This window comes from Ambystoma mexicanum, chromosome 6q (genome assembly GCF_040938575.1).
Source record: "Ambystoma mexicanum isolate Mex_15411 chromosome 6q, UKY_AmexF1_1, whole genome shotgun sequence".
In the NCBI taxonomy this organism is placed as follows: Eukaryota; Metazoa; Chordata; class Amphibia; order Caudata; family Ambystomatidae; genus Ambystoma; species Ambystoma mexicanum.
In genome coordinates this window covers 338,597,854-338,742,032 of record NC_090937.1, presented here as the reverse complement: position 1 = coordinate 338,742,032, position 144,179 = coordinate 338,597,854, and positions in this window count along the sequence as shown.

Sequence of the window (144,179 nt, the reverse complement as noted above, 5' to 3'; positions counted from 1 at the left end):
GCAGTCTGCCGCCGAACTTGGAAGATGTTCCGGTGCCTGAGTTGCTGGATTTACCAGGGCATTACAGCCCCAGTGGTCTGGGAAGTCAGGCGCCAGAAAAGGTAAATCCCCATTCCCATTCGAGTGCCATAGGACTCAATGGGAATGGGGAGCATGGAAGCTCTGGCACCGTGTGCAACAGCGCTGGTGCTTCCATGTAAGTCTGCGAGCGGGTGCCACCCCCCCCCCAGCTCAGGCCTGGCGGGCAGAACAGCAGCCGCTGGCAGACTCGGAGTGTGTCGGTCTAGTAGCAACGGTGCCGGTAGGCTTACCTGTACCATTGTTACCGGACAGGCACACTCGTAATGAGGCCAAATGTCATTTAAACTGGAGTGCTGCTTAAGTTGGGTGACTTTGAGATGTCAGAAGGGCGGTCCCAAACAAGGGACTACAAATTGAGGACCCTGACGTTGTGCCATGGCATAGTGTAACGTGAGATAGCATGGCTTAGCCTAATGTCACATAATATAATATCTTGTACTGATATAAACAATTGTGCCTAACTGTGATGTTTCCAAAGTGAAAAATGTTGTTCCCATTTGTTGTTGTGATTTTGGTAAAAACAAACACCTGAAAATAATTTTGACTCCCACCCTTACAGACAACACATCTGAAAACATAACTTCAAAGTGCAGGTAAGCAACATAGAACACACACCACCTGAAGTCCCAATCTCCCTAAACACTACAGCAACCCATGGTAGATTTGTCACCACAATTCTACACACTCTTCTTAACCACTACTCTGTTAGACACAACAAACACACAAATAATTAGCATTATAAACCTGCAGCCCACAATAACCACTGCTCAAGACAATGGGGGTCATTACGAGTTTGGAAGCAGCCATGGTGCTATTCGTGAAAAGTAAACAAAGATTGTTTCTGTTGCAGTTAGTCCACTATACTAGAATCCAGGGTAGACTGATGGCAGGTGAGAATAGATATCTACCTGTCAAATGAATTAATGTGGGACTGAGGGAAGTTCAGTGCTACAATAAGGACATTTTCAGTGTTGGCCTCGGGGGGAGGGTGGTAATGAAGGGTGGGACTGATCATCAACAAAGGAGAATGAGGAGAAATTATTTGAACCATAAAAACAAATGGCTGTAAGGGAGATATTTTTTGAATTGTGTAAATCACATCTAAGGACTCCAATCTTGCAGTGAAGGCGCAGTGGGATTAACTCATTTGCCCAGGATCATACCATTTTTGTTAAGCAGTGAAGCCAGGATTTTAACCCACTCTGCAAATTAGAAAACTGACCACATACCTTCTAAGCTTTAGTTAGTACACATTTTTTTTTTGGCTTTCAAGAACTAGAATAATAAGGTCTTAAAGGGTTTACTTGGAAAGTGCTCAAAACACCTAAAGGAACCCAACAATATGCTAAGCCTTAGAAAACATGTTACGAGAACAGGGTATCATTGTAGCTGTATTTTCTACATCCCAAGTCTAAGACTACAAGTGCCAGAATGCAAAACTTTATTTTGTACATGTTAAACTAGAAGACCTCTTGTATATAAAGTCAGCTTTATTTTGTGGCTCACTTTCTTAGTGTGGGCCTTCTTGACTCATTGTGGTATTAGAGCATGTTACATTCTAGTGAGACATTTCCACTGGGGTATTAATGTTAAAGACTGCCCTAACTCCCTTTCCCATATGAAAGCTGATGGTTGCGTGGTGCTGTGAAGAATACTTGCCTCCAGTCCCCTCTATTCCTGCCATTCTCTCTCCTGCCATACAACTGCTGAAATTCAGATTCCTTAACTAAGACCCGACTTCTTAGCATCATTAACCTACATGGTTTTACCGATTTCACTCCTGAGTCTTTCACAATTGACTATTTCTCTATTATCACTGAGCACTGGACGTATGTAATAGATTTAGAACTTACTGTTCATCCTGAGATGATCATTCGATTCTTTCTCTCTCTTTGAGTATGAAATGTCAATTCAATTCAATATAGATCAAACACACATACAAAAAGATGCCAAAATCACATTTCATAAAAAGTTCCATAAAAAAGAGAACAATATAAATCGGGGAAAGTGTTAATTACTCAGGTTAATGCATCTGTGCCTTCTTCCATTTCCATGATGAGGGGTGTCACGTGTCCACAGTCACCGCTTTAGCCTGCCGACGAACGCCGTGTTCTTTGTATGTCCAGAAGTGAATGGATTAGCTCTGGTGCATGGCGGACCCAGATGCAATGAGAGGTTAGTAGAGCAGCACTCTTTCCCAGCAAGTATTTCATGCCGCCTAACTTAGAGCCACTGCCAGCACTTTTCGGGCTAGTATTCTGACAGGGGGATGTTTATTGCTTTTTGTTTATACAGCATACTGCCCTGCTTTAATTACACAACCCCTTTGCGGAAGTTGAAAAACAAAATTGAGGTGTGCCGTTGTGATGAGGCGCTGGGTTAGAACTAAATTTGAGAAGACAAACTAAAGTCAATGAGACCCTTACAAACCAAATAAGATTGGGTTGCTGCACGAAAGAGGGACCAGCAGTCACCTCATAAACTGCTAATAGATACAAACACTTGAAATTGTCACCTCTAAATGATTGCGCAGTCCTGAGCAAATGGTAAATGTCCTATTCAAATTGAGTGTGTAACTGGACAACAGATACGGTGAAACAAAGAGTCCAAAGCAAGTAGATTCTTCAGTCAAAATACGCTGTCGAAACAGATTTTATGAAATGATGCAAAAACAAGACTGCCGATACGTGTTTCGACCCAGAACAACGGGTCCTTTTCAAGGCAAGACGTATGTTATTCAAACTGCGTTGGAAAACCCAAAGCCCTCCTGGGGGGGCAGATATATGGGCCAATTCTAAAGTAGTTGATTCTCCTCAAGAAAATAAGCGGCAAATAACTGAAGCAGTCTCTGTTACTGATACAGTGTGGTACATTCCCAGAACATGGGAGTTTGTTCAAACGTTGCAACTGTGAGTTCAGGGGCTGGTTCCCCACTGTGGCCAAAGTCCAAACGCTTCACGAAATCACTGATCTCGTGATTGGCCCATAGAATTGGCCCATATATCTGCCCCCCCAGGAGGGCTTTGGGTTTTCCAACGCAGTTTGAATAACATACGTCTTGCCTTGAAAAGGACCCGTTGTTCTGGGTCGAAACACGTGTCGGCAGTCTTGTTTTTGCATCATTTCATAAAATCTGTTTCAACAGCGTATTTTGACTGAAGAATCTACTTGCTTTGGACTCTTTGTTTCACCGTTTCTGTTGTCCAGTTACACACTCAATTTGAATAGGACATTTACCATTTGCTCAGGGCTGCGCAATCATTTAGAGGTGACAATTTCAAGTGTTTGTACCCTTTGCGGAAGTGTTGCGCCACACTGGAGACACGGCACCACTTCCACTGGCTACCTGGTAAGTGACGTGAGCAAACGATTAAGCTAACCACACAACTTAGCTCCAGCTACAACATCCTCACACCATTCACAATTGTGTGGTCCTATTTCAAAGCCTGGTTTAGCAGCTGGCTAATTTATATCAACTCTAGAGATACCTCGAGTGGTGGGGACCACCAAATGGCATAACTTTGATGTGGATCCATTTCCATCCTATTGATTTTCTAGATGCTTGAACTGGAGCCCCTGACATTCTTTGCCAGGGTAGTCTATTTGTTAAGTGTTCCAATTGGTTGGTTCAGTAAGCACTGGTGATGGTGTGTTAGTGTTTGTTACCACCAGGTTTCACAGTGAGGTATTGGTCAATTTTGTTGTGTTAGATTTTCTTTTGCTGTCCGCTGGGGTCCCACTAATATGTTGTACCCACAGTTGATGACCCTTTTGTTTTTTTCATACAGGCTTCTGTTCACGAGGAGAGGAATTTGCTGACGGGCCCATAGGTCAGCACTCACCCTCTCGAACTTGTAAGACAAGATAGCTGCACCATGTGAGGACAGGGGGTGCAGGATTCACTTACTCCGACACGACTCAATAACGAGGACTCAGTTTGGCAAAGGGACGTCTGTTTAATGATACATACATCAAACAGGGAAACAAATGGGAATCAGCTGTAGTGCGATCACCTGTCTCGCTCTGACTTCCTCAAACTTCAATTGAACAGAGATTCTTATAGGCAATGTTCGTCATCATTGACGTCTAACTTTACAAAACTCTACATGCAATATAATTGGTTAGGAAAGGTAACTTAAGTATAGGTGTTATGTCTGTATATGATAATAGGGCATGCGGATTGGATAACTCTTATCGGGTGGGCGTCTACACCCATCCCTCTACATCATGCGTGATAGACGTCACTACAACTACGACGTCCTATTGGTTACAATATCTATAGAACTCCAGATAACTTGGTCCATTGTGATTGGTCAGGTTACACCCTAGACATAAATCCCCATTTTAATTAGCAGCATGCAGAGTGGACACCTAAGGGCCTGGTATACCAAGTTTCACCCTGCCTCCCTTCCATCAATCAGCATCCTAGGGCTATGTGTCAATTAGTTGGCTGGGTATGGCCTCGAGACTGTAGCCTCTTATCAGGAAAAGTGATGGCATCCTGGGTTGACATCAGGTGATGGTACTTCTTCGCGCCTGGCTGGTCACGTGTTATTTCACCATTAATCTGCTTCAGTTTCCAGCTTTTAGTGCATGTAATTCTGTGTCGGCCTAGCCACCTGCATGGGCCCCCCTTATCTTGACCATCATGAGGCAGGCTGGTATGCTCTGAAGTTGGAGTCTTGTGAGCTGACGCTCTCCTCCCCTTCTATGGTTGACCTCGATTTCCTAGGCATGAGCCGCTCTTTGTTGAGTTTTGATTCCACTCCTTTTCTTGCCTTTGGCTGGGTTTTGAAACTTGGCCTGTCAGGCCTCTGGCCACCTGGGTACCTTTCTGCTTTTACAAAATGGAGTCGCACTTGTATAATGTGCCTTATAGTGGTAGATATATGGTTGGCCCTTGACGCTCTATCTTCTACTGAGCATTGCAAGCAATATCGATTTCTTAGCATCTTGCATTTCAAGCCTATTTACACACGTTTAACAGGACGGTTGCTTCCATCTTGTCTCGTAGCACTGTGTCCTCACGTTGTAACATTGTCTCATCTCTGTGCCCATTCCATTCAATTTCGTAGTTACTCGCACTGGCGTGTTATCCCCGATAGCTGCTCTTGTTCATTCTCGGATCTGTTCAGGCCCTTGTGTCATTTCCACTGGCCTTCCATTAAGGCTTTTGGGGTTTCTTCGTGGACCGTGTGTAGGTACTCCTCATTTTGTTTCAGCGGCTGGTATGGCTGTCTGATAGGGTACCGTGCTGCCCAGGGTTGTCTGGTTATGGGTGCTTCAACCGGTATGGATCTTCTGATGTATACTGGGCAGAGTCCCACTGCAGCTCTTTGTAGGTTCATTTGCTCTTCATACGTCACATACCTTGGCGAGTACGCTCCTGGTACCTCGAAATGAGGGGAAGGCATGCAGGCCATGTCTGGGACCTCCTCTACACTCCCCCCTCTGGTCGGTTCATCGACCACTTCTGCAATCTCCTTTGCATTAATTTCTTTTGCTTCTTCAGTGTCATGCTCATTGTCCTCTGCGTTGGTACATGATGGCGTGAATGTGTGAGCCTTTGGAGTCCATATTTTTATCACTCCCTTCAAACTCCCTGCTGTCTTCACATGTTCGTCTTTGTTCCACGTCATTAGCTGACATTGTCCATTTGGGCTGCAGTAGATCCATTTTCCATCATAACTTCTTCGTTTCTTAGGGTATGTGAACTTTGTTCCCTCTGGCGCAAATTTGCTAGCTTTCACAAAGTCTCTCATTTCTTCATCAGTCAGGTCTCTGGGCTTCCATCCTGGTTCGACATCAATCATTATTTTCATTCCTATGGCTTTCTTTGCAGTTTTCTGGCACTGTGTCATGATTATCTTGATAACACAGAATCCTAGCAATACCATTGCTAGTAGAGCTCCAAGAAACTTGAATATATCTGCCATCCATTGTGGGACCCATGAGAATAGGTCTCCAAACCAGCTGTCATCGTCTACTTCATCACTTTCATCGATCATCTGGTTTTTCAGGCTTGTCAGCATGTTTATGGCCTCTGTTAGGGTTCCGTTTTCTTCATCGTGTGATGGTACAAATGTGCAACATGATTCTCCGATTTTTGCACAAACACCTCCATCCATTGCTGTGATCATGTCAAGCACATATCTGATCTGTTTTGGAGGGTCATCAGTCTGATTGCTCTCAGCTCTTCTTTGATTACGTTGAATCCTTTTATAGTGGTATTGATGGTCTGCAACAACTCCCATCTGGTTATCTGCAACCATTTAGCATTCACTCCAACTTGGATGTGGGGCAGGAGTAGTGTTGTGAATACTGTTGAGGTGAGGGTGAACAGCCTGTGTTCATACGGGATTGCATGGAATGCCTCTTCTGATTTGGGAGAAAAGTAATTTTCCCTCTTCATCCCGGATACCAGTTCCACAGATCTTCTTCTTCTTAGATGAGCATCTGCTTTTGGGAAACTGTCCAATTTTAGGTCAGTCTTAGGAATCACTAGTGTGGGAACGTGGACGTTCACTAGTGTGCATATGCCTTCCCAGCTTTTCGGCAGCCTTATGTATGCCTTGGATCCACATGCCCAGTAATGGTCCATAATAACTGCGGTTCCTTGTGTCATTCCTGAAGCTTCAAAGATTTGTTCGCAGTTTTGATTCTCTCCCATCTTCCTTGTGCCATTGTTTCTGAAGCATAGTTTTGGGCTCTCCAGTGGCACTATCTGCAGGGGTCCCCCTCTATCTTCGACCCATGTTAGTAACTTTACTAGCTTTGGCCACAGAGGTTTGCATAACCTTTGTGAATTCTGTATTGCTTCTTTGCAGGCTCCAAGGACCATCCACGCTCGGCAGATTACTACTCTGTCTTCCCATCCATCTGGGGAGACCACTGACCCCCAGATCTACATTTGGCCTCTGTTCTTCCAGATTTGAGCCTCTTCTGCAGTCTTCCCTCGAACGTTCAGTCTCGGGTTTATTTCCCATCTTCTCCCTGATCCTTTGACGCCAGGGTTCTCGTACCTGATCACGTGATTTCTGGTGTGCGCTCGGTTTCTTGTTTTAATGTCCTGGATGTAGCCATCTTCATCCGGGTAATCCTTTTCATTGGCCCATATCAACGAGGCGTCTCTTCCCATAAATTGTCCTCTGGTGTTGCACATTGTGCCATACAGTGTGCTGTATGGACATCAATTTCTACAGCCACGAAGATCCTGGATTTTCCCATGCTGAATGGTAGGGGTGCTCAGACGAAGCATTCTCCTTCTGACTGCCTTCATCCTACTTCCTTCATGTGTTGGTACCATATGTTGTTTCCGAGATGGGCTGTACTGTCCACGTAGTCATTAAGTTCATTGTTATCTTCATGCGGGCTTCTCTTGATTCTCAGCGTTCTTTTTTAGTTTGCTATGACTACGTCTCTGAATGCATCTGTGCTGCTTTTCCACTTCGGGTATCTCGATGGAGCAGGCTGCCTCAACTGTATCGCTGTAGTAGGAGGAGGATTTGTGCTTCCTTGCCTTCCCTTATGCAGTCTGCCATAAACTTCCCGTAACCTCCATTGGTTCATCAACCTACAAACTTGTAGCTGTGTTGTAGGCCTGCAGCTTGTTCCTTGCGTTGGAGCAGGTGTGCTTGCAATTATAGTTTCTATAGTTCTGTTTTTCAGCTCCTCGTGTAGTTTCTTTGCTTGGACTATGAATGGGAACAAATACTCTATTAGCATGTGGGTCTTCTCTGCGAGTTCATTTGTGGCCACTTCTGTTCTTTTGAGGGATCTTGCTATTCCCTCCTTCTTTGGCATTTCACTTGGCTTTTCTTGGTTATCTCCAGTATTCTCTGGAATTGAAAGTTCGGCAGGCAGTCTCTCCTTCTCTGCTGCCTTCGTTGGCGGCCTTGTAGCCATTAACACTTGCCCTTGTTTGTGTGCATTTTGTGTGTGGGTGCGTGCCATGGCCAGTGCTACATTATCATTCAATCTGTGCTGACCCTGTCTCCAGCCTTTTCTCTCATTCATCACCTCATGTGTATACGTATCGCTGCTAATTACATTAAAATTTAAGTCATTTGCTTCATCATTAGCTTTTCTTGGAACTGGAATCACTATATAGGGTCTGGGTGCTATTGTAGGCCCCTGACGTTCGTTACCCAGTGGGTTTACTGATAGGGGGATACTTCGTGCACCAATAAAGAAAGCAGTTCTGATTGTTAATAATAGAAAAACAATTATGGTCACTGCACTTATGCACATAATCGTTCTGAGTGAAAGTTTGCAGGAAATCGGGGGTGCCCTTCTGTTGGGGGTAAAACCAAGTTACTGTTCTGGGCCCCCATTTCGAATGAGTTCATAGTCAGTTATTTATTCCTTCTTTTGCTCTGGTCTCGTATTTCGAGAGTTCGTTACTATTAGAGGGACGAGTGCTTCTCCAATGTCCCCCCTCACGTGAGTGACAACGGTAGTCTCTGGGTTCTCAGTACAGTTCATGTGCTAGACTAAGGAAACGGGTTAGGCTAGCAGTTCTGATACATCACATTTATTTTATGCGTATCTAAAATAGGTGAGGTCCCAGTGGATGCCTCGAATTTGCCTTGGTCCTGAAGACATGCTGGTGACAGTTCGATGTGAAAGAAGAACTGAAAGGACTGCTACAAATTGCACTAAAATGGAATGCTGAAAAAATAACAAAATAAAAATAAAAATAAAAGTGAACGTGTGTCAAAAATAGGAAAAAATGAGCTAATCGTGCAAAAATAAAGTTGTAAAAATAGGAAAAAAAATAAAAATAAAAATGAACATGTGGAAAAAATGGAAACTGAGTCAAAATCACAAAAATAAGATGTTGTTCAACAGGAACAAAAATAAAAGCAGAAGTCAATATATGAAAAAATAGAAAAAATGAGAAGGATGCAGAACAGGAAAAATACGATGGCGAAGTTCTTGTGTCTGTTCCTTTCGTTCGGTCTCTCGGCGACAAATTGTGGAACAGTGTCTCTTTTCTCTATCAGCTCCACGGTGAAATAATGACGACAAAGTTCTATTTTGGATTTCCTCCTTCCATGGCTCTCCTCAGCAGTGGATGTCCATAATTGCTTCTTATTTGCGCTATGATAGCCCTCAGGAGCCTGTTTAATTGCGCGTTTTTTGCTGGATCTCGGAGGAATGCTGGTATGTCAACATTGCTGGGTCTACCCACTAGTTCTGGAAAGTTTTCAATGAGGTGGAGAAAACACAGTATGCATATTGGCTGTCTTCTGGTGTTAATGACATTTGCTCTGATTTTCTAGCCTCTAGATCACAGGCCTTACTTGCAGCGTGAACAGTCTTTGTCCCCTCGATCTGTCCCTTGGCTAAAGGTCTCACTGGAATCTCCTTAGGAATTCTCGCTGGAAGTTGGACAGCTCCACTTGGAGCACTATTCCATGGAGAAGTGTGCCCATGTGTGGGGCGTTGGCCGGATCTCTAAAGAAGGTGATGACGTCAACATCTGCAGGTCTTCCTACCATTTCTGGATAATCTGTGACTAATCTAAACAGGACATTTTGTGCCAGCCGGGTGTCCTCGGGTGATAGGGACATTTGCCCTGTTTGGTTGTGTCCTGATCACAAGCTTTTCTTTTGATTCGCACAGTCTTTGCACCTTCCTGATGCGTGGATCCCTACCAAATAATTTAATTTAGTCCACAGCTGGTTTAGTTGAGCTAGGTTTCTTGGATCTCTGATATACGTGCATGTATCAGTAGTTCTCCCAACTAGTCCTGGGCATTTCTCGATTATTTGGAAGAACAAATTAAAAGTAAGTTCATCAATGTCTATTGGCGGTGGAAGCATTTGTGTCCCTCTCACTATGCTCGGGTAACTCTGCGAAGACCTCTGCGATGATGGTTAGCAGTTGCCTGATTACCTTTTTGTTGGCTGGATCTTGAATAAAGTCTGTGACACTGGCTCCTCTCCCTATGAGTGACGGGTATGATAACACCACAAGTTGAAAGCAGGTTAGCACATCCCACTTGAGATTCCTTCTGGAATGTACCATGAATTCTGTGATCAAAGTCTCAATACTGATTGCTTCCGGGTACTGAGTTGCACTCTCAGGCAAGGTCTTCTTTCCTGCTTATCAGAGTCTTTGGGCTTTTTTTTTCAATTCTTTGTGCGGCTTTAAATGTTCATATGAGTAGCGTGACTGCAGCTTTGGATGTGCAACTCTCTTCTCTTGCTTTGTAACTTTGGCTGTACTGAATGTCCATATCATTGTCTTTTTTATCACCTTTCACTTGGTTTGTGGAAATGCCTTGTTTTGAAAGCCACAATTTATCAGATTCCTTTGCCACTGTTTTGATGCTCATGCGTCCTTCCTCACCATGGATCTTGTCTGCACGTGCTGAGGTTCTTCCCTGTTGTCTGTGGTTTCTTTGCAGTTGGTTGCAACAGGAGGGCTCTCTCCTATGTAGGGTTTGATGTCATTTATGAAGATCCATGCCCTTCTGCCCTGGAGCTTGACGGCAGAGGGGGTGCAGTCCTCTACAATGAAAGGGCCATTAAATCTTGGCTCGTCCCACCTTTTCCTGGTAAAGTTCTTCACCAAAACGCTGTCACCAGGGAAGACGAGGGGCACATGTACACCTTGTTTGGTGTCTGCTTCAGCACTTCCTGCTGCGTTTTGTGCTGCCCCATCCCCTTTTCGCTGTCACTGCAGTTGGCCTGAAATGACAGAGGCACTGGATGTCAAACGTACTTTTGCATCTCTGTTCCCATAATCTCCCTAGTTGGCTGGGCATCACAACTAGCTCGATCTCTGGGGGTTAGAGGGGTCCTCATCCTTCTGCCTGTAACTATCTCGTGCGCCGTGAGGTGATGGTCAGAGCCTGGTTGGTTCCGAAGTGCATATAAAGCCAGTAGTAGGCAGTGCAGCCATCCCTTTTTTAATGTGAGCTTCAACTTGGCTATCCTCTCTTTAAGCAAGTCGTTGATCCGTTCACATATCCCATTCCCCTCTGGATGATACGCCGACGAGAACTTGTGCTTTATACCAAGCAATGAACTAATCTGTTCGAACACTGAATTTACAAAGTGGGCCCCATTATCTGATCTCATTACCTCGCACACCCCCCATCTAGGGAACACTTCCCTCACCAGGAACTTAGCAGCACAGGCAGTGTCGGGGTGTGTACAGGGGCCTGCTTCTATCCATCTAGAGAAGGGACACACCACCACAATTAAATACCTGTATCCGTTGCACACTTGAATCATGTCGACGTAGTCGATATGTAAGTGCTGGAATGGTCCATTTGGTCTGGGAACGATTCCTCTCACTACTTTTAATGTGTGCCCAGCGGTGAATTGCTGGCAGATAATGCAGTTCACCATGAAAAATGCAACATGCTCCGCTAAATTCGGCGTGAACCAGTCTTCTGCGAGTGTTGCAGCAAGATTTTCTTTTGTCATGTGGATGGGGTAGTGCAGTTGTTCTAATGCTATCTTTAGGAGGCCGACAGGCATTACTGGTTTACCAGTGTTGTCTTTCCTCCACAGCCTGTCAGAGGGGTTTAAAGAACACCCTCGAAGCTTCCATAAATTCTTCTCCTCTTGTGGTTCCTCCCCCTGAAGCTCCATTAGCTGGGTCTGCCCCATATTGCTATAGGCCTCCGGTGTGGCTCGCGCTACCATCATTCGTTGATGGGTACGTGCCACCTCCACGTCCATGATTGTTTCAGTTTTGGATGCCATGGCCTTGGCTTCCGTGTCCGCTTCATGATTTCCGTGTGACAAAAAATCTGTCTCCTTGGTATGAGCGGTGCATTTCACGACTGCTATGCCCACTGGGAGCTGTAGTACTTTTATCAGCCTGTCCAATAAGGCTGCATGTTGCACTGGCGTGCCATCTGCTCGGAGGTAGCCCCTCCTTTTCCAGCATACTAAGCCTGTGTGCACTGTGGATGTAACATAGGCAGAGTCACTGTACACCGTCACTTCCTGGTCTGCATGATTCTCAATGGCGAGTATCAATGCCAACAGCTCTGCAGCTTGTGCCGAATAATGAGATGGTATTCGTGCACTAACAAGTACTCAAACGCCCCATTCGCTACGTGTTTTATCACTGCAACACCTGTATACCTTTGTCCGTCTTCTTGGTCGATTCTTGAAGACCCATCAATAAAGACGATCTCACCACTCGCCAGGGCATTTTCTTTTACCCTGGGGATCTCATCATAGAATTCCTCATAGTTCGCACAGTCGTGTATAGGTTCTACCTCTGTGACTGGTTCAGCTATGAATGTAGCAGGGTTCACAGTTTTAAATTGCACTATTTTGATCGATGGGTTGGAGATAATCACCTCATAGGCAGATGCTCTTTGAGATGTCAGTGTGCCCTTTGGCTTCTCTAGTATGGCAAACAGTGAGTGCTCAACATACAATGTCATGGAGCATCCCATCACAATGGATGATGCCTTTTCGATAGTGAATGCGGCAGCAGCTAGGTTTTGTTCGCATGGGAAGTGGCCCTTCATGACTGGGTCCAGATTCCTGCTGTAATATGCTAGGGGCTTGTACCCCAGTGAGGTTCGCTGCGCAAGCACTGCTGTCATAAAATTACCATCGGAAAGTGAGAACAGGTAGAATTCCTCTGCATAATTAGGAATACCAAGGACTGGGGCTTTACAAATTGCCCCCTTGAGTTCTGTAAACCCTGTTTCCATTGCCTCAGTCCATTCGATATCTTCCCTTGTTGTCTGGGCCTTTTTTAGGGCCTGAAGCAAGGGCTTGGTGTATGAGCTGTAGTCAAAGACCCATGCTCTGACGTAATTGCACAGGCCAAAGCTTTGCATCTGTTTTATTGTGCGCGGCTTGGCCGTGTTCATGATGGCTTCAGCCCTTTCTGGGGTTACCTTTTTCCCTTCATGAGAGATCAGTTGGCCTATGTATAACACTTCTGGCTGACAGTACTGCAACTTCTCCTTATCAACCTTGTATCCCTTCTCAGCCAGTATAGTCAATAGCTGCACAGAGTCATGCCTACATTGCTCTTCGGTGGTGCTGCAGATCAGAATGTCATCTACATACTGCAAAACAACACTGTCCACCGCAATATTGCTTAGGTCCACCCGTAGGACTCTCTTGAAAATGGATGGAGACTCACAGTACCCCTGTGGCAACCTCGTACTTTTCAGGCGCATTTGTCTGAAAGTAAATGACGTCAGGTTTTGAGAGTCACGGTGCAACGGGATTGAGAAGAACGCATTTTTCAAATCGATCACCGTGAAATATTTTGCCTCAGTGGGTATGTTGCATGAATTGTGGATGGATTAGGGACTAGAGGGAATTCGGCTTCAACTATATCGTTTAATGCTCGTAAATCTTGGATTAAACGCTAAAACCCTCCTTTTGATTTTTTGACAGGGTAAATCACTGTGTTGCAAGGTGATTGTGACGTCACTAGGATGCCCTGCTCCATCATGGCGGAGATTGTCTTCGCTATTCCTTCATCTTCCTCTCTGGACATGGGATATTGTTGCGCTCGTGGTAAAATTGCACCTGGTTTCAGTTTGATTTTCACTTCACCCGCTCCTTTCAGGAGACCTACATCATAGGGCCCTGTAGTCCATACTGCGGCAGGCACTTGGGCCATGTCGTCCTCAAAGTAATCTGGGCATACCAGTGCCAACATCATTCTCTGTGGCACCTCTGGTTTGATCATTTTGACCCAAAATGTGAGACTCACCTCCACCCTTGTCTCTTCTAGGTCAGGGTGTTCTTCGAACAGATCGTCATCGGTGACGTCAGTCACTCGATACCCTTCTTCAATGGCAATAATCTCACACCATTGTCTGCCTTCATCGTCATATCCTTCAACCACTACCACTTTTCCTTGCACTGCGGCAGATTGTATTAACAAGGGAAATACTTGTCCCTCCTCTTCGTGCATGGGTATTCTTGGTCTGAATAGAAACTCATCAGGGGTTCTCATAGTTTTGTCTGCGAGGCCTGGCAATCCCGCCATGAGCACCCGCACGCCATATGCAAAGACTTCTGGTTCTAACAGTATAGCTCTCATAGCTATACGTCCTGAGTATGCTCTGATCATTTCACACACGTTTGAATAATGCATTCCTGGGGTCGAGCATACTATACCATCCTTGGTAAACGAGATGGTCATGTTTAATTTAGTCATCAGGTCCCGACCCCGAATATTTAATGGGGTCTGGCGTGAATATAATAGAGGTACATTCTTTTCGCGCTCTCCCACTGAGACTGGGAGTGCATCTGTAAAGGGAACTCTACTATGAGCTTCAGTGAAACTCTGGGTATCTATGGCCTCGCCGGACAAGGAAAATCTGCCTTCTCCTATGCACGAATGCGTTGCACCCGTGTCAACTAGGAAGGAATATTCTTTACCCCCTATGGGGACATTCACCCTAGGTTCCCTATTAGGGTCTGGTGTCACTGATAGGATAGAGCACATCAGAGTCTCCCGTGAGCTGTCCAATTTTATATATAGGTTTGGTTCACTGTGCACTTGTGGGTTTCCCCCATTTCCAGGGTTAATTCCCCCTCCGGGATTATTGACCTGAGCCATCTGCGGCGGTGCCTGCTTGGGTTGTCCTTGTGGCATATTCCCCATGTTCGGTGGTTGAACCACTTGCTGTGCACCTTGCTGGAAGCCTGCCGCCTGCTGCTGCACTGTGCAATTTTGGGCACGCCCTGTTGCGGGGGATGGCAGGTTAATTTGCCATGCCTGCCCCCATCCCTTGGTTATTTTTCCACATGCCATGACTTCTGCACATGCGCGCCACGTGTCCAGTCATTCCACACAGCCAACATACTGCGGTGGTCAAGCCATCTGTCCATCTGGCATAGTTGGATTGCCCATCTGTGTGTTCTAGAAGCCACCTTGAACATTCTGAAACCCTCCTTGGTTACCTCGAAACCCTCCCTGATTACTCTGCCATCCTCTATTTCCAAAACCTCTTCCCCTCGGGTAAAATCCTCTGCTACCTTGATTATTCTGCGATGGGTTAGTCGCTTGCTGTATGCTTGGCTCGGCTGGGCTGGTGAGCATTGCTCCCTCGAGAGCATACTTTGAGAGCTTCCTTTGCACCAGCTTTGCCTCCTCCCCCTTACGCGTTGCCTCCTTTACAATAGTGCGCGATTGTCAATTGTATTTCGGCCCATGGTTTAGCTTCTATTCCTACCAATTTCTTGAGCTGTTTTTGCACCGGTTCTGGTAACCCATGGCACAATATATGGTAGAATACAGGGATAGATTTCATCCAAGACTCATGCGTTTTGAGTACCCACGCGTCTTGAAAATTTTGGTTGTAAATCAACGGATCCTCAGATTCCTTCATTTTCCGAGTCATTATAGCTCCCATATCGGAAGTGTCTGGATATAGTGTACGCAGCGCTTTCCACACTGCTGCCCTACAGTTATTGAATGGCGCTCCATCATGGGAGGTGTCAGTTATGGTTACCCTAGGGTAGCCCGCCCTTTTCCACACGTCGTCTGCTCTTTCACCCAGTTTAGCAATTAGGATTCCCTTAATGTCCCCTATGGCTAGGGTGACACCCCCCGTCATTTTCTCTAACTCATATATCCACTTTCCGGCTCCCGATGTCAGCATTGGAAGCTTATTTTTAAGATTTTCTCGGTCCATGTGTGGCCATGGAATATATTGTGGTCTTGCTCCCCCTTTTCTAGTAACGGGAATTGGAATGCACAGTCCACTTTCCCTTTCCCCATAGTTCTCGGGTCTATCGCCGGGGTTACGTTCCCACCTTGCCGTCTACCTAGCAATGCCCTTAACCTGTCCGCAGAGGCAGGCGCTGACGCCCCCCTCTGACCGTGGGGTGTTTCTTCATGTCGTCTGGATTGTCCAGCAGACTTCGGTGCCCTACTTGTGGACCCTCTAGCATCCGACCATCGTACCTCTCGATCCCCTGGGAGCCATTTTCCGCACCGTCTCCCTTCATCATGTGCCACTTCCTCCGTTTCCTCACCGGAGTCAGATCCTGAATACTCCCAGTTTACATAACTTCTTGCCTCTTCTTCGTTCTGCCCAATCTCTAGCATGTCTAGGGACAGTCCCCTGCTCCCACTACTTCGGTGACATCCTCAGTGTCATATAGCTGAGTGCTCTCTAAGCGCTCATCCTCCCTTCCCCCTTGGGAAATTAGTTCCAGCCCCATCTCATCATCGATTTTATCAATCATTTCCCCGATGCTTCTGGTGTCGAAGTCATCTTCAATATTTCTCCCGCTTGTACCTGGTACCGCATCGCTTGCAGGAAAGAATTCTTCTATGTCTTCCCATTCTACAACAGGATTGGGTTTTTTAACCTCCCGTTGTAAATGTTCTAGATTTTGTGCCCTCTGTCTGTACTTACGTTCTGCTTTCTCATCTATTTCCTTTCGCTTCGCTTCTTTGCTTCTTCTCTAGCCTTATCTATTTCCCTCATCCATTCATTTCTACGTTCCTTTGCCCTTCTACTTTCCTCATCATCTCGCTTCTTTACTTTCCTTTTGTGCACTGTCCTTTCTTCCTCTAACTTTAGCATATTCTGCCTGTACTTCTCATAGGCTGCGCATTGTGTGTGACTGAGCGGTATTCCTTGCTCTTCGCGATATAGTTGTTCTCGCCTCAACCTATCCTTCTTTCTTACCCTCTCGTCTCTCATGTCGTTTTCTTTCTCTTTTTCCTTTCTCAGCACCTCATAAGACCATTCTCTCGGTCTTATGTCATCGCTTCCTTTACCATCAAGTTTTAGTAATTTCTGACCTCCCATTCACTCGTCCTTCGCGAAGGCTAACTCGCTACTTCCTTTCTGCTTCTTTCCCTCTCTATCAAGAGATGCACAACTCTGTGCCTGATCCTTTCCTTCATCACTGTGTCTGTCCTTGTCCCTCAGGACTACAGAGGCAAGATTACTTTGCTGCTCTTCTTCTTTGATGTCGTTACCACTGCATGCAGGTGACTCATATGCCGGGTTGCTGTACCCCGTGGCTGCCTTAAGTTCTCTTAGCGGGTAAAGACCCTCTGACTTACTCCCTTCGATCACTGGTTCAGTTGGGGCAGGTGGCGCGGTAGGCGTCTCACACCCCTCTGTACATACATTTAATATCCAATCTGCGGGTGGTTCTTCCACCTTTGTTTCTTCAAACATTTTCCACAGTGCCAGCACAGCAAGACGTTACTCTAGCCTTTTGCCGGTATATGTGGCATGTAGGAAGGTGGTCATGTGCTGTAAAACAGCCTTAGAGAGTGACCCGTTCTGGGGCCACGGCATAAACATCTTATTTACGGTGCTCTTAACCCACTCCTGGCTATATTTCTTCAGCTTTGTTGCATGCTTGGGCAGTTGCTTGCATAAATGCACAAGCGTGGTAACTTCCTCCATTCTTAATTTCGTCACCAACAATAATTATACAGTTCTTTTACTCTTTTACTAGTATGAGCGAGCACCAAATACACAATCTCCAATCCAATCTCTACCCGCCAAATTTTATACCAACAATTTACTCAAAACTTCATCAATTCAGTGGCGATTCCCTCTCAGTTACAGAATCACGTAAATCCAGAATGCATTTTAAACAATCACCAATACAATTATTTTACATTCGACATACAACAGAACACATATGAAAGACGTTTGACAGACTAGACAGACACCAGCTGGTCATACATATACCTGCCTTCTAATTAATACCCCGTCATGGGATTTAAACAAACCCCCTTTATGACGTCTTTAAACGTCATCGTAGCCTAAATTGTCCCCCCACTGTGGGCTCTGGGTTCACGTTCCTTCTGACCACTCTTTAAAGTGCAGGAACAAGGCAAATCTTTACGTTTTTGCTCAGGTGCCCCCCTGGTATTCCTTACGTTTTATTATTCTCGGGTGCCCCCCGGTATTCCTTACGTTTTTACTTCAGGTGTCCCCCTGATATTCTTTACTTTTTTTTTTCAGGTGCCCCCCTGATATTCTTTACATTTTTATTTCAGGTGCCCCCCTGATATTCTTTACGTTTTTACTTCAGGTGCCCCCCTGATATTCTTTATGTTTTATTTCTTATGCTCGAGTCATTACCGCCTATATATATACAGTCTTCTCTACTTCTAACTATTTTATTGTTTCTCCACCACCCTCCGTTACCTTTCCCTTACTGGCTCTAATGCCTAAACGACATTTGCCAAAGTAACAAGTCTTATTGCTTTACTCACCGATCGCATCGTTTCCTCTCTGGAACTTCGGGATCACCGCCCCTTCCTCTTCCTGCTTTTAAGGTTTTCGAACGATCCGCTGCCCGTGGGAATGAGAAGGATTATGCTTGTAAAGGCGGGTTCCTTCAGACCCACTGCACATTTTTTGAAATTTTACTCTATCATTGTCCACGGGAAGCTTCTCAGTCTACTCAGCCGGAATGGCGAAAGGACTTGTGATCTTACCGAAAGCCCAGAGTTACTTCGTGCCTTCGGTCTAAGGGTGTCTTACACTATATCAATCGATAATCTATAATCGATGGCCGGAACCATCCTCACGCTACCAAGTGTTCACGAGGAGAGGAATTCGCTGACGGGCCCATTGGTCAGCACTCACCCTCTAGAACTTGTAAGACAAGATAGCTGCACCATGTGAGGACAGTGGGTGCAGGATTCACTTACTCCAACACGACTCAATAACGAGGACTCAGTAGTTTGGCAAAGGGAAGTCCGTTTAATGATACATACATCAAACCGGGAATCAAATGGGAATCAGCTTTAGTGCGATCACCTGTCTCGCTCCGACTTCCTCGAACTTCAATTGAGATTCTTATAGGCAATGTTCGTCATCATTGACGTCTAACTTACAAAACTCGACATGCAATATAATTGGTTAGGAAAGGTAACTTAAAGGATAGTTCCGGGACTTTTTTTTTATTGTCCCTACGGGTCGGCCATGTGTTTGTAAGCATAAATCGGTAGATCGTAGGAAACTTTCCTATGGACCTTACCCGACTTTTCGCCCATTATCGCACTCGAAATCAGCCTCCATTTTGTGATAATCCTATCATTTCGCCCCATCGACCTGGCTCACCTGCCTTTGCGGCACTAAATCAAATCCCCCGCCCCTGAGCCTGACATCAGCAGACGCGTACTGCCCATTTCAAGCACGTCTCGTGTCAACAATCGCTGCGCCTCAACTATTGACGTGTTGCCATGGAAATGGCAGGACGCCTCTTTCCCCAATAAGTATAAACAGACCGTTTCACAACATACAGCAGCAGATTTTCGATTCCATTCCTCTCTCTGTGTTACTTTGAGTATTCTGTGACTCGTTTCAGTGCTCTGGTCAGCTACCTTCGCCGCTTGTAGCCCGTGTGAACACCTGTACCATCTCTGTAAATTATTTTACTATCTTTACCGCACAATGGCCACAATAATGCCGTATATGTACGAGCCCGAGTACACCGAGGAGGAACTACTGGAAAGGCAAGCACGCGAAAACGATGGGGATTCGGACGGCAGTTGGGAGGACCAGTCAACGGATGAAGAGCCTGGACCATGTCGCATGGACGGCGTCTCCACCTGGTGCAGGTGCAATCGGTGCGAGCTAATGCCAACTGAGGAGGAGAACTGCTGCTGCCGTGAAAATTCCGGGTGCTTGGCCTACATTTCGGAAAGCGAGCAAAGTCTGCAGGAAGGCGAGCAAAGTCCGCAATGCATCACCGAGCTGCCAGAGTTCAGGGAAGCCTGCCTCTCACGGACAGTGTTGAGGATGATGATGGTGCTTATGCACGAACTTCGTGGCACTGTTCGTCCGCGTAATCCGAGTAACGAGTAAGTATACTCTGTTTGTGATGTCAGTGATGCCACCACTATTTCATGGTCGTCTCCCACATATAAAATTACATTTACATATCATTCGAACGCATGTAAATTGGTTCCATATAGTGCATTTTCTAGATATAATTTTTTTCTAAGAAAAATGACATGTGTTACCTGAATCGACATTGATAAGAAAGTTTGGTCAGTTTAATACAGTTTGCATCTTTTTTTTTCACAGGTGGTACAGGCTGGTGGCCTATCGTTGCTTCACTTGGTGGCTTCACGGGAGGCTCGGACACCGCGTTCGGAGAGTAATACCTGCCTGTGCGGTACTTGCCATTAGACAACATTTCCCCAGTGACAGTGGACAATACCGCGGATTTTCCCTCGATGTGCTGCAACCTCAACTTTACAATGTGTAATGTTTATTATTTATGTTTAACTAAAATCTAAAATAAAGCCCAACATATATTTTAACAATGGTTGTTTTGATTTTTTAAATGAATCTAGTGTATATTCTCCTGGGAGGGTGAGGTATTTATAAACTCACCCCCCTGCCTTCCATGTAGTAGATCCTGCAGCCATCCTCTTACATTCAGTTAGATGGCCTCTCCTTGGTGAGGCCCTGCGGCAAACGGGTCTTGTCTGCACGACCACCGCCCCGATCCACCCCCCCGCCCTATCAAAGGCAGTTCGCACCAGGGTACTTGCGCTGCTGGCAAGTGGAGCTGTCAGGGAGCGATAAAGGCCAAGAGGTGCCAAAGACCATGTACACTTCAAAGTGGTCTATAGAGCATGGGTTGTTGTTCCCATGTCTACCTCCAGACCCCGTGTCTCCTGCCAAGCATCCCCCCTCACGCTGGACGCCCCCCTGCAATCCACATAAGTGTGTCTCCATTCACGAGTCTTCCTGTGTCTTGTCTGCACGACCACCGCCCCAATCCACCCCCCCCGCCCTATCAAAGGCAGTTCGCACCAGGGTACTTGCGCTGCTGGCAAGTGGAGCTGTCAGGGAGCGATAAAGGCCAAGAGGTGCCAAAGACCATGTACACTTCAAAGTGGTCTATAGAGCATGGGTTGTTGTTCCCATGTCTACCTCCAGACCCCGTGTCTCCTGCCAAGCATCCCCCCTCACGCTGGACGCCCCCCTGCAATCCGCATAATGCCACGACATATACACGTCATTCATTCACAAACACACCCCTGTTTTGAATTCTTTATAACCCACTTCATATTTCTAATGAGAACTTCTTTGCGCTTTGCTAGTCAACCCGTGAAGGTGCTGGTTATCTGCTCTTCGTCTCTGTGAACTTCCGTGACCACTTTGAGCAAACTCGTCAGTTTGCAACCTGTGAACTGCTCCCTGTTCTACGACAAGAAACTACTCTGATCCCTGCATCTAACTGTTTGTTCGTCAAGGTAAGTCCATGTACCATAATCATTTTGCGTCCAATTTTTTAATTTATATCTATTTGCTAGTAGTCATCAAATTGCATCCATGTTTTCTTTTCGTTCACGACAGTACATGCAAGGAACTAGTCACATGTTCTGAGTTTAGTCAAATTACTTTTTCTATTTTTTGAAAGTTATTGAAATACTTATCCGCATGTGAATAACGTGTATAGTTCCAAGAACCAAAACGGACCTTGCATTGAACCTTTTATGTGTCATTTAATGTTTTAACACATTGGTATTCATAGAGAATTGTTGATCTTTACTTTTCAGAACTTTCCATAATGCCTGCCTGTTCCATTGGCGGTTGCCCTTCGAAGACCCATAACAAATCTGAAGGTACTATAATGCATGTTTTCCCTAAGACAATAGATCAGATAAGAGAATGGGTCCGATATTGCGGATATCCAGCCTCTGAGCTAGAAAGTAGAGTCCTAGAAGTCTTTGCGGACAAGAGGGGTGATCGATACCGCATCTGCACCAGGCACTTTAGCCCAGACATGTACTCCACATCATTGCTAATAAAGAAGAAAACACCGCGAGCGAGGCGAAAATTGCTCTCAACCGCTATTCCCACTCTATTCGTCCACATCCCTCCACTGGTGAGTCAAGTTTACGTATTTGTCTCTCGGCCTTGCGGTAGTGTGTAGCATTAGCTAACAATAATTTCCCCATTTATGTATCCACTCAATATGAAGGCGGAAGATTCTCCATCCATGTCGTTATTGCAGTCATCAGCCACTTCAAGCGCCTATCGGGTAATCTTACTTAGCTATTCTGACACTGACTTGTTTTAGGCATGTAAATCAATAGTTTTAATTGATCGTGTAATTATTTTACCTAATGGTACACCACAGTACTCGTCCTCTAGTCTTTGTTTTCAGTTATAATTATTGTTATCCAAAATAATGCAAGTACTGTCTTTCAGGGAGATGCTGAGGAGTCCAACGCATTGACGACAACCGTAGATGTCACTCAGATGCTCGAGGTACGTTTCCGGACAGTTCCATCGATGGAGATCATCAGATCTTGCATTCTTGTAGCGTGATTGTTACACACAATGTTTCTTTCGTTTTTAGCCATTGGTATGTCCTTCTGTCGTCGCCCTCCTATGTGTCTTCTTTTTTCAATATTGTGTTCATTACTAATGAAAGTCCTATGTTTCAGGGAGTCGATGGAGCATTAGTCCAAGAAGAAGGGGGAGCATGCAGTTACGGGTCGGCGCAACAGCTTGCAGAAGTGTGCACCGCAGTTACAGCGTCCCTTGATGTTCTTATGCATTTCGAGGTATGGATACTGACAGATCAATCATGCGAGATCAAATGACGTGATTACATCCGCTATACTTCCTTCTTTATTAACGCAAGTACTATGTTTCAGGGAGCTGACGGAGCTTCTTCAACAAGAACATCACCCCTAGTAGTTGATGCAGATCTCTGGGTGGTGACACTTCCAACGATGGAGCAAATCGAATCATATTTAGATATCCATTATTTATTTTAGACAACTGATCATTTGTGCAGGTCTATTTAGATGAGCCGTTGACGCCTGCAGAAAGTTTATGTTCTTTTAAACAAAATAGAAAACCATACTAATGCAATTACTGTGTTTCAGGGAGTTGCTGAAGCGTCATCTTCAATAATATCATCAATGGAAGTCTATGCGGAGCCCGAGGTATGGATCTTGACAGTTCCATCTAACTAGATCAACAATGCGTGAACTATTGTCGTTTGAATGTTCTACACAATGCGTTCATTCGTGTTTTGCTATTGAGATGTACGTATGGGTATTGGTCCCCAAGTACATTTTGTGTTTTCAATATTATTATACATACTAATGAAAGTTCTATGTTTCAGGGAGTCGATGGAGCCTCAGTGAGTGATGGATGTGCTTATCATGAAAATATAGTCGTTGCAGCGCGAGAGGAAGTGGAGACATGCACACACGAGTCGGAGCAACAGCGTCCAGATGTTGAAGTTCGAGGCAAGAAAGTTTCAAAGAAAAGAAAGCAAAAGAAGGTTAGTGTCCTGTTCACTATATTATGTTGTCTTTCACTGTCAATAGTTCAATACTGTAAGTTGTGTTTAAACTGAACATCCCTTTTCTAATCTGTCCTCTAGTTGCGAATGGGTGTAAGAACTAGATCTACACAGACAGTGAAGCGAACGAGAGATGTTGCTTGTCAAACCTTTTGGCAGGGACTTGAGACTGGAGATGCATCGTGCCAATGGGAAGAATATGAAGTGATTGACAACGGAGCTATACCACCACCAGCCATTGATAGTGAATGTCCTCCTGGTAGTTTGGATGCAGTCGGAGATCAATTCACAGAATCCACACCCGCAAAAAATAAGAGCGCGCGAAAGTTGAAGACATTGTTTTTTTCTCCCATCTCCGGACAAGGAACAGATGTTGCAATGGAAGAGAATGAAGTGGATGACAATGAAACACCATCAATATCACTCAGCATAGCGGAAGACGATATCAGAGATTGTACCTTTCATGCGAGTGACATGTCCTCAACGTTACAGGCCGAACCAGCTGGGATGCAGAGTGACAGTATAAGGAAAGAGGCCAAATTCATTGTATTCGATAGCTGTTTGATGGATATTATTATGATGATGAAATGTGGGCATTGGGTTGGTGGGGAAGTATGTGGGGAGCCATTGATTAATGTGACTCGTGCAATTCGAGGCACTAACCTTAAAATACATGCCACCTGTACACAATATCATCCGTTCGCATGGTCTGCACAACCCATGCTGGGGCAACTGCCAGCAGGCAATCTACTTTGTGCAGCGGCCGCACTTTTTAGTGGTTCAAGTTTTAAAAAGTTACAGTATTTCTTTCAGTTTGTGGGAATCCATTTCATTGCGAAAAGTCAGTTCTACAAATACCAAACCGATTATCTATTTCCAGCCATCAGCGAAGCTTGGAGAATGGAAAAAATGTCAATGGAAAGTACATTCGCGGGCAAACGCTTCAGGCTAGCCGGTGATGGACAGTGCGACAGCCCAGGATTTTCAGCCAAGTACTGCACCTACCACTTTCAGGACATGGAAAGTAAGAAAATTGTGAGTTCGGTGGTCGTGCAGGTGTCACAAAGTACATCCTCAGTGGCCATGGAGAAAGTTGGCTTTGTAGCATCATTGCAAGAACTACAATCGCGGGGAATGGTGATCGACCTGATAGCCACGGACAGACACGTTTCAATTGCCAAGACAATGAGAGAAGAGTACAAAAATATAAATCACCAATTTGACGTATGGCATCTTGCAAAAACAATCAATAAAAAATTGTCGGCTGCAGGAAAAAAAAAAGATATGCAAGGTATTTCACAGTGGTCCAAGTCAATCAGCAACCATCTTTGGTGGAGCTCAAAAACATGTGAAGGGTCGTTGGAAATTCTACTGGAAAAATGGCGGTCAGTAATGTTGCACTGTAGCAACGTACATCGATGGTCGACAAATGAGCATTTCCACAAATGTGAACATGGCCATTTGTCCACAGAGGAGGCACGGAAGAAGAAGTGGTTGATTCCTTCATCACCCACTCACAAGGCCATTGAAAAGATTGTATTTGATAAAACTATAACAAGAGATTTGAGGGGACTCACGGAATTCTGCCACACAGGAGATTTGGAGGTGTTCCACAATATGTGCCTAAAGTACAGGCCCAAAAGATTGCATTTTGGCATGGAAGGCATGATAAATCGGACTCTTCTAGCGGTCTTGGCACATAACCATAATGTTGGCCGTCAACAAAGTAGGACGACCGGAACTTTAGGGACGCTTCGCTACAATAAGGCCTTCACTAAAAGAAGTAAACAATGGGTGATCAAACCAGTGTTTGAGGATATGCAATATGAGTTTATTGAGAGACTTATCGTAGATGTCCTCGATAGGCACATACATGGAGTGGTGAACGAACCTATGCAGGGGACAACTGCATTGCCACCCAACATTGCCTCTGTTCCATGTCCACCTAAAGCAGAGCTCATTGAGAAATACACATCACGGTTTAAATGATTGTAATTTGATTGTCTGTTCTCTCGAGTCTCCTCATGTTGCAGGCCCATTGCAATTAAACCAAACAGTAATATAAATCATTTTTACAAAAATTATAGAATGTTTCCGTATTACAAACACATGGCCGACCCATAGGGACAATAAAAAAAAAGGCACGCAGACAAGATGCCCTTACACTAACTGCAGCTAACTAGAAATGTGTGCTCGCTCAAAGTGAAGGTCAGCTGCTTTGATGTTTTGCTCGGGTGGCGGAACGGCCCACGACCCAGTATAAGGTTCTATTGTGATTTGACCTTGACAGGCCGGGACCATCCTGAAAGACTAAGAAAAGATAATGAATAAAATTTCAGAAACGAAACGATGAGCCACGTTCATTAGAAGAAGTAACGTCGGCAAAGAAGGAGTGGTGTTTCGGGTCTGCCCTACACAGAGACACAATGGAAAATGCAAATATAATGTAAGTAACTTTTGATGAGTTTATACCGCAATTTCATTACTATACAGTGGCTTTAAAGACGGGTTCAGTTGTACTTGTTCGTTCTATGTGGCATATTGTTTTCTACCGCGCACTATCTTGAGGAGAAACATCTGCTTTTACTGAAGCACCTCAAAACCTTCCTCTTTGCTTCTGCTTTCTCTCTCCCTCTCCCCTGCTACAACTGGTCCACTGTCTGCGACCTCGGTCCTGGGCCCTTCCACTCTCCACCTGCACTGCCTCCCTGTCAACCCCTGCACTGGGGGACTGTCTCAGTATCCTACAGCCCCCCCTTCCCAGCACTTGTTCTGCACTTACCTTGCACTTGCCACCAGCTGGCCCTATTTATTTATTATTTTATGCTACTTACCTTGTACTCCACTCCCCCCCCCTCCCTGCCTCGCCACGCCTTTAAACACTTGTGTACACCCAGTAGCGCTGTCCTCGCTATGATTTTAATAAGGATCTGATGGTGAGACTAATTTCATTTTTTATGTTTTTAGGTACATCATTCACTACTGTCTGTGTCACGAGTACCAGACACCGGCGGACGGCTTCTACAGCCGCCAGTTGCTTCTCCGCGCGAACAACGTTACCACCCTGACCATTTTATGGGACGATCGCCAAGTACAAGTATGCCCTTACGCGGTACTAACGGTTAGATGCAACATACCTACCGTTGTGGTGGCCTAGTGCCTCGTTGTTGGAACAGCCATGCGATTATCAGTGCGACCGAAGAGCTTATTTTTATCGCAAACCAACACCCTGTGTACTGCACACGAACATCGCTTCCCTCAAGACGAACTAATTTCGATCGAGAGCAAAGAAAAATGCAAATCGCTGAATATTCTCTAAACATTTGATGTCCAATAAACGTACTTTGCCAAATGTACAATCTTGCCGTTTGCTTTTAAACCACGGTTTCACATTCCGAATTGTGGCGCTGTATTGTGAGATGCTCTAAGACCCTGTGTACAGCAAAGGACCATCGCGTTCCTCAATACGAACTTTTTGGAACATGAGCAAATAAAAATGCAAATCGCTGAATATTCTCTAAACATTTGATGTCAAATAAATGTACTTTACCACATTTACAATCTTGCGGTTTGATTTCAAAGTACAGTTTCATATTCCGAATTGTGGTGCGCTGTATTGTGAGCTGATCTGTGTTGATTTCCGGGGTCTGTCTGGAGTCGCGTAGAAGACGCCTGGGCGCGTTTGCCTACGCAGCTCAGTCACGTCACGGATAGAGGCGGGGAATATGAATGTTTTGATAAAGTCTGTTTCAGGGGCGGGGGATTTGATTTAGTGCCGCAAAGGCAGGTGAGCCAGGTCGATGCGGCGGAATGATAGGATTATCACAAAATGGAGGCTGATTTCGAGTGCGATAATGGGCGAAAAGTCGGGTAAGGTCCATAGGAAAGTTTCCTACGATCTACCGATTTATGCTTACAAACACATGGCCGACCCGTAGGGACAATAAAAAAAAAGTCCCGGAACTATCCTTTAAGTATAGATGTTATATCTGTATATGAAAATAGGGCATGCAGATTGGATAACTTATCGGGTGGACGTCTACGCCCATCCCTCTACATCATGCGTGATAGACGTCACTATAACTACGACGTCCTATTGGTTACAATATCTATAGGACTCCAGATAACTTGGTCCATTGTGATTGGTCAGGTTACACCCTAGACATAAATCCCCATTTTAATTAGCAGCATGAAGAGTGGACACCTAAGGGCCTGGTGTACCATGTTTCACCCTGCCTCCCTTCCATCAATCAGTATCCTAGGGCTGTGTGTCAATTCGTTGGCTGGGTATGGCCTCGAGACTGTAGTCTCTTATCGGGAAAAGTTATGGCATCCTGGGTTATGGATGACATCAGGCGATGGTACTTCTTCGCGCCTGGCTGGTCACGTGTTTTTAATTCTGTGTCGGCCTAGCCACCTGCATGGGTCCCCCTTATCTTGGCCTTCATGAGGCAGGCTGGTATGCTCTGAAGTTGGAGTCTTGTGAGCTGACGCTCTCCTCTCCTTCTCTGGTTGACCTCGATTTCCTAGGCATGAGCCGCTCTTTGTTGAGTTTCGATTCCACTCCTTTTCTTGTCTTTGGCTGGGTTTCGAAACTTGGCCTGTCAGGCCTCTGGCCGCCTGGGTACCTTTCTGCTTTTACAAAATGGAGTCGCACTTGTATAATGTGCCTTATTAAGGTAAATATATGGTTGGTGCTTGCCGCTCTATCTTCTACGGAGCATTGCAAGCAATATCGATTTCTTAGCATCTTGCGTTTCAAGCCTATTTACACACGTTTAACAGGACGGTTGCTTCCATCTTGTCTCGTAGCACTGTTTCCTCATGTTGTAACATTGTCTCCTCTCTGTGCCCATTCAATTCAATTTCGTAGTTCCTCGCACTGGCGTGTTATCTCCGATAGCTGCTCTTGTTCATTCTCGGATCTGTTCAGGCCCTTGTGTCATTTCCACTGGCCTTCCATTAAGGCTTTTGTGGTCTCTACGTGGACCGTGTGTAGGTACTCCTCATTTCGTATCAGCTGCTGGTATGGCTGTCTGATAGGGTACCGTGCTGCCCAGGGTTGTCTGGTCATGGGTGCTTCACCAGGTCTGGATCTTCTGATGTATACTGGGCAGAGTCCCACTGCAGCTCTTTATAGGTTCATTTGCTCTTCATACGTCACATACCTTGGCGAGTACGCTCCTGGTACCTCGAAATGAGGGGAAGGGGTGCAGGCCATGTCTGGGACCTCCTCTACACTTCCAAATGTGTTATTGGTGCCTTGTGCTTCATTTTGGTCGTACATGTTTTAGACGACCTAGACTGTGAGTACATTTCGTTTTTATTCAAGACTGTGGGCCTCATTACGTCTTTGGAGGCAGCTATGGTGCTATTAGCACCATGGCTGCCTCCAAAATCGTGTCCGGGTTCCCTGAATGGGGAAATACCGGGCCATTCTGACATCGGAGGGCCCGGTATTTCCTCCTTCAAGGAATCAGGGCCCGGTCCTTCCCCATTCCCATTCGAGCCCCCATAGGGCTCAATGGGAATGGTGAGGGAGCTAACAACGGGCCCGTTTATTACGGGCCCGTTGTTAGCTCGCTGGTCCCCTCGTGGGACCCTCTATGGATGTCTGGAAAAACCAGACGTCCAGAGTGCGTCCCATGAGGGGACCTCGAAATGGTGCAGAGCGGGTTTAACAGCACCAGCACCATTACCGGCACCCTTAAATCCATTGTTTCTGGATATAACTTCAGGCAGTTTTGCCGTATATTGATTTGAAAATGTCTATATGTGTATTTGTTCATAGATCTATCAATGCCCCTGATGAAGACGTTCTTGAATTATTTTGGCAATATTGAAACAGGTCGGTGCTCTCTTTTGGAGCAGCATGAAGTCTACATTGTTAGGATTGAGGCATTCCAGTCTTGTTTACATTTCAAATTATACATATTATACATTTTTTCTAAATATTTTTCCTTTGTCTTTGTTGTTGTTTTATTTACAATTCTCCTTTATGTTGTGATGTTTTTTGTACACAGTTTTATTGAATGTACAGCTTTTCTGTGTACATGGATGGAATGAATGTGTTATATGGGTTGAATGAATTTAATTTTTGAATGAATAGTTGCAATCTGCTATTGTTTGTATCCTTTATGATTTAAAAAAATGTATATGATTGATTTTCATTTATGAGTTAATAATTCAAATGTAATGACAATTTATTGTTCCATATCTAATGTTTTCAGATATCTCAATTACTCAAAATATCATTAACACTTTCACTCTTCACAGTTCGGGGTTGAGCTATGTCATGGATCAATATCACTAATACTATAAAATACGTCCAGCTGATTTCTAACAGTGTTTGAGGAAACGCTCCCTTTTTTTCAATGAGGCAAATAAAAACATCAGTACTGCATTCGAAATATTAATGGACGTGCATAATTTCATGACAATGAGAGCCTCTCTAGTGGAATTAGTTGCCTGCGAGATTAGAAGTAGCATCAACCATCTGGCTCTCCGTTTTTTGTACAATGGGCAAAAGAAGAAAAAATGCACTTCGTCTTCGACTAGGGTGGGACATACTGGCCAATATGGAGACAGTCCCTTTCACCAATGACTCATAAATTGTGCACGCTGGCAGGATATCCAGTCGAATTTTTCTGAGCAGACAATTCTTCTTTTTCCCTGTAGGATAGTCGAGATAAGGCTCCATGGCCATGTCAGGTTTAACCACCATATAAATGGGAGATTGTCTGCCCGTATAGCTGCTATCCAGTCTTGTCCCTAGTTCCCAATCATGGTATTTCATTTTTAACCATTTTTACAATTGGGAATTTATACTTAAGCGATCATGTCACATGGAATCAAGATTTAAGATTGTAAAAATCTGCTTGACATGTTTCAATCAAGATAGGCGTTTGGCACCTTCTGTTGATTAGACTTCTGCTAGGCCCTCTCTGTATGACATAAATTCAACAGTGCTCCAGGTCCTAATCCAGTACAGCAGAGGTTTCAGAATTACCTTGTACTTAATTTCTACATGACTAAGCTCTAACGCCACTGGGGTAGACGGGGCACTGGCTGCAAGGCCTAGGAGACACTTCAGAAATATGTTTTACCATATCTATAGGGAAACATTGGATGTGTGGCCGGGACTGCCTGGGTCCTATATACCACAATTGCTGAGGACACAAACCTCCTTCCAAAATGCACTGAGAAGCTGGCCACTGCAACATTTTGTCTGCTTGCTATTAGATTGCTGTTTTCCAATTGCTTGTCCCATTAAATTATTTTTGCAAACATTATCCCCACATTCTCAAAGCTCTCCACCAAAATTAGCGGAGAGTTATTCAGATGAAATGTGTGTTTGGGACGAAATGGGCCAAATGGGGGACAACACACCATGATCTTTGTTCTGGATGGATTTATTGTCAAACATTTGGCCAAGCACAGCAAACCAAAGGTCTTCAGCAATTTTCATAAATTCTTGCAGGTCTTGGAGAGAAGTACAGCGTCCTTCTGGGCCACCAGTATAAAGCCTTTCTTGCTACTACATGTTATGTATTTAAATTGATGCAATTTTTTAATATCATTTTCTTGATTCAGGGCATTGGTGTGTCTTAAGATTTGTTACTGCACTTTGCTTAGTGCTGCTTCATCTACTTTTCATTGTTTTCACAGCAGGACCGCAGGACACCGCGTTGTCCTCTTTTTACTTCGCGAGGAGGCGTTCCCTCGCCTCACTCTCTGTTGCGCACGGCAATGTATGTGCTGGCTCACACGCCCACGTAGCGGGCATGCCGTCAGCGCGCCAAAGTCGTGCTTAAGGCAAGCCCGTGTGTGCCACGCCGTGCAACGGACGTCCAAGGCTAAAGAGTGTCATACTCTAGAGAAACACTCCTGTCTCTCGCTAGCCTCCATGTTGTTTTACCAGTGGGTTGTAGGAGTACAATCAAACCTGTCTTTCCACTGTGTGCACAGCAGCAGTCTCTGCAGGTACAGCTGGCCTCTAATCTAATGTTGATATTGCTCAACACTAGATCTCTACTGGCACAGGTGGCTGATATTCATCTTCTATCAGACCGCTGTCCTGATTTGATTTTCCTCACGCAGACCTGGCTCTAGGAGGGCTTAGTCCTGACTCTGGTGCAGGCAATTCCTGAAGATTTTAGAATTATTAACTTGGATCGCCCCTCAACCCGAGTAGGTGGTGGGGTGGCAGTGATATTTAAATCTGTGTTCATGGTCACACAACGCTGCTGTCCTCACTCCTTGGCAATGGAATCTTTATTGTTGAGGTGTGTGATGTCCACTGTTCTTACTTACCTGTCATTTTTTGCTGATCTACCGCCCCCAAGGTCCCCACACTGGGTTTCTTGAACCTCTGGTTGATCTGGTGGCTGATCTCCAAGTGAAATACACTCATCTTGTGGTTCTTGGGGATCTTAATTTAGAACCTAACATATCCAGGACCCCGGTGCTTGATTTATTTTTTACCAGTCTGCTGGATCTTGATTGCCAGCAATTGGTCCTACTCACTGGGCCTGATCACGACCTCAGCGGTAACCCTTAAATCTGGCAGTAGCGCTATTACCGCCGGATTTAAGGGTCCGCCGAATCAGGGCTTTGGCGGATTTTGCCCCAGCTCTTGGCTGGGGGGAAATCCGTTGAAAATTCATGCTATTACCGCCGGTGGGAAATCCGCCGGCGGCAAGAGCGCAAATTTTCCCCATTGAGCCCAATGGGGAATGGGGCATTCCTGAATGGGCTCAATGGGGAATGGGGACTTCCAAGTCCGCCCAACTCGTGATCCCGCGCTATTAGCGCCGGGGGCTATGGCGGTCGCGCTAATAGCCCCCACGCTAATAGCGTTAGGGTTACCGCCGAGGTCGCGATCAGGCCCACTGTCTGGGTAATATCATGGACTTGGTACTGGCTAGTGAAGCCTTGTTATCCGTTCAATCAGTTGTGCCAGTTCTTTGGTCCGACCATCATTTGGTGACCTGTATATTTAAAACTGGTCGGGCACCTGTAAGGACGCCCTCCTCAGCGGGTATGGTCACGCGGCTGGCGCGCTGCTGATTTTTCGGGCTTGGTCACTCTAGTCAAAGATAAGTGCCAAGTGGGACCAGCCATTTCTCTTTCAACTTTGTCTGGTCTGCTCCTTGAAGCAGCTGATGCTATTGCTCCTCAATGGCTTATCCAACCCCGTTGGCTTCCCTCAGAACCATGGTTCACTGAACATCTAAAAGCAGCCTGTCTTAAACTCAGACAGTCGGAGCCCCACTGGCGTATTGCGTACGACTGCAACCTCAGAGCTGGTTATAAAGCATGCTCAGTAGCATACTTCTTAGCTATAACAGCAGCTTAGAAATCTTTTTAGCCCAGAAAATTGAGGCTGCTTTATGCCAGCCCAAAGCCCTTTTTGCAGCAGTCAAATCACTGTCTATGTCAGATAAATGTTCTCCTATTGTAAGTCCTTCTCAGGACCGCTGTAATTCCATGTCTCAGTTGTTTGTGTCTAAAATTGAGGCCATTCGAAAAAACATTCTTGTCCCTGCGTCTACCCTTGCTCCTGGGAGGCAACAGACAAGCTTGAGTGACCTAGCTAGAGTGGAAAAATGGTCTTCCTTTCCACTCTTCACTGAGGAGATGGTATTTACTGCCATAAAGCGTATCAAGTCAGGCTCTCCTCTTGACTCTGTACCGCTAGTAATTATGAAAGAGATCTCCTGGGATCTTTTAACAGAATTCACATCAGCCATAAATATCTCATAATATACCCATTTCTTCTCTCCAACTTCTGTCCTATCTCCATACTTCCTTTCTCTATGAAGCTGTTGGAATCTTTGGTGTCTCCTCTTTTGTCTTCTTTTCTGGAATCTTCTAAACTTCTTGACTATGCCCAATCAGGTTTTAGGCCTGGTCGGGGCACCGCAAGTGTACTTGTTTCGGTTCTAGATGACATGACCAGACTGATTGATGCAGGTTGGGGGGGCGCCCTGATTCTTTTAGATCTGTCAGCGGCATTTGACACTGTAGACCACCCCACCCTGCTCACTCACCTGTCTCAAATTGGCATATCGGGCCAGGTATTAGCCTGGTTCTCTTCTTTCTTGGCTGATTGCACTCAAGTGCTTTCTCTTGCTTCCTTTCATTCAGGCACCGACCGCCTTACCTGTGGGGTTCCACAGAGCTCCGCCTTGTCACCCATTCTCTTCAACATTTACATCTGGTCTTTAATCTGTCTCATCCGCTCCCTCAGCATCAGGTGCTACTCTTATGCCGCCAACACCCAGATCCTGATACAGTTAGATCTCGATCGGACTGAGGTGTCATTGTGCCTTCATCAGTGCCGGAAGCTGTGGGTGAGTGGATGAGTTGCAATTGGTTGAGGTTGAATGGGTAAAAGACAGAGGTGCCCCTCCTGTTCCCACTCTTGGGTGTCTTCCTTTTGGCCTTCGTCTCTTGGCGCTCTTCCCGTCCTGTGACCAAAGTGAAGAACTTGGGAGTTATTCTCTCAGCCTCTCTGTCTATGAATGACCAAGTTTCTGCAGTATGTAAAGCTGGTCATTTTCACCTCAAAACATTAAAGAAGGTGCTCCCTATGTTATCGGCTACTCCCTCTGTTGGTGGCAGCCCCGGTGCTGTGTAGACTGGATTATTGCAATTCCTTATATCTTGCACAGCCTAAAGGCATGATCCAATGGCTTCAGAATCTGACTGCATGGGTGGCTACGGGATCTCCCTACGGGGCCCACATCTCGCCTAAATTGCTGGCTCTTCATTGGCTCCCGGTCATGCAGCGGATCAGGTTTAAGGCACTTTGTATTGTACACCGGTTGCTGCATGGACAGGGGGAAGAGTACCTTCAGTCTAAATTGACCTGGTATCTCCCCACACGCCCCCTGCACTCAGCTTTGGCCAGTCTGCTAATGGTTCCGACTTTTCGTAGGTTACACATTGGAGGACATGCTTTCTCAGTTGTCACCACTCAAATGTGGAACGATTTACCATTGACAGTAAAAACGTGTCTAATCACCTGTTATTCAGGAAAGCGCTCAAAACATGTTTGTTTTAGCTTATTATTGCCCTGGCTGATGATTCTCATCCTCCCTCTCTATCGCCAAGATACCTTCAGGTGAACTTGCGCTGTACACATTACATTAACATAATATAACATAACATCAGTAAATAGGAGAAGACTCAATTTGGCTACACCCAGTTTAGGGGCATCCAGTGCTAACATTGACTTATCAGCAGCAAAGCTATTGATATACAGGAGGAATAATTATCAAATTGATTTTTTAAGCCGTCCCCTTCATTCGAATTTACATGATTACCAGAGTATAGAGCCATAATAGGTTTAAGAAGTGACATAGCGGCCTGGGGGTCAATCAAGGCCTTCCATAGTTTGTTCCTGGGAACAGTGTTGAATGCTGTTTGGAGGTCGGCAAACGCCAGGTAGATGTACTAGGATTGGAGTATGACACATTTTAGCAAAATAAGGCCCAGCCTAAAAGCCTGGTCGATAGTCAATGCTCCTTTTCTAAAATCTCCCTGTGCATTGGACAAGATGTTATACTTTCCATTCAGCTTTCAAGAGAATGAAGTAAGACTTTTACATAAATCTTGACAAGTGAGTCAATTGTAATTTGATGGAAGATATGTGTCTCCTATTTCATGAATTGGAATTATTGTTGCTCACTTCTAACTGTAGGAGAGGACAAGCAAACTACTAACTTCATTGAAGAATCTAGTTAGGAAAGGAACCCATATGCTTATATGTCACACGTCTCCGTCCTTGGAGTTTGTAGAGCAGATGGCTCTTTGTCTGCCATTGAAGCACCCGTTACGTTTCCCGCAACATCTCTCAGCGGTCTAGTCATTTCCATTATGGCCGCCGCCAGCGTTACTTAGCACAGCCTTCCCAGACGCGCAGCGCGTTTCAACCTATGTGAGTTTCTCTTTTGGTTCTAACACTCCCAGGTAGTTTCCTCTTGGCTCTGCTGAGCCCCTCTTTCTTCCTCCTGCCTTCCGCTTTCTCTGCTCCATTCCTCCGGCCTTGCTCTCTGCTTTATGCTCCCACATCGCCTCTCCGGCTCTGGACCCTGTTTCCTTCTTGGTGCTCCCTCTCTCTGTTCCGAGCCTTCCACCCCGCTCGAGCCACTTGTCGGCTGTTCTCCAGCTCACTTACCTGGTTTTCCTCTTTCCGTGCTGACCCACGATGTTGGACCTTACCTGCAGTATCGTTTACGGAGTGCCCTGGAAATTCCGGACCATCGCAGTTTACCGAGGGTTTTTTTTCTGCCAGATCGGCTTTTTCCCCTTTGGCTTTCCCGGGAGTCCTTATAGTGGACTACTTGTTTTGTGAGTGGTCACAGTGGCAGCCTCTCATGATCGACCATATTTGCATCACAAGAAGGATTCCAGAAGGAAGAAGACCCCGACCTTCAGTTCACCGAAATTAGGTGAGGAGTGGGAGGATCTATTGTCAGAAGAAGAGCTAGACTGTGATACGATTCCAGAAGGGAAGCTTGACAGTTTTAAACACCCAGATATATCCACCACCCAGATGGCATCACTAGAACTGTTACAGGAAGTGGTGGTAGTAGTGCAGAACCTCACTGCAGAAGTCCAGGCATTGAAAACTGAAAACTCCATCCTCAGACAAATGGTGGCGGCCAGAGACGCACCCACTACAGATTTACCGCTTATGCCACTTTCCTTTGGGAAGTTTGATGGATCGCCTAAGAAATCGAAAGAATTTACTGACGCTTGTACGGTACATTTGGCCTTCCGATCAAATACGTACAGAACAGGCAATGCTTGTGTAGGGTTTTTGGTATTTAACCTCTCTGGCAATGCATTGGCTTGGGTGACCGCGCTAGTAACCTGGAATGACCCGGTTTTGCAAGACTACGATGTCTTCCTGACTTTACTAAAGCAAACGTTTGAACGACCTGAGATCAGCTTCAGTGCATGTGAAGATTTACTGGACATACAACAAGGGTCAACAGACCTGTTGTCTTATATAACCCAGTTCAAACGACTCGCCGCAGAAGCAAGCTGGCCAGAGCAAGCCCAATATACAATATTCAGATGCAGACTAAGGGAAGAACTCAAGGACCCCCCCGCCCTTCCACATTCTCGGACCTCCTATCTGCGGTTTTACAGATTGATTACCAGTTGGGAGAAAGAAAGTTAGAAAAGAAGAAAGGAAGAGGACCTTCATGGTTTTTCCTTCTCCTTCTTTACCCGCTCCCATTTCAAACTCCAGACCAAGTAAAGAAGAACCGATGCAGATCAGCAGTACCAGGGTACATTTAACACCAGAGGAAAGGAAGCGGAGACGTGATGGAGGTCTGTGTCTTTATTGTGGATCTGCTACACACTTACTTTGGGACTGTCCTGAGGTTCCTCCCAGGCGCCAGGGAAACGACAGACCTTGATACTAGGAGGGATGAGTACTCGAGGTGCATCAAACAATCCCTATGTTTTGGTTACAGTGAGTTAAGGGAAGACACCCGTTTTATGGTGGTAGCCTTACAAATTCTCCTGGAACATAAAAAGATTGATACCCTTGCTTTAATCGATTGTGGAGCAGCCGGAAATTTGGGCCAACAAGGTTGGGATACAGCGTGTGGAAAAAGAAGAAAACCAGAAGGTTGAGGGAGTTGACGGAACTCCCCTATGTTCTGGACCCATCACTCATACCACTCCCCCTCTGCAAGTCAACAGCATGCAACATTCAGAACCCCTGTATTTTGATATTATTTGTGCTGCCCATTTTCCTGTTATTCTAGGAATCACTTGGCTGAGAAGACACAATCCGTATATGAACTGGTCTATGAACTGGTCAGACAATGTCTTGGGTTTCCATTCAGCCTTTTGTAAACAACATTGCTTGCCAAATTCTTCTTTGGACACACGTACCGTCCATTGCATACCCTCGGATTTATCTGATTTCCAGCAAGTATTTGTTAAGGACGAGTGTCTTGCTTTATCTCCACACAGACCTGAAGATTGTTTTATTGATCTTATTCCTGATGCCCTAGTACCATTTGGACAGATGTTTTCATTATCAATTCCAGAGAAGAAAGCTGTAAGAACTTACTTGGACACGCATTTGATCAGTGGTCTCATACAGCCATCACGGTCTCCCGCTGGAGCCTCGGTGTTCTTCATACCAAAGAGAGATTCTACTGAACTCTGACCTTGCATCGATTACCGGGGGCTTAATAAGGTGACTATCAGGTATCGCTATCCCATGCCCTTATTCTCTGACATCATTGAGGCCGTGCATGGGGCCACTGTGTTCTCCAAACTTAATTTGCGTACTGCCTACCACCTTCTACACATCAAGGAGGGAGACGAGTGGAAAACAGCTTTTAGGACACTGTTTGGCCACTTTGAATATAGGGTGATGCCCTTTGGACTTGTTAACGTGCCATCCATCTTTCAACGTTTTATGGATCAAGTGTTTTCTGACATGCTCTTCCACTCCGTCATTGTCTACTTGGACGACATATTGGTCTTTTCTGCCACTGCACAAGAACACACCGAACACCTTCAGGCCACTTTGACTCTGCTACAAACCCATCATCTGCTCATCAAACCAGAGAAATGCCTATTCAGAGTATAGTCAATTCCCTACCTAGGTTTCATTCTCTCCAGCGATGGTATAAAGATGGACCCACGTAAAGTTAATGCAGTAGCAGAGTGGCCAACTCCGGCTTCTGTAAAAGAGGTACAGAGATTTCTAGGATTCGCAAACTTTTACCGCAAATTTATTCATCATTTCTCAGAAACAGTATTGCCTATTACAGGACTTTTAAAGAAGTCAATTGGTAAATTCCAATGGACAGAAGAGGCTTCACGGGCCTTTGGACTACTCAAAGAGCTATTTTCTTCAGCCCCGCCAACATGACCAGATGAAAGTATTTATTATAGAGGCAGATGCATCGGCCAAAGCTTTAGGAGCAGTCCTTCTCCAGGAACATGAGGGAAGAGAACATCCAGTTGGGTATCTATCCAAGACTCTCACACCCCGCGAGTGTAACTATTCAGTTAATGAGAGAGAGCTTTTGGCCATGAAGCTTGTGAGGAGTGGAGACACTTTCTCCAGGGAAGTATACACCCCTTCATCATTCGTACAGACCATAAGAATTTAAAGACCCTGCAGCGTATGGAATGTGTCAACTCCAGGCAAGCAAGATGGGCACACTTCTTTTCGCAATATTCGTTTGAAATAACCTACATACTGGGTTCTCAGAATATACTTGCCGACGCCCTTTCACCAGTGCTTAATTTGTGCCGGTGTTTGGCAGTGGCCAACACCGGCAGTTTTTTTTTGGGGACCGGAACATGATTGGGCCGGCTCTGGTGCACGTGTAATTGCTTTGTTTGTTACAACATTCAACTTCATCATAAATCATTCTGAGTCTGCTGCTCTGCAGTTGCAGGCCATGTCTGGCTGGGCCTGGGAGCACAACAATGACCAGCCAATGAAAACAAACATTCTGTTGTTACTATGCTGTATTTGATATATTCTGTATAGTAACACAGAATGTACAGTTTTCATTGGCTGTCCGCTGTTCTCCAGCCAGTGAAATGACATGGTGACGTGCGTGTGGGGGTGGGTCACGTGGGTCTGTTTTTGTAGCAGAGCAGAGGGCACCTTCACTTCACGAGTCGAGCACACTTGAGTTGTTAAAACGTGGCGTGACTCGTGAGAGAGTGAGCCTGCCTGCCCTGCACGTGTGCGGCACTGCCGCCTAGTTGCAGTTTCACTTCAGCTTAAGTGTTCCTCAGGCAGCTGAGCCGGCCCTAGTGCTTGCTCAACAAATTCAGTGTAATTTCAATAATAGTTAACTTTCTGTCCGCGTTCTGATGTGTCGGACTCCGACTCGGCCACTCTCGGCCCGGGCCCGGCTTACATTATTATTGCGTCCGCCGGCGCCACCGTCGTGAATTTGTGAGTCACCATCCACGGCGGCTGCACCGTAATAATAATGTGAGGTACCCGGGCCCGGCCGTACCCGCATCCATCAACTAGAGCTCCCAGTCACCCCACCCATCCCCCCAACTGGTGTGGCAGCATGTGTGCCCGCATTGCCCGTGGCCGCCGCAGGCCAGGATTTGGGCCAAGCTGGCAGGCCGCGAGGCAATGCGAGCGCAGAACCCTGCATAATCCTTGTTGCCTGGCCGGGGTGGCCCGCCCTAGCCTAGGTCGTCCGACCAAGGCTGTTACTTTACCTACCTTGCAAAGTTGCATTATTAATTATTGCGGCGGCCGCCACCGTGAATATGTGAGCTGTGATGACATCCACAGTGGCGGCGCCGTAATAATAATGTAAGGGCGGCAACTTAGCCTTAGGCTGCCTAAGGCCTGGCCTTGGCCTTAGCCCTTAGGCAGCCTAAGGCTAAGTTGTTGCCTTAAGTTAAGTTACGTCTGTGTAGAAATCGAGATGGGAACCTGGTTATAGGCATGCATACGCAGCTCTACTCTTTTCTTTGAGTCTGTTGAGCCTCTGTAAAAGGTAAAGACACAGTAGGGATTTACTGCATGGACTGCTTGCTGGTGATAAAATGAGGACCGGCTGCTCGGGTTCCCGAGCACTCCACTTCGTGTATGCCATGAATCCAAGAGTTTCCGTGTTGTGCGCATGTATGGGGAGGAATAAGCAACTACGGTCGCAGACCGACAGCAAGACATTCCAAATGGATCACACAATGATCCTAGCTTGCTTGAGGAGGTCCTATATAGGGATCCTATAGAGAGGTTCCATTGCATGCTGATGCAGGGATTCTTTGTGGCACCAGAATAGGAATGAAACAGATCCAGTTACAACAATATGCACAACTGAATTCTCTGCGGAGGCTCTCCATATCTGCATCATTCAGCAGGGGAGAATCAGGTGATCCACCCTTCAGTCTCTTGACCCTGAGGCATCTCTGATAAAATCATTTTCGGGAAAGACACCAACAATGTGCTGTTTACTGCACCTATTAACACCTTTTGGAGTCGAACCATGCTATCATCAAACCCAATAGCAGTTACATGCTGAAGCCCCAAAAGGCTACATGAGTGGCATCAGTGTCCTCAAAAGCATTTATAATACAGGGGTCAAAAAGTGTAAAACGTCCCTCCTGCCCCACTCCACCCCCATGCTTCCCGCCTCGCAATCCTCCCATACTTACTGCTGCCCGCCCCTAAATTAAAACCCTGCAAGTAAGGCTTATAATTGTTCTTTTATAATGTGCATAATTAATACCAGAGATTGGTTTTTAAGTGCAGGATCTGGGATTCAAACCTCTGTTTCTCTGCGTGGTCTTGATCCAAGACCAGCGCTTTGCCCCTGTGCATGTTGTAATACAAAGTATGAAACAAACAGTAATCATTTGTTTATGGTGATTCCCTAACTTGCTCTAGTTTTCTCAATTGACAGCATTATTATGTGTGAAGTTTTTAGGTGTATTTAGGAAGCATTAGCAGCACCCTGGGAGGTGCCTGCTGTTCAGCATAAGTGTGTGATCCTGGGCAAATAATGTAATCTCACCTGACTTCAACTGCAAAGGGTCCCTCTACCCACTTCTTCCCTTCTGCATTGTTGAAGGAAAGTCAAACAAATGTCTGCGGGTGCTGTGATAGAGGTCAGTAAAATATTGTGCTGTGTGTAATGTCCTGTCATGTTAAATCCAACCTGCCATAGAAACTTTGCTCTGTTAGTAAAATGTCTCACACTTGCAATACCTACAGATTTGGCCCACTGTGCCCCATGAGGCTTTCTTTTTCCTACCCTCATGTTTGGTACATACAGTTCAGGGGGCAATGGTTGTGCCTTTTGTGTGAACCCAAATATCCCTATTCTGCCTCTAGCAGTTGAATTTCCTATTGAGCATACGAGGTATATCCCGCCAGCGGTTTACAATTTCATTGACTTGGTGCCTTTGCCCCATTTAAGGTTTGCATTGAGCAACTTCATCAGAGGTTCGTTCATCGTGGTGGTAGTCAGAGTCTGAGAGTCACAGGCTGCTGTGTTGTACGCTGCATCCTCATCCCTGAAAACAAGGTAAGACGTAGCATAAGTGGGGTGTAATTGTTTTACTGACTCAAGGAAAGTGGGTGTTTTTTAAAAATGGAGACGGGCATGGGTACTACACTACAGAGCAACATTTCAAAAGTCACAAAATTGTATGGTTCAGTGTGGTGTGTTGGGGGATAAAAGGAGGCAACTGGCACTTTGCAGCCATTTACAAACCGCCCACATGGTATTTGTTGTTAGATTTCTTTTTGCAATGTTCTCTTCAGCCAGCACAAGTCAAACGTGTGCACATTTGTATTTATTATCCTGGCTCTAATGGAAACTGCATTCCATGTGTGCACTGTGCACCATTATATGTGTTTGTTCTTATACATTTGCTGTTCACCAGTCCTTGATTCCATTTCAAGCACTTAAGAGGTCTGTTGTCCTGTTCTGACCCCGGCCTGATCATTGTGTGTATCGAAACTTGGAAGGACTCCCATCATATCGATTATCCCTACTTCTCATTTCCTTCCCTAGAATGTCTGGAGCCCAGAAGAAAATTTCTTCATACTTTTCAAAACTTGGTAAAAAAATGCAGAGCAGATGAGCCTACAAGCAAGCGAAGTAAACAGGAATCTGGTTCTAAGCCAGATAGTGTTTGTGAAGAACCAGAAAAAACACGAGATGAAACCACCAGCACTACTACTGTCAACACCCGTACAGACATCCAGACAGCAAGAATTCCACTCGGAGAGGGACTGGGTGGCACTGGTACTTATGAAGATCATGAACTACTGAACGACAGTGACACAGAAATTCCAAGTACTAGCATGCCGGAATCTGGTCAATTATCACTTCTGCAACATTCAGCTACCTTAACGAAAGGCTGACTCCCTAAAGGCTGGAAGCTGGACCAGAAACAATATTTTAAAACCAAGTACCCATGGTTGATTGTTAGAGGACACACTCTTGGATTCACTATTTGCTGTCAAGTCAATAGCTTTGGCACAGAGAAAAGTCATGGGATGAAATTGTCTAAAGAATGGATTGAGTGTACTGTTAGCTCATATGGTACCAACAAAGACAAACAACAAATATCCTTACGAAAGAAGATTACCAAACATTTCTCAACAAAGGCACACATCACAGCATCAAAAATATTAGATCAGGCAAAAAAAGATACATTGCTTAAAGTAACTTCTAGAGCCCAGGCAGGGAAAATAGCAACAACTGTCAGAATATTCCAAACGGCTTATAAGGAAGCAAAGCGGAACAGGCCAGCCTATGGTTTTGAATCTGAGATAGACTGCCAGCAATTGAATGGGCTAGATATGGGACGCATTTTACATTCCAATATGGCTTCCTCAAGTATACAGCAACACATTTCATCGGAAATGAAACGAAAGACATTTGCCAAAATAGTTGCCTCTTCTCCTAAGGCTCACCTTTTGCTGGATCAGGCAACTGCCTTAAATAAAAAAAAAAGTGCTTTAATTGTGTACCTATGTACTCAGCTACAGGATATGGAGTCTCCAGCTAATATTTGTGTTGACCTTATCGAGCTCAGTGATGTGTCTGCTGAAGGTATAGTGAAAAGTTTGCTGTCTTCGCTCCAAAAGGACCCAATTAAAATTAGTGAGGACTTTCTCACCAAATGTCTGGTGTCAGTCGCTTGTGATGGAGCATCAGTAATGGTTGCCTGCAATAGCGGGGTTGTGAAAAGGTTACAGGAAAGAATTTCTCCCAATATTGTAGCCTGGCACTGCTCAGCACACCGCTTAGAACTTGCAGCAATAGTGTCATGAAAGACATTGGAGCTACAAATCATTTCAAAGCATTGCTAGACAAACTGTATTCTCTTTTTAGCACATCTGTGTAAAATCGTTTGCAGCTAAAAGAATGTGCAGATGCTCTTGACATTCAACTTTGTAAAATAGGAAGGGTGTTAGATACTCGCTGGGTTGCCTCAAGCTACTGAACAGTAGAGGCTGACAGGAAGCTTATCCAGCTCTTTACAAACACTTTACATTGGCATCTAGTGATGGTTCTCGTAATGGCACAACACAAAACATGTACTCTGGACTATGTAGCTGCCTTTCGTCTGTGCAGTTTGTTGGTAATCTTGGCATTATGTTTGATGCACTTCAAGAGTTATCAGAACTGTCTCTTGACTTACAAAAGCGTGATTACACGATCATTGATGCACATTGTGCTATTTGCCGCCAAATATCAGTGTTTGAGGCAATGGTAGAAAGGCGAGGAAAACACTCTTCCCAGTGCCAGAAGGCCATAGAAGAAAATAGTTTCCTAGGAGTGACCCTGCATGAAGGAAAGGCGTGCAACAAAAGAATTGAACATGGACAGTTTTGCAGAAAATGTACAGAGTCGTTTGTTGTCTACAGGAGGTTCTGCTGCTGCTGACAACATAGTTGCGTACGAGAAACTAATAAGCAAACTCAAAGTTTTGTACAAGCAGTACTGGCCAGATGAGTTACCACCTACGTATGGAGAAAGTGAGATAGATTCTCTGTGTGAAAGATTTGACATTGGTGACACTCGTCAAACCATTTGGGCCTACAGGGAACATAAGGAGACAGGTGGGAAAGAAGCTAATAGACACTACAAGGAACTTTTGACAGCTGTGAACACTATTGCTATCTCCACTGCTGAGTGTGAACAAGGGTTTTCACAAATGAATCTTGTTTGCACATCAACAAGAGCATCCCTGCATACTGACACCATTTCATCCTTATTATTTATTAATCTAGTTGGCCCACCTTTGAAGAAGTTCAACCACATCCCCTATGTCAATTCATGGATTGCAAAAGGACGAAGAGCTGCTGATGACCCTAGGAGTAAGGAACGAAAAGAGGACATGGCCAGGTCAGATTTAGACATTTTTATGGGCTTTTATGAGCAAATAGAGACAACTATGCACACTATTGCACTTGTAATTATTTAATATATTATTTATTTGTACTTTATTTAGTAACTGCTTTTTGCCTTTGTTTGTTATGTTCATAAATTGCAATTTGCACTTTACTATAGCAGCTTAGCCATGATCCCAACCAGCTTTTGGCAAAGTTGTAATAGAATCGGGAGTTACCATGACATTTTGTGAAATGTTATACAGAATATTTTTCCATATTAGGCTAAATACTGTGGCTGACGTACTGTTAATTACTTCAAACAAACACATTTGACAGTCTATTTATTTGATATAGGTTCAATGCCTTCTCTACCTCCTTTTCTAAATTTAAAATGAAAGCCAAACCTGGCACCTTGTACTTTCTTGTTTGGTTCTGTTCTATATCCAATGTGTTTATTTATTCTTAGTGTGTTTATTTATTATTTATTTAATGTGAAGTTAAATAAAAAAGTGTTTTTGAGGATGTCTCAGATTTGTAATTACTGCAACATCTGTTAACTTTCATTCAATGAAACCTAATGTTTTAAATGCAGTCTATTATTTTTCCTAGTGTACGTCAAAACAGATACTCTCACTGTGAGTCTCACAAGAGACCCCAGCTCCCCTCAGAGCCTTTTGGGAAACAGGGCGATGGTAGGGGGTGGGCGGTGGGGGGTCATTCTACAAAAATAACAAATAAGATAACATCCACAGGTTTGCAACTATTTTATCAAATGCATTATCACTTTGAGGACAGCAAGTATTGTCCAGACGTCTGACAAGTGTGTTCTAGAACTTAGAAGTGTGTTCAAATGCACTCTTTTGCCTCTGGGGTTGCCGGAATGCTGGAACCACTACACCTACCATAACAAGTATTTTCCAACTTTAAAGCATTATACTTTCTCAACCCATGTGTGCCCTTCCCCATCCATCCCACTATTAGTCTGTGCCAGCAGTTGCTGCAGCGCCAAACATGTGACATGAAGCAGCAGCAGTGTGATGGGCTGGTGGTGGGCCGATCTAGGTTTAGCACTGAACTGGGGCGGCGCAGCGTCCGGCATTATGGGGCCAATATTTTTTGGGCACTGGCACTCATTTTTTTACAAATTAAGCACTGCCTTTCACGCAGATACTCCTTTGAGTCCTTGGAAGAGAGACCGCCTGAGCGTTTATTCCCTAGGAATAGAATTATCGCTCAGGTGTCCTCTTTTCTTCAAGCGATGAAGGAAGTGACTGCTCACAGTCGGTCATCAATTCCATAACAAAACATTCACCTCTCTCAGGAAAAGGATGGCCTTCTATTCGTCAATCAGAAGCTTTACCTCCCCAGCCCGGTACTCCAACACAAAGTCCTGAGCTGGTGCCATGATCACGTCTCGACAGGACACAGAGGAGCTAAGGGCACTTTGGATCTGGTTTCTCGCTCGTTTTACTGGCCTGGTATGTCTACCGATGTTAAGAAATACATAGAGGCCTGTTCCTTATGCGCCAGAAGCAAGAACCAAACACAACGACTCGTGGGCCTTATCGAACAGGCTAACCCTCCCTCGAGACCTTGGAGCCACATCTCAACCGACTTTATAGTCGAACTTCCATGTTCCGAGGGGTGTACCTGTATTATGGTTACTGTCGACTACTACACCAAATTGGCCCATTTCACACCCCTTGCGGGTCTTCCGTCGGCATCAGAAACAGCCAGGGTTTTTGTACGAGACATCTACCTGCTGCATGGATTACCAGATAAGGTGGTCTCCGATAGAGGAAGCCAATTTACGTCTCACTTCTGGAAAGCTCTATGTCACCGTCTGAGAATAGAGAGGGCTTTGTCTTCGGGTTTCCATCCTCAATCCAGCGGACAAAATGAACGCCTCAACGGTACACTGGAACAGTACTTACGTTGTTACACCAACACTCAACAGGACAACTGGGTTTCTCTATTGGCCACTGCAGAATTCTCTTATAACAATGCTACCCATTCAGCCATTGGAATGAGTCCTTTTGTTTTGTACCTATGGCTTACACCCATGAAGTCTGATACCAATGGTCCCCCCTACTTCCAACATACCGGGTCTTGAAGCATTGTTGACGTCTATTACTGAAGCACATCAACGGGCCAGGACTAATTCTAATTTACTGGAATCACAGAGCACTGTCAAAAGGCAAGCAGACCGCAAACGCACTGACATCACGCCTTGGGAGGTAGGCTCCAAAGTCTGGCTTTCTACCAAAAATCTTCCATGATGGGTTCACCCTACGAAACTCTCTCCTAGATTTCTGGGACCCTATAAGATCACAGCCCGCATCAACCCAGTGTCACACCGTCTCAAATTACCTGCTAGTCTCAGTCGGATTCATCCAGTTTTTCATTCATCACTGTTATGTCTGGCTACAGGAAAGAAAACTCCTTGTCCTGTGGGGGGCAAGACCTTTCAGAAGGACCAGGGTGCGGAAGAATATGAAGTTTCTCAAATCCAAGACTCCAGATATCGCAAAGGGAGAGTGCAGTACTTGATCCACTGGAAGGGCTATCCCGATTCCGAGGACACCTGGGAACCCCAATCCTTTATTCATGCTCCAGTCCTCCTTCGCAGGTTTCATCGAGCCCATCCAGGGAAACCGGGTATGCGTAGGAATAAAGGGGGGTATTCTGTCACACGTCTCTGCCCTTGGAGTTTGTGGAACAGATGGCGCATTGTCCGCCATTGAAGCGCCCGTTGCGTTTCCCGCAACGTCTCTCGCGGTCTAGTTATTTCCATTATGGCCGCTGCCAGCGTTACTTAGCAAAGCCTTCCCAGACATGCGGCGCATTTCAACCTATGTGAGTTTCTCTTTTGGTTCTAACACTCCCAGGTAGTTTCCTCTTGGCTCTGCTGAGCCCCTCTTTCTTCCTCCTGCCTTCCGCTTTCTCTGCTCCATTCCTCTGGCCTTGCTCTCTGCTTTATGCTCCCACATTGCCTCTCTGCCTCTGGACCCTGTTTCCTTCTTGGTGCTCCCTCTCTCTGTTCCGAGCCTTCCACCCCGCTCGAGCCGCCTGTCGGCTGTTCTCAAGCTCACTGTTAGGCGATCATCAGCACATCAGGCCTCCCCACATCAGAACACTGCTCACATTCCCCAAACATCTCCACCCCAGCTTCGAGGCTCAAGGGATTCGGTGAACCCACAGAACCGAAGACACCGTACCTTCTTTGGTGTACGGGCTCGTTTACAGCCTTTCCTGCACTGGCAACTGCCTTGGAGGATGTATCGCAGAAGGGACGGCGTTACGTCATCACGTCGGTCACGTGATACAGTGTGGCGTTCCTCACGTGATCTTGGTGGACGTCACATGGCCCAGAGACGTCACATGACCCAGGGACACACAGTATAAAGAGCTGAGAGGCAGGACGATAATTGCTTCTCAGCTGGCTTCGGACCCTGTTTGGCGTTATTACTTGCTCCTTGCTACCTCGACCACGGAACTCTATCTTGGACTCTCTTGGACACCCCTTTGTACCTTTGCCTGGAACTGTTTACCTGTTGCCGGATTTTTGGACTGCACATCGACTTGTCTTTGGATCATCCCTGAGTATCTTGCAGTACTTCTACGCCCAAGTCAAGCCCTATCCTACAGGTGGCCTACCTGGATCCACGCTTACCTGCGGTTCTACCACTCCAGGGACCGCTGTATCTTGTTGAGCCTCGAACCTCCCTACTAGGTTACCTGGGTTTCCCTTACACCAGATAGGTAAGGCTCTTTAGATTATTTTGTTTACCTGCCTGTATTGTGATTGCCTGGTGCTTAACCTCATTCCTTCTTGACAGCAGCATCGGTGTTCCAGAGGCTCCGTGGATCTGGGAAGACATCTCTCACCTGTGGCCTCAAGGGTCGCACAGCAGGTTTCTATTTTGTTCCCCTGTGCGTCACTTGGGGACGGAGGTCTCATCGGTCTACACGACACTCAAGTCAGAACAGACTGAGAAGCCGTATAGTCGTGTTAGACGATGCAGGGATCCACGGACGAACCCATAACTGCTCTAGTTCAGGCAATTACAATACTAAGGGCAGATATGGCCGCCGCAAACACAGTGATCCATCAAAGGTTGGATACCATACAGAGCGTTCAGCATTCTCTTCCTGCAGACCCTGAGTTTGGAGATGGCAGCTCCTCCACTACACCCCCTCCCTTGGCTGCTTCTACAGTCCCGACTCCAATAATCCTCCCAACTCCTTCCCCCCTGGCTGCTCCTGAACGTTACCAGGGTGATCCCAAGAAATTCAGAACCTTTGTTAACCAGTGCAAGTTACATTTCTTATGCAGGCCGTTGGCCTTTCCCACGTCCACTGCTAAGGCCGCCTTCGCCCTTTCCCATTTAGCTGGAACAGCTGCCGCTTGGGCTAATCCCCTGTTAGAAAACAATAGCCCAGTTCTTTATGACTTCGATTTGTTGGTCCTAGAAATGTCCCGAGTATTCGATACTCGACACAAGGCACAGTCTAGGGATTTGGAGTTGTTGGAATTGAATCAGGGCAAAGGAACTCTGATAGATTACATCACCCGGTTCAATCAGCTAGTTGCGGAAACATCATGGCCAGAAAACAAGCGGGCGGTGGTCTTTTATAGGGGGTTGAGTAACACCATGAAAGACGCTTTAGCAGTGATCCCTTCTATGCCTACTCAGTATCAGGAATTGGTTGATCTCGTCCTGCAGGTAGATGCACGCCGATCGGAGCGTAGAGCTGAATTGGGGGCCCCATCCTCTCCCACTCTTGTTAATACTCCCGCTTCCGGTACTGAAGAACCTATGCAAGTGGGAGGGGTACGCAGTCCTATTACAACATCTGAGAGGGAACGTAGAAGGGTAGATAATGCGTGCTTTTACTGTGGCACCACTGGACATTTCGTGAAAGAGTGTCCTCGACGTCCCAAGAAGAGTCAGGTTTTTCGGATGGCTCGACCTTAGAACCGGAGACCAGGTCGAGTTTCCCATCTTCTTCTCCGGGAACCCCTCTTGCCTTTGCTCATGTTCAACCCATCTCCGTAAAGGCTACTCTATGTCCCTCTACTGGCCTTCTACATGCAGTCAATATTGTTATTGATTCCGGTGCCACTGGTAATTACATAGATATTGATTTGGCCCATTCCCTCAATCTACCCTTAGTGGCAAAGACACGACCGGAACATGTTCAAGCCGTAGACGGCTCCGCATTGGTTTCTGGTCCTGTTAGACATCAAACTGCACCCCTTTTGTTGAACATACAAGACATACACACAGAAACCTTATGTTTTGATTTGATCACCGCACCTCAATTCGGCATCATACTAGGGATTCCCTGGTTACGTGAACATAACCCACTGATCAATTGGCAAGCAGGCACTGTACTCTTTGAGTCCGACATTTGTCAGAATTATTGTCTCCCGACCCATCAAGCCCCTGACACACCCTCTCGGGTCTTGGGAGCCTTAGCACAACTCACACTGACAGTTGACGATCCGGAAGTCATACAGTCCCATACTGTTGGGGGGTTGGTGTCTGGGATTCCACCAGAATATCGGGCTTTCGAATCGGTTTTCGATCGAGGCTCGTCTGAGGTACTTCCTCCACATAGAACTTATGACTGCCCAATCGAATTGCTTCCTGATTCCACTGTTCCTTCGGGCAGGATCTACTCTTTGTCTCCTTCGGAGGAACTGGTGTTAAAAGAATATGTACAGAACGCCCTGCGTTTAGGACACATCCGCCCCTCCACTTCACCAGCGGCAAGTCCTATCTTCTTTGTACCCAAGAAGGAGGGGGATTTACGTCCTTGTGTGGATTATCGGCGTCTTAACGCGATCACCAAGAAGGATAGATATCCCATCCCGTTAATCACTCCACTCTTAGATCATTTAACACATGCTTCCATCTTTACCAAACTTGATCTACGCGGCGCATACAATTTGGTACGCGTTCGCGAGGGAGACGAGTGGAAAACTGCTTTCTGTACTCGTTACGGCTTGTACGAATATCTTGTCATGCCTTTTGGCTTATGTAACGCCCCGGCCACGTTCCAACGATTCATGAATGACATTTTCAGGGATATTCTGGATGTGTACATGGTTGTGTATTTGGACGACATCCTGATCTTCTCTCGTGATCTGGATGACCATGTAAAACACGTCCGAGAAGTATTAACTCGTTTGAGCAAACATTCCTTATTTGCCAAACCTGAGAAATGTCAGTTCCATAAGACCTCTGTTGAGTTTTTGGGTTTCCACATCACCCCTGGGGCGTTATCCATGAACGAGTCTAAGGTCAAAGCAGTCTTGGATTGGCCAGTACCTCAAACACTCAAGTCCTTGCAGGCCTTTTTAGGATTCGCCAACTTTTATAGGCGTTTCATTTCTTCCTTTTCCACGATTGTAGCCCCACTCACGGCCCTGACTAGTCCTCGGGTACCATATCAGTGGCAGAGAGAACAGCAGGAGGCCTTTGAGACTTTGAAAACCGCCTTTACTACCGCACCGGTACTCCAACATCCCAATCCTGATCTCCCGTTCATAGTCGAGGCAGATGCCTCTTCCTTTGCCCTCGGGGCGGTATTGTCACAAACATGTCCTAATACAGGCAAATTACATCCAGTGGCATACCACTCCCGTAAGTTTTCCAGTACTGAGTCTCATTATACCGTTACGGAAAAAGAACTCTTGGCTGTCATGGACGCTTTCCGTGTTTGGCGTCATCATCTTCTGGGGGCTAAATATCCTATCACAGTATACTCCGATCATCGGAATCTACAGGATTTGGCCTCTCTGAAATGCATTAATAGCAGACAGGTCCGATGGCATCTCTTCTTTTCCTCTTTTGACTTCCGTATTATGCACCGTCCTGGAACGGCACATGGGAAGGCGGATGCCTTGTCGCGTTCCCCGGGGGGGGTTCAATTGCCTACATTTCCCGACACTGTTCTCGGAAAGAGTCATGTGATTTGTCTCTGTACTCCCTCATTGTCACTGATAGACTCGGTTCGATCCTGGACTAGCGATCATTCTGACCAGTTGCGAGAATGGGACCCAGTGTTTTCTGATGGGTTACCGTTCGTACATGAACGCCTGTTCCTTCCCACACCTGACACACGTAATCTGGCCCTTGAGTGGTCTCATGACGCTCCCTTTAACGCTCACCCCGGACAGGAGCGCACTTTAGATCTTCTCAAGCGTTGGTGTTGGTGGCCTTCTATGAAGCGCGATGTAGAATGCTATGTTAGGTCATGCGCAGTATGTGCTCAGGCTAAACATCAAAGGGGTCGACCAATAGGGTTGTTGCTTCCGCTTCCGGTACCTCCCAGGCCCTGGCATACGTTGACGATGGATTTTGTTACCGATCTCCCCAAATCGAAGGGCTTCGACTCCATCTGGGTGGTGGTGGACACGTTCACTAAAATGGCCCGTTTTGTTCCCTGCAAAGGTATCCCTTCGGCTCCTGTATTAGCGGATTTGTTTTTTGAACATGTGTTCATGCTATTCGGCCTTCCTTCGGTCATCATATCTGATCGAGGGTCACAGTTCACCTCTCGGTTTTGGAGATCCCTGACGAAGCTATTGGGCATTGATACCCGGTATTCTTCGGCCTATCATCCTGAGACCGATGGACAGACCGAAAGGACGAATCAATCTATGGAACAATATCTTTGTTGCCTTATATTGCAATATCAGACCTCTTGGTTGGCCGCTTTACGGCTTGCGGAGTTCGCATATAACAATGCGGCTCATTCAGCCACTGGTTATTCTCCTTTTTACGCCCTCTATGGCCAACATCCCAAGGTCTTGCCGGTCCCTGATGCTTCTGATTCTGCGAACCCTGCGGCCACGACATGTCTTAGGGATCTTTCTGCCTTACACGCTAGTACCGTGGTTCATCTCACTGAAGCTAAGGCTGCTATGAAGGCCCGTGTGGATGGCAAACGTCGGGCTGCTCCCCCTCTGGTGGTGGGTTCCAGGGTCTGGTTGTCTTCCCGTCATCTTCGCCTAGAGGGTTGTCGGAAGTTGCTACCTCGCTTTGTCGGTCCTTATGTGATATCGAAGGTTGTTAATCCGGTGGCTTTCCGTCTAGTGCTTCCCAGCTCTTGGCGCATCCATCCTGTGTTTCATGTCTCCCTCCTCAAGCCATGTCCTGACTCTGTCCGTCTTCGTACCCCTGTTGCGCTGGTGTCCTTGACCTCTCCTGATGTTTTTGAGGTGTCGGCCATTTTGGGCTCCAGGTGGTTTAGGGGGGGGATCCAGTATCTGGTAGATTGGAAGGGTTACGGCCCGGAGGAACGTTCATGGGTTTCCACCTCTGACCTGAACGCCCCTCGCTTGGTGGCCCGTTTCCATTTAGACCATCCATCCTGCCCACGGGGTCGTGGGCCGTTGGGGAGGGGCTATGTTAGGCGATCATCAGCACATCAGGCCTCCCCACATCAGAACACTGCTCACATTCCCCAAACATCTCCACCCCAGCTTCGAGGCTCAAGGGATTCGGTGAACCCACAGAACCGAAGACACCGTACCTTCTTTGGTGTACGGGCTCGTTTACAGCCTTTCCTGCACTGGCAACTGCCTTGGAGGATGTATCGCAGAAGGGACGGCGTTACGTCATCACGTCGGTCACGTGATACAGTGTGGCGTTCCTCACGTGATCTTGGTGGACGTCACATGGCCCAGAGACGTCACATGACCCAGGGACACACAGTATAAAGAGCTGAGAGGCAGGACGATCATTGCTTCTCAGCTGGCTTCGGACCCTGTTTGGCGTTATTACTTGCTCCTTTCTACCTCGACCACGGAACTCTATCTTGGACTCTCTTGGACACCCCTTTGTACCTTTGCCTGGAACTGTTTACCTGTTGCCGGATTTTTGGACTGCACATCGACTTGTCTTTGGATCATCCCTGAGTATCTTGCAGTACTTCTACGCCCAAGTCAAGCCCTATCCTACAGGTGGCCTACCTGGATCCACGCTTACCTGCGGTTCTACCACTCCAGGGACCGCTGTATCTTGTTGAGCCTCGAACCTCCCTACTAGGTTACCTGGGTTTCCCTTACACCAGATAGGTAAGGCTCTTTAGATTATTTTGTTTACCTGCCTGTATTGTGATTGCCTGGTGCTTAACCTCATTCCTTCTTGACAGCAGCATCGGTGTTCCAGAGGCTCCGTGGATCTGGGAAGACATCTCTCACCTGTGGCCTCAAGGGTCGCACAGCGGGTTTCTATTTTGTTCCCCTGTGCGTCACTTGGGGGCGGAGGTCTCATCGGTCTACACGACACTCAAGTCAGAACACTCACGTACCTGGTTTCCCTCTTTCCGTGCTGACCCACGCTGTTGGACCTTACCTGCAGTATCGTTTACAGAGTGCCCTGGAAATTCAGGACCATCGCAGCTTAACGAGGGTTTTTTTCTGCCAGATCGGCTTTTTCCCCTTTGGTTTTTTCACTGGACTACTTGTTTTGTGAGTGGTCACAGTGGCGGCCTCTTGTGATCGACCATATTTGCATCACAAGAAGGATTACAGAAGGAAGAAGACACCGACCTTCAGTTCACTGAAATCAGGTGAGGAGAGGGAGGATCTATTGTCAGAAGAAGAGCTAGACTGTGATACGATTTCAGAAGGGAAGCTTGACAGTATATTGCTCTTGAAAAGATCAACCGGGATGGAATCAGTTTCAGGGGCCTTGCCAGTCCACTTTGAGAGAACAGCTGCTTCAACTTTAGTCATATAAAAGCAAAGGATAGCCTGGGCAGAGGAACCCAAATGTGCAATTGCCTCAGGCTCACTAAAGGGATCTACCCATGCCTCTGGAGGGATTAGGCACATACTTGGATTCTTCTTTTTGTTTGGGCCAGATCTAACCAGATGCAAAAACTCCTTGGTATATCGCATCTGCCTTTGATCACCAATGTATTTAAACCTTTTGGTGCATAACAAGATATTGTATTCGTGCCTCAGAAAACTAACTTCATCAATATTTCTACCCTCTTGTTTTTGATAGCTTTCACAAGAGAGGTTTTGGAGGTTCTTTATTCTTGGCCAAACCAGCCTCACCTATTTTTATTTATGGGTCTTTGCCCAATATTTTTCCAAATCAAAAAGGGGGACAGCAAGTCTACCAACAAGTTATAAAAGTCAATATGAGTAAGACCACTTTTTTAGTTTGCGTATTGTTCCAAAAGGAGAATTATGGATTGATAAAGTTTCTGGAGCGTTTCACCAACACAAACTATTGGCCATTTGTTTGGATTTCAAAGCTATGTTGTTTCTTTTCTTTGAACAGATTGATCATGGACATGAGGCAATGGGACAAACAGCATACACAGTGTAACTTAAGGACAATGGATCTTGATCATTCTCAATACGTTCAATTATTTTAAAGTTATCAATTTGGGCCCAGGCGTTGACAGATACCAAAGCATAGTCTATAACACTAGATTTGTTAAGCAGACCGAAAAGTGGGATGGGCCGGTGAGTCATCTGCAAATCGCCCATTACATTCCCGAAAGCCTAAAGTATACACAATGAGGTGTATTTCCCCTGCAAAGTAGTACGGAAGAAGAGGTGGATGTGAAGATAAGGCCTGCATCCCCCAGACTTCATTCTCTAGAGCCATATCAGCTGATGTCACACTATTATCTCTGAATTGGGCGTTTAGGTCTCCAAGTACTATTAATATACTGTTAGGAAATTTGGCCATAAATTCAGAGATTTTTGTCATGATCTTCTCCAAGAAACACATTGATGCCTGAGTTGTCTTAAGCATACATTCAAGACAAAAATGCTTTAGAACCCACCCTGAGACTTTGCTGTACACCTAATAGATCTGTGGACTCGATAGGAATCTGTTTACATGATATAGCCAGATTCACATGAACCCACATTATGAGTACACCTTTTGGTCTACCTATAGGCAATCTTGCAGCCAAACAGTGGAATGTGCGATAGCCCTTTTTGTGAATAGGCTCCAGGGAGCATGTTTCTTGAAGGGATATTAGCATGTATTTGTCAATGATCTCATGCCAATCAGGATTTAGATATGTTGTAGATAGTCCATTTATATAAAATGAAACAAATCACACTGGTACATTATTGGCTACTAGGGGAAAAAGAAGAGTCTAGGAAAGCATGGAGGTTGGCGGGGGCTGGGGGGTCAAAGCCTCATTTAGTTTCTTGATCAGTTCTAGCCCTTTGCCTTGGAAAACCTTGTCCCAGGTCACTCTTGGCAGCAAATCACCAGCTGGGACTTAGGTTTGTTATTGGCATTTGATTGGCTCTAACTGTTTTGGGTGAGACCATTGTAAAATCAATGAGGTCCCCTTGAATTTGTCCTGAGTCCGCAGGAGGAGTTACAATTTATGTCATAGAGGGATTGGGTCTCAGGGTAATAGCAGAGCTGAGTGGAGGATATGTTTGATACTCTATCACTGACAGGCATCCTTTGACATGGCGGATCCAGTGGAGAACTTTGTTTTTAAGAGAGTCCTGGGTTTCTCTCATATGTGGATGCTGCTTCTGCACATTTATCATATACAAATGAGTCATGTTTGCTTGGCCCCTCGCACTTATCGAGTCAGAGTTTGGGGAAGTCAAGCATGATGGTGCCATTGCGATGGGTCTGTCCATCTGGGAAATTTTGGACACAACAGTTTTATCCAGCATTAACACTGTTTGGATCTACTGTCAAAATTTCCCATGTATGAGTTTTGGTGGACAACTTGTAGATTTAACATTTCTTGTTTGATTGATATTCATGGATTCTGTACCCTTTCACCTCTTTGGTTTTCTTGGCGCGGTATGAGATGGGGGTCGATACGAGAGGAATTAGCAGCTACAACCTGTGAATTGGTCAATACATGGTCTAATTTCTGGTCGGTCTTAGGGCAAGGCCTTTTTCTTAGCTCCTCCAGATGGAGCGAGATATTTGTTAAGTATGATAGAATCTCCCCGATTGTCCCCTTAATATTGGCATGGACCCTTTACAGTTAGAGCAACATTTACCGGAATCTGGGTTTGTCAGAACCTTTGTTCTTCATTAGGGTAAATGGCACATTCAGGAAGGGCATGTTTCGGGATGTCATCGGGGACCATCGGGGTGGATCTGCCATTTCTTGAGCAGGGATATGGCCAACCTTTGAAGTGGGACATACATCCTAGCCCTGTTCACCAATGCAAGGTATCACAGGAGAATGAGTTTTGGGAACTTTCAGCTCAGACCGGTGTCCCTCTTGCTGGTCTGACCCCCTTCCGATTTACACAATGCCAGGAGCCAGAGTTTCTTTTGTGGTATGGGGAGGAGGTTTGGATAGAGTGGCGAGCAGGTTCATGGCAATGGTGGGTGCTAAGAGAAGGGATGCTACGCCAAGCTCCTCCATGTATACTGCAGTATTTCTTGGCTTGGAAGGGTTTTTAAAAAATATAGGTGCATGGTTGGGAACAGTTGTCAGGATATCCTTTAGTAAAAACTCAATCTCTGAGGAAAGAACATTTACTTCGGATATCAAAAGCAGGTCAGGAGATATGTCAAAGGAGTTTTCCTTTTAGCAATAGCTTACAAGATATATAGAGAACAATATTCATATATAGTATTGTGCCTGCATTGGAAGCAGTTCCAACACTATTATACGGTTATATAGAGTGTACCTATAGAGTATGCACAAACACAAAAACAATTATGTCTATATTAGGGCAATTGGGGCAGTTATTGATCAATTATAAAATATATATTTCTGGAATATACCTAAATGCAGTTATACATGTAGTTGTGTAAAAACAGATACAACAATTAATATCACAGTTAAAAGATCTACCAGACAGGTCACAGCTGTAGGATAAGAGGACTATGAAATAGTAAGCATAAGCAATGTTCTATAGCAAGTTCAGGAGTTAAAAAGGCGGAGTACAGCAAGTGCACAGCAGATAAAATGGTGTCCTATTATCCTGTTAAATTAAGAATTAAAAATAAAGTGCTCCAAAGAGTAGCAAAATGCAGTCAGCAAATTTCACCCAGGGTACGCCTGAATGGCTTAATGGGCTTGCTCGAGTCCATCTCCCCTCCCCATAGGATGACTAGCAGAAGTCTTTTAAACCATCTCAAAGCAGCAAGTTATGGAGAGTTGCTGATTAAAAGGGAGGTAGAAGGGCACAGTCAAAGGTCCAGCTTCGTTCATTCAAACACTTGTGTATAGGTGCGTTACAAATGCCATATCATATCATATCATATCATATCATATCATATGTCATTCGTTCGTTCCATCAGATGTACAGCGTTCCCCGGGTTCACAGCAATTAAAGCATAGCATAGCCACCTTTACCTTCACAAACCATCCAGGGCTACAATTCTTTGCACTGAGATGCAAGCAGTGGAATCACCGGGAATCAAATGTAGGGGGGGGGGGGCAGAGGGGGCCAAAGACAAAAGTAGGGGGACCACAGACAAAAGTAGGGGGCTGCCTATAAAAGGGAATGTGTGACTTCACAAGCACTTCTGCAGAGAAGATTTTGTACACACCAACTAGCACACCCCAGTGCACCTACCCTCCCATCAGAACGTAGGCACGCAACCATTAAGTCACTAATGACCCATAATTAGCGGTTTCGTTAACTACATTCTGCACGATGAAGTTAACTGGTTTTCATTGTTGTGCCGCAGACTTACGGCCGTGTGTGTGTGTGTGCGTGTGTGTGCGCCTGTGGGCGGACGCCAGGCAGCACTGCAGTCAGTGCACAGAGTAGCCAAGGCGGGGGGGCAGCAAATGGACTCCACCTCAAACACCTCAACTCAGCCTTTCATCCTTCTGAAGTCGATAAATGAGTACCAACACATTAGGGTGATATTGGGTGAATATTTTTTCGATATAAAGCACTTAAACGTATGTGCTATATAATAACATATCATTATCATTATCATTTGGCCATGCATTCACAGTAATTTGGTAATATGGGTCTATACACACTGATCCGAACGATACATATGGCGATCCATTCTTGTATGAAATGTACATCACATTATAGTGATATCGTAACCATATTTTTCATAGTGTACTTAGGGACAATGCCATGTGATGCCACTTCCTGTTTTGTCAAGCAGTGAAAGTTTGTGTTCCATCGCTTCCCATGATATCACTTCGGGGTGGGGTCAAATGACATCACTTCCTGCGATGTCATCAGAGGTCAAAGTTGTGTGATGTCACTTCCGCTACCCCTGGCATTTTGGTGAAATGACGTCCCTCGGCCTCACCTGCATGGATGTTATTGTAGTCTTTGTCGGAATGGGATTTTTCAAAGTGACATGGTGGTGCTCTAGATATTCCACTTGCTCAAGACAAAGAAGATCAGGAAATCTACAAACCTTTGCAACACACAAGTGGTCTCCTCTGTGAAAGCTGTAGCCATAGCAAAATGCACAGTAACCTGTATCCTGGATACTCACAAACTGAGGAAGGATCAAGTCTCACAGGGCATTAGTACCCTTCTGTTAGGGCAAAACCTGCCTCAGTATCTTTTCAACCACTTGTTACCCTTAGAGGATATTTTTAATGTGCCTACACTGTCAATCACTAATTACTGGACTTAAGCACCTGAATGAACCAGTCGGTTCCTAAGAATATTTTTTTATTAACTGGACTGTGTTTTTCATGCTAAGCCCCCCATCCTCTAGGGTGCTTTGCAATCTCCATAAATGGGAAGGTAAGGGGATAGGACATAGGAGTCACTATAGTTATTACTTTATTTGTAATCCCTGGTTCCCTATTACCTATCCAGTGATGTTCACGCTGATGAATGGACTGACAATTTTGGAGGGAGTATACACAAGTGAGCTTCTTTTCCAGACATGTGACCCAGGGGCACCGAGTACGCGGGTGCTCTTGGGCTTGGGCACTGCTCGGGAAAGGCCATCTGCGTAAAAGTACCTATACTTTAAATGTTTTTTTTTTTTTCGGTGCAGCATCCCCCGGCAAAACCTGAAGTCGGTGCCCCTGATGTGACCACATAGGTTCTTGTGCAACAGGTGGTTTTGTTTTATTCAGTTCTGATCAGCATCATGATCCCGTCCTGTCCCATTCCTGGGGGTAATATCTGATCAGCATGAAGGAAAGAAGGCTATGAGATATGAGAACATCAGTCACTAAGTAAATACATCCTTTAACAAGAGGGTAAAATCTGGTTCTAATTGGAGACCATTGTAGGTATACTTAGCATCCATAGATGATAATAGAACTAACTGTGTGAAATGCCAGCATTTAAATGTACTATACAGATACTAAGTGCAATTGCTACTGAATAATAATGCACTTTTTTAAAGTAAAAGGAAAGTTTCTTGCCAAAGGATCCACAATCTTCTTCATCTGCTTGACCGTCCTACTGGAGTCGACTCGGTCAGCCACACCTCATTCTCCAGCATCCTGGTTTCATGCGTGGACTTTGACAAAGCTGTCCTGGTATGTCTTAACCTACCTGTCAAACATGAGAGACAGGAGATCCCTATGACAGCCCATGCCATGCAGAGTTTCAGAAGGCTCCAGTCTCTCTCCATTCATGTTCGGTCTCTACATGGAGAAATTTGGAGCACTTCCGGTAATCCATCTCAACAAGCTACCCCATTATGCAGATGAGGCATAGTGCTATCTGAAGGACAACAGCACTGATGATGTCCCACTCTAAAATTCTGCCTCTCCCTCATTTACGCTTGGATTTTAAGTGACTCGCCCAATCTCAACCCCACAGAGACTGACTGTATCCTTCTTGCATGTTCAGCCAAGCAATCCCAAATTTAAAATTGGCACACGGAATTAAGTTTAATGGATTCACCGTTCAACTTGCTGCCAGCGCCAAGCAAGTCAGTTTCACCATCAATGTTGACCTCTCCTTCACAGGTCATATCCCCATGAAAATTTAGATGTCCTGCTACCAGTTACTTTTTCTGTGGTTCACCTATCCATTCGGCTCCTACTCAAACTTCAGTGTGGTCGTACAAGCTCTCCTCCTCTCCCACCTTGATGGTGCTAAACCTGTGCAGCTGCTTGCTTCTTGGATTGATCCAGCATTCCACTTTAAGTCTAATTTTCTGGAAATGTTGGACAGTGTTATGGAATACGTGCCAAAGTGGTCGTCAAGGGGGTATACAAGGAGTGGGTAATATACACGGCCTGGTCATGTGGTATAGGCGCTTGCTTATCCAGCAATTACTTGTAGAGTAAGTGTACACCATACTTCGAGGGTTGTCTTCCTATGCTGGAAACCAATGAACGCTCCCTCTTACTGAAACGTAGGCTAGAGATTCGCCCGTTACAAGGTTTTACTAAATGGTTGGGAAAAAAACACGCCAGAAAATTCCAATATTGCACAAAACATGACAAAAAGTACCCCACATCCTATTCTGACCCTCCAGGAAATTGCAGGATGAGGTTCAACATTTCACAGCATAAAAATCACATTTTGAAGCACTTTTTAAAATTTATTGCAGCATTTTGGTGGCGCGTTTTATATTCACTTAAAGGTTTAAGATTGACAGCTTGCAAGAGAGAGTTGTATTGTGTGAGGCTACAAGAGAGCCAGCCTATCATTATTTGCTCCTTTTGTATCAGTTTAAAAGGAAGAGTTCCAGATATCCCTGCCTTGACAGAACAGTATTTGTTTTACTTTACATTTTTGGTTTAATGTGCGTGCCTATTCGAAATTATTAACTTCATTGATCATTATGAGTTGTTATGGTGAACCTATTGCCCTTCTGTTTTCTCCAATTCCCCAAGCACCCATACACCCTACTCACCAATGCCCTTCACACTCACCAATTCTCCATCATAACTTACACTTTCAAAACCTGCCAGTCATGTGCATACTCATGTGCTCTGTCACACTGCCAAAACACCCTTCCAGCGCTATCTCTACCTTTCTTCCCATAACAGACTCTGAGATGGCTCTCCTCCTGGCCAAAGCTCATCCTACAGCAGCAACCACTGACCACATCCCCTCTTCACTTATCCCCAAAGTCTTACCACTTCTGGTAACCTTTATCACCTCTTTATTTAACATTTGTCTGACCACCTCTATCTTTCCTACTGCCTTTAAACACGCAATTATCATACCTATCCTAAAGAAACCTGCAGCTAAACCCCTTCTTGCTTCTAATTTACATCATATATCCCTCTTACCTTTTCCATCCAAACTCCTTGAGCACCTTGTTTATTAACATATCCCATCATTCGTGTCTAACCTATCTCTCCTTCCTCCAACTCAGTCTGGTTTCCTCCCCACTATTCAACTGAAACAGCCTTTATCTATGTACTTAATTCTCTTTGCACTGCTCACTACTCCAACCACTCATCTATTCTTATTTCACGTGATCTGTCCACCGCCTTTGACACTGTAGATCGCTCTCTCCTCCCTTGGTCTGCGCGGGTCTGTTCTATCATGATTTTCATCTTACCTATCCAACCGTAACTTTGCTGTCTCTTGAGGTGGCAACACTTCTCACGTTCCTCTGCTCCATGGCTCTCCTCAAGGTTCAGTCCTTGGTCCCTTTCTATTTTCCTTATATACTTCCTTTCTTGCCCCCATTAATTAATCCTTTGGAGTATCACACCACTTCTACGCTGACGACACCAAGTTCTTTCTATCCTTCTCGCCCTTCTCCTCGGACATTGATCAGATTCTCTCATCTTGCCTTACTGCCATCAAGTCTTGGATGACCTCTCACTTCCTCACTCTCAATGCCGAAAAAACAAAGGTTCTATTCTTTCCCGCTAACACTCTCATCTCTCAATCTCCTCCCTCTTCCATCTCTTTTCCTCCCTCTTGTCTCTCAATCTCTCCCTCCACCCGCAATCTTGACATTTACTTTGATTCTTATCTCTCCTTTGACCACCACATCTCCCTTACATACCGCGCCTGTCGATTTCATCTCTACAACATTTGCAAAGTCCGCCCTTTTCTCACTTTCCATGCAACAAATCAAAACGAATACACATTATAAAAGCAATCAACTGCTGATTATTCATTTTCAACAGATAACTAAAAGCTTTCTGAAAATAAAAGCGCTGCTTTATGTAATTACCTTTTATTTTCTAAGAGGTAATTCAACAGCTCACTCCTATCCTCAAATAATGCCTTCGGCTTCAGTTGCTCAATCGCAGTGGCCACATATATAGGCAATCTGATACAACATCCAATCTTAGGTTGAAAGTCCATAACCTCTTTTACAAATAGTTGAGTTGTTTTATCACCACAAATAATGTCTGCAGTAAACAGCCCTAGTAAGGATTCTTCGCACCCCTCCACTTTTAAAATGTTCAGATAAAAGCAGCTTCGCTCAATCTTCCACAATTTCAAAATGGAGGTCAGGTGCAGTTCACAGCACAAAGCCTCCCCAGACATCTTTGCAATATTTTGGCTTCAAGTTTTTTAAGCCATAGAATTTCCTTTTCTAAAAACACATTCAAACCATACAAAATAGCTGGAATAATACTCGCACTATAAAGCTTAACCATTAATTCCATGGAATATACTACATGTGGAGATATGAATGATTTAATCAATAGATATGTCCCCAATACTTTGACATAACATACCCTTTCCCAGCTGAGGACGAATCATTAACTCCAAATACCAAATTTTTTCCACATCTCAACAGGGATCCCCATAATCTACCATATAAAACCACTGGTTCTTCATTTATAAACACCTATCTTCATAATTTTTGTTTTATTAATATTAAGCACCAACCCATTTTCCTTTGAATACTTCGAAAAAGCAGTTTGTCAAGGAGTTCCTCCCTTCTCACCTGAGTCCGATCTTTGCTGGATTTCTTGGTCGATACCTTCTTGCGGACAGATCGGATCTTGAATAAGGCTGCACGAGTCTCTTCCGACTCCAGCGTGCGTTCAAAGTTCCGGGATGCAACGATCCAGGAATCTGGGAAATGAAGAGAGTGCGCTACTCAGCACACAGTCCAGGAAGCAAGAAAGAAGGGAAAGGGTCTAGGAATGGGGTTGGTTGGGATAGAACCAAGGATAACAATACTGCGAGTTACAGAGCACTCGTCTGGTTGCTACTTCGCAATAGCATTGAGACGCGCGGAGCCGCGGGGGGTGTGGTCTATTAATAGAACACGCTACGTCCAACGTGTAGAGCGAGGAAGGTGTTTCACGCTGGACGGCCATGTTGGGAGTACCAGGGAGTGCAAGCCCCCTTGAGACAAGGACCAGGAAGTCCAAAAGCAGCGCGTTCTGTAGGTCATGACAGCATGCCTCCTCCGAAGACCTGTTTCTCCAGGTTTGCCCGGGTGTATGAGGTGAAATCTTCTGAGCAGTCGAGGGGTCTTGAGATTAGAAAGTGGTTCCCAGGTTCCTTCACTAGGAGGATATCCCTTCCATTGAACCAGGTATTGAAGCTTACCGCGTTTATACCTGGAGTCGCAAATTCGGGACACTTCATATTCCAGTTGGTTGTCGACCAGCAGAGGAGGGGGTCTACAGGATTTCCAGGAGGATTGGATGTAGGGTTTTATTAAGTATGTGTGAAAAACTGGGTGAATTTTCTTCCAGGAATCCGGTAGTTTGATCCGGTATGAGACTGGATTTATAATTTCCTTGATGGGAAATGGACAATAGTACCGAGGGGCCAATTTGTTTGCCCGTAGATGTCGGGGTAATAATTTTGAGGACAACCAGACTTCATCACCAATTGCATAAGAAGGCCCTGGTCTTCTTTTGGAATCTGCATACCTCTTAGTCTGTGTTCTGGCCTTCTCTAAGTTTTCTTTGACCTCCTGGTGTACGTTGATGAGGGTTTCGATCCAGGAGTCGACAGTAGGTACCGGTGTAGGATGAGGGAGAACAGAGGGTAGAACCGATGGATGGAAACCTTGGCTACAATAAAAGGGACTGTTCTTAAGTGCTGAATGATCGGAATTGTTGTAGGCGAATTCAGCCACGGGTATCAGGAGCGACCAGTCATCCTGAACCTTGGTGGCAAAACATCGAAGATACTGTTCCAGGGTCTGATTAGCACGTTCTGTGGCCCCGTTGGTTTGGGGATGATAACCTGATGAGACGGCGCATTGGATTCCCAAAATGCGACAGAGATGTTTCCAGAATTGTGAAACGTATTGAGGTTCTCGATCAGATATGATCTTGGAAGGAAGTCCATGCAGATGGAATATGTGTTCCAGGAAGATTCCAGCAAGTTTGGACGAGGATGGTAGCTTACAAAGGGATGTAAAAAGAGCCATATGAGAGAACAAGTCAATGGTAACCATGATGGTCGTGTATCCTCAGGAAGGTGGTAATTCCACAATGAAGTCCGTAGCAATGAATTCCCATGGCCTTGTTGGCAGTGTAGGTTGCAGTAGAAGACCCGCCGGTCTCTTGTTATCATGTTTATTTTGACTACAGATAGTACAAGCTTTGATGTACTGCTGTATATTGGTCTCATTCCAGGCCACGAAAACTGTCTTTGTATGAGGCGGAGGGTGTTGGTTATGCCACGATGTCCGGAGTGAAGGGTATCATGACAGAGGTTTATTATTCTTCGTTTTAATTTCTGTGTAGGAATGACCAGTGAATTGTCCTTGAATAAATATCCTTCCTTGACTCTTAGGTTCCATTGATTCTTCCTTGAAATATCCTTCCAGAGATCAGAGGATTGGGTTTGCACTCGAATTTCTTCCAGGAGATTGACTGCTTGAGCTACAAAGATCGTGTGGGGAAACATTTTAGGATAGGCCCTATCTTCAGTGGCTACATAGTCAGGACGTCGAGATAAGGCGTCAGCAATCAGGTTTTGTGATCCGGGAACATGAGTGATGTGGAACTGGTACTGGGCAAAGAAGTAGGCCCAAAGCGCCTGACAACTGTTCCTGCACTCCAATGACTGTAGAATTTGAAGATTCCGATGGTCCGTGCGGACTTGAACTGGATATCTAGCACCCAGAAGTAGATGTCGCCATTCAGTGAAGGCTTGGCAGATGGCTAACAGTTCCTTTTCCAGGACGGAATAGTGTGTCTCACTGGGAGTCAGGGTTCGTGAAAGGTAAGCAATGGGGTGTTCCAGTTTATCCTCAAATTCCTGCTTCAAGACCGCTACTATGGCGTAGTTAGAGGCATCTGTTTCCACTAAAAATGGTCGATTTATGTTGGGTTGGGCCAAGATGGGGGCTTGCGTGAACTCTGCCTTTAAACATTGGATGCCTTATCTTGCGGTGTAGACCAGATAAAGGGGGTGTCTTTCTTCAAGAGAGCAACGATCGGCTGAACGATCTCGTAAAATGTGGATATGAACTTCCGGTAGAAGTTGGCAAGCCCCAGTAAGGATTGAACTTGTTTCACGGACGTGGGAGCGGGCCATGCCAGTATGGCCTTTACCTTTGTGGGGTCCATACCAATTCCTTCTGGGCTAAGGATGAATCCTAAGTAGTGAACAGAAGTAACGTGAAACAAGCATTTTTTGGGTTTGGCTAAAAGTTTGTGTTCACGGAGTCGTTGTAATACTGCCTTTACATGTTCTTCATGCTTTAGAAGATCCTTGGAAAAGATCAATATGTCATCCAGATAGACAATGACGAAGAGGAATAACATGTCAGAAAACACCCTATCCATGAAATGTTGAAAAACTGCGGGGGCATTAGCTAGTCCAAAGGGCATGACTAGATATTCATAGTGACCAAAGGGTGTTCTAAAGGCTGTTTTCCATTCATCTCCTTCCCGGACACGGATCAAATGATAGGCACCCCGGAGATCCAACTTCGTGAATATTACGGCGCCTCTCACAGCTTCCAGGATATCCGAGATCAAGGGCAGTAGGTACCGATCTTTGAGGGTGCATTGATTTAAGCCACGATAGTCGAGGCAAGGTCTGAGTTCCTTGGTGTCCTTCTTGGGAACAAAGAACAACAAAGCACCCGCTGGAGATTTTGAAGATCTTATGGTGCCATTTTCAAGGTTGGTGTCCAGGTATTCTCGGAGGGCCTTTTTCTCAGGTTCGGAAAGGATGAACATTCTGCCGAAGGGAATCACTGCTGAGGGATCTGTATCTTTGGCGCAGTCTTCAGGTCTGTGAGGGGGTAAGGCCTGGACTATGGCAGTTGAAAATACATTAGCATATCCCTGATAGGCCTCAGGAACTTGTATGATATTGGAAACCATGAGTGGTGTTTGCTGGTCTCTTGGTGGTTCTTTAGGGGGTGTCAAGGAGGGATCCAGGAATAGACAGTGAGACATACAAAACTTTGAGCCTAGGAATAGTGATCCTGCTGTCCAATTGATATACGGATTGTGCTTCTGTAACCAGGGCATACCCAATACCATGGGGTAATGAGCTGACTTAATGATGTTGAATCTAATACGCTCTTGGTGATGGTTCATAGAAAGCGGATCTGTTTTGTCTGCAGGCTTATGGGTCCTGAAGTGAGGGGTCTTCCTTCGATTGCTTCCACCGGCTCCATGGTGCTTCATGTTTCGTATGGAATATGATGACTAACAACCCAGTCTTGATCAATGAAAATTCCCATAGCTTCGCAGTCTACCAATGCCAGAATGGAATAGGTCTTATTCTTGGAGGGCGATAGGAAGGCCATGCTCTGGGCGGTCAAACATGGTTTTAAGGGCCTGTATGAACCCATCATAGTCATCTAGGAGAGCATTCTCGGAATTAACGAGGGGCGTAGCCCAGGTTAAGGCATTTTCTGAAAGGTGGGAAATTATGAAACCCACCTTAGCCCTGGGAGTCGAAAAGTAGTAGGGCTTAAAAGTAAAGTGGACCAAACATGAATCCAGGAATCCACTAAGGGTTTTTGCCGACCCATCGTATTTGTCCACTATGCCGTCCAGCAAGACACTTTCTTTTGTGGCAGAATCACGGGACATCACTAATTGTTTGAGAGCGGCGTTTTCCGCCTTTAGATTCTGTACCTCGGTTGATAGCTCTTGCATGCCACGCATCAGGTCCTGGACGGCCGCTTCCATGTCCATATCGAGTTCGGTCGGGTAGCGTCTCAAACTGTCAAGGAGTTCCCCCCTTCTCACCTGAGTCTGATCTTTGCTGGATTTCTTGGTCGATACCTTCTTGCATACAGATCAGGTCTTGAATAAGGCTGCACAAGTCTCTTCCGACTCAAGCGTGCATTCAAAGTTCCGGGATGCAACGATCCAGGAATCCGGGAAATTAAGAGAGTGCGCTACTCAGCAAATGAGTCCAGGAAGCAAGAAAGAAGGGAAAGGGTGTAGGAATGGGGTTTGTAGGGATAGAACCAAGGATAACAATACCGTGAGCTACGGAGCACACGTCTGGTCGCTACTTTGCAATAGCATTGAGACGCGCAGATCCACGGGGGCGTGGTCTATTAATAGAACACGCTACGTCCAACGTGTAGAGCGAGGAAGGTGTTTCACGCTGGACGGCCATGTTGGGAGTACCAGGGAGTGCAAGCCCCGATGAGACAAGGACCAGGAAGTCCAAAAGGGGCGCGTTCTGTAGGTCATGACACAGTTAGAGACCAACCGCAGTCCTGTCCTTAATCACAGTGTCATGCGCACAGCTATGTAAAGATTGTATAGGCAAGGAGCAATTACGCATCCTTGCTATACCCCACAATTTGTGGGTATTTCAGGACGACCATCCTTATTTAACCTGATAAAAACCGAAGAATCAGAGTATAGTTGCCTAATAAAATATAATATACCTGGAACAATGCCACAACCTTCCAATTTATTCCAGAGCCATTGATGTATGACTGTCAAAAGCTTTTGAATAGTCGACCAAGCAAAGATACAATTGTTGATCTATGCAAATTAAAGTACTCCTAATCAAATAGACAATAATCCAAATACTGTCCATAGTACAGATACCTTTTCCAAAGCCCATCTGTTGTGGTTTTAGAATCGTTTTCTCTACAGCAAGATGTCCTCATTACATCATCACACTCCTGCGGGCATTCTCAGCGCCAACCCAGGAGACCAAATTAAATGAACTCCACAACAGTACTCTGCGCATCGCAGTGACTCGGTGAGTCCTGTTATTGACAGTCTTTCCCCTTTCTGATTATTGTTTCTCTTACTTTCATCATTCTTCAGTTTTCCTTCCTGACTTTGCCCCTTTGCAATTCTTTCCTTACTGACATTTCCTGCTCTTGGACTCCATTCCTCTGAAATTGCTACATTGCCGGCTGCCTTTCTGAAGGTCTCCCCTGCTGTTGGAGACCATTTGCTTTGAATGCGCTGCATTGCCGCTTGCCTTCCTGGAGCTCTGCAAGCTTTTTCCCTGGCTGGTGTTTTTTACCTTATTTCTTGGCATTGGCCGGACCGCACGTTTCGCCTTTGTACATCTGATAAGACTATGCTATTAACTCCCATAGATCTTTCATTCGGGTTTACTTCTGACCGCAAGGATATTATCTACATCATCAACAAACTTAAGGTGTCTCGGGCGGCGAGGCCAGATGGGATTGCTAATGGGGTACTTAAAAACAATCCTGAATTGTGGGCTCCCTTATTGTTACTCACTTTCCCACAATATTATTAGCACTGGAAAATTCCATTCAGTTGGAAAAAGGCCATCCTGGCACCAGTATTTAAAAAGGGAGAGAGATTTATACGGGAAAATTACCGAATATTAGTCTTGACTGATTTCCCGAAGAACTTTGCAGCCAGGGTCGGATTGGCCCCTGTGCAGAAATCGTCCCTGGGGAATGGGAGCCGGTTTCTGGCCAGGCCTGGGCTCTTTTTTATACGTCAATAAATGAGTACCAACACAGGTTGGGTGATATTGTATGCATATTTGTTCCATAAAAAAGAGCTTAAGCCCAAGTGCTATACAATAACATTATCATTTGGCCTTGGACGTCTGCTTGGATTCACAGTAATTTAGTGTACTTAGGAACAATGCTATTTGATGACACTTCTTGTTTTGTCAAGGGGTGAAAGTCGTGTTTCATCGCTTCACGGGATGTCACTTTGGGGTGAGGTCAAATGAAATCACTTCTGGTGATGTCATCAGAGGTCAAGGTTGTGTGATGTCACTTCCGGCACCCCTGGAATTTTGGTGAAATGACGTCCCTCAGCCTCAGCCTCACCTCAGCCTCACCTGCATGGATGTTGTTGCAGTCGTTGTCGGAGTGGGATTTTTCACAGTGACTTGATGGTGCTCTAGATATTCCAGTTGCTCAAGACTAAGAAGATCAGGAAATCTACAAACCTTTGCAACACACAAGTGGTCTCCTCTGTGAAAGCTTTAGCCATAGCAAAATGCACAGCAACCTGTATCCTAGATACTCACAAACTGAGGAAGGATCAAGTCTCACAGGGCATTAATACCCTTCTGTTAGGGCAAAACCTGCCTCAGTATCTTTTCAACCACTTGTTCCCCTCAGAGGATATTTTTAATGTGCATACACTGTCAATCACTACTTACTGGACTTAAGCACCTGAATGAACCAGTCTGTTCCTAAGAATATTTTTTATTAACTGCACTGTGTTTTTCATGCCAAGCCCCCCATCCTCTACGGTGCTTTACAATCTCCACAAATGGGAAGGTAAGGGCATAGGACATAGGAGTCACTATAGTTATTACTTTATTTCTAATCCCTGGTTCCCTATTACCTATCCAGTGATGTTCACGCTGATGAATGCACTGACAATTTTGGAGGGAGTATACACAAGTGAGCTTCTTTTCCAGACATGTGACCAAGGGGCACCGAGTACCCAGGTGCTCTGGGGCTCGGGCACTCCTCGGGAAAGGTCTGCCACTGCCCGGATGAAATTCTGTAAATGAGCTTTCTCCATCTGAGCATTGAAGAATCTTATAGGGCCGTGTAGTAGCTACTGGGAGACCTGACCTAGTGCTCAAGAAACAAGCACAGGCAGGGTCTTCCTTACTAGGACCCTGAAAAACAAACATTAAGGGCCCTATAAGATTCTTCAATGCTCAGATGCAAAAGAGGAACTTACTGGAGAATGTAATGTACACTCTCCAGTCTTTTAAGAAACAGACTTGCACCTGCCTGACGGAGAAAGCTCATTAAAGTTTACAGAATTTCATCCGGACAGTGGCAGACACATAGATAGCCCAGAATGGCTGAATGTGTGTGTTTTAGCACGACAGAGTGCACCATCTTACAATTGTAAGTCCAGCAAAAAATATGTACCCATCCTAACCCACCCTAACAAAGAAACTGTGAGTTCCAGAGTGTGATCATAGTATTGGGCAACCCACAGTAGGAATACCCACAACAGTCCCTTGTGTTTTACATACCCCTCGGGAAAGGCCATCTGCGTAAAAGTACCTGTACTTTAAATGTTTTTTTTTTTCCGGGCGCCAGCATCCCCCGGAAAAACCTGAAGTCGGTGCCCCTGATGTGACAGTTCTGATCAGCATCATGATCCCGTCCTGTCCCATTTCTGGGGGCAATATCTGATCAGCATGAAGGAAAGAAGGCTATGAGATATGAGAACATCAGTCACTAAGTAAATACATCCTTTAACAAGAGGGTAAAATCTGGTTCTAATTGGAGACCATTGTAGGTATACTTAGCATCCAAAGATGATAATAGAACTAACTGTGTGAAATACCAGCATTTAAATGTACTATGCAGATACTAAGTGCAATGAATAATAATGTACTTTTTTAAAGTAAAAGGAAAGTTTCTTGCAAAAGGATCCACAATATTCTTCATCTGCTTGACCGTCCTACTGGAGTCGACTCGGTCAGCCACACCTCATTCTCTAGCATCCTGGCTTCACGCGTGGACATTGACAAAGCTGTCCTGGTATGTATTATCCTACCTGTCAAACATGAGAGACAGGAGATCCCTATGACAGCCCATACCCTGCAGAGTTTCAGAAGGCTCCAGTCTCTCTCCATTCATGTTCGGTCTCTAGATGGAGAAATTTGGAGCACTTCCGGTAATCCATCTCAACAAGCTACTCCATCATGCAGATGAGGCATAGCGCTATCTGAAGGTCAACGGCACTGATGATGTCCCACTCTAAAATTCTGCCTCTCGCTCATTTACGCTTGGATTTTAAGTGCCTCCCCCAATCTCAACCCCACAGAGAGTGCATGTTCAGTCACACAATCCCAAATTTAAAATTGGCACACAGAATTAAGTTTAAAGGACTCACTGCTCAACTTGCTGCCAGCGCCAAGCAAGTCAGTTTCACCATCAATGTTGACCTCCCCTTCACAGGTCATATCGCCATGAAAATTTAGATGTCCTGCTACCGGTTACTTTTTCTGTGGTTCACCTATCCATTCGGCTCCTACTCAAACTTCAGTGTGGTCGTACAAGCACTCCTCCTCTCCCACCTTGCTTCTTGGATTGATCCAGCATTCCACTTTAAGTCTAATTTTCCGGAAATGTTGGACAGTGTTATGGAATACGTGCCAAAGTGGTCGTCAAGGGGGTATACAAGGAGTGGGTAATATACACGGCCTGGTCATGTGGTATAGGTGCTTGCTTATCCAGCAATTACTTGGAGAGTAAGTGTACACCATACTTCGAGGGTTGTCTTCCTATGCTGGAAACCAATGAACGCTCCCTCTTACTGAAACGTAGGCTAGGGATTCGCCCGTTACAAGGTTTTACTAAATGGTTGGGGAGAAACCACGCCAGAAAATTCCAATATTGCACAAAACATGACAAACAGTACCCCACATCCTATTCTGACCCTCCAGGAAATTGCAGGATGAGGTTCGAAATTTCACAGCATAAAAATCAAATTTTGAGGCACTTTTTAAAATTTATTGCAGCATTTTGGTGGCATGTTTTATATTCACTTAAAGGTTTAAGATTGACAGGTTGCAAGAGAGAGTTGTATTGTGTGAGGCTACAAGAGAGCCAGCTTATCACTATTTGCTCATTTGCATCAGTTTAAAAGGAAGGGTTCCAGATATCCCTGCCTTGACAGAACAGTATTTGTTTTACTTTACATTTTTTGGTTTAATGTGCATGCCTATTTGAAATTATTTACTTCATTGATCGTTATGAGTTGTTATGGTGAACCTATTGCCCTTCTGTTTTCTCCAATTCCCCAAGCACCCATACACCCTATTCACCAATGCCCCTCACGCTCACCAATTCCCCATCATAACTTACACTTTCAAAACCTGCCAGTCATGTGCATACTCACGTGCTCTGTCACACTGTCAAAACACCCCTCCAGCACTATCTCTACCTTTCCTCCCATAACGGACTCTGAGATGCTCTCCTCCTGGCCAAAGCTCACCCTACAGCAGCCCCCACTGACCCCATCCCCTCTTCACTTATCCCCAAAGTCTTAGCACTTCTGGTAACCTTTCTCACCTCTTTATTTAACATTTGTCTGACCACCTATCTTTCCTACTGCCTTTAAACATGCAATTATCATACCTATCCTAAAGAAACCTGCAGCTAAACTCCTTCTTGCTTCTAATTTCCGTCCTATATCCCTCTTACCTTTTCCATCCAAACTCCTTGAACAACTTGTTTATTCACATATCTCATCATTCGTGTCTAGCCTATCTCTCCTTCCTCCAACTCAGTCTGGTTTCTTCCCCATTATTCAACTGAAACAGCCTTTACCTACGTACTTAATTCCCTTCTCACTGCTCACTACTCCAACCACTCATCTATTCTTATTTTACGTGATCTGTCCACCGCCTTTGACACTGTAGATCGCTCTCTCCTCCCTTGGTCTGCGCGGGTCTGTTCTATCATGATTTTCATCTTACCTATCCAACCGTAACTTTGCTGTCTCTTGAGGTGGCAACACTTCTCACGTTCCTCTGCTCCATGGCTCTCCTCAAGGTTCAGTCCTTGGTCCCTTTCTATTTATCTTATATACTTCCTTTCCTGCCCCCATTAATTAATCCTTTGGCGTATCACACCACTTCTACGCTGATGACACCAAGTTCTTTTTATCCTTCTCGCCCTTCTCCTCGGACATTGATCAGACTCTCTCATCTTGCCTCACCGCCATTAAGTCTTGGATGACCTCTCACTTCCTCACTCTCAATGCTGAAATAACAAAGGTCCTTTTCTTTCCCGCTAACACTCTCATCTCTCAATCTCCTCCCTCTTCCATCTCTTTTCCTCCCTCCTGTCTCTCAATCTCTCCCTCCGCCCGCAATCTTGACATTTACTTTGATTCTTATCTTTCCTTTGACCACCACATCTCCCTTCCATACCGCTCCTGTCGATTTCATCTCTACAACATTTGCAAAGTCCGCCCTTTTCTCACTTTCCATGCTACAAAACTCCTCATCTCCTCACTTGTCTTCTCCCGGCTATTCTATTGTTCTGTTCTGTTCTGTTCTTTGGTCTTTCCCACTCACGCCTTGCTCCTCTTAAATCTATCTTCAATTCTTCAATTCGCTCATTCTGTCTTCTCTCCTATCATGAGCCAATTTCTCCTTCCCTGGCCTCTCTTGGCTGGTTGCACTTCTATTGTCAACTTAAATACAACTTTCTCTGTCTTGTGTTCAAATGTCTCTATGGCCTTGCTCCTGACTACCTTGCATCTCTCATTTCTTTTTACTCTCCATCTCACTCCCTCCGCTCTACTAATCTTTTTAGACTCAGTGTCCCACGTCACCCTTGGCCCAATTCCATTTTCGCTCGTTCCAGCTTCTAGCCCCTCTTCACTGGAACATGCTTCCCCTGTGCTCCATTACCTCCTATCCTCTGTTCTGTTCCTCTCTAAAAACCAACCTGCTACAGTCCTCTAATTGATTTAATCTGCATTGAACACTGATTCACTTACTCTTATGAACCCTAATTGATAGTTACTGTTTATGCCCACTGATTGACTGATTACTCCCAGGAATTCTAACTGATTGTTAATATTTATGAACACAGTTCGAATGTTACTGTTTATGAACGCTGATTTGCATTCTGATTCATTATATTGTTGACTGTCCTATGTAAAGCACTTTGGACAAAGGCGCTATATAAAACACACACAAATACAAATACAAATACAAAAAAACAACATTTCTATCCCGTTTGAGGTATAGAAATGCAAGTGACATAGCAGAGAATCATTCCTCTGCTGTCACGCTTAAAACAAAAAATGGCATGACAGGGTAAGGAAAGATCCTGTCATGCAATGTGCCCCCCTACTCTCCAAGCAGGGGCAGGGGGTTGCCTTTTTTCTGCACACTTAATAGCGCATCCTGTTCCTGAAAAAAGGACATCAGATGTCCCTTGTGGATTGGACTGCTTGTTTTCTTTTTACACAAGTGATGAGTTTTACTAGCACATTTCATTACTCGCACCCAAACTGTTATGAGAACCTGGCCCTTTGTGCTTACATTGCCGTTTTTGCTAAACGTGCTGTTTTGCAGGTGCTTTTGCAAAAGCTGCTGTTTTTGCAGGTTTAAAAAAAAAACTATAGTTTTCGCACTTAAAAGAAACTGATATTTATTTGCTGCATTTTGCAGTATCACAAAGTCTCGAAAAGCTGTAGGGTCTGTCTGTTGCTGTGCCCTCTGTATAGAAAGTCTGGGAAAGATGCATTAAGCAGTTGCTTAAGGCAATTGGAATCAGGAATATTAGAGATGCAGTGCGCTTATGCAAGATCACACAAGTTTGGAACCAGTGAAGCATATAGCTTCTTATCTGGCAGCAGCATGGCAAAAAAGTAAGAACATTTACATCAGTTTTTCTGCAATAGTGGTAATATATATAATGAAAACCCTAGTGTATTCAAGAAATCCTTGGGCAAGGGAAGACCAAAGGCCTGATTCACAGAAGCGTTTTATAATGGCGGAATTCCATAGGAAAACACTATGTGAATCAGACACTACTTGTCTACTGGGGATACACAGAAGATCCAGGGAGCATTTCTCGATCACAGTATTTACAGTGGCATTGAAACATTTTGTATACCCACATCGACACAGATATTTTATTTGTTTATCTGAATGCATCAACAAAACATTGATGGACCTTTTGTTCTATTGTACTTTACATCTATAATAATATCAATAAGTGCCTTATTTATTAGATCTCTCTTAGATGCAGAACTGAACTGGGATTCAACGCTAGCAATTGCCATAACTTGTAGCAGCCATATGGGACTCATTATGAGTTGGCCGGTGTGGAATTAACGTGCCGGCCAACTACAAGTTGGCTGGTGGGGTGGAGAAATTACCTACAGCTCAGAGCTGGAGGTAATTCCGAAAACCCTACTGGCAAAAATCACTGGCATACTAGCACATGTAATACAGGGAAATCCCCCATGGATTCCTACCAGACTGCATAAATGGGGATTAACACTGTCAACCCGGCACTCGTGATACAGTGGTAATACCGCCAGACCAAGTGCCAGTAACGGAAAGAAGTAATGAGACCTATAGTCCAATCTCTGAGAGAATATCAGAGCACGTTATTACTTTCACAATAAGCACTTTATAATGTCAACTTTTAGTTTTATATAACTGAGTGAGTGTTCCTCTGCAGTGTGGTCATATGCATTTGCACTAGGCAATTTGTAATATCAATTTATGGATTTATAAAACTGAGCAAGTTTATATTATATGCAATGTGTTTTAAGGTGCTGATTGTCAACTGTGGTTTCATGAATGTTAATGTATTTTTTTTATAACATTGCCAAATACACATAATTAATAAGCAATGGAAGACAGAAAGCACACAAATACAAACTTCCAACTACAATATTTGGAATACCATCCTGGAGCAAATCAGGGTGGATCACTCACTCCATCATAGACTCAGGAAGGAAGTGAAGTCTCTACTCTTCAAAGACAATCTTTTGTATTTTTAGGTATTATGTATTGAGTATTGGTTACAAGTAAACCTTCACACAAATATACAAAGTCTTCAAACATCAATACATACACAGATTAAGGACAATACAAAAACATCAATTATCAATAAATAGTATATCCACATTATGCACTATATATAAAAAAATATACAAGCAATTTAATTAAACATCAATACATCATTGATTAAATAAGAAAAAAGAACAATACATACAACTTCAATCAATCAACATGTTTTCACCAATAACATCAATAAATAGTATATCAACATTATGCACTCTATATCAAAGTTAAAACATGGAATACAGCAGACCCAATATTCACATACAATTCAACTTATTTTGAAATTCCCGCCAGATATTTAAGGCTGCCAAAGCAATAGTCAATGGAGCGGCAGAAAACATATGAGCATAAAACGGATCTCCTGCAACATAATCTACATTTACCACAAATGTACCTCATCCCTTTACATAGTTATTTACCATTCTTATGCATGCGTTCAGAATATGTTTCGCAGTCCCCACTCCCTTACCACATAAACGACACCCTATATGTGCTAAAGAAACATTAGGCCAAGTACCCAAACCATCCATGTTATGCAACAAATCAAAACAAATACACACTATAAAAGCAATCAACTGCTGATTATTCATTTTCAACAGATAACTAAAAGCTTTCTGAAAATAAAAGCGCTGCTTTATGTAATTACTTTTTATTTTCTAAGAGGTAATTCAACAGCTCACTCCTATCCTCAAATAATGCCTTCAGCTTCAGTTGCTCAATCACAGTGGCCACATATATAGGCAATCTGATACAACATCCAATCTTAGGTTGAAAGTCCATAACCTCTTTTACAAATAGTTGAGTTGTTTTATTACCACAAATAATGTCTGCAGTAAACAGCCCTAGTAAGGATTCTTAGCACCCCTCCACTTTTAAAATGTTCAGATAAAAGCAGCTTCGCACAATCTTCCACAATTTCGAAATGGAGGTCAGGCGCAGTTCACAGCACAAAGCCTCCCCAGAAATCTTTGCCATATTTTGGCTTCAAGTTTTTTAAGCCATAGAATTTCCTTTTCTAAAAACACATTCAAACCATACAAAATAGCTGGAATAATACTCTCACTATAAAGCTTAATCATTCATTCCACGGAATATCCTCCATATGCAGATATGAATGATTTAATCAATAGATATGTCCCCAATACTTTGACATAAGATACCTTTCCCAACTGAGGACCAATCATTAACTCCAAATACCACATTTTTTCCACATCTCAACAGGGATCCTCATAATCTACCATATAAAACCACTGGTTCTTCATTTATAAACACCTACCTTCATAATTTTTGTTTTAGTAATATTAAGCACCAACCCATTTCCCTTTGAATACTTCGGAAAAGCAGTTAGAGGCCAACCGCGGTCCTGTCCTTGATCACAGTGTCATCCGCATAGGATATCCAGGGAAAGGGAGTAGTATTTATACGAGGGGGAACATTGTTGATACTTTCCAAAGCTGAGCACAAATCACCTATGTAAAGATTGTATAGGCAAGGAGCAATTACGCATCCTTGCTATATCCCACAATTTGTGGGTATTTCAGGACGACCATCATTATTTAACCTGATAAAAACCAAAGAATCAGAGTATAGTTGCCTATTAAAATATAATATACCCGGAACAATGCCCCAACCTTCCAATTTATTCCAGAGCCATTGATGTATGGCTGTGTCAAAAGCTTTTGAATAGTCAACCAAGCAAAGATACAATTGTTGGTCTTTGCAAATTAAAGTACTCCTAATCAAATAGACAATAATCCAAATATTGTCCATAGTACAGATACCTTTTCCAAAGCCCATCTGTTGTGGTTTTAGAATCGTTTTCTCTACAGCAAGCATTCAGATTCACTAAGATGTAGGATGCAAACAGGGTCGGACTGGAACACCCAAAACAAATGTGGCCCACCCCTCGAGTCAAAGAAGTGGCCCACCCCTCGCCTCACGACCCTTGACCTCTGATGACATCACCATAAGTGATGTCATTTGACCCACCCCAAAGTGACATCCCGTGAAGCGATGAAACACAACCTTTCACCCCTTGACAAAACAGGAAGTGTCATCAAATGGCATTGTTCCTAAGTACACCGGTCAAGTGGCACAGCGAGTAGAGCGCTCACTTTGACATCTGTGCAGAGCCTGCTAACGCAGGTTCGAATCCCGGTGGGGCCAAACTCAGCCTTTCATCCTTCCGAGGTCGATAAATGAGCACCACACACCGTGGGTAATAATAAGCAGCGCTCAGATACCTGAGGGTTCGTAGCGCTATATAAATGCCAAATTATTATTATTATTACTAAATTACTTTGAATCCAAGCAGACGTCCAAGGCCAAATGATAATAATATTGTATAGCACTTACGCTTAAGCTCTTTTTTATGGAACAAATATGCATACAATATGACCCAACCTGTGTTGGTACTCATTTATTGACCTAAACTAAAAAAAACGGCCCAGGCCTGGCCAGAAGGCGGCTCCCATTCCCCAGGGACGATTTCGTCCCGGCTACGGGCCGAAAGGCAGAGCAGAACCAATCGATGCAGGCTCAACCATCACATTACTCTGTTCTGGTTGTCACGCTTCTTCTATGCTTCCTCTACTGAATTTAAAGCACCCTCCATACTCTTGCTCTTATTTTTCCTTCAAAGTCTTTTACATAGCTTCTTCTTAGTGTTTCTCTGATTCACAACAGTTTTATTCATCACAAGATCTTGTTGGGTATCCTGTGAGTAAATTAGCAGCACTCATCATTTGTCACTCCCACAGATTGTATAGTTGTATTCCTCATTTTTTCATTCAGCCTTTCTTCATGATTCAACATGGTACCATCCAAAATCGGTACAGGATCGTCTACCTGTGCTGCATTTTTAAATATAATGGGCCTCATTATGAGGAGGGCCGTAAGGGGCTAAAGGCACAGGTAAAGGTGCCGGAGCCGTTAACCCCTTACTGGCCGATTACGAGGTCTGCTGCGGGACCCGCTCAGGTGCCTGGTTTTACCAGACGTCCTTAGCGGGTCCCGGGAGCGGCCCAGCATGCTAACAATGGGCCCATCATTAACAGGCTAGTTGTTAGCATGCTCCCCATTCCCATTGAGCCCTATAGGGGCTCAAATGGGAATGGGGATGGACCGGGTCCGTGTTCCCTGAATGGGGAAATACGGGCGCTCCAAGGTCGGAATGGCCTGGTATTTCCCCATTCAGGGAACCGAGACCTGGACCTGGGTTTGGGGGTAGTCATACCCTTATTAAGGGCATGGCTACCTCCAAACTAGTACTGAGGCCCAATGTCTATAATACTGGTAACATTGCATAATTCTTCATGCTTAACAGACGTATGGCCTCATTACAAGTTTGGCAGTGTGGAAAAAATTGGTGGCAATTCCTTTACCACCACTTTTCCTGCACCGCCATACTACACGTTTGGTGGTGGGGTGTCCAGATTTACCTGCAGCCCTGATCTGCCGGTAATTCCAGCACACCACCACCAATAAATGCTGGTATTACCGGCACCGGTATATAGCTGGTGCCGGTAATACCAGCAATTCCCCCCATGGAATCCTATAGGACTCCATGGAATGGGGAATTACCACTGTTTCTAGCACTTGGAATATGCCGGTAATTCCGGAATTCCAAGTGCCAGTTATAATTTTACCTTGTAATGAGGCCCATAGACATGCATAGAGTGAATGGTGCCATGACAATCATTAATACTTCTCAGAGATCCGTGCAACTGAATTCAGATACACTGTCAGAGCGGGTTGTAATATTCATATACCCTCCTTCCTCTCTAAGATCCTGGGAAATTTTCACCAAATCAGAGGATATCAATACATTGGCATCTGCACTCTTATTTAATAAACCTTCATCAAAATCTCAGGGAATAATATTCACACTTCCTATTGATTGTCTTCGCAAATTAAGTTCATTCAGCAGACAGGAGCAGTGGCAAAGAAAAATAAGCAGAGATAAACTCTCCAGTGCAACCACCTTCACCAACCTGCAGCCAAACTGCTGCACAGCTGTGATTGTCAGAAATTCGCTGGTGCGTGCCAGCACAAGGGCTTTGTTTCCGTAACTCCTCCTCCTGTCACGGTTTATTGGACGGTCACTCTCAACTCAGGGAGTTCCTCCCCCAATCAAAGGTGTTGCACAACACAGCGCATACCAAATTCTAATTTCGTTACATCTCCAATCTCCATAATATCACTCAACTCATACCCCCTGTATCACCAATAAGCCAAGAACCAGGCCGCTGTATAGAACTAATAGTATATATTTATTTACATTTCCACAATTGATAGTAAGCTCTCTACAATTCCACAAACCACCAACTCTATGTCACAACACAATAATCACTTATGAAATGTGTTTGCATCAATATGACCAACATGTATTTTTGAATACATTTTCAATTGCAGCAACAAAACAGATTGAATTTCAAATCAGCGCAGTGGGATTTCTCTGCACTTTTACACATAAGGCACTTTAATAATGCACAATCTTAACTTCATTGATCAAAATGCTCCTTTCTCCCAGTGCCCCCCACCCCCCAGACATCCTTCATCTGTGACACCCCTCAGTTCAAAGGCAAGGTTCATTTTTTCGGAAAGGCAGGATTTGTGAAATAAACTCAATGGGAAATTTTATTTGGATCACATTACAATCAAAATGACATGCAGGGCTTTTTGGGATTCTGGTTTGGAAATAAATGGGAAAATAGGGTCACCCAATTACTTCATCTACTATTTTGGCTGTAATACACTGGGAATGAGATTTGTTAGTTTTTGAATTTTAACAACACTCACCTGTGATCGTTTCTATATGGGAATTAATTGAATTACCTTTAGTTAAATGTGCTAAGGGTCTACACAGTTTCACCCCTCACCCACAATTAAATGAAAAAGATTAAGGCAGGTAGTTCCCAACACAATGCATAGCTTTGGGGATATATATGCTTACATAGGAGGACTCCATTCTCAGCTCAGGAGGCCAGAAAGATCTCAGACCCTCATTTGGAAACTGGTAGACAGCTCACACCTCAGGCATCTGTCCACAGGAATGTCCCACCAGCCACAGACCTCTCTCAGATACGGCTCCCAGCTTTCCAAACAGAAGTCCCCAGCAAAGGTCCCACGGTCTCCTGTCTGTCTTGGTTAGGCTTTTATCTCCCTTCTTTGGTTGGTCTTTCTTTTTCCTTTTTTTGGTCTCTCCTTGTATCTCTTGCTAGTTGTCCCCCTTTCAGATTGGAAATTGATATTTTACATTGCTGATGACACATATGCATTATCAATATTCCCATGCTTCGGATGGACATCTCTCTTCCTCCCCATCCCAACAATACACCCACTGCCAGCCAATAGGACAAGGAGTTTATGAGGTCTGGACTATGGATAATGAGGGGAGGATACAAATGCATAATTTCAGGTGTCATTTTATTTTACATATTTGGTTTTCTCAGAATGTCACTACATGCCAACTATCTTCCCTTCTCAGAAAACTGCATAAACATATATATTTTTGAATTCAACGATTTATGACGAATCAAGGACACTAATTTTACTGTAGCATGACCTTCCAGGGAGGAGCTGTCATTTTCCGTGGTTGATTCATAAGCTGAAATAGTTTTAAATATCAAACTTCACAAAACACACATTCGTTTTTCTTTGTATCGGCTCAATGAGTTTTGGATGTTTCTGATTTATAGGAGTGTCACAAACCCATTTTCATCTGTAACTCAAATTACGCACATGGCATATGGTTAAAATGCACATAGAACTGACAGGCTTGTGATGATCTTCGAAATGAGTCCTGAATGAGCCCATAACAATGTAGGGTCCTCCTATTATTAATGGAAATCTGTCCAATGTGTTTTAAATGACAATCATTAATATACATGCCTGCAGTTTTACATCTAGCTCACCCCCAATGAGTTTCCATTTCTCCCAAGTCACACGATTTGGACTTCTGCTTATCAGTAATATCTGTTTCTACACAGTCTTTGAAGATCCATTAGTTTTTCTCAGAGGCAGTTCATTGGGGTCAAGACAGTCCTGAAAGATCAGTTCTGTTGGCTACTTTATCTGACCCTTCCACAATTTTGATCTATATCTTTGTATTTCTTTGGATTTAACTGAAACAGACCTGTTTTTCCTGGTCAGCCCCAGCCAAAGGTCTTTGAGGTCAGAGATCCAGGGACACAGGCTTTAGTTCAATGGGTTGAACAAGCTAAATACATAAACGGAATGGCGGCAGGCGCTGGGGGACAAGCGGAACACGTTGGCACTTCAAAAAATGTTTTTTTCACCTCGGATTTACAAATAAGTTGGATATTGAAAATGTATATAGCTTCCAAAAATATTTTTCCAGGAAACTGAGTGAAAAATAAACAGGATACTCTCCTGAAGATCCACTATAAAAACAGTGATGAAAAACGTTTAGAGAGTAAGAATAATATCGGATTGAAAACTGAATTAATAAAATATATGCATCAATAAGAAGTATTTGTGGAAGTGGTGATTTGGAAATGTCTACAAAAAGGTAATGACCCAAGCTGGGTATCATAACAAATAGCTGGCGCACTGAACAATTACCACATCTGTTCACAATAATTTTGAAATAGTAGCATTTTAAATGTAAAAGATTTGTTTTACACATGACATTTTGTATTGCATGTGGCCTGCTGTCTATAAGTAGAGTCTTTCTTTAATATAATTGAGAAGACAAAAGACATGAGTATCCCTTTCTGCATTGTTCACATATAGGCCACAGTTTACCATTGTAAACTAAAGTTCATTTTAAAAACCAATTAAGCCTTTCCTTTTGAATTACGCTATTTTGGATGTTGGAAAGTAAATGTTTTTATTTGTGTCAAATGCTATATGCTCGGCTTCACTTAGGATCCTGGATCACAGTCTTATGCTGCATAGAAGTTAATATAACATGCTGCTCTCGGTCTTTTCCAGTCAAATTGTGGCTTTTCACAGTTTATGAAAACAGCATTTGAAGCAACACATGTCTTTTGGAATGCTCTGGACACATTCAGCAGTTTTGAGGCACGCTTTCCGTCACTTCAGCGCCTGTCCACTTTGGCATGACCTCTCAGTTTGTCTCACTCTGGGGCTGTATTTGCATCCCACACACCAGCACTAAAGACTGCAGACAGACTGCACAAGTAACTTCACTTTTGCTGCACAACTGCGCTTTGCTGCCACTTCCCAGCATGGGGTTTTGTTCCCGTAACTACTCCTCCAGCAGTAAAGACTGCAGAGAGACCGCACAGGTAACTTCACTTTCGCTGCACAACTGAACCTGTCAGCACTTTGCTGGCACTTGCCAGCACAGGGTTTTTTATTTTCCCGTAACTCCTCCTCCAGCATTAAAGACTGCAGACAGACCGCACATGTAACTTCACTTTTGCTGCATGACTGTGCTTCACTACCTCTTCTGCCACTGACATGGCACCCTGTCCGCCCATCCACCCCCTTGCATACAAACCAAGGCACCCTGCCCTCCTATTGTACAGCACTAGGTTGCTTTCTAGCTAGGATTACGCAATAAATACAATAATACACTCATGTGCTGCATTGCCATTCCTCATAAGGCCAGATCTGTGAAAAGGCTTAATCTTTCCAATGGACTCATTGTTTTTATTGTCTTAGCAAGAACGCTAGATTTCTCCAATGAGAGCATATTGAAAATTACTAATTTTCTTTTATGTTTCCCAACTCTATAGGCTGTTTTAATTTCAGGCTTTTGTGGCACATTAAATTCCATAAACATGTTAATCCTCTCTTCTAATAGTTTAACAAGACCTGGGGCATTTTTAAGCATAATATTCTCAGACTGTGCTTTAGCCCATACGCCTTACAGCTATTTTTAATTACAGTCTTGTTATAATCAGATTTCTTCTCTGAGCTCGCCAACTTTGTTTTAAATCTTTTCTGACGTATCCAATTTCGCCATTTTATTTTACCTCCTCAGCATAAGTGAGGATGTTTTTTTGCAATGTGATTTCCGCACCCAACCTGGGTTCTCTTGCATCAGGCACTTGTATTTGATATGTGTACTTTGAACTTTCACAGCATATTTCATTTTCTTTGAGTCAGGAGAAGCAATTTCCTTTATCATTATTATTATTATTATTATTATTATTATTATTATTATTATTATTATTATCATCATTTAATTTAGAATATAACAATGAACTAAATACAGCAATAGATACACAATAGAAAACAATGCTAAAACCTCTTGGTTGATAACAACATAATAAACTAAACAAACAATATCTCCTCAATATAAAATTCAAATATATTTCTTCTTCAAAAGACCCAATAAAATCAAATTCTCACAACCACATTCATGTAACAATTCAATAGGTAAAACAAAATGCATTCTGATATGGTAACTTATGTACCATTAAAAAACCCTCAAAAAGAATGTTAACCCCTCTCATTCTCTCGTCCTTCTGTAAATATCTTTGAGCACATTGCCCAAACAGGTCACAAATATGTAATAACTGCCATTTGGGCAACTGTAGTAAGAGGAGAAAGAGTCACTCTAGAGGATCTAACAACCAATGGTTTAAACATTGGGAACATCAAATGATTAGGAATGCTCATGTAATGGGGTCAAAGGAGCAAGCAATGCAATGCAATGCCATTTCCCATGATAGAAATCACACCCACAAGTGGGATTGCTATGCCTCTTCTTATCCAAACTGTAAGTTAACAATGATATCCATAGACAACCCTCACAAAGCGATAAAAAGAGTTATCTGGTACTTAGGAGCAAACCTGAACCTAGATATTCCTCTCGCCCTCTGAGGATGTTTACTTCCATAAATGAGACTTTCACCATTATTGATATTCTGGCTTTTTCCATTTCTGGTCCGAGCAAACATTATTTAAATGTCTATTTTAGCACCGCAACATCTCTTTATTCCATTGTCTCTGTGTGCAAATACATTTAAGAGATGCCAAGTTTCACAAACCAGTGTTTTACGTGGGAGACCTAGGAAAGGGTTTCCACTTTCTGCAATCTTCTTAGCTTACACAGATGATCAAGATACACCTCTGCCAAGCGGATGGACCAGAAAAGGCAGGGGCTTGGGGATCATCAAATTAAGAATGGGAGGAATATCAATTTTGAGCTTTACAGCTGTCAACGGGGTGCCTGGTAAATGTCTCAAAAATGTATGCTCAGGAATTATTTAGGAATTATTTATTTTCGCTGTTGAGGAATCCGCCAGAGTTCCGCCACATAAGTGTTTCCAGACATATCCATAGTTCGGCAAGCCTCCAATGTGGCTTTGATTATGGGCCACAAATTACAAAGTAACTCAGAGAATACCCCCTGCCTTTTGTCCTAAAATACAGTGTTATTATTAAGCTGATCAAGGGCACGGGTGTCCTGTTGCTGCGTTTTGCTGATTTTCTATTTCTGGCCCATGAGGGCCTCCATTCTGGGATCACCTGTTGGCTACACACCCCCGTGCACATCAAGTCCCCCGGCCCTAGCCAACAGGGTGAAGCCTGGTGGATCAAGGGTGCAGCTGTTTCACTCACACGGGGTGTTCTGCGCCCGTGGGGGAAGCAGGCATATACAGCCTGTAGGAATCGTGGGTTGGAGGGGCCACCGAGCTGAAGCACTGCATGGGACAACTATCCAGGACCTAGCCAAGGAGACAGCCAAGAGGACCCAGATAGGTGGAAAAGGATTGCTGTGTTTGTGACTGAGCACACACTGAGTATTTGAACAGGTAAGAGCAGAAGCAGAGGAGCATGTTGTTTTCATTGCTAAGTCTACAGACACGTCACAGTGTTGCTAGTGGGTGAGCGTAAAGTTGAACTAATTGTACTGTATTGAATGGAAATTGTATAGTGGGCCCCGGGCCATGAAAGGAGCACCCAACTGCCCCTGTCTCCTGGATATTGCTTTCACCATGTCAACATCCGAACCCCCACCCAAATGAAAAATCATCACTGTTAAAAGGAAAATACCGCTCACCATGTGCTACAAAGAATAATCCCACCAACTTCACTAATGCTGCAATTCCCATGGGAGAGACACACATCTTGATAAGTGAGATTCATCAATTCCCTGGCTCATTCAGCATTCCTGTAAGCCTGGACCCCTGGTGTGGTGGAAATAATGCTCAAGAGACCAAGGACCCCAATGCAAATAACAAGGCCCCTTGTTCACCTCACAAATGCCTTGATACTGGCACGGCTGATGGCAGTCCCAAGATTACTTTTAATCTATTATCCCTTGGAGGGTACCACAACAGACTGTCACCGACTATTGCTGGACTATGTCAGTGTGTGGCTACCGGGAGTCCTATGATCTATGAAAAAGAAACAGCGACCTCCACCTCTGTGCCCCGGGTAGCTCCAGCCATCTCAACTTCCAGTTTTTCTCCGTTTAACAGCCCTAATTCCACCAACACCCTAGAGGCTTTGCACCCAAGATGGAGGGGGCACAATTACACCAATGCTAGCCAACACTAATGATATTTCTCGGATAATTAAGCAATCCCCCCCTAGCACAGGGCCATGGTGAGATGCAGTTGGGAGTGAATAACTGCCAGATGAACATTGGGGGAAAGGTGCCTCAGAGATTGCAGGAGGCACCAGAAGGGGCAATTACCGACATCCAGCAGGGAAGTGGCCAAACTTGCCCATTAATCCCCCCTGATCAAACTGAAAAGCGATCACCAGAACAGATTAGGGTGGGGGGGCAACTACCAAGGAATGCTGATGTAACACTTTCTTAGCTGAACTCATTGATACTCAAAAATGTGGTTCTATCCCTGTTAGAAACAATGGGAAAGGGATTGGACAAGGGGGTCCACTACCCAGGCCAGTGGGTGAAAAAGGGGCCTCAAATACATTGCGGCCTGCCATACCCATTGTTCCAAGATTCACACAGGAAGGAAGCGAGTTTATTGGGTGAAAATAGAGCAAGCTCTAAAAGCTCTAATGTCTCAATGGATCAATGCTCCCAACATATGCAACTGGTCGGGAACCTGTCTTACATAGCCAATACCCAACCTCTCACCTGCCATTTCAGAATTTTTAGCTCGAAGGTTGATGGTGCATTCAGGGCAAAGTTGGCAATTGGTCAATATATCTACTCAAAGTCCCCAAACTGGTTCCTAAGCAGAATGAACCTAAGGATGCTCTCTTAAATAAATGTACACACTGGCTTCAGGCAATAAGGTGTTGCCTATTGTAACCCAGGAACAAATTGTAAACTGCACCAGATTATGCCAAAAGAGGGGGAACAATTCTGATTCCTTTAGAATCACCCTCAGGGAGCCAAACCTGATTAAAGTCATACTAAGCTTTGGCAGGGGATGCCATTCCCCAGCGAAAAGTGCAATCGAACTGAGTGCTCTCCCCTGAGTAATATTGACAATATCCAGGAAAATCCCCCAGAATGGCCTGTACTCTCTGGTACACATTTGGTCCCTTTGGGGAAACGGATAATGAACACGTGTTCTAAAACGGTGTAGTAAATGACGTTTGATGGAGAAGGGGGTCTGCCCCAATCCATGTTGAGATGCTCTAAGTAGTGATCTGAGCCCTGTCTGGGATAGCACAGGGTCCCCGTGCACTAGCACTTAACTTACATTTCATTTCACTATGGAGGGAGTCCTCAATGAGTAATCTATTTATGATGTGTGATTTGTCATGATTTACTTTTATGGCTTAACACCAAAATTAAGTTATTGATGATCATTAAGCTGATCACCCCACTGATCAAGCACCGAAAACCTGATGCTCTAGTAATCAAAGGATGGTGTTCCATTCACAACCTCTCTATACATACACCTCATGAGACCATTTATAGTTCTTCCCCGATATAAGAGCCTTTGATGTGTAACATTAATTATCAATGGAAATAGTGCATAAATGCATACAGTGCCCTAGCCAACGCCACCTCCTTCCTGGCCAAAAGGATGATGTTGAGTGCAAACAGGAGAACAGGCATAGGTATGGATCACATCTGTGGATATACAACCCCCACATTATTAGAGGAAAATTCAGGTCAATAATAACTAAAGAGAAAAATGTGGGTGTGAGACCCTTGTCTCGCTCCCGTTTTTGTCCGAAAATGCTTGGGTGCACTCACCCTCTTTTCCATAGCGTACAGTTGCATAATTGTCATGATGGATTAGCCAGAGAGTCTTAACCAATTCCAGAAGGACCCTATCTTCACTAGCATCTTCCACAACTAATTCCTGTCCACACAATAAAAAGCAGTCTTTACATCTATGAGAAAAGTTAAAAGGCTTCCCTTCTTCAGCTCAACATATTTCATCTTAATGAGGGTAAACCTAAGACAATGTTTGATCATACCCACTACTTTGCGGAAACCACACTGGACAAGGAATAAAACATTATTCCCCCTCATGCACATCTGTAGGTAAATTAGGACCAATTTTCCAAAGATTTTTGCCACATCGTTTAATGAAATTGGCCTATAATTTGCTGGGCAGGGGGAATCCTCCTTCTTGAACAATGGAACCAATTCTGCTCCTCACCAGGACTTATGCAATGAGCCATCAAACAAGAAAGCATTTATTGCATGCAATAAAAGTGGACTAAAGAAAGTAATGGGAAAAGTTCTCAATGCGCCAGCCAGAGGAACAGTTTGTGTAAACCGTAGTATCTTATTGGTGAGTCAACACAAGATGTTACAACACCAAGGTTCAAAAGGTAGAAAAGTATTCTTTTAATTGTTCCAAATGTGCAATTTTACAAGAAAGTGTTAATTCACACTAATTGTACGTATTGGGTTTTCCATATAGATAATTTCAGTTTGAGATTAAAGACCTTTTTAGTGTTTATTCACACATCTTGTGATTACCTTTTTGAAATTAAAGACTCTCATAAGTGTTAAGGTTTTCTTGGTAGATATTGGCCAGACTGCAGTTTCTTTTGGTTCTTAATATCTCACCATATGGACTGTATCTGTTTGTCTTGAACAAAAAGCTCCAGATCCAGGTATTCAATGCGGTTTGAATTCACTTGCTTGGTGAAAGAAAGGTTGTAGTTATTCTGGTTGAGATGCCTAATATAGAGATCAAGGGCTATAGTGTCTCCCTCCCAGATTATTAGAATTTCATCAATGAAGCGCCCCCAAAATTTAACATTATTGGTTACGAAGTTTGTGCTTCCAAGCATGCTTGAGTTCAAAGTAACCCATGAAGAGATTTGCGTAGGCGGGGGCAAATCTGGACCCCATCGCAGTGCCTTGTAGTTGTCTGAAAATATGGTTGTCAAAGCAGAAAATGTTATTGTTTAAGGAAAAGTTTAGCATAGACAAGATCATTTCATTTTGTTGAGTAAATGACACAGACCGTGTTTTTAGAAAATATTCTTTACTTTTCAGACCATTTGTGTGTTGTATACTTGTGTATAACGAGACCACGTCCAGAATCACAAAAAGATAATTCTCTTCCCAAGGTATTTGGTTCAGTTGTTGAATACTATGTTTACTGTCCTTCACAAATGAGGCCAGGCCAGATTCCAACGGTTGAAGATGTGCATCTATGTATTCCGAGGTGTTCTCTGTGGTTGATCCCATGCCATTTATAATACGTCGAAATGTTGGTATTCCTGTGTATTGTTTATGAACTTTTGGAAGATAGTAAACGGGGGACATGATGGAATCCTTGGTGGAGCCCAGATCTTAAGTTCAGACATATAAAGGATATTGGCCCTCATTAGGAGCCTGGCGTTAAGGGTTTAACGGCACCGTAAAAGGTGTCGTCGCCGTTAAACCCTTAACGCCTTACTACGAGGTCCCTTTGCGGGACCCGACCTTAACGCTGGTTTAGACCAGCCGTTAAAGTAGGGGCCCGCAAAGGGACTCTCGAGGTAAGTACGGTACCGCAATTTGCGGTACCATACTTACCACCTTCCCCATTCCCATTATGCCCTAATGGGCAAAAATGGGAATGGGGAAGGGCCATGGTGGCATGGGGAATTACCGCTCCGCCAACCTTGGAATGGGGTGGTAATTCCCCATTCCGCCATGGCAGACTCCGGCATCGACCATGATGCTAGTAGCACCATGGTTTTCCGCCGGAGTCCTAATGAGGGCCATTGTGTATACCAAGAGCTTTACATACTTTTTGCATGGGCATGGCCTCAAACAACTGTTGCAGCTCAAAATTACGGCGTAGCACTTGTAAATAATCCCAATAGGATAATTCAGCTGAATCCTCCGTACAAATCACGCTATGAACATATAGCAAACTAAAATGCACTTCCCAACCTGTTGCTGCCATTGTCATGAAACTAAGGAGTTTTGCCTATATCATGGCCAGGTCACCAATTCCCAAAATATATTAGCATCTTTGTTGTAAATAGCCTCCTCCAGTTACCCGAAAGCTCTATTCATCACCTCTTTTTGCATCCTTAACTAATTTATCATATTCCTTCCTAACCTTTCTAATCTGTGGGCATTTCTCTCCACTTCCCCACCTTTTAGGGCTTGGGGGAGCTATTTCCTAGAGTTTCTACAGTCTTCATCGAACAAGGAGAACCTCAGTTTTTCTTTTGTCTCTTCCCTCAACTACCTACCTCTTGGTAGAAAATTAGGCTGGAGTGAGCATCATTACGCCACAGATGCTACCATCACCTCACTAATGAGACCTTCAGATTGTAAAATATGTTCCTTATGCTGCGTGCCAGAAACATATAGACTAGTTACCCCTCCTTCATCAGTTCTGCCCACCCACTTCAACCTCTTCTTATTTTTTTAAATCATCACCTACAGTAGGCACACACCTGGTTACACTTAACATTTTTTACTCACCCACAACAAATAAATAAGAGATCATAATCACTCTCCAGCTGATGTTTCCATGCAGCGCCACAACCAGATTCTGGGAACTGGACTTTAGTGAAATCTGCATGTGTGGAAACATAATCGATCCATAATTTTCATATCAACAACACTGCACCACGAAGCCATATCCATCAAGACAAAATCAATAATAATGTTATCCTAACACACTCCATCATTAATCAATAGATGGGCCAGGCGCTCAACCCACTCCTTGGCATCAATCATAACTCTATAACCAAATGGTCATTCCAGGATCCTATCAAGACTTTTAAGACCTGTTATAAAAAAAATGACCCTTGACCCAGATGACCTGGCCAACGTTTTATTGGCATAATCTTGGAAAAAGTAGTCGCCAAACACAGCTACTCATCAGAATCAAACAACTATACCTCCTAAACGACTATCAGTTGGGGTTCCATCCCAAAGGTAGCATCGAGTCAGCTAGCATGGAGTGTGGATAATGCTATCCAAATCATGGAGAAGGGCGACTTGGGCCACCTTGTTCTCCTTGACTTCCCCTCTGCATTCGATACCATGATGACTTCATCCTCCCCTCCTCTCCCTCCTCTCAGACAGGACGGGATTCTCTGGCACTTTCCTGAATGGGTATACCTCCTACCTCTGGGCAAGACACCAGACTGGCTGGCTGAAAATGTTGTATTCTAACAGACTCCCAGTCTCCTGCAAAGTCCTGCAAGGCTCCATACTCTCGCCAATCCTTTTTAGCATTTACATGCGGCCTCTGGCACACTCTTCAAAGATCACAATATAGTTATACACAAATATGCAGATGATACTCAGTTGTACATGAGAGTAGAAATCCCACAGGAAATCAGTAATATTGGAGATTACAAAGCCATCATCCAGTCGTAGATGTCGACTGCCTACCTTGAAATTAACCCATTGAAGACCAAATTCAACCTCATCGGTCCACCTCTTAACAACAACTTGTACAACAATGGACCAATGATATGCACTAAGAAGGATTTGATCCACAACTCTAGGATTCAGCAAAAGCCTTCGGCATCATCATTGAACACAGCCTGTACTTCCAGAAACACATAGCAAAGAAGGTCGAAATGGCCTTGCTCCAAATCTCCACCCTTCACAAAATCAAAACCAAAATCCTGATGCAGGTCTTACAGACCAAAGTGCAAGTCCTTGTGGTCTCCCACATTGATAAAGGAAATGTGGGAGATAGTGCTCCCAAACACTCAGTTGGCTCCCCCAAAAGCAGTTGACCACACTGCAGCATGTCTTATTATGGGTGTGTGGAAATTTGACTGAATCACCTCCACCCTACGTGAACTACATTGACTTCCTCTCACTGCCAGGTTACTGTTCAAGACTGCATGTGTTATCTACAAATCAGTCACAAGTAGCACCCCACCGTACCTGGCTGCTAAGCGGAAGTATCTGGTGGCAAGCTCTCCTTGTGCAGCAAATTGAGCAACCGGCTCATTTAACAACTCACATGGAAAGGACTTGCAAACAATCCTTCTCTTGTCAAGCACTCACCTTCTGGAACTTAATCCCAGTATTGGCTTGGAATGCCTGCACAATTCTCGAATGTCATAAATCTCTCAAAACGTGGCATTTTCAACAGTACCTGACCAAGGATTATCCCAATGGACGCACAGACCAACATAACTCACAGTACTGTGCTACTGTTAAACGATGCCAGCCCAAACGCTGACTACCCAGACCCTGTACGTTTCTCTGCAGCTCTCGAGATAAAACAAATTAAAATAATTTTACAACGTGATGAACAGAAAGCTCATTTCTAAGGACAACCAAATGGTACTCTTCCCTAATTGGGAAATCCCTCAACATCCTCCCTGATTTGATATTTGTTGTAACTGCTGGTTTTAAGGGTGGGAGTCCGTAACCCAACCCATATCTTCCAAATCATTTTTTTTTTTCGCATTTGTCGAAATTACCCCAAAGATTAAAATCAACTACAATAACGCAAGTCTTACTCTTCCCACTCATACCCCGCTAGCCCACCCTTTCCAGCAAAAAGGGCAGAGTAGCAGATTCCCCCATTCAAATTAATATCAGTCTTATAAACATTCACCAAGTTCAGTGGTTAAGCCAGTTCCCTCAAAAACCCTAACTAAAGCATACTATCCAGGGGGTATCAATCACTTCTACCTTACATTTGAGCATTTCAGTCTGTGCCTAGGATTTGTCTTTGCCTTCATGTCATAAGATACTTAATCTTACTTCGAGGGCACCTGGAGCATCAACGTTATTTTAAAACAACAGATTAGCTACTTCCGCACAAAGACTGCCAATCCAAATCTCCTTTTTCCTCAAAGTTGATATTCTGGTCTGTGAAAATTAAAAGAATATGATAACTGACAGATGTTTATTAAGGAGTCATAGTAGAGGAGCCAACTGCTCACACGGCCAAATACCATGGAAAAAGTTTCAGAATCAGTATCAGCTGCACTGAAGAGAGTCCTGCATGTTACGACAGAGTAATGGTTTCACCCACATTTCTTTTGCGGACACAGTGGGCCAGTTTCTTGTGATTGCAGACCCTTAGTTATTTATAGGAAACAATGAAGATTGCCCAAGCGCTGGTAGTTTTGATTCTACTAAAGACACAGAGGCGAGCATTATGCTTTAACTCCTTTATTACTGCTCCCAACAGCTTTTAAAATCTTTGACTTTCTTTTTCTTAAAAATAAAACAAACAGATAAAACATACAGAGCAGACTGTATCTGAAACGACAATCCCCATGAGTCTTTGCAGCATAGTAGTCCTGAGACTCTGTCCTGCTTCCAATCAGGGCTCTCCTAGATTTGCAAATCCTTGCTGCACTAGGTCCCTTCCTCTTCTTTCCTGGATGCTGCTTTAATATTTGTAACAGTCTAAGAAACAGTCTTAGGTAACATCTCTCTCTCCCAACTGCCTTGAGCTTTACTGTGTTCCAAGAAATTCAGCTGTCATTCTTTCAGTAATCTCCTTGCTGGCTCTGTAGGCGACTAATCACAAGTGTTCTTTTGATCCTCTCCTACATGAAAAATGACATATTTACTTTACTTTTATTGCTTTATTTCGACAGAAAGGTCATAAAAGCAGTTCACAGAAAAGTTAAAAAACACATTAGTTACATCGTCACAGTCGCTAGGCTAATAATTATTCAACTAAAATTACATAATCAATAATCAGTGCTTTACCTGAAAACCAAATAAAAACAGATCAACATCATACAGACAATAGCAGCTCATACAGAAAGATGTATGTATCTCATGGCACTGTTCAGCAACTTAGCCTTCCTCATATACATTTTTCTTGCCCAGCTCAGATAACTTGTAGTGGCAAGCACAGCCTCTGTATCCGAGGCATACAGGCAAATTGCCATAGCACCAGCTAGCGACCTATATCCATGGCTTAAGAACAGAGGCTTCAGGGAGCGCTTCCTCAGAGGCATGGTGGCCGGACAGAGTAACAAATGGTGTTGTACCTTCTCTTCAGACTTACCATAAAGGATACATGACGCAAAAGAAGCAATATTCCATCTATGCCAAAATACAGCAGTCGTCAAGATTTCAATATGGAACTTTAAGTATAATTAAGCAATATGCCCCGAGCGGTGGGGGCAATACCAACTCAGTTAATGCCCCGGGGCCTTTGTTAAAGCCCTCGCTTCCCTCGGGCCTATAACTATGGGCCTTAACAAAGGCACGGGGCATTACCAGAGTCGGTAATGCCCCCGACGCGACCAGCATATATCTATTAGTACCCCGGCCCGCAAAAACTGCATGATTGGGGCACTAAAAGCTTTTTGTTTGTTCCAAAACGCTGCAGCATTTTGGAAGAAAAAAAAAGACATCAAAGAAAATGGCCGCCATGGAAAGGGAGGCCATCGCGAGCGGACAAGCTGGAAACAGAAGTGTTTCCAGCGCGTCCGCTACCGAAGAAAAAAGAAGGTAAGTGCGGTTGCGAGGGCAGGAGGGAGGGGAAGGGAAAAAATAAATAAAACGTACCTGAGTCCCCGGCGGGGGATGATAGAAGCCTCCAGCCATGTGGAGGCTCGGAGCGGGGATGGCCCCGCTCCGAGTCTCCACATGGCAAGAGGATGCCATCGTCCCCCAACAGGGACAAAGGATAGAAGGTAAGTGGGTTGGGGAGGGCAGGGAGGTCGGAGGAGGGAGGGAAAAAAAAAGCCAAAGCTTTACCTGAGTCCCCGGCGGCGGGCGAAGGCAGCCTCTCCGCCGCGGGGAAGCTCGGAGCAGGGATGGCCCCGCTTAGAGCATCCTCATTGGCTGAGGGGCTGCCACGCCCCCTGCCAGGGACAAAGGCTGTGGAATCCCCATAGAGGGATTCCCGGCCTGATAATGACTCGGCGAGGGCCAATCAGAATGGCTCTTTCATTCTGATTGCGCCCTTGCCGGGTACTAATGCTCTTTCCCACCTGGGTGAGACACAGTCCAGGTATTCTTCACAGCCCGCCTGTGTCTTTATTGAAAGATATCTGGCCAGCTGCTCAGAAGCCCTGGATCTTCCCCGGATGTCCTCCCGCGCTTTGCCCTGATGCGCTCTTGATTGCTTCCTTTGAAACCAGTGTGATGATTGAGGGATTTGACCAATAATCCTCCACACCAAGCAAACGCAGATATCCTTTCACATGGGCAGCCCACTTTAAGGAGCTGTCCCCAGGCTGGGACAAATCATCTGTAACTGCCTATTTGTATTTATGAAGGTGAGGATTGGACCAGAAGCGAGCCCAGTAAAGGATCGGGCATAATTTACAGATCACCTCAAACCCCTCCAATCCAGTTTCCAAAACCACTGGGATGTTCGGGCCGCAGTGGGCAGCCCAAGGATCTTCTTCAGAAATGTTGTCTTAGCCACTGCAAGGGACTTGGTCTCCACGTGCCCCCAGCTAATGCTCAGACAATGCTGCCTGGCGTGCTTGTGTTCTGTAGGCCTCCAACGAGACCCCCACTGCCCCATTCTCATGTGTGTTGGTGAATCTAGTGAGGGCCCCTTATATGTAGCCAAGGTGAGGTTGGCCTTCTTAACCTGCATTTTCCAACTGTATGATGCCATAACTCTCAGACCTAGATAATCATAGGACTGAACCTGCTCAATTGCAACCCCCTCTACAAAGAGAGATAAGGGCTTGTGCTTCTTCTGGGAATTGGCATTGAAGATCATAAACGTTTTTTGTGATATTCAAGGCAAGCCCATTCTTCTTTGTGAAAGACACAAAAATCTCCAATTCTTTGTACACACCAGCTGGCGTGTGAGAGAGGAGCAGAGCATCATTGGCAAATAACAATGCAGGAAACTTGTCACCTGCTAGCAAAGGGGTGTCAGTCTGGGCGGCCAACAACCTCTTCAAAACTTAATTAATGAAAATGCAGAACAGCCTCTGTGCTAACACATATCCCTGGCAGACTCCCTTCTGGATAGAAATACTACGGGAAGTGCTTAGCTCTTGGCTCCAGCGGACCACCACCGAGTTCTCTGTGTAAAGACTCTGAATTGCTGAAAGCAGAGCCAAAGGGATCCCAAGCTCATCCAGAACCTTCCACAAATGTGCCTGTGGGACCGTACTAAAAGCCGTGCGAAGGTCCACAAACACAGCATAGACGCTGACCTTTCTCAGACAGAATACTTTTCACAGATCAAGCGCAGCCGAAGACTTTGGTCTTTCATGCTCAGGCCCTCACAAAATCCTGCCTGATGATGATCAATTACACCCGAGCTCAATACCCACTCATCCAAGTGGAATAAAAGTGCCTGGCAAACGTTTTCCCCCTAGCATCCAGCAAGGAAATGTGTCTAAAGTTGAAAGGGTCATTGCACTCACCCTTTTTATGTATTGGGACTATTTCAGCCCCAGTCCAAGACCCCGAAACCATGGTCCTGGCCAACACAGCATTATATAACTTGGTCAAATAGAGCACCCATACTGAAGACTCATTCCTGAAAAAATCTATCACTACTCTTATCTGGGCCCGGGGCCTTGCCCAGCTTCTGGTGTGGCAACGCATGCACAACCTGGGCCTCTGTGAGCGTCATGGGAGACAGGACTAGAGCCAGGGCCAGGACAGGGCAATCGCCAGCAGTGCCGAACTCCATCGAAGTCCAGGGGTCCTTGCGATAAAGGGTACCATAATAATCTGCCCATACTGTTTCCAGAATGATACCATACAGCTGGGTTTGGCTCCCCCGGTGTACACCCCCGTCTTGGACCAAATTCCTCTAGAATCCCCATGGGTAATTGCTTCAAGGATATCTCCCCATAGCTCCTCGTGTCAGCCCCTTTTCTTCTCGCTCAAAATTGTGCGTTAAGCAGATCTTGCCTGTCTAGCCACAACGCTTCTCAGAAGCAGCTATACGGTGCCCTTTGGCTTCCCGACACTCCCTGTCGTACCAGGGTGTCACTTTCTCCCTAGGTTTATATATGTTTGTCACAGGTGTAGAACAATAGGCTCAAACTGTCCCCATGATTTCCTCATGGAACTTAATGAAGGCTGCCGCATCTCTCGGGTCTGATCTTGTAAAGTCCTCGAGAACAGGGCAAATTGCAGCATACACCTGCAGGAGAACCCCTTCCTCTTCTGGGATGTTGCGCCCCCCTTTTTGGTGCATTTATGAGGCTTTTCTGTGGAGGTCCCCTCCCCTCCCCTGGGTCTTCAAGAATGCCAGCTTTGTTGCCCAAAATGTCCAACGGAACCTGTAATCTGTCCTGTAGGGGTTTGACCCCCTGAGCTACTGCTCTGATTATGTAGTCCCCGAAAACTTTTTTGAAACTTTGAGAGAGGTCTGCCTTTCTTCTCCTACCTCCTGTTCACTGTCTTCATTCCACACTTCATCACCCAAATCACAGGCCATGGTAGGTTGTAGACTGTAGGCTATGTAGACTGTAGTTGGTGTAAAAGGCACTGTCACCCTTCTGCTGGGATGAGGCACCAGTATTCTAAGTCAGTGCAACCATTGGTATCTGAAATATATGTATTCCTTTTTTTTTTATGAATTCGCTACAATAACTAAAAAGCCTCTTAATCTGCACTGAAACACTGCATTCACACTTCTTCTGGCTGCCCTGGTGCCTGTGGAGTGGAGGAATCGTGTTCCATGAATATTTTGGAATGTTAAACTGTAAGCGCTAATACGCTTTTCCTGTCAGAGTGAGGCACATAAGCTGGTGAGAGGTGAGAAAATCTATGCGATTCAATGAAAAAGCGGACCGGAGCCCAATGCTAGCAAGATCACTTGCGGGCCCGTTCTGCCTTGGAATGGAACGTTCACGATGCACACGACCGCATTAAGTAATGGATGCTGGTGTCGGTGAGCAAATAAATAAATAAATATGAAATCTACTTGGCTAACTATTAAAAACAATATTATACTGTACAATAAAGCATGCACAACACATATTGCGCAATATGAAAATGCTTCAATATTTCACACACAGGTTATGTGAGTTAGAAAGTGGTACTTAGCTGTCAGTTGCAGCAAAAAAGAAGAGGAAGGGACCAAGTGCAGCAGGGATTTGTATATGTAGGGGAGACCTGATTGGACAGCAGGACAGAGGCTCAGGACTACTAGGCTGCAAAGACTCATGGGGATTGTAGCTTCAGCTACAATTTTCTTTATATGTTTTATTTGTTTGTTTTATTCTCATGTTAGCTGTTCAAACTGGTAAAAACAAACAAATATATATATTTTAAGAAAAAGAAAGTTGAAGATTTTAAGCTGTTGATAGTAGTAATAAAGGAGTTAAAGCATAATGCTCGCCTCCGGTCTTGACATAGAATGAGGAAACACACAAGTTGCAACAAAATATAGTTTTAATGCAAGTTATAATGAAAGAAAGACTCTCAACATGCCCACATTACATTACCTTATTTACGGACAAAAACCACAAGTTTAACATACAATGTGGGTCATTATGACCATGGTGCTAAGTGTTTAACGGCGCCGTAAAAGGCCACGGCGCCGTTAAACACTTAGCACCTGATTACGAGGTCCCTTTGCGGGACCCAACCTTAACGGCTGGTACAGTGCTGCAAAGGGACCGCAATTAGCGGTACCGTACTTAGCGCCTTCCCCTTTCCCATTGAGCCCCATGGGGCAAAAATGGGAATGGGGAAGGGCCTTGGCGGCATGGGGAATTACCGCCCCGCCAACCTCGGAATGGGGTGGTAATTCCCCATTACGCCATGGCAGAGTCAGTAAGTTACCGGCATGGACCATGGTGCTATTAGCACCATGGTCCAATGCCTGGGTCGTAATGAGGCCCAATATGCCGGTCAGATTGCACCGCGAGTAGAGCGCTCGCTTTGACATCCGTGATGTAGGTTCGAATCCTGGCAGGGCCAAACTCAGCCTTTCATCCTTCCAAGGTTGATAAATGAGCACCACACACCATGGGCAATGAAAAGCAGTGCTCAGATGCCTGAGGGTTCGTAGCGCTATATAAATGCAAATAATAATAATAATAATAATTATTATTATTATTATTATTATTAATAATAATAAATATCAGGTGTATTACAATTCCCACATTCCTTTTGGTTATCACCTATAGAGTACCTCAACACAATATATATTCTGGCATTTCATTGGTTAGCACAATCCTTGTACTAAGTGCATTCCCCTGCAGATGCCCTAATTGCATAATCATGGGAAAAAGTGAAACGAACCCACTGTAACAACAAACTTGAAACAGTGAGCTTCTCTCCCATGGGACCGGTCCCCTGTCTTGGATCCTTCTCATTCTCAGGCGTTGTAGCGCCTCAAATAGCAGCATACTTTTGTAACTATCTTAGTGTAGCATATCCATGTCTCCGGCACACAGTGTTCTGGTCAAGACCTCCTATCTCCTGTGAAGCAGGTGGTCTCATGAGAAGCATATCTAAGGCACCTGCTCGTGAGGAATTAATTTTCATATTTGTGTGTGGTCAGACGCCACCCTACCATCTACACAGCAGTCCTAGACTCAAAAGGGGGCAGTAGAACTACAGCCTGGGCTAACAATTTTGGCACAATTTCTACATTAGGTCTTTGCTCACACTGAATGCAATGCCCTTCAGTGGTTCTCGTGTGTGTGTGCTTTTGCCAAAGACAGAAATTATTACTTTGTGTGAGACTCAATGAACAGGGAACAGCTTTCTGAAAGAAACAGTCAGGGTCTAATTATTAAAACAATAGCTAGTGTGTGTCAGGCCCCTTCGCACAGTTCTGGCATCATTGCTTTCTCTGAAAGGGAGCAAAACAGCGATTGGATTTTAGTAAATGACAGAACATTCAGAAATGGGCCTAGTGTTATGTATGGAAGGAGTGAATGATTCAGTAGGTGAGACATTGGCGGAATTTCGTTCACAGTCTAAGATCCAGGCACAAAAGATGGACGTGCTGATGGAACAATGGGAGGGAGCAAGAGAGGAGTTAATCATCTTGAATGCCAATATAGGAGAAGGTGCGAATGGCATACTGCAAGCAAGATGCCCAAGATGCTCACAGTTTGTTCCAGTAAATTCTTTGAAGACGATCCCGGATGATACAGCGTTATCAGCTTCACTACTGGAAGAATTTACTCAATTGGCACAATTAGCAGAGCAAGAGGATATTGTCATGCCGTCCGTAGATGAAGTGGGAGAGAACCCAACTCCAATAGCATAAGAAATAGTGGACAATCAATGGAAGAAAATAAATGGGAAGACGGAGAAGCGAAGAAAAAAAATTATTAGAGAACAAAAGGTCAATGTATCAAGCGATCAAATCCACCCCAAAACACTCAGTGATCATAAACAAAAGAGGAAAAATCAAAGTGTGGATACTAATCGCTTCATCCAAAATCTGAAAGGGTCGATTGTGGATGACCAACAAAGAAATAATAAAAGGGTGCCAACCATGAGATGGGGAAAAAACACAAACATCTTCTAAACTGGAAGTGACAAAGATCACAATAGGGATCCAAACGGAGCCTCATAAACTACCTCTAGAGATAGCCCCGATCTTCTTAAAGGCTAAACAAAGAGAAGAAATGAAGGAATTGATTGAAATCCACACAATATAATGCCAAAAAGAATAGAAACCACAATGCGCTACAATTCCACAAGCAGGAGTGGAACAGAGACCCAGGTTGCCCACCGCCAGACAACTTTTTGAGAAAGACAGATTCAATGGAGAAGAGCAAAGATTCTGAAAAAGTTATGTAGGTATTACTCCTCTGTTTAGATCAAAGGAACATATACCGATACAAATAAGAAATAAAGCTAAGGAGGAAATCCATACCCTAAAATTGTTCTTATCAAGAGTGACAGAAAAATAATTCAAATACCCTGTTAAAAAGTACGAGAATACTTTCCGAAATTAAGTCTATTTATGACCTAAAATTCTTTGCTTCATCTGATATAGATCATGTGAGTTTTCCACATATTCCTAATACAGACATTGTTGAGATGGTTTTGAAATCAGGACTGAGTCTGGAAACAGTCTTAGGGGATAAAGAGGAATGGGCAAAGAGGGGTAACTCAGTGTCAAGGGACCTGCCAAATATAGTGAAACTAACCCCCCCCCCCCGAGACCTGCATATCAAAAGACAAGATATAATCCACAAAGTACAACGAAGATCCTAACTACACCTGTTAATGTTTGGGAGATGGTACCGGAAATCATCTCGCAAGTATTTCTCAAGCTAGGTATTCCATAGCAGAAACTCTAGTTAGTGATGTGATCAGGACACTATCCTGGAATACGAGGGCTCATATATATTTTTGAAAACTTTGACTTGATATTATTCCAGGAAACCTGGTTAAAAACATCTTTTGGTTTGATGGCCTTTTTATATATCATCAACTGTTGGTGGGATCAGGCATGGGCCGTCCTGCAGGTGGTTTAAGTATTGCATGCATACATTTGGGATTCTCTGCTTCTACACAGCTTTCGGGGATATTTTTACTATTTTGATTGTTATAGCGGAAAGGTGGGGCAAATATGCCACGCAGAACTGGATTATAATAAATATATATTGAAATCCTGTACTAACTCCCCTCTTAGTATCTCTCCAGAATCTGTCAGATCTACTTACTTACTATACTTCCCTGTTCCCATCGGATGAAGTCATAATAATGGGAGATTTGAACTCGGAGTGCATTAAAAGAAGTCTGGTTAACTCAAAGTTGTGCAAACCTAAGACCAAAAATGGCCTTATTTGGTGTAATTTTATGACAGAATGGGATTTGGTGATGCTGAACGGTTATATGGAGGGAGATATCCCCCCCCCGCCCGACTTGGAGGAGAGGGTCATCTTTTTCATTGATTGACTATATTTTTGTTTCAAAAAGGATTTTCAATAGATGGATCCACTTTAAAGTTACAAGTCAAAATCATAGTGATCAGGCTATGTTGCAGAGTATATTTAAATTTGATCAGGAACGGTTAACACCTTGTTCCACTGAGGAATTAACTGTAAATAATGCAGGGAATAGAGTGGCTAGATTTAATAGAGGGGGATGCACTCTTAATGATAAACTGGATAGAGCCACAAGGAAACGACGGATATGGAATTATCAAGATGGTGTGAGCCTAGTCATTTTGTTGATTTTCTATGGGTGGTCAGTCCTCCCGTTTGTTCAGTTCCTATACAACATGTAGCTCACAAACATCTTTTTGATGCTCAAATATTGGAGCAAAAAAGAAATGGAAGACAACAATTGGCCCTACTAAAAAAGACAATCAAAGATACTAAGAAATATAAAGAAGAAGAAAGGCAGATAAATAATAGCTATATAAATTGGATTAGATTCCGTACATATTTAGGATTGCAGAGAGATGGTGAGTAAATGTTAAAGCAATCTGTTAAAAACATTCCCGTAATTTTTGGTCCATGATGTCGTTGATGGAAAAAACAACCAACTCCACACCGGATTTGAGAGCATTCAAGAGCAGGTATGGATAGATCACTTCCTAAAGGTTTATGCCCCTTCAATACTGTAGAACCTAGGATTTTCATAGACTCAAACTGTGCTCTCACGTATACAAGAGAGGAGATACTAACCCTAATAAAAAAAAATCATCAGCCTTAGGAGCAGCAGGTCCTAATGGGCTTAGCAAAGTGACACTAAAAATGAGCCCTGACCTATGGGCGAGGGTTCTTAAATCCCTTTTTGATAAGATAATAGCCACACAAATGATTTCAGAGTCCTGGAGAAATTCAATGAAAGAGGTGACCGACTAGCAACATCAAAGTATCACTCAATTTCACTATTAAATGCGGATGGCGACATTTTTGCAGGTCTAATTTTGTGGGACCTAGAAATATGGGCAAAAGGCAAGGGGATAATTCCTAATCAGCAGATAGGGTTCAAGAGACGACTATATACCTCCCTGAATGGCCTGGTCCTCACCTCTGTCACTTCAGGGTCCTTTATAAAGGGTGGTACACCTCTGTTTGGAGCCTGGGTAGATGTATCCCAGGCTTTCGATACCATCAATTGTGATCGCCTGTGGAGGAAATTAAGGAGTTGGGGTGTACCAGATGGTCTTCTTGCTATTTTAATATAATTACATAAAAATTCATCATTGCAAGTTAGGATGACCAGATCGGGAAATTTATCTCTAGCAGTCAGATTAGAAAGAGGAGTTTGACAGGTGTGTTTGGTGGCACATTTTCTTTTTATCCTTTATCTGTCAGACCTATTGCAATGGCTGCAAGAGATCGCACTGGTGAGTCCAAAAATGGGTGCAATGAGGATAATTTTGCCCTTGACATTGTGGTCCTTGATCACAAGCAAATAGGCTTGCAGCGCTTATTGAATGCTTTATCTGTATATGCAAAACAAAATGACCTGAAAATAAATCCTGATAAAACCAAAATAGTGATTTTTAAACATTCTCAGAAGGTCATGAAAGCATTCACTTGGCTTATGGACAGCCAATCAGTTCCCATTGTAAATGAGGTAACCTATTTGGGTTCCAGGGTAGAGCCTTCCCTACGAAAACACATTTGTTATCAATACTAGATCTAAAGATTCTAAATATGGGTGCTCAAATGAAGAAAATCTGTAAGAAATATTGTACATTTTCCATCCTGCCACTTATAAAATGTTATATTGGAAAAATAGTCCCAACCTTGCTTTTTGGTCTTGAGAGTAACTTGCAAAGTTTTGACATCGATTGGGACAGAGTGGAAGACAAATTATGGAAAAGTAAGCTTGGACTTCCAAACTGTGTCCCAATGGCGTGTTTACGCGAAGAACTTGGTCTCATTTGTCTCCTGGCTTGGCTAGAATGGAAATGGATTTCCCTGTATAGATTGAGCGTTGATCCCCGGTATCATCCCTCTATGAGGACATTGCAATTTTATTGCAGCGGGCCGATAATAGATTTCTCAACAAACTAAGGGAACAATGTAAAGAGATACTAACAGGTTTGGATAGTAATAGGGAAATCCTTATCCAAAATCCCCTGAAAGTGAAAGAATCAGGGAAAAGAAGGGATTGGATAAGGACGATAGAGAGGATGGGACTAGCACAAATATTGTTCTCGTTTATTCCGATTGACAAACCCAGATCTTTTCTGCCTTCTTACTTAAGAAAATCACCTAACCAAAGAATCAGATCAGATTTCCTTAGATTTAGACTCAACATTTTGCCAACATTAAAAGTTCCGCACATTAGAGACAAGGTATCATTCCCGCAATATGTCTGCCAGAAATGTATAAAAGGGGTAAAACAGTCTATTCAACATTTATTAGTGACTTGCTCAGGAACACGGGATCTGAGAATGCAAAGATATCAAACATGTGTTCATAATGTTGAATTGCTTGAGTCAGACATTATTTGGGAAAGACTGGCTTCAGGAAATTAACTATTCCTAACAGTGGAAGTACTGAAGGTCCGGAAGAACTCAACCTCATTAGGAAGTAATAAATATAAGAAAGCTTGCAATGCGAAAACAATTCTGAACCACATGTACTGTAGGCATAATTCTAAAATGCTCGTACTGAGGATGGCCTGTGCATTATTTGTGTTTGATCTCATGGCTTTCTTTTCTATTTTATTTCTTTTTTTTATTCTCTATTGGATCTTTTTATTGTTTTCTTTCTGAGTGGAAACGTAGCATTTTAGGATCGTATGTCAATTGTTTTTGTATGATTTTATTGATTCTGTTAAAGGAATAGTGTGCTTTTTATGGGCTTAAAAGATGGGCAATAATACAAAATACGTAATAAACATTTATTTAATGAAAGTTCCTATGTACAATGTTACACAAATAATGTTTAATCCCTAAAATCAAGCACTAGGAGGCATCAATTTTGTGAAATGGACGAGCATCCTGTGCTTGAGTTAATCTCTGCCCTAGCGGCACTAATGAAACAAAAGCTACCTGCTGGTTGCTTTTATTACAGTGGATGCTTTTGCTTCATTAGTGAGATGCAGAGAGTAGAGAAGTGCTTTTATAAATACAACGTTGTTGTATTTACGATTGCCGTGGTTGGAAAACCATGGAAATCATAAACACAACAACGTTTTATTTATAATTGCAGTGGCTTTTGCTTTGACTCCCCCGGGCTCCCCTATATTCAAACCACTGCAATATGATTGCGGTGGTTTGAATATAAAAAGTAAAAACAAATGAGCACTTACCAGACAGCAGCCTTCCTGCCTGCATTCTCTGCTCTCTGCATCTCACTAATGAAGCAAAAGCTGCCGCTGTAATAAAAGCTACTAGCAGGTGGCTTTTGTTTCATTAGTGCCGCAAGGGCAGAGATTAACTCAAGCATAGGAGGCTCGTCCATTTCACAAAATGGATGCCTCCTAGTGCTTGATTTTAAAGGGGTTTAAACATTATTTGTGTAACATTTTACATAGGAATTTTCATTAAAAAAGATGTTTATTATATATTTTGTATTATTGCCCATCTTTTAAGCCCAGACTATTCCTTTAATTAACTGTTAATAATTGTGATAATATGTCAAATTAAACGTGTAAAAAGTCAAGATTTTCTTTTGGCTAAGACACAATAAAAATAAAAATAAATGTTTTAAAAGTATGGAAACACCTATAACCTTATTGGCAGTAACTACTTCTAAAACAGCAGACAGCAAACCCTGTCATCTTAGTGTTAAACATTAGGCTTAATGTTGACTGCATGGTATTCTTCATGTTTTTTAGGAATGATAATGAAAGTGCCCATAGGTCCTGGTGCAACAAAATGCCCTACCCTTGGTCAGCTTGTCAGAGATCCTTGTGTGGGTAAAATTCACAGAGCCTGTGCTTCCTGTTACGTTTGGTGTGTTGATAATGCATCCCCATCTCTACATGATTGTGGGTACCAATGAGGATAGAACCAAAGTTAGGCTTAACCACTGGTTGGATTGGCACCAGGTACCACCAGCCAGACGTTAAAGTAATTGGTCTTATATAGCATCCATCTGCCAATAATGTTGGCTTCACTGCTCATTTTAAAAACACAAAGGAGGTAAGGGGAGTGATTTCTAAATTGTTACACCAGTAACAACTCCCAAAAATAGGTACTGCCTATGAAAACAATACAACAAATACTGGTGAGCAGTATACTACCGCAGGTGGGAACAACCCGCTCACTGCTACACAGAGAGAAACAAGCGAATCATGTCACAACTGAATTCATGTGTGGACCACGTGTCTAGCAAAGACAAAATCAACCAAATGTTAGACCACACTTATAGTAGAAAAATAAACTATTTTATTTCAACATAATAATTTGAAAAAAAGAAATCACAAAGTTATACATAAAACAATATACGCTGCATCTTCTGTTAGTTTAGCAGGCAATTTTGACAGACAAAAAAGAATGCAGAGGGGAAAAGAAAAAAAAACTGAAGGAGGTTTAAGGAACTTGACAAACCAGTGCGTCAAGCTAATCGGTCAGCCCAAGATTTCAATTCTGAACCGAAAAAAGCTTTAAAATCTCAAATATCCATTCATTATCATACCACTCAGCTCCCATTCAGCTTTACTGCTCATGCCTTTGAAAGAAAGGTGGGTGGATGGTGCTAGTTCGATAGTGTGAAAGGCAGATGTGGAAAGCTTGTAGTGTTGATAGGTGCAGATTGGAAGTACCAGTTACCTGTAGGCCAATATGAAAACTATATGTCATTTGTCATGGGTATGGACAGGTGTAGGTTAGCCGTAATAATAGCCCGTTGTTTACAAAGCATTGATTAAGAGAGTGGTTATTGATAGAAGATGGGTAATGTAAGATAGAAGATGGGTAATGTAAGAGTCTGTTGAGTACACTAGACCTAGTCAGACCCTCCATTTTATTGGGATTTTGTGATCCCACCAAATGCTGCAAAAACTGCAATTTCTTTTAAAAAAATGCCAAAATGGCATTTTCTGAAAAAACAACTGCAAAAATTGCGGTTTTTGCAAACATTATTGTTTAAAAAAACACACAAAGGGCTAGGTTCCCAAAACTTTTTTGGGGGCAAGTAATGAAATGCACTAGCATATCTCATCACTTGACAAAAAAAGGGGGAAGCCCAATCCACAAGGGCCAATCTGAATGGGTGCATCTTATATTCACCCATCCAGAAGGCCTTTTTTAACCTCTGCGTATTTGTGGAAATGAGGGGGTGTTTCTATGCATTTAAAAGTGCATCCCGATTTCACAAACAGGATGCGCTGTTAAATGTGCAGAAAACTAACGCAACCCCATGTGTCTGCTTGAAATAGGCACACTGGGTGCGCATAACAGGGTCTTTCCTTTGAAGCATTGTTCATAGAGGCACTCCTGCTGAGAGTTTCCTGTGCTGGAGAAGAGGTGCTACCAACATCCTTGATTATCAATAGAGACAGCCTTTCTGCCTTATGTTTGTCTTGCAAAAGCTAAGACAGGCAGTTGCCCCATGAATCTGCATAGCCTTTACAGAGCTGGCCTGAGCCCACGGGGTTGACATGAGTATGATACCAATTTGATGTGTCATTAATAATGCTGTGCACTATCAGTCACCATACCAAAACCAGGTATGGCTCATTCTTAGATTACCCTGCCACTAGATGGATAGGACCACAATTATTGTGTTTTTGGGTCAGTGGCGGTGGAGTTAAATGCAACCTCTCTCTGCAGCAATTTAGTGTCAAACCAGCTGTCAAACAGGTCACATGCGATATTTGAAACTGCCCTGTGCCAATGTAGATACTGCAGATCAGGAGGCTGATGTGGTAGGGCACATGTGTGCACTATGATTTAGGCCTGAAGTTTTAGGAAAGGGGAGGTTTGATTTCCAGACCACCTTTTCTGAGATGCACTACCCACATCATTTTATTAGTTAATGAAAATAAAAAAGAGTTTCTACACCCTCACCAGTTGGAACTCCCTCACAGTGTGAGAGATGGAGCGAGTCAGAGGGAGTGGCTCACAATTCTGGATCTTGTTGATGGAGGGGGTTCAGACAATAAAGGGGTCTCTGTGAACTAGTGTTATCCCTCGATTTGCACACGTGATCTTGTAGCCTGCTGCAATACTCACGTGGATAACAGGGGATTGGTTGTGGAAATCCGGGTTCCTATGCAAAAGAGTAGGCCTGTTTTGGTTTTGGAGCGCAGGTCAAAAATGTCAGTGGTGTGTTTGGAGACAGAACCTTCTGTGATACGGAGGCATCTCATTTCAATGTGGGTTTGGTATGTTGAACAAATGGCGGTTGGTCAGTTGTAATGGCTTTTGCTAGTTTCTCATGGGTTTCATGTTAAGCCATTTTCAAAGAGGCTCTTGGCTCATCTGTCTTCAATGAAGGATTGGGGAGGATGATGTAGGATTTCTAGTCATGAATGGTGTTGTAGGCATTGCTTCTTGCACGTGTGGGCTTATGTACAAGTAGATTGCTGTTGGGGTAAGCATAGACTACAGTGCCGGATTGATGGTAAGAAGGTACGACCAGGGGAGATAAGGTGGTCCTAGTAGACCCAAAAATTGGTTAAACATGGAGAAGGTGCAATAAAAACAACTACTCTGTTTCCTCTGTTGTAGTAGGCTTACGCGGGTGCATGTTACGTAATACTAAAATGGCTTAGGGCAGCAGAATTTTCCAGCAAATTCACATTTTGAATGACTACTTGAACAGTGCTGCCGCATTCGAATAACAAGTTGTGCCTTGAGGCCCCTCCTGTAATGTCAAAAATTCCCCTCAACACAAAAACCCTTGATACTTATGTGCACGATCCCCTCTTGTTTGTTGTTTCAATCTCATCCGACAATTTAGGGAGGCCTATTGCGATTTTCAATCAAAATAAATGCGTCATACTACCCCATCCCTACACAGATGAACAATATACTTCAATTATGAATTTCATTTAAATCCGAAGACATACACTCGAGTGCAAAGAATAAACACTGTCAGGTGCTTGCTAGTTTCAAATTTAGGTTGTCATTAACTGTTGCTTTCATTCATGTGGACGAGGCCGTGATCTGACGCTTGGGCCATCAGTTCAAGCACTGGCTCTGGAATCGGGGCCACCTGGTATTGACTCAGAGAAGTGCTGTAAACGTACACAAATCATTAGCACTCTTATTATTCATGCTTTCCAGGAACAGCCCTTGCAATGTAAGACAAGACACGCTCGCGGCCTCGAACACTGCAAAGTTCAAGTCAAGTTCATGTTCACTGCCATCGTTTTTATCGTAAGACACACACAGCCACAAAAGAACACCACCGACGCATACATCTTTTTTTTACTCTTAAGTGCCCCGATTGACACATTAAATGCATACGAAATATTTGACTGTTTTTAGAACGGTGACATTAAAAGTAATAATTACTTGTGAAGTATTGTTGTCTTTGTAATTAAACACTAAGGACCTGATATGCAACGCTTTTCAGAACTGAATTGAACCAATGTTAAGCGCTTTTATAAATCAGGACCTAAGACTGCTTGCTGTTTTTTTGGGGGGTGAGGTGGGGGTGGTACACGGAGGCTGCACGGCGCTGTCATAGAACTGGCCACGAGCTTCCGTTTTGATTTTCGGGTAACATGGCTGTCACATGCCCTCGCCCTGATTGAAGTCGGCCACTAGTTGGGAACTTGTGAAGACCATGTGTTGACACGTCTTACTAAATGCGCACTTGCTGGTTTGTTTTGAAGGAATGAGCGAAGACCACTTTCGAGTGACAATTGACAGGTGTTAAACGGGAAACCACGAGCGTGTCCTTGGCTTGGCTAATAATGGTAGACCGTGCGTGATTATGCCATGACACATGAACAATATCGCCTCTTGCCTCGCGCGTCCTCCATCTTCGAGCTGTCAGCCCGCGTTTAAGCAGTTCCAAATGTTTTCAATCAGCCCTGAGCAATCAATCATGCCGTTGTTGCTGAAGTGGAAGCCACGTAAGAGCGCGCCAGATAATGAGTACCACGTCAAGGGGAATCAGCTCAAAGAGTGAGGCAATCCCCAAATGGAACCGTGCCTCGGCTAGGAATTCTTTGATTCTCGCTCTACGCTGGAAGTCTCTCAAAGCGTGTTGGGAATAGGCCCGTGACGAGAAGTGGGATCCGCAGCGGAGCTACGGAATGTTGCGCACGTAAACATATCCGTATTGAAACTATTAGGAGTTCATTGCTGCCATTTTACTAATAACTCATACGCCATTATGTCTTACTATGCGCACAGAGCACACGTTCACACACTCGATTAATTTGTGGACACGATTAATTTAGCAAAATGAGGCAAATGCTCAATAGCTGCCATTATGTAGAATCATGTATATTTAATCATGAGCGGTAATAACTTGTAAATAGGTGCAAAGTTGAAGCTGTCATTTATTCTCCGTTTGACCAAAGATATGGACATGCTACCACTGGCTCAAAAAAAAAAAAGGAAAGTCACGAACATTAAGAGACTGAACCTTTCAAGTGGGCCGTCAGCAACTAAAGGAACTGGGTAGTATCATCTCAATTATGCACAATTGCACTTAGAAAATTTAAGCACTTTAAAAAAAATAACATTTCTATTCCACCCTGCTGTAAGAGAAATAGGTTTTGATGTACCTTTCGAGTGTACCCTCAGTGGCGTCTCCCGGAATCAGATTTAGGGGGGGCATAGAGGGAGCCACAGATAAAAGTAGGGGGGCCGCCTATAAAAGGGCAATGTGTATGCTTTTCCCAAATTGACGTCGGTATGTAGTCCAAAGTGGCCCCGGGAGGTAAAAGCCATGCATTTATACAGCATGCAATTCTGTTGTATATATAGGTATTCACTACAAAAAAAACTTTGTTGAGGGGACGTTATGGTTAAGTTGCCCTACGAAAAACCTGTGCACTTCACTAACAAAAAAAATGTTCGCCCTCCCCATTGTGGTTCTTGATAAATGTGTGGTTATGAGCAAGACGTTTACCAGAAAGGCAGTCCATGGTGGACATGGCGACCTCAATGCAATGTTTTCTCCCTTGCAGTAAAGGCCAGTACCATATCCCCGGCATTGTGGGCACTACCCATACATAGAGGCTACCCCTCAGAGACGGAAGCTGTACCGTTAAATATGAAAAGACTATCAATGACCTTTACATACATGTGTTGTACATCTTCTAATTTTTTCTGTAAAAATGTGTGTAAAAACAGCAAAGGAGTAGTGTACTTACGTTGACATAAAATGCCAAACAAACTGTGAAGCGCAATGACGTCAGAAATACTGGATGCAACACCATTACCACTCACCTTTCGACACATAATTTTGTAAGTGACATAGGTGGAAAAGTGTGAAGATATGTGTATTGGGAGGGTGTAACCAAATATTATTGTGCAAACATTTCTGTGCAAAGGACATCTGGCTGACAAAAATTGGGCTGACGGTGACAGAATTTGACCTGATGGCACTAATGCATATGAGATGCGCCTGACCCTCCCGTAGCCAATGCAAGTGGAATGGAGTACCTTTCTCCATAACGTTCCTTGGCAGCTTAAACAAATGTGTCCATATGGACGTACGTGCCATAATGTAGCACCTACAAAAGAACACATTACGACCTGCAACGTAGCATGCCACATTGTGCAAACAGAGAGTAAGGGCCTCATTACATGGATGGCGGTAAGGATTTACCGGTACCGGTAAAATACTGGTACCGGTAAATCCTTACCGCCTTACTACGAGGTCCCTTTGCGGTTTGGGGAATTTAACGCCTGCTTTTTGCAGGCGTTAAAAACCAACCCGCAAAGGGACTTTGGTGCTAATTACGGTACCGCAATTTGCGGTACCATAATTAGCGCCTTCCCCATTCCCATTATGTCCAATGGGGCAAAAATGGGAATGGGGAAGGCCAATGGTGGAAGGGGGAATTACTGCCCCGCCAACCTTGGAATAGGGAAGTAATTCCCGCCGGTATTTTACTGGCATGAACCATGGCGCTAATAGTGCCATGGTTCACCGCCATCCTTGTAATGAGGCCCTAAATTTGTAAAGAAAACACTAACATTTAAAAATGTGTCCAGTAGTTTTATTTCACAATAAAGTGAGCAAAATCATCGCCGTATGCAAGTATTAAAGTAGTTTTGTTTCACAATGAGCTGTGCGAAAAGATGGCACTATTCACTTTTCCATAGAAGTTGTTGGGTGTCTTGACCCACGTTCAAGTTATTATACTACAACATTTGGTGCTGTGGGCTTATAAAATACAAGATGGTGGAAAAACCCACATTTGCACCAAAATCCACGAAAACCACGCAGTTTGTGCGCACACCAAAACAGTCGCCTGACCTGCCACCCACCATTTTGAGCGTGAGGGGCCAGAAGCGCCATGAGCGAAACCTGTGCTACGGAATATGGTGCTGTTCAAAATCTGTTGTTATTAATGTCAGAAATGGGTGCAATACTGGTGCTCACCTCTACCAGAAAGCCGGCGTTTTAAAACCACCAGACACTTATGTAAAACTGAACAAATGAACCCAAACCAGGCCAAAGAAAGACTTGCTAAGAGGTGGATACAATGTAAAACTAAATTCTGAAATGACGGGAAGGAAGTAATTGTCTAATGTATGTATTGAAAATAGCTGGGGATGTCAGCAGCTTAAGTGAATTTGGTTTTAAAGCCACTAAAATCGAAATGTTTAGAATAAATGAGTGACCTACTTTTGAGTGTCACATAGGTTGCAATTGTTTAAATGTCATAGTTTGAACTTAGAATCAGTGTTCTAGCTGCATGTGTAAAAATTGCAAGTTTGGTTTGAATGTAGAAAACTGGGAACCAAAGTGACATTTAGCTGAAGCCTGGCTTAAAGAGATTGAATTCTGCCTGACAACTACCCCCGACAGGAGTTGAAACTTGATCAGCAGCTGTGTTCCCAGGCCTGGCTGCATTCTGCTTCCCCTGCCAAAAGGAGTTGACACCTCTCTGATTGAATTAGGGGAGTGGCACCTGGGGACTGCAGGAAACTGAACAATGAGCCTTCCTTGGCCCAGGCAAATGTTAAATTAGGGGGGTCGTAAATGGCTTCCTTTTGGAAGGAAATGGGAGGGGCGCTGCATCTGTGAGCAACTTGAGTTGGAGGAAGTGGATAAATCAGAAATTCCACCATGTGCTTTGGGAAACCACACCCCTCTGGGCCAGAGCATAATTTTAAAAGATGGATAATTCATAGTACAGACTTGTCAAAATTATATAATTAATATCATTATTCTTGTGATTTTTCTGTGCACATTTTAAGAGGTGTTAGAACTCCGTACCATGTTCTAAGGCAAAACCCCATGAATTATGGAGATTGCAGACACAGGTTCACGCTAGAAAAATGAAAATTTATTGGAATATGTGTAGAAAGGCAGTGTACATTTGTGCCATTTTTGGTAAACGTCTGATATTGGTAAACCAACTAAAAACGAAAATAAGTTGTCATTTTTTAATGCAAGCTCTTAAGAAGATCAGAGTTGAACAAGAATGTACCTTAAGTCAACTGCAATCTGTACATGTAATGTCAACCACTTGTGTATCTGGGAAATGTGATTAGTTATGAAAAGGATTTTCTAAGGTAAAAGCAAAGGGGCGTTTCTTCAATAGAGTGTAAGAGTCTGACTCACTCTGACTCACTGCTCCCTTCTCAAATCAGGTCAAAGAGAAATCCTTGACCTATCAAATCATGAGTGGGTTGGGCAAAGAAAGTTAACATCCACACCCATTTTCAAAAGACATAAAAAGAGCCACTGGAAGCCAGACAGTGACATTCATTTTCCAACCTTCAACTGAATTCCTGCACAGCACGCTGGCGGAGAACTCCAGAACTTCACTCCAGAACTTCACTCCAGAACTTAAAGCAGAGAGGCCTGGACCACCAGCTAAATCCTTTTTCAGCAGGCCTTCAGAATCCAGCAATCCAACCAAACTATTCTACAGCCGGGCGAGCTGTTGAATTCTTTGCCAAGACCTTTTGCCAGAACCGGTAGCAGACCCAGAAAGAAGTGCCGACAGCAGAACCACAGACCAGATCAGAACCAGAGAGACCAGAACCAGAGATCCAGATCAGACCAGCAGAGCATAGCTGACCCAGAGAGCTGTGACTTCAGAACCACCCGCCCGGAGTCCAGTCCAACCTGCTGACCAGACCATGATGGCCTATTTCAAATTCATAGTGTGAGTACTTAGCCAGAACTGTGCAAAACCAATCTCTTAGCTTAAAACAATCTGATTCAAAACATTTGAACCTGTCCAGAACTGCATCATAGGAATCGTGTTTCCCTTCTCCGATTTTAAACCTGAAAAGTGTCATTTTGCCATATTGAATCATTATTTCATTTCTGAAAATCTACCTTCACAAAATCGTCCGTATCTCTTGAACCGTTTGTTGTTAAAGATATTTAACTTTCATTTTAAAGCTAAGATTCTAGGCTTTCCAACGAACCCAGAACCAACTTTCTATTCTTTATACTTTTTCCGTAATCGCGCTCGATGCACTCGGAAAAAGTGCAGCGATTTGCGATTTGGCTCAAATTTCCTCACTTGTCAAAATAGCAGCTTCTTGCTTTCCTTTGCTGAAATTCGTTTGCAACCTGACAATCATTCATAGAGCATTGCTAAAGTGATCCTCAACTAATTTTTAGTAGCTATCATCCACCCTGAATCTCTTATAGGGAATTAAAATCATTTTTAGCATATTTTTCCCTTCTTTGCATACCACATTTAAAGTACTTTGCCTGTGTTTAAAATCATCCCTGTGATCTAAGCTTGCTAGGGTGGAACTGAATTTGTTTTGTACTGTGATTGTATTCCTGAAGACTGTGTGTGTTACTTCCATCTCCTTACATTGCATAGGGGGGAGTGAATTGTCAGAGAAAAAGTGAACATATTAGCTCTTGTTGAACCCATATCAGTTTATTCCTGTGCTGCATTTTTCCATCACTGCATTCCTTGAAATCATAAAAGTATTCTCAGCTACCTTGTTCTTTCCATACCAACTCCTAAGTAATAAAATAAGTGTGCTAGTGTAACATTTTCCATTGTTGATCGACATTATACTCATAAGTGTGATATCAAATATTAATTTATTATAAAAGTGTAATATATATATATATTGTTTAATTTTTCCAATACATTTTTTAAATTGCGAAACAACCCTACTTCTTGGCTCAGTGAGGTCAGGGGGATTCAAAGAGAGGGGCGTTATATAAGGGTTTATTATCCAGAGTATAACTTGTCATAAGAATTTATAATATGCTTCCCTTGGGCATCCCAGACAAGGCACTGACCTAGTGTGATTGCTGAATTGAAGTCACTTAACAGAGTGGGGGCTCGTAGCCGGGGATTTTGGATTAGGTCTATCACTTGTGCAGATTAATAGAGTGTGCTAACTGACAGGATATATAAATTCTGTTGGATCACAGCGCCGTGTTACACTGTAAAAACACCCCTCAAAGGAACGCTCTAAGGAAACGGTCTGTTTTGCAAAATAAAATACAAACTTCTGTAAGTCAGGAAGGAAATCAAGTTCCAGAATGACGACCTTGGTAGATATCAAAATAGCCAGAGAACACCTCTTACATAAGCTATTTGTGAGAGGTGAGTGGGCTCATCAGGACCAGGCGGTCTGGTTGCAGGCAATCACACCCAGATCACTGAAACAGGGTCAGACATATGCAGAGATCAGGGTCCCTTACATGTGACCCTGAGTGAACTATATATGGCCCCTAAGGCCAAGGATGAGCACAAAAAGATTGCCAGGGTAGCGCCATATTTATATTTACATATGGGAGCCATACAGGACAAATGTGCTGAAGGCCAAGATCTGGCAAATAGGCAACTGATGGCATTAGAGAAGGCCCAATCTGACCTGGTCTCTTCTGAGCAGAACCTGCAGAGGAGCCAAGAGTCATAAAATGATAGTAGGCAGTATATTATTAAAATAAAGGAGGATATGGATATCCTGCAACAGGAAAAGGCTGACCAGGATACCAGATTTCTGGCCTTGCAGAAGGAGTACCAAGAAGGTTTGGACTCCCTACTGCAGAGCCAGAAAAAGCTGGAGCAACAACTAGACTTTAACAGGGCATGCACAGAGCAGGTAGCCACCCTGCAAATCCGACTAGACAGAGAGAAAGAGGAAAGCAATAAATTGATTTCGAAAGACCTGGATACCCAGGCAGAGTTTGATCAAGAACGCCAGAAAGCTGGTGCCTTTCAAAGGCAGAGGGACGACCTGGCGGCACAGATGCAGGCTCTTAGTCAGGAAAGGGACACCTTAGGCCAGGAAGTCTGCCAATAAAAAGAACAACTTGAAGGAAATCACCTGGCCCTCCAGAGGCTGGGTGACCTCAAAAAGAGCATCAGAACGTGTTAGAGCACACCAGGAGGGTGGAAGATGCTCTGGCAAGAAAGGAGCAGCCCAGTAGGGATGGGACTCAGGAGGTAACCCTCCTGCAGCAAAGACTGGCCCAGTATTCCAGGACCAATCAGGAGGCAGAGAGAGAGAATGAGGCTCTCAGTCAGCACAATGATAGGCTCCAGCAACAGGTAGCCATGCAGGAGTGACTGATAGAGTCTAGTAAGGCCTTAACTGAGGAACTGAAAGCGCAGGCTCTTGCATTGCAACAGGGTGCAGGGGCTGATAGAGATGAAGTTCGCTGGGAAAGGGAAACACCTGAGCATAACCTCAGGAACCTTAGTACCAGAGGCCTTCATCTCTCCCAGTCCTTGGACTCTGCCACCCCCATGTCCCCTGGCACACATGAGCACAGAGCCACAGGGAGGGCAGATTACTATTCGGCCAAATGTATGGGGCCCGCCCATCCATTCCTGGGTACCTCCCAGGAATGGATAGGTGGGCATCCGGGTATGGGCACCCAAGCACAGTGCAATTTAGCGGGGAACCCCAGGAAAGTAGACCAACTAAGGGCATCCTAAAAACCTCTGCCCAGTTAGGTCAGAAGGGGTACCCATCAAATCCTGGCAGCAAGGAGGGATCTGAAGACTCCTCTGAGCGGCCCAGGACACAGGAGACCAGGTCTCCACATTTTGCCAGCCATTCCCAGGCTTGCGGAATCCGGGAGAGCCTGGAAGATCAGACGGGCACCTCTGGGAGAAGTGCTTCTGAGTCAGAGGAGGAATGGACCAGGGTTACCCGAACCAAAAAGGCCAATAAGGCAAAAAGGGCCTTGCTTAAGGACCCCTTAAAGCAGATCAAGGCAATCAGGAGTGTCATCACGCCTTATCACAAGAACGCCAAGTATTCTGTTTGGGAACACTTGGAGCTCTATGAGCAAATGATGGAGACTTTCCATTTGAAGGACAGCAGTAGCTACATTCAGTATGTCAGATGGACATTCTACCCAGAATACTCCAGTTTCTTTGCGGGGCTGGAGGACCAAAACCATTCATGATGGTCCACATATAGGGCGGCCATCTTGAAACATTTTTCTGTTCACCGGAATCCCCAAGGGGCTCGCAAGGCAGCCTACAATTTGCAATGTGGAGAGGATCAGACCCCACAAGAATTTGTGCACAAATAGAAACGTGCCTTTGCGCAGACCACCAGAAGGGTGCGCACGGACAAAAGAGAATTCATCAACACATTTTTCCATGCTCTCCCCAAATGCATAATGACCCAGCTCGTGAGAGATTTTCACGAGAAAAGATCTTTAGACTGGGTCATTGAGCAAGCCACCCACATCTATGAGGTGCAGAAACCGGTGGAAAATAAGAATCAGCCCAAAAACCCCAAAACCAACAGCACCCCTGCTGCTGCCAAGGTGGCAGATGTAAAGGATGCCCTCGTTTTAGATTTGGAGATGGGGGGACCTAAAAACCTGCCTGCACCAAATAATTCACAGCCCAGAAGGCCCTCGGGCCAGTCACAGACAGGGAGTCAAGGAGGTAGTCCCACAAATGGGGTCCCCCGCTCCCCTGACTATGTAAGTCCCCGCTATAAGGGAAACAGTCCAATCCTGGGTTAGGTGTGGACTCCTCGGGCCGAAGGGGGGGGATCCAACCAAGCGCCCAACCCAGGGAACTTCCCTCCACACTTCCCCCAGGAGGGCAAACATTCACCAAATCCTGGGCAGAACTTGTTACCCAGGTATCCACCCAACTTCCAGCCCCAAAACCATCCATCCTTCTTTCCCCACTTCCCTGAGCCCAGACAACCTAATCCAGGAGAGGGGAGGCCAAGGGTGGAGGGGTACCCAAATCTTCCCAACCCAGGGCACTACCAGAGAAGGGATAGCTACTCTTCCCAGGATCAGGCCAGGGGAGAAAACAGAAACCAGTATCAGCGTGAGCGGGTTTCCCTACTTGAGCGCCAGGTCCAAAATATGGCACGGGATCTGGGTCACATACTGAGGGCTCAACAGAACCCTCAGATGAGCATGCCACCGCAGAATGCCCCAAACTCTGGGCCTAGTGCTCCAGAACAATGACGGAGGCAGCACCCCGATAACCCACTGGTTCCCAGGGAGGAGGCACAAGGGGAAGGGGGGTTTAAAGCCTTGGAGGAAGCTTGCTTCCCAACTTGTAAACAGCCCCTGGAAAACCCGGAACAGGAAACAAAATCTCCTACCCCTGGAAGTCTGCCACCCAAGGAGCAGAGAGAAGGTAGGAGAAACAAAGGACCAAAACAGACCCATTTTGTGGAGGAGGTACAGGTCTTCCAATTTGAGGGAGAGGGATCCTCAGAGGATCCTGGGAAACGGATCTTCTCCTTCAGAGATGGGGGAACTCCTCCCAAGGAAAAATGGGTCCCAAGGGATGACAACCTAGACTGGGTAGATGTGGGGATTGAGCTGTCGCCGCCCATCATTCTATCCCAGAACCAACAATACCGAAAACCCCTGATTCAAACCCGTCCTGGTGACTGCCTCCAAAAAGGGGGGGGCGGCCCAGAACCGGAACCAGGGGAACCCAAAACCGGATCAATAGACTGGGTAGATGTGGGGATTGAGCTGTCGCCGCCCATCATTTTATCCCAGAACTAACAGCATCAAAATCCCCGGGTTCAAACCCATTCTGGTGACTGCCTCCAAAAAGGGGGGGGGGGGCGGCCCAGGACCAGAACCAGGGGAACTCGAATATCCTCTTTCAAGTTGCCAACTTTTTCTTTCAGATTCCCCTGACTCTCCACAGAATTCTGCCCAAATCTCTTCTCTCGCAATGTCCAAAACCAGAAAATTAGCCCACCAGTTGTCCAAAAATGTGCATTATCTGTGCCCCCTTGAGGAGAAGGATGGAAGATACTATGCCCCGGTACAAGTACAGGGGCAGGGTACAATTTTGGCACTGGTGGACACTGGATCCCAAGCTACCCTTCTGTCCAAAAGGGCCTTTAATAAACTAAATGCAGGAAGGGGGGAGAATTACCGTATTCCTCTCACCTCTCTTCCTGGACAACTCCAGAACTTTGACGGGAAGGAAATTCCCATCGAGGGGACTGCAGATTTGGACATCAAAATTGGGCGACACAAGGTGAAACACCCGGTCATAGTAGTGACTCCAGAGGGCACCCCTTGTTTACTAGGGAATGACTTCCTGAGAAGGTTGTCACCCCTAATAGATTGCGTAAACAAGGTCCTCTGGACTCAGACTAGCCGACCAATAAAATTAAAACAGAGTGTCAACCATATTAGTTTAAACGGCACATGCCACATGGTTGAACAAAAATATGACCAAGTAGATTTTCATTTCCAGAACAACCAAATTCCAGATGTGACAGTAATAGCAGTAGGACAACAGACAGGTGATGGGGGGGTCTCCTCTATTTCTGAAAATCAACCCTCCTTCCAGTTTAAGTTGGTATTCCACACTGGAAGGAAATACTCTGAAATTCTTTACTAATCCTCAATCAGAAACTCCCACTCCTATAGTCCAGAAAGATGTGAAATCAGCTCAGAGCCTGGCTGATGTTCAGCAAACTGAAGAGCAGTTGTTCATCCCTGTTCAGTTAAATGATGGGAAGGACTCTGTTCTCGCCCGAGTGTGTGTGAACAACGGTAAGAGCTTCATCAGCGAAGCCATGTTCCGCCAACTCCCAAAAGATCCAGCCATTCCCACATTCAAACTGATAGACAGATGGGAAATGGATCTGGAAACACCCAATTCCAAACATCTCCTGCCAAGCAGGTGTATGCTCAAAATCTCCATTGGCAACAAGCGCATAGTCCATAATTGTTGGGTCGTGCGAGATGTCACTGTCGCCTTTTACTTAGGCAGTGACATTCTCAATTGCTTTGCCATTAGTTTGGACCTAATAAACTTCAAAGCTTGGTCACGATTAGCGGATAATCCCATGGGCTTTGATGATCGAGAAAAAGTATTGAGGACAGCTCAATTGCTACCTTATGCAGTTGAAATTCAGGTTAAAGAGGAAGTCACCATCCCAGAAAGGAGCCGACAATTCTCCCTGGGAGTGAAAGTTAAAAGAGGACAAAAATTGAAAAACCCTGATGCCTATATTCATCTAAATGATTCTCTCCAACAGCAAGGGTTGGGGTAAACCCAACACCATTAGTCAACATAGAACATGACACCATTCCAATAGAGGTGGATAACAGCGACTTGCAGAGTATTACGCTAGCCGCAGGCACCATTATTGGAATGGCGGTTGATGACTGACATTTCTCCATTGATTTAGGAAATTAACTGTTAGGACCAATCCCCAAGGACTGTTTTGACAGTGACAGTGATGACAATACAACACCAGACAGGATCTTTACCCGGCATGGGGGGAACTTCCTGGTGTACACTTCCTGCCCTTATGGCAAGGAAGACGTGACTTGTGACTTCAGAAGGGATGAGGTGATTTTCCAGGTCCATGAGGGCTGACTTTCCCACCTGAAGCCTCCAGTCCAAATCAGCACTCTGACCAGGGACTTCTCCACCCAGCTGGAGGAGGCCGCAGAGATAGCAAAACCAGAAGTTTTCCAGGCTTCAGGCAGATGGTGGAAGAGAGAGTCAACCTAGCTGATGCCTGCGTGACTCTGGAACAGAAGCAAAAGTTGAAACAAGTTTTCTTGGCTTTCCAAGATCTCTTTTTGCGGGAGACTCATATGACTGTGGTCGCACCGACATCCACACAACAACAAGTCCCACGGACCGTGGCATGACTCCAGTGTTTGTGAAGCAATATCGTTTGCCTCTCGCATCCATGGAGTCCCTTACTGAAATAATTAAGAACCTTGAGTCCCAGGGAATAATCCGTCCAGTACACAGCACCTTCAATAATCCGGTGCTGGGAATATTGAAGTCAAACGGCCAGTGGAGACTCTGCACCGACCTTAGGGAGCTCAACAAATGGGTCCATACTTCCCGATGGCCTCTGCCCTACATTGACCAAGGGCTGGACCAGATTCAGGGGTCACAGGTATTCACTGCAATAGACGTGACCAATGGATACTGGACCGTGCCTGTCAGTAGGGAGGACCAATACAAACTGGCTTTTACCTTTGGGGGCCAGCTGTACACATGGACACGGACTCCCTTCGGATACCTCAACTCTGGCAATGAGTTCAACATTTTCCTACACAAGGTCATGCCCGATCTGGGTGCAAGGGGTAACTTGGCTTATGTAGATGATGTCCTCATCAAAAGTTCATCTGTGGAGGAACATATAGCGGAGATCCGTTATGTTCTGACACAGTTGAGGGCCCGCCGGAGCCAAACTTTCCTTTCAGAAAGCACAGTGGTGTAGAACCCATGTTAATTTCTTGGGGCATGAGATTACTCCTCAGGGTCTCTGTCCCCAAGAAAAGAAAGTGAAAGCACTTCAGAAACTGAAAGACCCCACAACTCTGCGGGAACTAAGGAGCCTCCTTGGACTGACTAATTACAGCAGAAAGTTCATTGAGGACTACGCAGAGATCACTAGACCCCTGATTCATCTTTTGAAGGGGGGGTCAAGTGGGAATGGGGTCCAGAACAATCCGAGGCAGTAAGACAATTCAAAAGAAGCCTCTCACAAGCGCCTTGCCTAGCTTACCCTGTCAGAAACAAGGAGTTCTTCCTGGAGACAGGGTTCTCTAATACATGCTTGATGGCAGTATTATACCAAAAGCATGACAAGGTCAATAAAGTAATCTCCTATGCGAGCAAAACTTTATCCTCTGTGGAGGAAAAATTCAACGATTGTGAGAAGGCACTCCTGGCAACAGTGTGGGCATTGAAGAATTACCGCCCGTTCATCCAGGGGGAACACATCATAGTGGAGACTCCACACCAGCCTCTGCAATATCTCCAAAGTGACAGAATCCGGGCCGAAAATGTGAGTAATTCCCGAATTACTTCCTGGATTCTGTCAATGCAAGGCTTTCCTGTGGAGGTCAGATATGGCCAAAACAAGAAGAGTCCCCTCGCGCAAGGTCTGGCTGACTTACATGATTGTGCCAGAGAAAACTGTCTCGAGGACGAAAGTATAAAAATCAAGGACAACATGGATGCATACCTTAATTCCCCACACAAGGTATTTGAAGAAGACAAGTGTGAGGGGATGCCCACTGTCTATGTGGACGGATGCTCTTACCATGTTGACAACAACGGGGAAAAAGAACAAGTGGCCAGCGTATGGAATGCATGGGTGAAGGAGTCCCCAGAACCCTCCGCTGGGTACAAAATCGGTCCACAAAGTAGTCAGGTGGCAGAATTGATGGCTGTGCATCAGACCATCCTCACTGCTGTCCAACATTAACTCCACGAACTGGTCATAATCACAGATTCAGATTATGTATGGAACGGGTTTGTGGAGCACCTGGTTAATTGGAAAACCAGAGGCATTTTATGTGCTAATAACAAACCCTTGAAACATGGGAAGTTAATCCAAAACATTGATGATCTGGTCACCTCGAATGGGATGACCATCTACTGGAAAAAGATCAAAGGTCATTCCAAAGTAGAGGGACCAGACAAAACTGGAAATTACTTAGCTGATCAGCTGGCTAAAACCTCGGCCATCCAAGGGGATCTAATAGATAGTCCGTGTTGGGGGAAATCCAGGTCACTGCTATCACTAGGTCCCAGACAAATGCTCACAACTATCTTTCAACTGCACAATGGAGTAAGGAGATCCCTGATGCTGATTTAATTATGGCTCAGAAGGGGATCCACTAATTGATAAGTTTTACTAACACATTGAGGACCCTGAGAACTTTCCCCTGACGGATACCAATTACATTGGGAAGGAGGACCTTAGAGTGTTGATGAAATGTCCAAAATTTTTTCGAATCCAAAACGGTTTGTTGGTAAGGAAATCCCAAGCTGGCTATGATCAGTGGGTGGTCCCTACCTCATTCCGAAGCCTGATGTTAAGTCACGCCCATTATGCAGCCACCGCCGGTCATAGGGGGTTTCATACAACACTTGAGATCTTAAGAGAGGTTGCTTACTGGCCACACATGGGGCAGGACCTCGACCAATACTTGAAGGGGTGTCTTGTGTGTGCACAATTTCAGCCAACATCCCTCACACACCGGGCGCCTCTCCAAAAGAGGGGGATGACACTGCCATGGTCAAATTTGCAAATCGACTTCGTAGGCCCGGTGATTCGCTCGTCTAGGGGAAACAAGTACATATTTACGGTCACATGCTTGTTTACCAAGTGGGTGGAATGTCTCCAGGCCCAAAACTGCAAGGCAGAAACAGCAGCTGCCCTGATGAATAACCACATCTTTTCCCGTTTTGGTCTACCTCAAAGGATTGAGTCAGACAGAGGTAGCCATTTTACCAGCAAAGTAATGACTAAGATGTGGGAGATACTGGGGGTCAAAAGGAAGCCACACATTGCTTACCGGCCAGCTGCTTCTGGGGCAGTAGAACGCTACAACCGGACCATTGTGAGCATATTAAAAAAGTTTATGGCAGATTCTGGGCCAAGTTGGGTTATCCGATTACCTCTGGTCCTAATGGCCATCAGATCTACCCCTTCATCTGCAACTAAAATGTCACCATTTGAGTTGATGACTGGATGCCAGATGGTGCTTCCCCAGCATTTGCTCTACAGGACCCAAGAGCAGATGTTGATCAATGCCTCCACAACTCATGAATATGTGGAGAATTTGAGGAAACACCTCCAACATGCTTTTGCCTATGCTCAGCGGAATCTAGAAAGATCAGCTGATAGCATGAAAACTCACTATGATTTGAAAACCACCAGGAAGGAATATAATGTGGGAGACCGGGTCTATCTATACAATTTCCAAAGGAACCAGGCCAAACAGCGAACATTTTTGCCTACATGGAAGGGACCCTTTGAAATTATAGACAAGATCACCCCCGTGGCATACAATATCCGCCTCCCCAAAGGCAGTTTGGCAGAGGGGGAAGACAAGTGGGTCCACATCAATCAGCTAAAGTGTTGCCATCCCAGGCACACTCTGCAGCAACTAGAGGAGTCCTCTGCAATCCCAGAGGGGGCCGCTCCAGAGTAATTCAGTTCCAACCCTAAAATATCCCACATACAGTCTATAAAATATTATGATTCTTAAATGCCAGTGTATCCTGTTATATCGTGTTTTTAAAATAAGACTGCAAAATGTATCTTGATGTATAAAATGTATATGTTCGCCGCACCATTAATAGTGGTGTAAAAATGTCTAGGAATGTGTATTGCCGCTTTGCTTTATCATCCTAGGAGAGATGAAACCTGGATACTGACCGCGGAAGACGACCTGTTGACTGGGAGCAAAGATCCAAGGGGCCGGGGTACCGTCCTAATACTCCCATCAGGACTGGCAAGGAGAACTGATCGAACGACCCTGATGAAGGAAAAATGCTGAACTGTGCCATTTGCGGAATCGAAAGAAGATGATGCTGACATCCCAGCGCGTGGATCAAAACATCCTTTGCACCCGACTTCCCCTCGACTCGAAATCAAAGCGCAGTCGGGCGGGGGGGCTTGTTGGGTGTCTTGACCCACGTTCAAGTTATTATGCTACAACATTTGGTGCTGTGGGCTTAGAAAATCCAAGATGGTGGAAAAACCCACATTTGTGCCAAAATCTAGGAAAACCGCGCAGTTTGAGCGCACACCAAAACGGTCGCCTGACCTGCCATCCACCAGTGTGAGCATGAGGGGCCAGAAGCGCCATGAGCAAAATCAGTGCTAAGGAATATGGTGCTGTTCAAAATCTGTTGTTATTAATGTCAAAAATGGGTGCAATACTGGTGCTCACCACTACCAGAAAGCCAGCATTTTAAAACCACCAGACACTTGTGTAAAACTGAACAAATGAACCCAAACCAGGCCAAACAAAGACTTGCTAAGAGGTGGATACAATGTAAAACTATATTCTGAAATGACAGGAAGGAAGTAATTGTCTAATGTATGTATTGAAAATAGCTGGGGATGTCAGCAGCTTAAGTGAATTTGGGTTTAAAGCCACACAAATCGAAATGTTTAGAATAAATGAGTGACCTACTTTTCAGTGTCACATAGGTTGCAATTGTTTAAATGTCATAGTTTTGAACTTAGAATCAGTGTTTTAGCTGCATGTGTAAAAATTGCAAGTTTGGTTTGAATGTAGAAAACTGGGAACCAAAGTGACATTTAGCTGAAGCCTGGCTTAAAGAGATTGAATTCTACCTGACAACTACCCCCGACAGGAGTTGAAACTTGATCAGCAGCTGTGTTCAAAGGCCTGGCTGCATTCTGCTGCCCCTGCCAAAAGGAGATGACACCTCTCTGATTGAATTAGGGGAGTGGCTCCTGGGGACTGCAGGAAACTGAACAATGAGCCTTCCTTGGCCCAGGCAAATGTTAAATTAGAGGGGTCGTAAATGGCTTCCTCTTGGAAGGAAAAGGGAGGGGCGCTGCATCTGTGAGCAACTTGAGTTGGAGGAAGTGGATAAACCAGAAATTCCACCATGTGCTTTGGGAAACCACACCCCTCTGGGCCAGAGCATAATTTTAAAAAGATGGATAATTCATAGTACGGACTTGTCAAAATTATATAATTAATATCATTATTCTTGTGATTTTTCTGTGCACATTTTAAGAGGTGTTAGAACTCTGTACCATGTTCTGATGCAAAACCCCATGAATTATGGAGATTGCAGACACGGGGTTCACGCTAGAAAAATGAAAATTTACTGGAATATGTGTAGAAAGGCAGTGTACATTTGTGCCATTTTTGGTAAACGTCCGATATTGGTAAACCAACTAAAACGAAAATAAGTTGTCATTTTTGAATGCAAGCTCTTAGGAAGATCAGAGTTGAACAAGAATGTACCTTAAGTCATCTGCAATCTGTACATGTAATGTCAACCACTCGTGTATCTGGGAAATATGTTTAGTTATGAAAAGGATTTTCTAAGGTAAAAGCAAAGGGGCGTTTCTTCAATAGACTGTAAGACTCTGACTCACTCTGACTCACTGTTCCCTTCTCAAATCAGGTCAAAGAGAAATCCTTGACCTATCAAAAAGTGAGTGGGTTGGGCAAAGAAAGTTAGCATCCACACCCATTTTCAAAAGACATAAAAAGAGCCACTGGAAGCCAGACAGGGACATTCATTTTCCAACCTTCAACTGAATTCCGGCACAGCACGCTGACGGAGAACTCCAGAACTTCACTCCAGAACTTCACTCCAGAACTTAAAGCAGAGAGGCCTGGACCACCAGCTAAATCCTTTTTCAGCAGGCCTTCAGAATCCAGCAATCCAACCAAACTCTTCTACAACCGGGCGAGCTGTTGAATTCTTTGCCAAGAACATTTGCCAGAACCGGTAGCAGACCCAGAAAGAAGTGCCGACAGCAGAACCACAGACCAGATCAGAACCAGAGAGACCAGAACCAGAGATCCAGATCAGACCATTAGAGCAGAGCTGACCCAGAGAGCTGTGACTTCAGAACCACCCGCCCGGAGTCCAGTCCAACCTGCTGACCAGACCCTGACAGCCTATTTCAAATTCATAGTGTGAGTACTTAGCCAGAACTGTGCAAAACCAATCTCTTAGCTTAAAACAATCTGATTCAAAACATTTGAACCTGTCCAGAACTGCATCATAGGAATCGTGTATCCCTTCTCCGATTTTAAACCTGAAAACTGTCATTTTGCCATATTGAATCATTATTTAATTTCTGAAAATCTACCTTCACGAAATCGTCCGTATGTCTTGAAACGTTTGTTGTTAAAGCGAGATTTAACTTTCATTTTAAAGCCAAGATTCTAGGCTTTTCAACGAACCCAGAACCGACTTTCTATTCATTATACTTTTTCCGTATTAGCGCTCGACGCACATTCGGATAAAGTGCCGTGATTTGCGATTTGGCTCAAATTTCCTCACTTGTCAAAATAGCAGGTTCTTGCTTTCCTTTGCTGAAATTCGTTTGCAACCTGACAATCATTCATAGAGCATTGCTAAAGTGATCCTGAACTAATTTAAAGTAGCTATCACCCACCCTGAATCTCTTATAGGGAATTAAAATCATTTTTAGCATATTTTTCCCTTCTTTGCATACCACATTTAAAGTACTTTGCCTGTGTTTAAAATCATCCCTGTGATCTAAGCTTGCCAGGGGGTTACTGAATTCGTTTTGTACTGTGATTGTATTCCTGAAGACTGTGTGTTTTACTTCCATCTCCTTACATTGCATAGGGGGGAGTGAATTGTCAGAGAAAAAGTGAACATATTAGCTCTTGTTGAACCCATATCAGTTTATTCCTGTGCTGCATTTTTCCATCACTGCATTCCTTGAAATCATAAAAGTATTCTCAGCTACCTTGTTCTTTCCATACCAACTCCTAAGTAATAAAATAAGTGTGCTAATATAACATTATCCATTGCTGATCAACATTATACTCATAAGTGTAATATCAAATATTAATTTATTATAAAAGACTAATATATATATATTGTTTAATTTTTCCAATAAATCTTTTAAATTGCAAAACAAACCTACTTCTTGGCTCAGTAAGTTCAGGGGGATTCAAAGAGAGGGCCGTTATATAAGGGTTTATCATCCAGAGTATAACTTGTCATAAGAATATATAAATAAGGGCTTCCCTTGGGCATCCCAGACGAGGCACTGACTTAGTGGGATTGCTGAATTCAAGTCACTTAACAGAGTATTAAGTTTGTCTCTTTGGTCGACAATGACAATGTTAAAGGTCACGTTGTTTTTTTCCACACACAGAAAGTAAGCGTTGCCGCCACAATAGTCGTTTTCCTCCCACATTGATGTGCAAGACGACGTCAACCGCTGTGATCTACAGCACCAGAAACGATGGAATGTTACTTCTTATAGCAACAGCAGCGTAGGGACACAAAGGGCCCACACGATCATCCCAGTGAATTATGATGCTCAGACAGCCAGTTATGAACAGTTGCATTTGACGGTTAAAGAACCCGTCACTTGGCATCTGTAATCCGTGACAATCACAATAGGGAAAAAAGTATCTGAGGAGGAAATGTAAATTAAAAAATGTATGAATACACAACCTTTGGATAAACCACAGTTGTACTATATAACATTTTCAGTAAAAAATTAATTAAATAGGAGGAAATGTAGTGGGACCCTTGGGACGGCGACAATGTACAATGTCCATAATTGGAAAAATAAATCAAACCGCACAGAAAGCTGGAACGTCGCTATTAATAATACAAGTTTTCTTTGGAAGTAGCTGCGCAGTGGAAGGGGAAATAAAACGTGTATCACTGCACAACCTGTGCACAAAAAAATTCTAACACATACCTTTCTTATTAAATATTATTTTAATTTGGGGAAATGTAGTGGCACCCTACAAACGGTGACAACGTGCAATGTCCATAATAGGAAAAAAATTGCAACGGCACATAAAACTTGTGAAACATTAGGGAAAATATTTTTTTTTACAAACTAAAACATAACGTCAATACGGAATATAGGCGGCAAAAATACACTTACATGATGTGGAGCGCCTCCATTGCGTTCACTGTAGTCAGACACTAGTGTATATGGAAGACTGCCTGTTCGGGAACTAATTTCTCATGGTCGGTGCAAAAGTTTTTGAAGCATAACCCTATCAAACGAGATGTTTTTTAAACTGTTACTCCCTACATTCTTTCTACTCTTTCCCTGTACCTCAAGGTTAAAAAACAAGGAACCCTTATGGGTGTCGACAAATATGCGGCCGTACTGAGCTTGTGTTGAAAAGAGAAAATGCAGTGGCCTTCACTCCGAATGCAAATACATTCTCATTTTGCAACAACATATCAGCGTATATCCATGAGAACTGCTACTGGCGTACACGTGCAGAAGGGCTGTGTGTACCAAATAGAGCAGGTTGCTGCCTCAGATTCCCGCCAGTCTGACCGCAGTAATGTTGTTTATGGATTGTAAAATGGACAAAATAAGTTCATTTCGTACAATGTGTAGCAAGTCCCACTGTACCGTATGACAGTGCTAACAAGAATACTTCAATGTTTGGCTTTCTACTACCACATCTCATTAACGCTCACCTTTTGAAACAGTGTTCCATAAGTGTTACAAGTGCATTGGTGCCTTCTTCGTTTAGGTATGTTAGCGCCGATGTTCGCGTTCAACAGAAAACAAAGTAAACATGGCGGATGTATCGAAAGATTATGACGCACTTCACGCTGTGCCACAACCAATCGGTGAAAGCGCAACATGGTCACGGGCAGCAAGCCACGGAATAGCTAATTGCAATGTTCTCCATGGAGCAAACAGGGAAGTGTGACCGCGGAGCGGACATAGATATCACTAATTTTTAGAGACATACTTTTTGATCGTTTTTAAGGGAACTACTGGATGGATTGTCACAAAATTTGCGAAAGCACACTTTCATGCCTAAGCCCCTGCCACTGCCTCAAATTTAGTGCAAATCCGTCGAGCGGTTTGGCCTGTAGCTGTGTGCAAAGTTTTCCCCCATTCGGTATATGGGAAAAAAATGTTTTGGGACCCCCCCTATAACTTTGTCCCCCCTGGACCAAACATCACCAAACTTTTCAAAATAATTCAGAGTGGGCCATATACTTGTTTTGCAAAGTTTGGTGAGGATTCGTCCAGGGGGAGCAAAGTTATAAGCCGTCCAAAAAGTGCTCCTCCTATGGAAACAGCAACTTAACCATAACTACACAGCCACTAGCGTGGCTGTGTAATATATCTTGATGTTAACAATATTGTCTCATTCTATATCGATAATGAAAATATATATCAGTATATGCCCAAAACTCAATATATCGCCCAGCCCTACCCCTGACTCTCTAAAGACAAATACCCCCTCCCAGGGGCAGACTCTGCTGGGGAATGGGAGGGAGCCCTTAATGACTGCTTATCACTTTCTTCCTTCTGGCAGAGCATTTAAAGTGGGAGCGATTTACCCCTGATGGCCCATTTAAGAGACCATTCTTTTGGAGAAGGCGTTCTTAATGTTTCCGTGTTAAGAAATGCAAAAGGACATTTTTATTCAAACAGCACACAGACAGCACCAGTTAAGTTCACTCCTAATTTCGGGTAAGAGCACTGAGAATATCCAAAGTGGGCATGGGAACTAGAGGAGCATAGTGTGTGTCAGTGTGCGCTGCGCGCTATAATAGCGCTCAACCAGCAACATGATATGATCTTTTAAAGCAGTGTCTTCTGCAGAGATGAAGCCACTCTGATGTCTCGAGGGCAGTGTATCCATTTCAGACCAGAAGAAAGGAAAAGGCTGAGCAAAATCCTGCAAACGCACCTGTGGAAAGGAGATCAGCAGATTACACCACCAAGCCCCCTGCTTTCCTCAGCAAAGCTGGGGGGGGGGGGTCAGGCGGGAAACCCTTGTCAGGGGTGAGCTACCCGCCTAGACCCCCAATTTGAACTTCAACAATAGGGGGCTGGGACACCCCGATGGTTGACACTTAAACTTTTTTCACTGTGCTCTCACTCCCTCAGGCAGAGCAGGAGGCAGGGCTTGCCTTTTCACCTAGATGTGCATACGTGTGCACACATGATGTAACAATGTCAAGCCCTGGACCCTGACTGCTGACCCCCCGCCCTTTGCCGCTGTCCTGTGTGCAACTTCATGGTGCGTTCTTCACTGCATTTACCGTTCCCTTAGCTGGCCCCGGCGGCAGCATTGCAGCCCTGTGTGTGTGCCGTGCGGGCGGATGTCAGGCAGCACTGCAGAGAGAGGAGGCCAGGTAGGGAGGCAGGGGAGTATCCCGCATTGCAAGAGTGGGGGGTGAGCCACGAAAAAAGTCCTGCCACTTTCCCCCAAATGTAGTGCGCACATTTCCATATGGTCTCATTTGCACCCCCAAACCGCCCACCCCTTCCCCAATCTACTTTTTTGGTACCATTAGTGGCAAATGTCATCTTAACACAACACAACTAATAAAACTCTGGAATCATTGCAGATGGAGGAAACTCATCTATTAGAGCTCTGTCCAGGCGCTCTGGGGCAAAATACAAGCAAACCTCCTAATTTGCATATGGATTGCACCAAGATAAATGACTTCACAGAAAAGGACATAGCAAGGAGTATCATCAGTCTTTGGTAATCGGAGGCACCATGGAAGTGACTTTAGGATAAGTTGCCATAAGTAAGCCAAGTGGGAAATTACTTTGTGGTGCAAAATACATATATTGCAGTATTATTATATATGGAGTAACTCTATAGACATTAGACTTTAAAAAAATAACAGCATGATATATTAACATAAGCTATGAAGTGAATCCCTTCCAAAGCTGCAGTTAAGACACAGTGCGAATAGATGATTTGCCCAGGATCACACACCTTGGTTAAATGGTGAAACCAGGATGTGGAATATTTAAGCGACTGAGCACATCTTCCCAGGTTTAGTTGATATAGATATGTATTAACTTTTTGGTTTGTATTTCATATTGTAAGCGATATTCAATCAACACTACAGCTAAGTCAATGCCTAGTCTGGGATGCTGAGGGAAACCCTTATTGATATATTTTTAGGTCCAGTTCATGTACTCTGGATGACAACCCTTATATAACACCCCTCTCTTAGAATCCCCCTGACCCCACTGAGCCAAGAAGTAGGTCTGTTTTGCAAATTCAAAAGGTTTATTCGAGAAATATAACAATATATATCTATCACACTTTTATAATAATTTAATATTGGATATCACACTTAAAGTATGACAGTGATCAACAATGGATAATGTTCTACTGGTAAACTGATTGGGTTACTTAGAAGTAGTATAGCGGAGGTAGCTGAAATGCTTTATGGTTTCAAGGAAATGCAAGGTGGAATAAATGCAGTACAGAAAATAAACTGATATGGTTTCACAAGAGATAATATGTTCACTTTTCCCCTGGTGTCAATTCACACCCCCCTATATGCAATGCAAGGAGGTGGAAGTAACACACACAGTCTTCAGGAATACAATCAAATACAATACGGAATTCAGTTCCCCCCCAGCAAGCTTAGAGGAAACAGGTAGAAGTTTGAAACACAGGCCCAAAATGCTTTTTAAATGTGATGGCAATGGATGGGAAAATGTGCTAACTGATTTTAATTCCCTCTAGAGATTCAGGGTGAGTGAGAGATGCTTGTTGGTATTAGTTCAGGCTCCCTTTAGCAATGCCTTATGAATGATTGTCAGGTTGCACACGAATTTCAGCAAGCAAAGCAAGGACAAATATTTTTACACGTGGCTGAAATTGAGCAAAATGTCAAATCGTGGCAAATTTCGCGAGTGCATAAATCGCGATTGCGGAAAAAGTATAGGGAGTAGGAATTCGGTTCTAGGTTCATTGGAAAGCCTAGAATCACAGCTTTAAAATGAAATAAATTTCGTTCCTAGCAGCTCAAAGGGTTCAAGAGATACGGACGATTTAATAAAGGTAGATTTTCGGATTTAAAGTAAACTCAAAATGACAGGTGACAGCTTGCAGCTGCAGAATTGACAGGTGACAGTTGTGCAGCTTTAAAAATGACAGATGAAACGATTTCTAGGAGGCTGCTCTAATTAGGTTAAAATAGTTTGGATTAGATTATTATAACTAAGAGATTGGTTCTGCACAGTTCTGCTAGGTACTCACAATATAAATTTGAACCAGGCCTTGTCACGGATCTGGTCAACACGTCCGGCGGCGGTTCTGTCTGCTCGTGGGTCAATCAGGCACAGGTTCTGCTCACAGCGATCCAGATCTCTGGTTCTGCTCACAGCGGTCTGGGTCAGCTCTGCTCTGCTGGTCTAGCCTCTCTGGATACAGCGGCCTCTGGTTCTGGATACTGCTCTGCTTTCTGGTCCGGATCAAGTGGATTCTGGATGTAACACTGCTTTCTGGGTACTGGCAAAAGGTCTTGGCAAAAATATTCAGCCAGCTCGCCCGGCTGTGGAATAGTTTGCAAATGATTTTAAGGATGCTGAGGCCTGCTGAGAAGAGTTCTCAATTTGTGGGTTAAGGCCCTTGCTTTAAGTTCTGAAGGAAATTTCTGGTCTCTGAAGATTGATGGATGTGAAGTCTGGAGTCTCCCGGCAGAGCGTCCCGCAGAAAATGGAATTGAATGTCTCTACCTGTTCCAGCAGTCTCTTTTTATGTGTTTTGGAAGTGGGTGTGTGCGTGGCATAACTGAGCCTGCCCCTCTCTACTTGTCATTGGCCCAATTCTCCCCTCTCCCATGATTGGGGGAAGGAAATGGATTGCCATCATGATGAGGTCTGTTTATGGGTCAGAGGATCCTCCCCTGGTCAATTTGCCCACAAATCTATATTTGATTCAAATATATATTTCCCAGATACACAATTTGTTGAAATTACATGTACATATTATATATTCCTTATGGTCCATGCTTGTCCGCCTCTGATCTTCCTGGGGGCTTGCATTCAAAAATGACAACATTTTGCGCTTTTTGACTGGTTTACCAATATCGGACATTTACCAAAAATTACACACATGTGCGCAAGGAGTATGGACATTAATTGATGAAGTGTCAGATTTTTAACATGCAGACATTTGGAGTAAGACCCTATTTTCCGCTAGCAACCCCCCAGCATACGCCACAGGGTCCTAACACCTCTTAAAAGTGCACAGAAAAATCACAAGAATAATGATATTACTTATATAATTCTGACAAGTCCGTACTATGAATTATCCATCTTTTTTAAAATTATGCTCTGGCCCAGATGGGTGTGGTTTAGGTTCCAAAGCACATGGGGAAAGCTTCTGTCTGCCCCCGCCTCCAGCTCGGGTGGCTCCCAGATGCACTTCTCCTCCCACTTCTCCCAAGAGGAAGCCACTTTACGGCCCCCCCCCCAATATAACATTTGCCTGAGTCCAGGACAAGGCTTTGTGCAACCTCCTGTCGGTGCCCCTCCCCTAATCTAATCAGAGAGGTGTCAACTCCTTTTGGTGGGGAAGAAGGATGCAGCTAGACCTGGTAAGAGTGGCTGAGCAGGTTTCTCCTGTCGGGGGTAGTTGTCAGGCAGAATTCAGCTAAATGTCACTTTAGTTCCCAGTTTAAATCAAACTTACAATTTTTACCTATACATTAAATAATTACTTCCTTCAAGTCATTTCAGAATATAGTTTTACATTGTATCCACCTCTTAGCAAGTCTTTCCTTGGTCTGGTTTGGGTTCCTCTGTTCAGTTTTACACAAATGTCTGGTGGTTTTAAAACGCCGACTTTCTGATAGTGCTGAGTACTGGTATTGCAACCATTTTGGGATTAAGAAAATGAATTCCGCACAGTTCTGAGTTGCTTTTTGACAATCAGCATTGCCATTCCCAATGGTTTCAGGCTACTGTGTGTGTAGCCCAATGGTGGTTTTAGGCAGGCCCTCCTGTGCTCACAACATAGGCAAAAATGGGTGGCAGCCTATTCTTCATGTTTTCCCTGTGCACTCTCTGGGGAGTTCTGGCCATCATGATGTTTTCCATGCCAGTACTGCACAGTTTTATGGTAGGGCTTGGATGCATGGGTAAAAACATCCCACAAGCCCCTTAAATAATTGTATGTATAGCAATGAATTGGAAGCAAACCACATTACATAATAAACTAGCCTTTCATAGTAAACTAACTATGCACTATATACATTGTCATAGAAATATGTTGAACATTAAGAATTTGGCTTTAGTTTTATTCTACCCATCCTGCATGCAAAGTCACAATAGCATCATGCAGATTAATGTGAGTTTAACAAATCCCCATTGGGTTTTAAAGCCATAGTCATTATTTTGTAAAGCATGAAACATTATACACCCTTCTCACTTCTGATCACAACCTCCCATTCCCGTTTCTAAAGGGGACAAAAGGCCCTGCTAATAGTCCCCCCTCCCATCAGTGCCTAATGGCTCACATTGAAATGCTCTGTTGACACAGGGCAACTCGAGAGCCCATCTGCTTCCCGGAGCTCCTTGGGACATTGGGCCTCATTACGACCCAGGCGGTAAGTTACCGCCTGGGTCGTACCTTTACCACCATGGCGTAAACTACGTTTACGCCATGGTGGTTGGCGGACTTACCGCCCCATTCCGAGGTTGGCGGGGCGGTAAGTCCCCAATCCCCATTTACCCTTCCCCATTCCCATTTTTGCCCCATAGGGCATAATGGGAGTGGGGAAGTCGTTAATTACGCCACCGTAAATTGTGGTGGCGTAATTAACAACAAGGTCCCTTAGCGCCATGGATTTTAACACCTGCTAAAAGCAGGTGTTAAGTCCTCCATGGCGCTAAGGGACCTCGGAATCAGGCGGTAAGGGTCGGCGCTGTTTACACCGCCGTAAACCCCTTACCGCCTGACTCGTAATGAGGCCCATTGTCTTGGCAGTCAGACACCTCTCCCGTTTGGAAGCGGGTAAAGTGTCCTGCTGCTAGGACAATAAGCGTGCTGAGCCGGAATTGCTCAGTACACATTGTCCTGCCAGCGGGATACCATTCCGGTTAGGCACCCTCATGGTGGTGCCTAACGGGAAAGGTGTCCCACTGACAAATATCCCGGTCTGCCTCTCAAAAGAGCCTGGGGGTGGGAGGTCAGCTTGCCCCCCCTGTACCCCACTCGGTACGCCACTGTTGTGAGGGGACAAGGAGGGGCACAGGATTTCAGAGGAGGGACCCGTGCCCCTCTGGCCCCACCCTAGCAATGCCACTGAGTACCCTCCCGGTCAGGCTACTATGGTATGCTTACCCCTTGGAAGCCTATGGTAGGCTTCTTCAAGCAAACCATTTACAATGTGCGTGGTACAAAAACACGATACGCCATTGCTAGGCCGGCTACCTTCATGGTGCTTTTTACTTGTTCTCTTCTCAAAACGTAGAGGATCAATTCAATATATTTTCTTGAATTAAACAAGCTCCAAAGAACCTTGAAAACATAGATTTATGTGGATGACAGAGAGACGTTTTAGTGGCATAGGAAACACACATTGGCAATGCCCCTAGATTTGACGTTTACTGTAGTTCTTTGCATTTTGCATTTATAGGCACCAGGGTGCAAGGAGGAAAGTGCAAATGTTCAATGCTATAAAGGGTGCAGGTGTGCAATAGAATGAGAAGGGGAATAGAGCAAAGGAGGAAGCCATTGATAGAGGGTACCATTGATGACGAGCAAGAGAAAATATGAGCAAAAAGGGTGAGAGTGAGGGTGGGTGGCAGTAGAGAAAGTTGGTAGGCTGGGTGGGCTGTGGGTAGAGAGAGATGGGTATTTAATGAGAGTTTGGTGGGTAGGGTTGGTGGGTGGGGGTAGAGAGAGTAGGGGTAGGGTGGGTGGGGGTAGAGAAAGTAGGGGTAGGGTGGGTGGGTGTAGAGACAGTGGGGTAGGCTGGGTGGGGTAGAGCAAGTGGGGGTTTGGTAGAGAGAGTGGGGTAGGGTGGGTGGGTAGAGAGAGTGGGTTATGGTGGGTGGGGGTAGTGAGAGTGGGGTTAGGGTGGGTGGGGGTAGTGAGAGTGGGGTTAGGGTGGGTGGGGATAGAGAGAGTGGGTGTTGGGTGGGGGTAGAGAGAGTGGATGTAGGGTGGGTGGGGTAGAGAGAGTGGGATAAGGTGGGTGAGTGTGGGTAGAGAGAGTGGGGGTAGGGTGAGTGGGTGGGGGTAGGTTAGTGGGGGTAGAGAGAGTGGGGGTACTGTGGGTTGGTGGGGTTAGAGAGAGTGGGGGTTAGGTGGTTGGGGGAAAAGGGAGTGGGGGTTGAGAGAATTGGGGTAGAGAGAGCGGGGTGGGTGGGGATAGAAAGAGTGGTGGGATGGGTGGGGTAGAGCGTGGGGGTAGGGTGGGTGGGTGTGGTAGAGAGAGAAGGGGTAGGGTGGGTGGGGTAGAGAGTGGGGGTAGGGTGAGTGGGCTAGAGAGGGTAGGGGTAGGGTGAGTGGGGGTAGGGTGAGTGGGGGTAGGGAGGATGGGTAGATAGTGTGGGTGTAGGTTGTTTGGGTGGGGGTAGAGAGAGTGAGGGTAAGGCGGGTGCATGGGGGTAGAGTGAGTGGTGGTAGGCGAGGTGGGGGTAGAGAAAGTGGGGGTAGGGCAGGTGGGTGGGGGTAGAGAGAGTGGGGGTAGGGCAGGTGGGGATAGAGAGAGTGCGGGTAGGGTAGGTGGGTGTATGTAGAGAGATTGGGGGTAAGGTGGGTGGTGGATGGAAGTGTGGGGGTAGGGTGGGTGCATTGCGATAGAGAGAGTGGGGGTAGAGTGGGTGGGCGTAGAGAGAGTGGGGTAGGGTGGATGGATGGGGCTAGAGAGAGTGGGGTAAGGTGGGTGGGTGTTTAATGGGGGTAGGGTGGGAGGGTGGGGGTAAAGAGAGTGGGGGTAGGATGGGTGGGTGATTGTAGAGAGAGTCAGGATAGGGTGATTGGGTAGGGCCAGAGAGAGTGGGTTGGGTGGGTGGGTGTTTGTAGAGAGAGTGGGGGGAGGCTCGGTGGGGGTAGAGAAGGTGGGGGTAGAGATAGTGGGGTTAGGGTGGGTGGGGTAAGGTGGGTGAGGGTAGAGAGAGTGGAGGTTTGGTGGATGGGGGAGAGGGAGTGGGGGTAGACAGAGGGGGTAGAGTGAGTGGGGGATGGACGGGGTGATAGAGTAGGGGGTGGGCGGGGGTAGTGAGAGTGCTGGGGTGGGGTAGAGAGAGTGGGGGTAGAGAGAGTGGGGGTAGGGAGGGAGGGTGGGTTCGTGTACTTGTGATCCTCATAGTTTTATTTTTCTTGGCAATATCGGGGTGTGTAGTCCTACACTTTGAAACCGGAAAAGCAAAACAACATGTTCCCCAATGTAAAACGCATAACAAGGTGGGTTGGGGGAAAGCTGGCATGAGAATAGCAGGTTGAGAATAGGCGTTTTGTGTGTTGGGGCAATTTAGGTTTAAGTGATAATCACTACGCCATGTGGACACCGACAGGCTTCCATTTACCACCATTTACTTCAGTGGACCCTCACCGGAGATGATCAGAAGAGGTCTCAGTGTGTTTCTTGGGGCTAATGTGTACCATCCCTGCCCCCATCCCCATTACACAGGGGATCTTCCGGCAAGGCACCCGTCCTCACCACCACGGCAAGTTTGGTGGCCTGGAAGCTGCTTCGGTGTGGGCATGCTCACCACTGGTTATCAGCACTGGGTGTGAGGCCAACTCCCGCTGTGGACCGGATCTGCGCTACGTATGTATATCTAAATAAAAAAAAGAACTTTCTTTCATCGTGAACGTTCAGGATCAGTAACACAAGATAAAGTCGGCTGGAAAACAGATCACTGCACAGACTTTAAGCATTGCTGCATACACATGACAAGAATAACGGCCATATAGTTAAGTGCAGTCGTTTTGCTCCTACTTCGAAGCTTGCAGAGATTCTACAGCAGGCCACCAGACGTAAGTGAGAGGGTGTCGGAAAAAATGGTGCTTTGGCCATTTCATCACTAAGGACTGCAAGTTGCCATAGCCAACGCCATGTACAGCCTCCCTTTCTCCTTTTTTTTCTATTCTCAATACAATGTTTTAGCGATTAAGTGGCTTACGACACCAAAGCGCCATCTCCAAAACGAGGCAGCAAAGAGAAACCCAACACGGTTGTAGACCCCGCTGAGCGGGCACCAAGCCCATAGAGCAGTTTATTTGGCCTAGATCATTGTTGGTGTGGGCAGGGGGTTCCAGCTCTACTGGCACACGTTGAAACGTTTGGGGTTTCACCCTTGGTGAGTAAGATTAATCTAGATATGGGCGAACCTTTTTCTCTCCGTGGCTGGTGAGATGCTGCACCTCACTGATAATTTAGAACAAACACATGTCATCCGCAGCAGTTGGCACACGTGGTCTGAGGACAATTGCCTGGCATTTCTGTTCTGGACTGTCTTTCTGGATGGGGACGAATGATATGCAAATAGATATTTCACTTCTAGTATCCACAGAGAGCAAACACGTGACAGTGGCCTAGGAGAAGAAGGCATCATCCAACAGGAGAGCTTGTTTGACTTGGTTCTTTCTCGTTAGAGGGACTCTTGAACTATGGTCGAATGTTGATATGCTGGGGGTTCCACCCATTGTTAGTAAGGGTAATCCAGACACTGCCCCCTTGCTCTTTGTGCCTAAATACAGGCCGCAGCTCTGCCGCAACACACTGAGGATGCCCAATAAGGCACACGCTTGAGGTTTCTGTTGGTACTATTGTTCAGTGCATGGCATTGCAGTGCAGTGCTGTCCTTGTGGGCAGGACAAGACTGATATGCAAATGCTTTGTTCTCCTCTACTATGAGAAAATAACTCAAACTTGATGGTAGACCCCTATGGGTGGCCAATAGCCCATGGAGCAAATTATTTTCAGTATAGTGATTTCCACACAAGTGGCCAATATGTAAGACATAGGACTGTCTGCATAGGGCATATCCATTGATTTTTCAAAATAAGTATTTCCGGGTATATCCTTCTAAAATAAGGCGTAATTGTGCACATCGAAATTACACAGGAAAATGTGTGGACACATTAGTATTTCTTTTTTCTCTCCAAATTCTTTTTAATTGTAATGCGAGCATGAGAAATGGGGCTGCGCTATTGTTTTCCCTTTTAAGAAGCCCCTCACTCAACACAAGAAGCAGCATCTTGTAAGATGGCCACCACCGCGTGCAATAGCAACCCTACTGGTGTTGCTACAAAAAATATGAACCTTTCTGATTGGAGGAAATGAAAACAAATGAGCCTGGCCCCATCTTGCTGCCAGGCAGAGCCAGCCGCTCCCGAAGGCCGATCCATAAGGGATCAGGAGCTCTGTGTCGCTTTCTGTCATGACCCGCCAAAGCCACCAGTACCCTGCGAGTCTTTATCGCTTCATACATTTAAATGTAAGCGTGCATTCCGATGGCTTATTTGCTAATGTAGCAGGTCGCACTGTAATACGCTGGCACTGTAGTGATAGAATCCAACCCCCAAAACCATGCCCCTTCCAGAAACCACCTCTCACCCTGATTATCTCGGCGCACTACCAGGCTCCTCCCTCTAACCCTGCTACAGTGCGGGCAGAGTCAATGTGATGAATTAACTTCCTGGCCACCAGTGGTCCAGGGAGGAATATCGGTTTCTAAATCATCAGTCAGCCCCACACCTCTAATACACCAGAAGGGATCTGAACAGATTCGAAACACAAGTCAAGTATAAACCTCCTTGTCCAATTTTGGTAACGTGGATGGAACGGCAGGCTTATCTCTGCAAGGTCGTGGATCATTGGTTAGTTGCAACACAGAGAAAATACAATTATTACACAATGCTAAAAGGGAGTGTCCAGTCAGGGTGTATACAAATATCTAATTTATTATTAGTACACCAGACAGTTCTAGCACACTTCAAAATCCCACCCTGCAAAGGAACACAGAGGACAGACTGTTTCACGAAGGAAAGGGATGTACTCTGGATACTGACAGGAGGGTAGTCGGTAAAGCAACCAAGGGAGCAAGGGATTGTAAATGTCACTAGGGGCCTTCGGCGAAGGACCAGGGGGACAGAAGCAATATGTACCTGGTGCTTGAGATGAACTTGATGCTCGACAGGGTCGAGTCCGTTCCAGGACGCTCTGCAGCTCCTGCAACAGAGATCAAGATGGGAGAACAGCTGCCGGTATCAGGCGGAAGGCAGTTGAGGAAGCGAGGCTAGATGGACAGCTGCAGGCTAGCCTACATGGCAGCTAGAGGTAAAGAAAGATTGTCTCTGTACTACTTGGCGGATCTGGAATCCTGGTCAACGCACCTCAGACGGTTTAGTGACTGAAGCGTGACAACAGTCAGTGGTGCAGCCAGTCGCAGTTTGAGGGCTCGACTGCTTCCAAAATATCCTGAAAAGATGGACACTGGTTGATGCTTGTCATAGCAGTTCTCCTAGCTTCTTCGCTGGGCTTCTGTCGTCCTTTAAGGCAGACAACCCAAAGCTGAGGAGAGTGTTTGTAGGCAAACTCCTTTTCCCTTTTTCATGGACTCTCTGGCACTTCCCACCTAGGAAGCTTGTTGGCAGAAGCTAGCAGGGCATGCTGCGTGCTGGCTGGGTACCGGTTCTGTAGCTGCTCCACAGGTCCTCTGAGTTCGGTATCTCCCTCTGTTCCCTGGGAGATGTTTAGGGGAGGGATCTTGCTTCCTTCTTGGAAATCCTGGCCTACCTACATTGGCGGAAGCTGTAAGGCAGACTGTACCTTCAGCCAGGGTCTAAATGAGTCTTTCTTATTACTCCTTTCATTGGATGATCTGCTAAGAGAGGAGCTCATCCCTCTTTTAAGGCCAAATGGGCCACAGTGAATGGTGCAGGCTAGGCCTCCCTTAATGAACCAATTCTGGGTCCTCACCAACAATCTTCTGTTGTGCGTGAGGTCATAACCAGAGTGCATGCAACCGGAAAGGTAAAGGGGTGACAACATGCACTACTAAGTCCCACCCATCCTCCTGCCTTTTGTGGATCATAGTGTCTCTCTGGTTAATTGAGCTCTGTGTGGCTCCTGATCAAAGCGCAGGTCTGCCTTCAAGTTATGGTGAGAACAGACTTTTTGTCTCCATCACATACTCGCACCTTCCTGAATGGGGTCCCCCTGCTGGGATGAACACTGTAAACAGTTCTCCCAGACATGACATTCACTGCCCTTCATGCTAGGGGATGGGAGCTGACTTCAAGTTGACACAGATGCATATCAAAAGGATGTTGGGTTTCTTGTCCCCTTTGTCAGTCCTGCGACCAGGCCTCCCGCAGTCCTGCTTCAATTAACTCTCATTAGTATACGCTGCCACCAGCAGACGGACAAAGGATAAGGCAGATCCATGGAGCCTTGGATATTTAATTTTGCTGTCCATGGGAGGAGGAAGGTGTTGCCCTCATCCTCTTGCTGCTTTCATGTACTCATGGCTGTCACATTCCAACTGAACATGACAGTAGTAGTGCACCTGTAGGCTGTGTCCACCCAGAGTACAAGTGACTATGTGTTTGTTGTGCGATGAGCATAGGAAAATGTGTGCCGATTAGCCCCACACGTTTTCCCAGGATGATCAATTTCGTAAAAAATATCTAAAAAGCCAAGGCGAGCACACACTCCCTGTGCGGTTGATTGAATTCCTCGCAATCAACCTTGCCCCTTAAGTTTTGCCTCAAAATGTTTCACCTGGACACCTCCCCCGTAAGCATGTGATATCCGTGGAGCACATCCCTGTGCTGCGATGCCCCATCACTAATGCACTGGCCAAGCTTGTACAAGTGTCCTCTGTGGCCCAGTTATTCCACTTTTGAAAAAAACATCTCTTGATCCCTTAGTACCTGCCAATTTCCGTCCCATTAAACTTCATCTGTTTTTTATGAAGTTACTGGAATCCTTGGTTTTTCCCCTTCTTACCTCTTTTCTTGAACACGTTCCAATTGGGCTTTCATCCCGGTCGGGCACAGAGAGCGTGTTGGTCTCTGTACATGATGAACTGTCCCTAGTGGCAGACCAGTGGGCTGTGGCTGCTCTGATCCTATTAGATCTTTCAACGGTATTCAACACAGTTGACCCTGGTGTGCTTTTGGACAGCCTCTCCCTGGCTTGCCTCTCTGCCAGGTCCTCTCTTGGTTCGCCTCTTTTTTGATGGACCGTAATCAGACACTAACACTCTCCTCGTCCTCTGCTGCTATCTCTTAACTTTGTGGGGCCATTCAGGGCTCTTCTTTGTCCCCGGCATTATTTAACATCTACATCCAGCCTCTTTATTTTATTTTTACATTTATAAAGCACACAAAGCAGCCCTAAGACATTGTGGCACTGTTACAATCAAGACTTACTTAGTTACAAAGATTGACAGCCTTTCTGAGCTTCGTGGTTACAGGGAACCTAATACCAGACAGGTGGTGGTTAACGTATAATGTTACAGAGGATGGAGGGCCCTACGGTTCAGAGGGTTACAGGTTTTGCTCATCCACTCCCACAGCTTCAGGTGTTACTCCTATGCTGATGACTTGCACATCATCGTCCGGCTAGATTCCCCCCAGCCGGGCATACCGTCTCTGCTTAGGAGCTGCCTGTCAGTGGTGTGTAGGTGGATAGGCGACAAATGGCTGAAACTGAATGGGGACAAGACAGAGGTCCTGGTGGTGTACCACTTCTATCGTCCCAATTTGATTCCATCACATTCTGTGCCAGTCTGGTCCTCGGCCTTCTGGCCTGCTGAGCTTGATCACTGCCCCATACCTGTGCTTGAGGTAAAGAATCTGGGTTTCAAGTTCTCTTCCTTGCTGTCCACCTGTGCCCAAGTGATTGCCATTTGTAAGGCTCGGATTTTCCAACTTAGAGTCTTGCATAAAGTTTTACCTTTTCTCCCGGCCCATGTTTGGCCTGTGGTGACTGCTTCCTTGATTCTCAGTCGACTAGACTACTGCAACTCTCTATTTCTTGCACAGCCCCAAACTTTATTCCATCAACTACAGCTTCTTCAGAATCATGCTGCCCGGATGTGCACTG